The 144,179-nt window shown below is 44.6% G+C and overlaps 1 protein-coding gene across 1 annotated transcript; it reads left to right on the top strand.

Moving 5' to 3' along the window:
• The first annotated feature begins 24,636 nt into the window (after positions 1-24,636).
• On the top strand, positions 24,637-102,214 carry LOC142004190 (substance-P receptor-like). The gene is made up of 5 exons (XM_074981678.1): positions 24,637-25,248; positions 60,508-60,702; positions 95,680-95,830; positions 96,883-97,079; positions 100,232-102,214. The coding sequence occupies exons 1-5, from the start codon at positions 24,845-24,847 to the stop codon at positions 100,521-100,523; spliced, it is 1,239 nt and encodes a 412-aa protein (XP_074837779.1). The 5' UTR covers positions 24,637-24,844; the 3' UTR covers positions 100,524-102,214.
• The last annotated feature ends 41,965 nt before the right edge of the window (positions 102,215-144,179 follow it).

Below are 144,179 nucleotides of genomic sequence, written 5' to 3'. Positions count from 1 at the left end.
TTCATGGATAAGCTAACAAAGTGGTTGTTATGCCCAAATAAATCTGTTAGTCTTTAAGATATCACAGGACTCCTTGTTATTTTTTGCAGATACAGACCAACATGGTTACCCCTCTGTGACTTGTCACCTCTGAATTATGTCAATGTATATTTATATTGAGAACTGTTTAATTAAATGAGCTTGTGTGTGTGTGCGTGTGTGAGCGCGCGCGCACATGTGGATGGCTTTTCAAAACAATGTTTCCAGGGCACTGCACTGCTAGCAGATAAACTAGATCCTCCCCAAACAAATCCATAACTGCATAAGAACTTCATTGTTGTCTCTGCTCAACTTTTCAGTCACTTGGAATGTCACGGCAATAACAGACAGACAATTCACGTGCTGGGCCTGTGCTTTGGGAGCAGAAAGAATTCCATGTCTGCTGTTGTCATGAAGTCCTAGGTGACTGTAGCTTGCAGCATTGATAATAGTATTCTGGACAATAACAGATTTTTAAAATAAAAAGCAGTCAAGTAGCACTTTAAAGACTAGCAAAATAGTTTATTAGGTGAGCTTTCGTGGGACAGACCCACTTCTTCAGACCATAGCCAGACCAGAACAGACTCAGAACAGTCTGGCTATGGTCTGAAGAAGTGGGTCTGTCCCATGAAAGCTCACCTAATAAATTATTTTGCTAGTCTTTAAAATGCTACTTGACTGCTTTTTGTTTTGATAGTGTATAGACTAGCATGGCTTCCTCTCTGTTACTATTCAACATGCAAGATTTTTAAAATGTTATTAGTACAGGTTGAATGTGAAAGGAGAGGAGAGCAGAAGAGTGGAGTGGTCTCTTCCCACCACCCAGCAATCAGTGCTGAAAAATTAGGCTGCACGGAGAAAGTAGCTGGCAAAAAAACACCATTAAAACAAACAATGATTTTCAGATGCTGAGCTCTTGTTCTTGGAAATGTTGCCTTAAGATGATGAGCCATCCCTCCCCTAGAAGGGCCAGTATGGACAATGGAGCATAATCCCTATAAGTATTGCCTGGGGCCAGAGGTTTTCTCAGGCATGATATAGGTGCATGCACACACGCACACAGAGCACGAGAGAGAGACCTATCTCCAGATTGAGATATACAGAGGTTTTCTCAAGCATGCCACTAGAGGGGATTTCTTAGAAAATGGTCCTATTAATTGCCAATGCTCATATGCCTATCTGAGAAATGCAACATGCTTCAGAGTCTTAATATTTAGCTTTACTTGAGCCCTTTTATGCTATAAATCTCAGGACAGCTTACGCAGTAAAGAAAATAGCATTCCCATGTTACAGATGGAGTAACTGGTACAAAAGTGAAGTGAGTTGTCCAAGGTCAGACAGCCAGAGGAACAAAACCATGATCTCTCTGTTCTCAGACTACTGAATCAAACTGCCTCTGCTAAGGGATGTCTTGCATTCATGAGGTAAATGTGTACACTGAGGCATGGAAAGGTAAAAATAACTTGTCCAGGATCACAGCAAGAGTCATTAGCAGAGCTAAGACTAGAATACTCCTGAGCCCCTCTCATTACCAGAACATATCCTCATACTTTAATTAAAAAGCCCAGAATTTAAGACTTGGATGCTAACTGCTGGTTGTTTTCCTAGTGATTTAATATACTGGGCCAAACACTTTCCCCTGAAGTATGGCTTTTCCCTATATGAAAAATGACCTCAATTTACTATTCTTGCCTCTCCAATAAATTATTTTTAAGTGTTCATTTTCATCTCCAGTTGCAAGATTGCATTTGATTTTCCTCCCCCAGAAGAATATTTTTGCCTTGGAATTGATCCTCATTTGTTATGTTGTACATTCACATTAATACTTCACTCAGGCTTTGGCCACACTGCCCCAGGGCCTGGAGCTACCACACTACTGCAGGGTAGGAACATGCTCCACTTCAGGCAGGGGACCTGGTTCCCAGTCCCGCCCCCCCCATGCTGATATGGGGCATGCCAGATTTGAGAGGTGCAATCTATACTCCAGATGAGGAGGCCTAATCAGCACAGAGTAGAGCAGAAGAATTACCTCTCATGTGTTGCTCACAACACTCCTGTTAACGCATCACAGAATAACGTCTGCCTTTTTGGGGGGTTACAATGTCACACTATTGATCTGTAGTTAGCTTGTGGTCCACTATGACCCCAGCTCTCTTCTGCATGACTGTCTCGGAAGACGTAATCTTCCATTTTGCTTGTTGGGAATGGTCAGGTGTAGACTGGGAATGGCTGGGTAGGGATTGGGAAAAAGTGGAGTAATAGGAAGGTTACAGCAGAAGGGAGTAATTAGGCTTGGGGAGTGAGGGGACTGGGAAAAAAATCTGCACAATGGTTTAAACTTTACACGATAAACCAGAATGAACAAAACAGGGGCTAAATTTATCTCCTCCTTCATTCTTTTTCAGTATTCATCCCATCCTCTAATCCCAGATCTCATTATCAGCAAAGAATTTTCAGGATAATTCTCCTTTGAAGCTGATACTGCTAATCTTGTGCTCTGTCTGAAGGTCAATTTTTTAAAAAAAGAAAATTGAGCAAACAATGGTTCGATAAAACAAAAAAGCAGTTCTGTAGCACTTTAGAGACTAACAAAATGATTCATTAGGTGATGAGTTTTCATGGGGCAGACCCACTTCTTCAGATCTGGAAACAGTGATGAAAATAAACTGGCATGACGAATATATAAAAGAGAGATAGAAAACAACAAAAATTAAATAAACACTGATAAGTCAGTTATGGGGGGAGCTAAAGATATGGAGCTCAATAGTTCGATTATAAAAATGAAAAAATCCCATTATAAAAATTTCTTGTGGCCTTCATTTGGAGTACCTTCATGACTGAAACAGTTGGAGACAGAAAGTTGAAATTTGATAGGGAAGCAAACTTTATTGAGATGTAACTGAGGATTCAGGTAAAGTACAATTTTAATTTGACTTAGTTATGAGTCTTTGAAGGAGTATAATTTAAGTGGTTATTGATTCAAGGATGGTTTAATTTAGCTGCTTCATGGTTTCAGCCCAGGTCTCTATGGAGAACAGGCAGAGCTAGCGAAACGCAGATGTAACTAGAGAATCCTTTCTTGATGCTTTTGCAAAGAGTACAAAATATAAAGAAATTGGGGACATGGCCTTTTTTTATACAGCAAGCAATAACTTGAACTGTGAGGGTAAACTTTTCTTGCTTTCATTGCATACATGAAATCTAGATTAGATTCCTCAAGGCTCATGACGTTTTCTGCGAGTTTGAGCTAAATTTTAAATGCACTTGGTCAGATCTGGGCTTCAGAGGAAACCAAGAAAAACTTGCCAGCTTTAGAGCTTGTTGGAACAGAAAAAGATCAGGGTCCCAAACCTCACATAAATCAAAATGGGAGGGGAGGAGAAAGCGAACATGTTAGTGTTCTCTCCCATAGACTCTTTCATGCGAAAATCTCAGGGCATGGCTAGACTTGCCAGAAGATCAAGGCATTGGTGGTCCATTTCTGGGGTTTGATTTAGGGTGCCTAGTGGGGCCACGTTACATCAAACAATCCTGGTATTCCTATTGACCTCCCCCAGTGGGGCTTGTGGCACAAATCCATTTATGGTACAGAGACCCTAGCCATGCAATTCTCATTGGGAGAGCTACACATCGTAAATTGATTCCCCTTCCCCATTGAAGATCTGGCCTCTGTGATTTGCAAACCTTAATGAACTCTCATAACCAGTGCTCCCTGTAAGCTGAGCACCTGGTCAGCCACCCAACAGAGAATCAGGTACCACCCTGCTGATAGCAGAGCACCCACAGACACCCAGTGTTGGCAGCATGTGTTTCTATTGGCAGTGCACATCTGCACATGCCTCAGTGCACAGAACAAACTTCTTCCATCCACAGATCGAACATATAAGTGGGGACACTGCTTATAAGATGCAGGTATTGTGATGAGCCTGGTTGCTTTATTCCCGTTTTACAGCTAAGTAACCTGAGGCAAAGAGATCACCCAAAACCAGGGAGATCCTCATAATAGTAGCATATACTTGTGAGTGATTCCTTTATTTGTAACTTCCCTGGCTGCGGGTTTTTTTGGCTTTTGTTCCTATCTTTTGCTTGTAAGCCAAACGCTACTTTTACAAGTTCAGCTCAGTAAACGTCCTCCCCTCTCGAAACGAAAGCTGAGTAAATAATGGATTTTTTGGTTTGAGGGCTAAAGCAATAATAGTTTGTAAAAAAAAGCATCTAGCTCTATTTCAATAGTAACATTTTTTCCATCAAATTAAAAAAAAAAGTTGATTTTGGAATCAATCAAAATGTTATGGCCAACTCAAAGAGACTTTTCTCCATACTTTTTCATTTTGATTTGGCAGTTATGTGAGGGAGTGCTTTTTTTTTTTAACTGGCCATATTTGATATCAAAGTGCTATTGCAAAATTGAAATGTCTAAAGAAAAATGTTTTTAAATGAAGTGGTCAAAATGAAGGTGTAATGGGGTGGACTGGGCCCTGAAGGCCCCTGCTAGAGGCTCCTGGTCTTGCCACAGCTCATATCAGTGACCATGAAGAAGTCCTTCAAGGGAGGATAGAGTGCCAGCCAGAGGAAGCGGCCAGTCGGTGCCAGGAAGGTCCTGTAAGAAGAGCTGCAGCACCAGAGCCCGCTCAATAAGGTGGAAGTCCTCCAGGGGAGAGTACTACCATACCGGCTGGTGGAGCTGAAGCAGAACCTTGGAGAGCTCCGTGTGAAGAGATGGGGAGAGACCGAGGCCTGTCAGTGGGTGTTAATTGACAGTGGTAGACCCCTGAGGAAAGGGCAAAGACTCCGCAGGCCCACAGGGATGTGGCCAAGGGAAGCTGCAGCTGTGAAGTTGGACTTGGCATACATGCTATCTATAGGGTCCCTGGGTTGGGGCCCAGAGTTGAGGCCAAGACCACCTCCAGCTCCTCCCAACCACCCAAGAAGCTCATGGGAGAACATTGCCTGGATCTTGGCTTTGAGAGGGGTAGGGGAAGAATCAGATACTTGTGACCCAGACAAAAGGCAGGAACAAGAAGGGCTTTGGGATGCTGCCCCAGGACAGGAAGCCCTGGAGGCACCACTCCCACTGAGTAGGGAAACAACCAGAGAGAATATAGAATGGGCACCAAGACAGTCCCTGTTAAATGGATACCCCAGAAGGGATTTGATGACATCTGAAGTGTGAGGGCTGAATAGCAAAAAAGGCACATGCACTCAGCCAGACAGGGGTGCTCGTGAGAGATGAGTGCCACCCCGTTACAGCAGGTATTAAAAAGAATGTTCTGTCTGAAGCTATTGCATGGTATGCTGCATTACTGAAAGAATCCAAAACAACTTGTCAAAAAATTCAACCTGGCTCCACTCAAGACTGTTTTTAAATTCCTTCTTCATTTGGGCTGCCAGACTGCAGGCCAGAGCCATCCATTTTGAAGCAAACAAAGGCTTGCAATCAAGTCAGTTCCCTCCATAAAAGATCTTAAATAAAAGATCTTGAATTTCTCTAGCCCAGCACACTCCTTTCCAGCAGCATCCATAATCCAGCATGTTTTTAGTTAGCCGGATGACCACTTATCATGGGAGTGGCCAAGTTTCCTGTGATCCCATTAGGTTTGTTTACAACCACCAGTCCTGGCTCTCAGTGTTCTGTGCTGTTATTTAGCTGTCATTTACACCTAAATGGCCCAGTAAGCAGTGGGAGTGCTGGTAATGCTGCTAGACAATATTGACTTACCATGCTTCAGCAAATTCTCTCGTTTTGCACCGGTCAGGTCCCGAGGGTGCCAGATGAGAGAAGTTCAACCTACACTTTAAACTGGCCTACTCTGCACACAGTTGTGTAATGGTATAAGTATTTAAGTTCAACAGGTGATTTTTTTAAATGAAATAATTCTAAGAATACCACTCTCTAGTGCAAAATATTTATATTGGTATAAATAGGTCTTCTAACAGTAGGCCTTATTCTTCTTCATGTGCCTGAGTATTTAATGTACAAAGAAGGGTGCCATATGCCTAAATGCAGTCACATTAGTCAAAGTGTGACATTTCAACTGTCCTTAAAGCAATACAACTTTGATGTACACAGGACCAAAGAGAGAAGGGACTGAATATGGAGGGAGAGTCAGTTGCAAACAATGCACAGCAGAAAAAAAAACAAAAAACAAACCCAGCTCACACAATTTAAAGTTTATAAACAGGCTTCAAGTAGCTGCTACAAAGTTTGTCTACCCTGCAGAGTTAATCTGGAGAGAATGAAGTAGGTTGCGGAGGATAGCACGAAGGCAGACAATTTCTTTTTCTGATCATGATCAACCTGAAATGGAAACTTTATATGGCAAATTAAGTCATGGAGTGTAACCCTCCCAGTCTTCCTGAGCACATGAACAGCTGAGGTACACTTGCCGGGAAATCTATTTCACATGCCTGATGCGGACACATGAAATTGAACTATGAGGGCTCAGCAGTCATTCCCTGTACATCTCATTCTCAGAAGAAGTAAGGGAAATTGTTGGGAGAGTTTCTCCTGTCAACATCCCTTAGTGAGGATGGCCAGATAAGTCAATCCTAGATAAGTCCATTCCAGCTACACAATTGTTGTAGCTGAAATTGCATATCCAGGATCAACTTTCAGGCCTAGTGTAGACCTGATCTGATTTGAGGCATTCAAGCTCTGGGAGTGACAGGAGGAGCAGGTATGGGGTGAGCATGTGGAAAGGGATAGAGCCGGGATGGAAAGAGGCAGGGCAGAGATTTGGCCGGGGAAGAGGTGGATTGGGGGGCAGTGCAGAATGGGAGGGAGAGGGTGAAGGGTAGCACCCCCCAGCAAGAAAAGAAGTGGGCATCTGTGGGGTATGTGTGGGCTCAGTTTCTTAAAGGAAAGTTAAGAGTGCAAAGAAGAGACCAGCAAAGCTGCCAATGTGCCACAAGAAACTGCAACAAAGACATAATTCCATGGTCCTTATGGAATGAAATGTGAAGAGTTACAGCATATATGGTAAAGAGTCCATTTTAAAGAGCTCTTTCCATTCCTAATTCTAGGTCACATCAGCAACCAATAGGAGTTCTGAAATACAATTTTTACATTTATCATCTCAAACTTAAAGTTAATACAATTTTTATCATCTGTAACTAGAATGTCACTGGCATCACTGTGTGCAACAGCCTTTAATTAAATTCGAGGAAAGCTGCAGTGCCTCAAATGGAAGTTTAAAAGGGAAAGCAGTTTATGGACAGAGGATATTGCATGCCTCCTTTTTCCAATCTGGGAGGACAACGTAAGACAGATCAGCACATTTCCCGCTGTGCCATTCTGACAAGGCTCATAAAGTAACAAACTTGCATGGAGTTAGTGGCACTGACCAATCACATTTTCATTTAGCTAATTCATCTAAGAGCCTGTTCAAAAACTCCATCATTAAAGGGCAATTACCTTTGAAGTCTGTAAATAGCATAACAAATATCTGAGTTGTTTAAAAAAACATTTCATTTCAAGAACAGGTTTGCTACCTCTATCTGTTGGCTTTAAACATGCTAGATTCAGAGAGGAAGGGAAAACCATGACATGATTTTAAAATAGAATCATTACAAAATCATAATGTTCAGTTGTAAACCTTTGGAGGTAAAGAGTCTCAGGACAACTGTGATCCAGCATCATTGACCCTCCATATATCTGACAGGAAAGAGGTTAGGGAAAACCACAGAGAACTTGTGTTCAAAGACTGAGAGTCCAGTTTCATGGTTTATTTATTTATTTATCTATCTATCTGTATTCTGCCCATCTCTGTAATAGTCTAACATTGTCTATTTCCCGTATTCCGTCTTCAGGGAGGGAAGGATCCAGAGAACATGTATGATAAGAAATGGTCCTCATGTCAGTCCCTTTGTTGGCAACAAGGGTCCTGTGGCACCTTATGGACTAACAGATATTTTGGAGCATTTTACGATATTCTATGCTCCAAAATATCTGTGAATCTATAAGGTGCCACAGGACTCTGTGTGTGTGTGTGTGTGTGTGTGTGTGTGTGTGTGTGCGTGCGCACGCGCATGCAAGTGTAAGTGATATACACCAGATCCTCCTTTCTCTTTATCATGTAATCATAGGGTTGGAAGAGATTTCAGGAGGTCATTGAGTGCCCCCTGCCCGACTTCCTGCTAAAAGCAGGACCAGTCCCAACTAAATCATCCCAGTCAGGGCTTTGCTAAGTTGGAACTTAAAAACTGCTAGGGATGAAGATTCCACCACCTCCGTAGGTAACACATTCCAGTGCTTCACCGCCCCCCTGGTGAAACAGTTTTTTCTAATAGCCAGCCTAGACCTCCCCCAGTGCAGCTTGATACCATTGCTCCTTATTCTGTCATCTGTCCCCACTGAGAACAGCCTGGCTCCATCCTCTTTGCAACCCCGCTTCAGGTACCTGAAGGTAGTTCTCCCCTTTTGTAGACTAAATAAGCCCAAATCCCTCAGTCACTCCTCACAAGTCCTGTGTTGCAGCCCTCTACGAATTTTTGCTGCCATCCACTGGATCTGGATGCACTGGACAGAATCCATTCTGTTATGGGAGGGGAACGCAGATTGGACACAAAATTCCAGATGTGGTCTCACCAGTGCCAAATGAACAGGAACAATCACTCTCTTAGATCTACTGGCAATGCTCCTACTAATGCACCTCATTATACCATTAACTTTCTTGGCTACAAGGGCACACTGTTGACTCATATCCAGCTTCTCATCGATTGTAATCCCCAGGACCTTTTCGGCAAAAGTGATGCTTAGCCAATCATTCCCAGCCTGTAACAATGCTCGGGCTTCTTCCATCCCAAATGCAGGACTCTGCACTCATCCTTGTTGAACCTCATCAGATTTATTTTGATCCAATCCTCCAATTTGTCTCGGTCTCCCTGAACCCTATAGCTCCCCTCTGTCATATCTAACTCACCGACTAGCTTAGTGTCATCCATGAACTTGCTGAGGGTACAATCCATCTCTTCATCTAAGTCATCACTAAAGATATTAAACAAAACTGGTCCCAGAACCAACCCTTGGAGCACTCTGCTTGATACCAACCTCACAGAGTTGTTGATTGCTACATGTTGAGCCCTCTGACCTAGCCAGCTTTCTATCTACCTTACAGTCCATTTATCCAATCCATAGTTCTTTAGCTTGCTAGCAAGCATACTGTGGTAGACTATATCAAAGGCTTTGCTAAAGTCAAGGCACATCACATTCACCAACTTCTACATATCCAAAGAGCCTGTTGTCATGATTGTCATCATAGAAGGCCATCAGGTTTGTCAGGCATGACTTGCCCTCGGTGAATCCATGCTGACTATTCCTGATCACTTTCTTTTCTTCCAACTGGACTCCTTGAGGACCTGCTCCATGACTTTTCCAGGGACTGAGGTGAGGCTGACTGGACTGTTGTTTCCTGGATTCTCCTGCTTTTATCTTTAAAGATGGGCACTATATTTGCTTATTTCCCCAATTTTCTAGGACCTGTCCCAATCACCCCAAGTTTTCAAAGATTATGGACAATGGTTCTGCAATCACACCAGCCAGCTCCCTCAGCACCCTCAAATGCAATAAATCCAAGACCCATGGATTTGTGTATGTCCAACTTTTCTAAATAGTTCTTAACTTGTTCTTTCTCCACTGAGGTCTTCCCACCTCCTCCCCATACTGTGCTGCTCTTCAGCTTTTTCTACTTCATCTGTCACGAGGTTACCTCCCCAGTTCAGTAGGATTCCCACACTTTCCTTGACCATCTGCCCATCTCCCCTAATTCAGAGCCAAGTTTGTATTTCTTTCTCCACTTCTTATCAAGAGCAACCCTTTCCACCTATTGAAATAGACATTCTAGCCCAAAAGAAACGGGACCAGATTTTTCTTTTTAGTTCTTCTCCACAAAGAGTTTGACTAAGTTAGGTATTTCGCCACCCCCTAAAGATGGATATGGTGGGCTGAGGCTAAATAAGCCATAGGTAAGCCAAAAAGTTTCACAGGATGGAATTAGCAGCTACCAATACATTTTATAGAAATATTGTGCATTCTGAATTCCGACTGGAGTCAGGCTGGCTCACCGCACTCTTCAGGTTCTGCCCCTCAGATGGGCTATTCCACTGTTCTGAGCTCATCAGTGCAAATGCAGTGTGGACAATGGCCCTGACAGCCTCCATGGGCCCAGGGGCAAGGGCTGAAGGGCTGGGGTTTTGGGCAGTCAGCCCAGTCCCCACCATGTTCCCTCACAGCGGCACACAGAGCTCCTTTGAAATACAAGGCCTGGTGGTGACTGCCCCTTATACCTTCCTCCCCCTCCTGCTGTTGGCAGACCTGATTTCAGACAGGTTTTGTTTAGGGCTGGTGGATGAAATAAGATTTGGTGCAAAACTTGGCTTTATTTTTTTAAGCAAAAGTATTTCCAATTTTGATTCACTCTCCATTTTTTTGGGGGCGGGTGTCGGATGAAAGAAAAGAGAAGAGAACTTCTCTCCATCAGCCCCCTCACACCTACATCTTGAGATGTTTGAAAACTGAAATCAAATGGCGAGGTCAAATATGGTAAGCCTACTCAGTAAGGAGATGTATTTAACTGGAGTCACCTGTGATCAAGGCCCCAGTTGTAAAATGAGGTCCCAGCAGCTGGAATCTTATGCCTGTACAGAGCCCATTGATTTGATTCAGGTTCTGCCTAAGCAGAGATTTTGCAGGACTGGGACATACACAATTATAAACAGAATGAAGTCCCATACTTGGAACTTAGCTGGCAATTCTGTGAGAGCTCCTTCAGTCATTTTTCTATCACTTAATCACCAGCCGTCCTCTTTTTTTCATATCTAGCTACCCCATGTTCTCAAGCAGTTAATGAACACACATCTATTACTCGGCCAATAAAGTATCCCAGTCTTTTCTCCCTATATCTAAATCTGTGATACATTAGGTGACTAGTTACTGCTGCAGAAAATTTGGAGATTCAGGTCAACACTAGTGGATCAACACTGAATTATATGCCACATTTGTAAATGGATTTTTAAAAGGCAATATCAATCTATTCATTTGGAGAAAGAGTCTGGACTCATAATATATATTGTACTGTATGAAAGAGACACACGACACAATTACTCATGGAACACCATCAAAGGGTTCTCCACAGGGCTCCATTCCCTCAAAGTTGCATGTCTTAAGCCACAGCAGCTCCCAAAGTATGTTCTGGTGGGACACTGGTGTTCTGCAAGCTATGGCAAAGTGTTCTGCCACTGAAATTGAGTAATGGTGGCCCTTGCCCGTTCTCTGTTCATCCCTTCAGGCTCATCCATCACATTAAATTTATTAAATAAGTATGCTGATTTTATTTATGTTTTATCTGTTTTCCCTGCTACATTTGTTTTGCTAATATCTGGTTTCATTATTTGTTGAGTTGGGTTTACCATACAATAATTATGAAATAGTTTCCATTAGTAATGTTCCTCACAGTTAGTATGATGATGTAAAAAAGATAGAGTGTTCCACAGAGAGCACCGTGATGTCCAAGTGTTCTTGAATGAACTAAAAATAAAAGCCAAGTGTTTCAAAAGAGAAAGTGGCATTCAGAAAGCTGATTTATCCACTGCCTTCCCTCCTGCCCCCATGGCTTCTGCTGCCACCATTGCTGAGGGAGCACAGTGCGTCCCTTCCTGGAGAGCATCACTCACTGCCAGGACCATCCCTGGGTGTGAGGGGCCCTGCTAATTGCCAGGACAAAACATGGGGCTTGATGTAAAAGGTTTGCTCACTCCTGGGATATAGGCAGGTAATGAAGAATGCTTAACTGGTTCTGAAGAAGTGGGTCTGTCCCACGAAAGCTCAACTAATAAACTATTTTGCTAGTCTTTAAAGTGCTACTTGACTGCTTTTTGTTTCGGTTCTTAGAGCTGTAGCATCCACTTAAACCGCTGCTGCCTGCCTGCCCAGAGGCAGCCGCACTTCAATGAACTCTAAACACCAGCCTGACAAGTTTTTGGGGATCCTTTGAATTAAAGGTACGGCAGGAATCCAAGATGTGGTTGTCCATAATGATTAAGCAATCCAAAAACAAACAAACAAACAAACAAAAAAACAAAGGAAGAAATATACAACGCTGCTCCTCCTTCTTTCCAAGCCTGTTCTAGAACCTATGATGATAGTTTCTGTAGCAAATGCCTTCCTGGCCTGTCAGGTGAAGTGACTGGAGCTGTTGCAAAGGGTAGAAAAAGCTGATTGCAAGTGGCAGTACCAAAGTGCCTAAGGCCTCTGGGAAGATGCAGAGCTCAATGCATGTTCTGAGTGTTTTGTACTCAGCATCTTTTAGACTAAGGTTCTAAAGATGAAGGGGCAAAAAAAATCACTCGTTGCAAGGAGTGGTCATGAATGGTGCTGAACACAAACGCGCTTTGGAGTTGGTTCCACTGAAGAAATTGTGATTTTTAGTGGAAGCAGGCCAATTGCTCTGGTAGGTATGGCACCCCTCTCTAGCGCTCTGATCAAAGCATCTGTATTCACAAAACTCTTTGAACGTATACTTTCCTGAACAGGAACAGGCTCAGACACAGCTTACATACTATGAATTAAGTGCTAAGAATTAGCTCATATAGTATTTGCCAAAAGAATTTTACTTTTTTGCTTATCAGGTTAAGTAATGAGAAGTCCTATTTTCAGACACGTGACAAGAATCTGACTCACAGACAGGGTTCCCACTAATTTTTGTCCATCCTTGGGTGGAATAAATTTTGTTCTGTGCACCAATGCATGTGCGGATGTGCACCACCAATAGAAACACATCCTACTGGCTGTGGATGCTCAGCTAATCAGCTGGGCGGCATCTGAATCACTCCTGGTTGGCTGCCCAAGTGCTTGGCTTACAGGGAATGTGGCTCACAAGACAAGACGACAAGCAGATGTCCTTGATAACCTTATTTCTGAGATGGCTGCTTAAAGCACTGATTTTGCACAACCAAGCTCAGGGACTAGTTCCACTCCCCCAACCCCCAGAGATATTAAAAAAAGACTTCCTGTGAACACCATAGCGGAGAATGGTTGCCATAGTGGCATTTCAGTTAACGGAGAAAATTTCAATTAAAAGGCAGCTGGGTTTATGCTATGAAGATTTATGTTTTTTTAAATTGGATAATAAGGCCAATTTCTCCCCTTTTTAAAAGCAATTTAAAATTATGAGGTTTCAAGATCCCCCTCCCACCTCTTCCCCCTCCACCCGCTCCAGAAGACTGACTCAGCCTTGGCTTTTCTGTAGTACTTTGCATCAGGAGGCCTGCATGCACTTTTTAAACTTGCTGAGTTCTACACAAGTCCCCATAATATAGACCAGGCCCAATGACATTTCCCAAAGTGGATGAAACTCCACTGAAATAAAAGAAATGGCAAATCCCCGCCTCCCCACCCCCACTCCACGCAAAGTCTGAGTTTGAAGCCAGCTGTGTTCCTCTCATTCCTGCTCTTTCTGGTCTCTATTCCCTAAACAGTATAGCTGCATCTACACAAGCAAATTCTTTTGAAAAATCTCGCCCCTTTTCGAAAGAACATGCAAAGCGTCTATACACAAAATGCGCTCTTTTGGTCTGTAATTGAAAGAACATGGTTCTTCTTTTGGAAGCCCTCTTCTGTTCCCGGATCAGAAGGAGCGCCTTCTTTAGGAAAAAAAAAGGTGTGTAGAAGCTCCGCAAGTCCTTTTTTTGAAAGAGCAGTCCCTCATGACAGCAGATTTTTCAATCCCTGGCCCATTCTTTCAAAAGAGCAGGGGCTGTGTGGACAATTGCTATCAAAAGAGCGGATCCATCTCTTGATCCCCTTTTTGTTGGGGGGGGAACACTCTTTCAATAGAATTTTTTTGTGGAAGAGATCTTCCAGAAGAACGTCTTTCGAGAGATCACTGTAGTGTAGATGTCACCTGTTTCTCAGGTTACGTCTACACAGCAGTGTTAGCTCTTCTGGAAGCAGAGGCTTCTGTGTCATTCCACTTCCCTCCTGCTGCTGGCCCAAGACTTCTCAAGGCCCCATGGGCTAACATGGGATGGGCTGGGGCAGCTGCCTCAGAGTGCCCCAAAGCACACGGTCTGGGGCAGCTGCACTGAACTGTCCTGTGGATAGGACGTCTCTGCACACACCTCCCCTGGGCCACAGGGATGTGCTGGCAGCCATGTGGAGGACAAGAAGCCAGAAGCCACTCTTAGCCTGCTGCACAGCTGATGGTGGCTGCAGGGCCCCTGGGGGAGAGGTGTGCTGTAAATTGTCTAGGGCCAGCTGACATGCGGCGGGGGGGGCGGGAATAGTGGGGACATATGGAAACACCCCCCTGAGCTCTGCCAGAGGTGGGTGCCTGCAGGCCCACTAGGAGGATTTGAGGGCTGGCCCTGGCCTGAGGTAAATTTTATTTGAGACCCTGTCCTAGGGAGACCGAATTCCCCTCTGACCCCTAGATCTGCTCCTTCCTCCGAGAGCTGTGACTCAGTAGCAGGGCAGTGAGGGAAGCCTGTAGTGTACACAGATAAAGGCCCTTTGCCCTTCAGGGTCATCTTTCTCCCATGCCGTGGCTAGGGCTCAGAACTACTATGATCCTGATAATGAACAAGAATCTGCACAAACATGGACGCGTGGAAGGACTCTCAATCAGTTCTCCCGTCCTTGCCTGCTGTCCCTCTCTGATTTGTTGGCAGTGCTGCCACCCTGTGGTACAAGGGATAGAGCAACACTCCATTTAGAGCCCGATAAACAGTCTCAGAGGGGGAGTCATGTTAGTCCGTAGCTTCACAAAAAACAAGCAGACCGGTAGCAGCTTAAAGACTAACACATTTATCGTAGAACCATAGAATCCTAGAGCTGGAAGGAACTTCAGGAGGTCATTTAGCCAGCCCCCTGCCTAAAGCAGGATTGACCCTAACTAAATCAGTCCAGTCATGACTATGTCAAGCGAGGACTTAAAAACCTCTAGGGATGGAGATTCCACCACCTCTCTTAGTAATGCATCCCAGTGCTTCACCACCCTTCTGGGGAAATAGCTTTTCCTAATATCCAACCTACACCTCTCCCTCTGTAACTTCAGACCATTGATCCTTGTTCTGCCATCTGTCACTACTGAGAACAGCCTCTCTCCATCCTCTTTGGAGTCCCCTTTCAGGAAGTTGAAGGCTGCTGTCAAATCCCTCCCCACCCCACTCCCCGCCACACACACACTCTTCTCTTCTGCAAGCTAAATAAGCCCAAATCCCTCAGCCTCTCCTCATACCTATTTATTAGGTTGTGAGCTTTTGTGGGTAAGACCCACTGCTCCAGATTCTGAATCTCATTACCTTATAAATAAATGTGGTTAAGGTAAGCTCATTACACAATTGTTAGCTGAGCTCATTGCCTAACACATAAATGTGCCAGTCTTTAAAGAACTACAGCATTGCTTACTTTTTAGAGCCTGAAACCTCTTCAGACTAGCAGGAATAGCCTGGGCCCCAGCATGTGTGAAAGTCCAATCCAGACTTGAGCATGCTGCTTTTCAGAACTAGGGCTAACAGATGTGTGGCTGAGGCACGTGGTAAGCTCTTCTCCCTCCCCAGTTTTTGTTGTTTGCTTAAGTCCTCAGCATGTTGAATTTCAGGCTTACGGGGAGGATAGCTTGGTTTGTATGCCACTGGTTGTACCTAAAATGACAGGCTATGGGGGTTGTTCTTTTGCCTCACCATAGTGCCTAGGTGCTCGAGACATGGATTTGGACCCTATTGTGCTAGGTGCTATACAAAGCACAGAACAAGATGACAGCCCTGCTGCCCATTGCAGGATTCTTACTACTGGGCACCATGTCCCCACATGGCCTGGTGTGGGACTTCAGCAACTCCAGTTTAGTATCCCCAACCACACAGCTGGGTGGCCCCTGTAATGGCCGCTCTTACCTCAGGACTCCAGCCCAGTCACTGATAGTCTCACTACTTCCAGGGGAATACATAGTCCCAAAGGCCAAAAGTCCAGTGACCCTGTCTAGTGTTGTCAGTGCCAGCCTGGGCTGCTTTCCTCCTCTCAGAGGCTTTTCTGGGGATGGTAGGGGACCTAGATCTGCCTTCTGCGGAATGTTCTGGTCCTCGGGTACTGTTTAAGCAGCCAAAGTCTGCTTCTTACAACCTCTTGCTTGCTGCTTTTTCCCCTGTCTGTCCCCAGACCTTTTTCCCAGAGCCATTCCTCCAGGGTCATCTCTCTGGAACTCCTTGTGCAACTGCCTACTTGTTAATGAGGAGACTCCTCTCCTTCTCTCTCTTTTGCAGGCTGTACTTTATTTCCTGGCTTCCGGTGCCTAATTTCGGTCAGTTTTGCCTTGGTTTGAACCCCCTACCTCCACCACCACTCAGTACCCAACGTGAAGTGCCTTAAACCTGCTGGAGTGCTGAGTGACTTGTAATTGCGTGATCTGGGAGGTAAGCACCCAAACCAGGCCCCATCAGGTGTATCACGTTGGCAGGAGCGATGAATGCAGATGCACAGGGGCAGTGGTGGGTTCATAGAAGGGCAAAAGGAGCAGTTGCCCCAGGGTCCCCAAGCATGAGGCACCCCAAGCTTCATTTTGTTTAAACAATTCTATAATGGAACAAAATAAATGTGCCACGTCACTCTTCTTTTAAAATCATTTTAAGTGTGATATTGTTATGCATCATGAGTAATAATAAGCATGAATAGATTTTAAAGCAGAAATAATGATGTTACTTTAATATTTTAATAGACTGGGGGGCCCCTTGTGACGGGGTAGTCCCAAGACCCCACCTATTCTTAATCTGTCCCTGCATGAGATTCCTAGCTCCTGCTGCTCTTGGGCTGCACAGCTCCAGGGGAGGGGCTGGACTGTCTCCTCACTTACTGGAAATGGTTCCGAGCTTCCAGAGGAAGATGCTGGGTGGGGGCAAAGCAGTGAAGGCATGGGCAGGGCACGGGTAGTGTGGGGGCAGGGCAGATCATGTGGCTGGTGCCCTCCCTGGAATTCTCCTCCCCAATCACCACTGCATATTGAGTTACCAATAATGGAGGCAAACAAAACCAGTGCCCTAGGTTTAACCTCCTGCCATCTTCCCTGTCTGTATAGCAATTTGACCTACCTGAAGGGGTTAACGTTGGTTCAGCATTTTGTGCATGGAAAGCACTATATAAGTGTCACATGTCAATTGTTAGAGCCTCTCCTGGTTGAAATGTTTGCCATTCCCGTTCAACCAAGGTATACACACTTCCCTAACCGAGACGACCTGTGAAATGCTTACTGACGTAGAAATAGATTTGCATTGGAGCAAAATATGAGAAACAACACGATGGGTAATATAAATAACTCTAAGGAATGTAATTGTCTTTGTGCACAATAGCAGACAGATATCAAAATGGACTTGTCTTGTCATTGAGCCAAGATGGCTGGTAAAAGACAAATTAAACTACCCTCTTGATAGTGCAGCACATTTGATTGCAAAAATTTCAAACAATGAAGTGATACCTGGTTTATTAAAAAAAGATACACTCTAGATCAAACCATGATGGGTAGCTGGAGAACATATAATCGATAACAAGAACAGAATTGGTATTTAGAACAGGTTGAACCTCTCTACTCTGCCACTCTCTCGTCTAGGAACATCTGTAATTTGGCATGATTTTAGTTAGCCAGATGTCCACTTATCATGGGTGGGATCAAGTTTTCTGTGGTCCCATAAAATTTGTTTCCTGTGTTCTGTGCTGTTATTTAGCTGTAATTTACCCCTAAATGTCTTCTAGGAGTCCATTAAGCAGTGGAAATGTTGGTAATGCTGCTAGACAATATTGACATCCTGTGGTCTGGCAAATTTTCTCATTCGGTATACATCAGGTCCTGATGGTGCTGGACTAGAGAGGTTCAACCTGTACCCTTTGCTTAAAGAATAAGGTGCTAATAACTCCAAGCTGCTATACATCAATTGCAAGACCTGGGCTACTACTGCAGAACACACCTTAATATGGCATGGCTGTGGGAAGGAGAGGAGATATATATAGTTAAAAAGCAAGTCCCTGAGCCTGAATCCCAATTAAACATCACCCTGCTCTGACATTGGGCAAGCCAGTTAAAACAAGAAGTGTCCACTAGCTTTCGTTGTCCAACTTGAGAAATTTAGGGCTTGTCTTTTCCCAAGGACTGAGCACCCATGGCTCCTAATAACTTCAGCTTATGTGTAAAATGCTTGACAACTCAAAACCAGGCTGTAAATGCTGCAGTTTAGGCACTGGGAAATTGAAATCCAGAACTAATGGATACCTTTTTGTGAATTGATGCTCTGGAGGTCAATCTTCTGGGGTTTGATTTAGTGCGTCTAGTAGGTGCATAATAAATTGAACATTGTGAGGAGGCCCATCAACTCTGGTACTCCTTGCAGTCATGGGGAGTAAAGGAAGTCACGGTAAATGTTTCTCCCATCAACTTCCCATTGTGGGGTGGGCACCAAAGATCAAATCACGGTATACTGACTCCTGTAGACTTGGCCTTTATGTCTTTGTGCATTGACTTACTAAGGGTAAGTCTCCACTTGCACTTGATCGGCAAAACTTTTGTTATTCACAGGTGTTTAAAAAACAAACAAACAAACAAGCAAACAAACCAACCCACAAATGACAAAGTTTTGCTGCAGCAAGTGAAAATGTGAGCAAATCTCCTGCTGAGAAAGTGAAAGCAAACAGCACTTTCGCATCCCAGCTTTTAGTGACATGGCTTTCTTGATACAGTCTTGTAAGCTGGGTAGCTTAGACATAGCTTAACTGATAAAACCAGGCACATTTGAGGACAGGTTAATACCTGTAACATGCTGTGAAGGTGAAAAGTATTTAGCTGTATATCCCTAGCAGAACAGAGGGGTAGCCACGTTAATCTATAAGTTCAAAAACAACAAGCAGTCCTGTGGCACCTTAGAGACTAACAAATTAATTAGATCATGAGTTTTCTTGTGTAAAACCCAGTTCATCAGATGGCTGGAAATAACAGAAATCAGGGTATATGTAGTAGCAAAAAAATGCCCCTATGCCATGCACAAACCAGACAGTCTCTGTGTCAAAAGATAAATGGGCACAAGATATCAGGAGTAGGAACACACTTAAACTTGTAGGGGAACATTTTAACCTCCCTGGACATTCAACAAGGAGTTTAAAAATAGCCATTCTTCTACAAAATAATTTTATCATGCAATCACAGAGGGAAACATCTGAATTGGAACTGATTTACAAATTTGACATCATTAACTTAAGATGAATAAAGATCTTAACTGGCTATCTCATTACAAGGGCAATTTTCCCCCCTTTGGTACTTTGATATTTGCACATCTCACATGTCATGAATTAGATACATCCAGCTTAATTTCTTTCATTAACTGGTCCTATTTATGACAGGTAACTTACTTTTCCTTTTTTTCCCTTTACATATACTCTGAATTCTGTTATTTCTACACATCTGATGAAGTGGGTTTTACCTGCAGAAACTCATGACCTAATAAATTTGTTAATTTCTAAGGTACCACAGGACTGCTTGTTGTTTTTCCATATTAGAAGATTTTAAAAGCAGCTATTTGCAGTTCACTCAGCATATGAAAGGTCCCTTTCACACTAGCTAACTAGCATAAACATTTAACAAATGACAGAGCGCTTATGAAATGAATGACTTGACAGACGTTAGCGGTGCTAGGAGATGCTGTTGTAATGTTAATTTGATCTCTGCTTTTGAATGATTCTGCTTGGATGGGTCTGCTGGAAAGTTCTACTTTGAGACATGCTATAAACTATTCACAGAATAGTCAGTGTCAGTGTGTAGGCCACGGAGAAAAAACTATGAAAACCTCTCAAGAATCTTCGTGCAGGAGAAGGCTGCTTTGCAATAGGTCTATAATTTGACCCAGTACTGGCGGTAGTAAAGGTCTCTTATACCACTGGGAGCTAAAAATTAACCCAATAATACACTACAAATGCTATTGGTTAGGCTAGCTCTAATGCAGCTTAGGAATTCACATAAAATCTGAACTAGAAGACTCTTACAATGAAATACTGTATTTCGAACTGCAGGTGACTACTTGAAATTACTTCAATGAAACAAGGCCTGAGCTAGCATAATATCTTGCTTACTAATTAATAGACTATACTGAAAAACCATGTTGGGAAAAAAATGTACCTGGTACTTACACTGGTGCCTGGTACTACAAGTATTTATTTAGCAATTTTCACCCATATATTTCAAAGCACTTTACAAAAGAGGTCTAATATTATTCCCATTTTACAGATGGAAAAAACAGAGACACAGGAGAATGACATGACTTGCCAAAGGCCACGAAGTAAGCCAGAGCCAGGAGCTGAATCCATGTCTCTTGAGTACCAGTCTGGTTTCTGTACATTAGGCTGCACTGCCTCCCTTAATCACAATAGCACAAAGATGCTTTCTTGAACCAGGTCCAAAGCTCTAAAGAACCACATGCTTAAAGTTAAGTACATGATTAATGTATCATCCCTAATCAGCACTCTCACTAACTTCAGCTGTAGTATTTCGGTTGCCAAAACTGTCAGCAGAATTGCATCCGTGTTGCGGTTCTGCTGGTAAATTTCCCCATGTAGACAAGCTCTGAATGGCTAAACATTATAGATCGATACCCTTCATTGGACCAACTTCTATGAGGGAGAGAGAACTTTTTCCATAGAGCTGTTTCTCAGATCTCATGTGCCCTGGGTAGGCTCAGAAGCTTGTCTCTCTCGCCCACAGAAGTTGATCCAATAAAAGGTATTTCTTCACCTGCCTTGTGTCTCTAAAATACTGGGGTCAACAAGGCTACAACAGCACTGCATACAGCGTGGATGGGGTCCATCGTTTCCTGTAGCCAACAATACAAAAGAGAGCAATATGACTAGCACTGTGGCTGGTTGCCTTTGATCACCCTAATCCAGGCGTGGGCAAGATATGGCTCAGGGGCCGGTCCAGCCCACCAAGCCTTTTCATCTGACCCATGGCCAGCCCTACAGCTTTGGGTGGAGGGGAGTTTCAGGTACTGCTCCCACCCCACACCCTCTGCAAAATCTCTCATAAAGTGAAGTATTACTCTGAGACAGGGTATCAAAAGGTGTCCCTAAAAGCATAGTGCTAAAGTCTCACCTCCGATACTGGTGTCGGCCAGGTAACACCACTGAATATAACAGAGCTACACCAGTGGAAGACCAGCATAAATTAGATGAGAATCAGGCCCACTGGAGATGCATGTTGATGTAATCGGGATCAGCATGCAGCTAAGAATTAACAGTGAGTAGATACAGAAGTGTTGGGATGCTTTTGTCAGTTCATGCTCTGAAGCTTCTTTTTAGATTTAAAGGTAAGAAGAAAAAGCGGTTGCTTTTTAACCCCTCTGACACTCTGTTGGTCAAGGCATGTGTTTACAATTGCTTCCAGAGCAGTAGCTGCTGTGGCTTTTCAAGAGATGATTACAGCAAGGGGTTAACAAGGAGTTTGTGTTTGCCTGTGTTTCAGTATTGCCTCATTCTCTATCACCTTTCAAGAACAACCTGTTAGAAATAAACTTCCCAGTGTTAATTCAATGCCAATGTGCTTGTTAAACCCAAGGACAGCCCTTGCCAATGTAAAATCATATATTAGCTGGGTTTGCTCTAAAAACATGGAGGTAGCATTTTCCTTCCTGCTGATATCTGTGTGTGCAGTCTGGCTTGGTCTAAACACTACTGTTGCACTGATTTAACTCATATGTTTAGAAACTGATATAATTACATTAGTACCAAGCCTGTGTATAGACAAATAAAGCTATATTGTGATTGCTCAGGGGCTGGGGAAATCATCAAAGACGGTGGGCACAGCCTGGCTGCTGTGTATTTTATACACATCTCTATGGAGTGTGTGGGTTGCTGAAAATTGATTTTTCCCCAGCAAATTCAGGGCTTGATAAGCTGGTTTGGCAGCCCTGGAGAGAGATGGCAAAATGCTACCCTGGTAGAATTCTACCTGCTTACACCAGGCATGAATTTGCCCCAAATCTCCTTTCTAGGTAGAGGCACAACAGAGGTAGCATCAACCTCTACCCCACGCAACCCTCCTCAGTAAACCTCGAACCTGAATGTCCGGTGCATCTACATTGGTGATGGCAAGCTGAGCCTTCCAATGAGGGGAGCAATACAAGGGACATTTTGTCAAAGGGAACTCATCTCACATAAGCCACCACAGTGCTGCCTGATGGTAACATCTGGATATCCCTTTATGATATGAACCAGCAGCCAGATTAACTCTAGAAGGAAAAGCTTCCCATTAAGTATCCTTTGCCATCCTACTGCTTCTGGTACAAGAGCCTGGGGTTTGGGTGTTAAGTTTCTGCTCCCATAAACAACAGCTGGTGAACTCAGAAAGCATTTGCACCCACACAGACAATGGCTAGCTATCAGCTTCCTCCATCACTCCCATGTGTGTGTCCTAGACCAGGCAGCAACAAAGCAGGAAGGGTCACTGGTGTAAAATGCCGAGGCTGGTGCTCCCCCATTTCAATACAGATATCAGGCAGCTTTTTCTCCTGTTTCCCTCCTGACATTCCCTGGAAATGGTTCATTGAAAGGGCAATTTCCCCACCTTTGATATTCACACGAATGAAACAGTAACAGAGAGAAAGCCATACTAGTCTATATACTATCAAAACAAAAAAGCAGTCAAGTAGCACTTTAAAGACTAACAAAATAATTTATTAGGTAAGGTTCTGTGGGAAAAGCTCATCTAATAAATTATTTTGTTAGTCTTTAAAGTGCTACTTGACTGCTTTTTTGTTTTGACAGGAATGAAACACATCCTACTTAATTTGCTTCATTATTTGGTCTTACTAGTGACAGGTAACTCTCCCTCGCTTCCTACTATATAAACCCTGGATTCTTTTTTTCAATTCCATGTTTTTCATCTAAGGAAGTGAGTTTTACCCTTGAAAGCTCATGACCTAAGAAATGTGTTAGTTTCCAAGGTGCCATAGGACAGCAAGTGATTTGTGAAGCTACAAACTAACACTTCCCCTCTGAGGCTATGTCCCCAACTTGGTTTGTTAACTGCTATAGCAAGAGAGCAACAGTGCACACCGGGGGAGAGAGGGAGGAGTGGAGAGAGAGATTCCCTGTGTAGTGAGGGGCAAAGGAACAGTGTTTCCTTTAAGCTGAGCAATGGGGGCCTCCCAGGAGAGATTCATGTGCTACCCAGCTGATTAGGCAGAACACCCACAGCTCCCACATGGGGCACATCTGTTTCTATTGGTGGTGCACAACTGCACATGCCTTGGTGGATATAAAAATTTTATTCTGCCCATGGGTGGAAAAAGTCTGAGGGGAGATGTGCACATTCTGTGGGCATGCTGTGTGTTTGGAGGGGAGATGACTCCAACTCACTTGAGAAATTTTGGATCAGTTTTAGCAAAAGCCCATTGATATTTGATGCCCAGGGGAATAGCTAGAGAGTCCACAGAATGATGCCAAAGTAGAAGGAGGCTAAAACAGAAAAGTGTTTATGACGCATGGCACTTGTCAAACAGAGGACATATCACAAACACCAAAATCTAGTATGTTAAACCACTTGCCCACCAAATAAATCTGCAGATTTTTCTCTGCCATTATCCCACTCCCGTTGTCACATATTTACAGCCAGAGGCGTGTGTGCTGACCACTGCCTGTTGGGAAGCCTAACACTACCACACAGTGGTTCTGCATGGGGAGGAGCAAACTCGCACCATCGCCTGCACAATGGGCATGTACAACACCCATCCCTGGGATCAAGGTACAGATGCTAAACCCACTCCCAGATTTCTACCCACCCGCCAGAGAGCTGCCCATTTAAAACCACTGCCAGCAACACAGGGGTCCCAGATGCCCGAGACTGGCACAACCTCTCTCCCCTGTGCACTGTGGAAAGAGCGGCTCCTGCCCCGGCAGGGCTACCATGGGCCATACTCCAACGCCTCCCTGGGGGAACAGATGGAGCCAGCCCCGCAGCCTGCGCAGAGATGAATGCAGGGATCCCCCCCGCCACCAGCCACGCCGTGCACAGAACAGCCCCCCTCGCCCCACTCCGCAGACGGGATCTCCTCCACGCCCCAGAGCCGCCTGTGCGCGCTCTTGCCTCCCTGTGGAGCCGGGGAAGCCAGCTCCGGTGTCCGAAGGAGCCGGCGGAGAGCTGCGCGTACGGAGCTGGGGTCCCCTGCTAGGCACCTCCAGCCTCTGGCAGCCAGCTCGGCTAGCTGCGGCAGCGCGCGGGGGACCTGGCTCCCTTCCCCAAAGGGTAACGCGGGTGGATCCGAAACCCAGCCGCCCGCCCATGGCGGCCCCGATCCCCGCGTCTCGGGCAGGATCCCGGCCCCTGGCCGGCTGCGAGGAGGAGGCGCCGTCTGACATCTGCCCAGCTGCTGCGCTCGCAGCCGGGAGGGGAGGGGAGGGGAGGGATCTCGCGCCGGCTCTGCCCAGCGCCCCTGACGTGGGAGCAGAGATAAAACCCCGGCAGTCCCAGCCCGGGTGCGGGACTCGCCGGGCGCGGAGCGGAGGAGCTGGGCTGGGGGATGTGGCTGGGGGCGCACAAGTCCCCCTTCTCCGTGGAAAGGCTGAAGATGCTGGAGGGGAAACCCACCCCCACCTCTCCCTGCAGAGTTTGAGGCTCCCAGCCCCGAGACAGAACCTGCGGCGGTGCCAGGCCACTCCAGAGGGGCCACAGCTGTCCTCCACTTCTGGTCCCACCCCAGCCTCGATGGCCAGTTGCCAGCTTGCCCTGACGGACTAGCCTCTTCCCAGCACTGCTGGCTGAGGACTCACACCCCAGTGAATGTGCCTGGACCTGGGGGAAGAGCGAGGAAGATGGATAATGCCTTGTACGCTGAGGAGAGCCTAGCCAACCTGCAGTCCCCTAACAGGTCGGTCAATGAATCGGAGGAGGCCAACCACTTCCTGCAGCCCCCTTGGCAGATCGCCCTCTGGGCCCTCGCCTACTCACTCATCGTGATCGTGGCCGTCGTAGGAAATGTGGTGGTGATGTGGATCATCCTGGCCCACAAGAGGATGAGGACAGTCACCAATTATTTCCTGGTAAACCTGGCTTTTGCTGAGGCCTCCATGGCGGCCTTCAACACCGTTGTCAATTTCACCTATGCCATCCACAATGACTGGTACTATGGGCTGCTCTACTGCAAGTTCCACAACTTCTTCCCCATTGCCGCTGTCTTTGCAAGCATCTACTCCATGACCGCCATCGCTGTGGACAGGTGAGGCCAGACGTGGTGGCCTGAATGGGGTGGTGGTGGGGAAGCAGGTCAGGGAGGTGCACTGAGGAGTTCCCAAGTAGGGTAAAATCACCACCAGTGTTCCCTGTAAGCTGAGCACTTGGGTGGCCACCCAGCAGAGATTCAGATGCTGCCCTACCGATTATCAGAGCACCCACACTAGGCAGCGTATTTTTCTAGGGGTGGTGCACATCCACACATGTCTTGGTGCACATGACAAACGTTTATTCTGCCCAGGGATGGAAAAGAAAATTAGAAGGAACTCTGGTCACCTCATCTATTTTCAGAGCATGAGTAGATTTTTTTAACTTTGCCCGTGTTCCTCTAAGTCAATAGGTAATAAGACAGGAGGAATAAGCTAGCGTCCACAAAGAGTTCACTGTTGAACCTTCATGCCCATAATTATGCAGCAATCCAGTTTTGGGGCTCTGAGTGGACCTGGGAGAGGATGGAAATCAAAGGATGCAGAAGAAGTGTCTCATGGGGCAAGACAAAAATAGAAGAATTTATTATTCTGTTTCCTAGGTGTTGGGGCTCTCACTTTGTATGATGAAGTGTTCTAGCTCAGTAGCTTTCAACCTTTCCAGGCTACTCTACCCCTTGCAGGAGTTTGATCTGTGTGCGATGTACCCCATTTTACTGGGCTCAGTAATGACTTCCTTACCAAAATGAGACATAAAAATACAAGAGAGTCACACACCACTGCTACTGAAAAATTGGAATGCAACTAGTGCACCTCTATTTCAGTGCACAGTATACAGGGCAGTATAAGCAAATCATTGTCAGTATGAAATTTTAGTTTGCACTGACTTAGCTAGTGCATTTTATGTAGCCGGCTGTTAAACTAGGTAAATATCTAGGTCAGTTGATGTACCCACCCACCCAGTGTAACCACAAGACCTTTGCAGACCCCAGGGATACATGTACCTCAGGTGGAGATGGGCTGCTCTCATTCCCTTTGCTGCCTTAACATTTCCTTGATCTCTTCCCTACCTTCCAGACACCAGTATTGCAGGAGACACAATAGCCGGTTTATAAAAGAGCACCAGAGATAAGAACAGTCTCCCTCCCCTCATAAATCCTTTCAGGAAAATGCGGTTAGCTTAATGAAAGGGGTCTGTTTTAACCATGCCCCCAAGACGCCTGTGGCTATTTTCTTCTTTAGTCAGAGGAAATCTACAATCTTGATCTCTAATTTTACTCGGCATCTTAATTTTCCTGGTTTTGGACTAACAACTGTATTTAAAGCAGCACAGCATAATCCAATTACAGGAAATGTATTTATAATGAACATGCATGAGATCGCCGTGAGCCAGATATTCGGGTTCAGGGTGGCCAAACTGGGGTTTGCAAGCCACATGTGGCTTTTACACACACAAACTCAGAGGCTCTCTGCCATTCTCCACCTGCCAGACTAGAGCATCCTCAGAACCCTTTCCTTGCAGGATGATAGAGGGGTAGGGGCTTCTGCCCAACAGGGAAGGGGGAATCTAAGGGCTTCCCTGTATGGGGCACAGAGGCTGGGGCTTGTGGCTTTAGAATGAGTGAAGCTGAAGTGCTGAGCCCAGGTAGGCACCTCCTGTAGGGCAGAAGCCCTGAGCGCTTTCAGGCATGTCCTGGCTTTTGAACTTCCTAAGACTGTCATGTGCAGCTTGGAGAGTCAGGACGTTTGACCACCCCTGCACTAAACCTTAACTATTTTTCTGTTTTCGTTTGGTCATCGTGTGTGTCAAAACCGCCAGGATTTAACCCTCTGTCTGGAAAAGATGCTCTTCCACATTTGTTCTGAGGTGGACTTGTGGAAATTTCAGAACTGGATACAAGTGTGTTCACTTGAGACAACTGGGTAGCAGAAGTAACGTTACTTTCACTACAAAGATGGGCACTGAAAGTATTATTCTCTCTCTCTCTGGTCTGTGACTGGTACAGCTTATCCTGAGTGATAGTTACACCTGTTTTCTCAGGGGCTTGCCAGCACATACCACCATCTCACTTACGTTCTGTTCTCAGCACACAAATTCAGCAGCCAACCCATGTGGTGCTAAGGCAAGAAAGCAAAAGTCCAGATTGCAACTCTGGGTTTAACCAAAGGTCAGCGGAGAGATGAATTCTGATCGAGTGGTTTAAGGATTAGAGGTTAGGAACTTCTGGGGCAGAACAGGGCTTTGCTGCTCTCTCCCAGATGACTTGCTGGGTGCCTTGGGCAAACCACTCAGACAGTCTCTGCCTCATTTTACACCTTTCTAAAATAATTATAAATCTTATTTGTTGCTACCACCTTAAAAATGTGGTTCTTTGCTAACATCAGTAGAATTGGGTTCTAGGATTTTCCTGTTTGTTCTTTTTCCTCAGCTTCATGTTCTGTGGTCAGGAAAAATTAGATTGAATAAGATCATTTAAAAAAAATTCTAAGAGCGTAGTGGCTAACATGTTATAATCAGACTGACCTAAAAGGAGAAGACAGTCTGTTAATGGAAATTTCTGAAGGCTGTCCACAGTGATGCCATAACTCATTCATCTACAGCCATTGAAATGTAGTTCCAGACTTGTTAGCTTGCTTTTAAAGACTAGGGGATGGAAATTCATTTCTTAGCTTAATCTCTTTATCATGCAAGGCTTGAGAGAGCAAGCCTGATTCTCCTCTCACTTCCACTGGAGTAAATCCAAAGTAATTCCTCTGCATTCAATGGTGGAAATAAGAGGAGGCTTGAACCCCAAATGTAATGCTACCTGCAATTATGAAAACAGTATCCAATGGCAGTATAGCTTGAACCTATCTAGTATGGCACCTGACCACTGCCGAATGAGAGAATTTGCCAAGCCACCGGAGGTCAATATTGTCACTCTCTCCTAACCAACAATACAAGTGCAACAAACAAGCAGCCAACAAATCATACAGCTTGCAGGGAACAATCGTGGGGACTCCTTTGGAAATCTTACTTTGCAGATCCTAAGGGCAAATGCAGCACAGCTTGAAAACCACCATTCCATGATCATGACCACCTTTTGTGGACCCCTTTGACATGGTCTGCAGCCTCCCCACCCTAAGGCTTCCATGCACAACAGGTTGAAATGCGTTATCCTAATATCCTTTTTGTTCTGCAGCGGTAATGAAGATCCCATTGCATTTTCCATAAAAGCAGATGGGTTTTACTTGCCCTGAGATCCTTGTCAAAAATCTCCCCTGCCCCAACTCCTCCCCAAATATTGTGTGGTTGGTTGCTCCCTCCACCCCAAAAATAGCTGTGCTTCAGAGGTGGTGTATCTACACAACAACAGTCTGTATACAGATCCTCTGGGCTACAAAGCATTAGAAATGTGTCTCTCTGTTACATAGTTTGATCTTTCAGTTAGTGCGTACTTCTCAACCAACCATTCACTGCAAGGATAACAGGCGTGCAAAGAGAACCTCCCTAAAGAACACTTGGTCATCAGCACCACTTGCCCCTGACTATTTTCAGTTAACGGGCTACAAGGAGAACGCTGGAGATTTGAGGCTGTCTGAACATCCATTGCATTAACCTTCCAGACTTTTCACATACACATATTCTCAAGAGTCTTTTCTGAACCAATTTCTGGGGGTGAAAGACAAAGGTGTGGAGCTCCAATGAGCTCCTCTTCATATCTTAGAGAGCAGCTTGGCTCTGCCACAAACAGAAGTTGGCCTGATATAAAAAATATCACCTCACCCATCTTGTCTCTTTCACATGCCGAGACCAATGCAGGTATAGATTGAACCTCTGTAGTCTGGCACTCTCTCGTCTGGCAACATCCGTAATCTGGCATGATTTTAGTTCACCTTGTAGGTGTGGCCAAGTTTCCCACAGTCCCAAAGAGTTTATTTACAACCACCAGTCCTGGCTCCTAGTCTTCTGTGCTATTATTTAGCTGTAATTTACCCCATAAATGTCTTCTAAGAGCCCAGTAAGCAGTGGAAGTGTTAGTAACCTGCTAGACAATATTGACTTCCCATGATCCGGCATATTCTCTCATCTGGCACTGGTCAGCTCCTAAGGTTGCTAGACGAGAGAGATTCAACCTGTACTCATGATTTGGTGCTGCATTGCACAAGAACTGGGCTCAGTCAGCTTGAAGATAAAATGTCATTTCAGGGAAAAGAGATACTGATCAAGGAAATTCTGCAAGTATAGTATTGCAGAATAAGATACTGAGAGCAACAAATTATCTGATTTGTTCGTTGATGCCAAATTTCACATAAGTTATTGTTCTTCGGAATGTGAACTCATGTAGTCGGGGTTTTTTTTGGTCAAGAAATATGGATAGTGGTATAGAATCACCTATTATCTGGCACCTGGATCTAACATCAGCAAATAAATGAATGAGTAGGCTGATAAAACCATTCAGCTACTTCAGCCAAGTATAACATTCCTGACTTGCGTGCTTGAGGTGAGGAATCAATTCTGAGCATTGCTTGGTGTTTCAAGACAAGGGCTTATAGCTTGGTTAAATTAGGCATCTCATTCCTGTAAGAGCTAGGACAAATGCTTCCCATTCAAACCGCAAACCTAAACATAGCCCATACAGCAAGGGTGAAAACACGTACTGGAATTCCATGTTTTATAATCTCAGAGAGGTAGCTTTGTTAGTCTATATGTTCACAAAATGAAAAAGCAGTCCTGTAGCACTTTAAAGATTAACAATACAATTTATTAGGTGATAAGCTTTCGTGGGACAGGGCCACTTCTTCAGATCTGGAAAATCCTGATGAATGATAAATTCTCTTTGTCTCTGTTATCAGTTAACAGAGAGAGAGAAAAAAATTATTTGTCAGCTTTCTCACTCTCTCTCACACACACACACACCAGGATTTTCCAGATCTGAAGAAGTGGCTCTGTCCCACAAAAGTGCTACAGGACTGCTTTTTTGTTTTGTGAACATGCCTTATAAGATCAACACAACCAATGACAGCTATGTGGTCTCAGCACAGCAAGGGCTGGTTTACAGCTAGGAGAACACTCTTGAAATCAACCTATTTTCAGTAGATAAGGTATGGAGCAGAGGGGAATAAATACATAGGGAATTGAATAGGGTTTATATTCCTAAAGAGGAATGATTCATCTTTGTCAATGACTGGGATATGTAATTTAAAGGATGCTTGGCCTATTAGCCATCAAGTTGTTCACCAGAAGAATATTGCTTTATGAAAAAGCTGTTCAATCTCTTTCAAAATGTGCCTTCTGTAAATAATTTCTATAGCACACTTGCTAGAGGAAGCAAAATTGCCTCCTAAAGAACGACTAAGCCTTATGCAGCAGTCGCTCAGGAAACATTTTATGAACTAAGGAGTTTATACAGAATTCACACATAATAGAACATAGGTATAGACAATCTGAAACTGAATTCCATAAGGAATTTGAAAAATCCTTTTACGTGAAAATACAGTGCCTGTTAGTTATTCTCAGGGACGCTAACTTTCCAGTATAAGTTAACAGGAGTTGCACCTGCGCTGAAAAAAAAATTTCAGGCTCATTATCATCTGCCGTGGAAAAGATCATCCAGCGTCACAACCATTGCATCATGGATAGAACCAATTGTTGCAGAAGAGAGAGGACCTGATTCTGAAAGGGGATGAATGCATCCTTCACTGCTGTCAAATTTAAGAGTGTTGAGGCCACTCTGTGGGATTGGACTGAAGCACTGCAAGGGCACCCCAGCTACCTCCCTATAGATTTTTGGTAAGAATCTGGAGCACATTCAGTGCTGTGCAGCATTTCCTTTGTAGGCAGGAGGGAGCACAGTCATTTCTCAGATTCCAGTTTCAAATTCTCCCAGTGACTGACAAATACCAAGTAAATTACTTGAAATGATCATTACTGACAGAATTATAAATACCAAGCTAAGAAAGGACAAGCCAGCATGGAGACTGCCTAGAAAAATCATGCTTTTCCAGTCTATTAGAGTTCGTTCAGCTGAACATACCTGGGTCTCCTTCACCCTCTAGTTCATGGTTCCCAACCTTTTCACCAGTGTGGCCCTCCAATCACCCCCTCAAGCCATTCGTGTACCCTCAAAATCAATTCTAGCCACTATGTACATGTCATTGAGTGAAAAAGGAAACCACCATAACAGATTTTCAGTCAGCAATTAATAACATTATGGGAAGGTATTTAATTTAAAAATAATAATTGACTATAACTTGCAATTTATTTAAAACTTCTTTCATTTTCCTCACAGACCCACAGTGGTCCATAGACCCCAGTTTTGGAACCACTGCTCTAGTTAATTCAGTTTGTCCCTGAAAAAACAACTGTTAAGGAAATGAAGTCAGAGGGTATAGCGGGGTTCAACTCGCCTTACGGCACCTGCTGCTGGTTACTCTGGGAATTACCTCTGATCCACAGCCAGGTGCCCAATATTTTAACAAATACTCGAAGCAACCCTTCCCTATCAGGTGTATTGGTTGTACCAACACTGAAGAAGAACTCCCTCAGGTAAATGATGGACAGGATTCCTTAGGATGCTAACTTGAGAAGGGAAAGTGCTGGGAGAGCTGGCTGTATTTTAAACAAGCCTTATTGAAGATGCAGGAACAAACCATTCTGATCTGCAGTAAGAAAAACAAATATGATAGGCAACCAGCTTGGCTTAACAGTGAAATCTTTGTTGAGCTTAAGCACAAAGCACAAAGAGGAAGATATGATAGAGGTCTATCAAACCTGCTGTAGAGAAAGGAAGGAAGTATTATTTGCTCCTCATGACAAGAACTAGAGGTCACACAATCAAATTAATTGGCAGCAGGTTTTAAACAAACAAAAGGAAGTATTTCTTCACACAATGCACCACTCTTTGGAACTCTTTGGAAGAGGATGTTATGAAGGCCAAGACTGTAGCAGGGCATGAAGAAAGCAAACAATATTGGGAATAGTTAAGGAAAGGCTAGCAAATAAGACAGAAAACATCATATTGCCTCTTTGTAAATGTATGTTACCCCCACCCATTTGGTATTGCCTACAGAAGTGGTCATGCCAATTCTAAAAATAATGGACATTGGAAAAAGTTCAGAAAAGGGAAACCCAAACCACTAATGGGGGATGGGAGGGGAACAGCTTTCATCTGAGGAGAAATTAATAAGACACTAACTTTTCATCTTGAAAAAGAGATGACTAAGGGGTTGGTGGTGGAGACATGGGAGAAGGCTATAAAAACTGGTGTAGAGAAAGTAAATAAGACAGTATGTCCCCCGGCCCCTGCTACCTCATTTCATAGAGGTGAAGAACCAAAATGCTGTACACACCACAGGAGGACAGGAGCAGACCTGAGTGGCTGTCCCCAAGGCTGGGAGATTCATGATAACTGCAGCCAACAGGGAGAAAGGTAGGTTGCTAGTGTTTGGGGACTCTTCTGCATGGGTCAGAGACTCTGTCTGCTGACCTGAGATCTTGGAGGCATGGTGCCTGCCTAGAGACCATGTCAGAGATCTTACAGAAGGCTCATCCATCTCTCTGGCCATGACACTTCCTGATATGATCCTGAGATGATCAGTTGTGACTGCAAGCTTCTGAAAGGAAGGATGAAAGGGTTGGGGGTGCAAGTGCTGTTCTCATCCATCTTCCCAGTTGACGGTAAGGCTCCAAGCAGGGACACACATGGCCTGGAGATGAATGCAAGATGAAGCTGATGGGAAGGCTTTGGCTTCCTGGACACTGGGATGCTGTCTGAGAAGCTGAAAAGAGTCTGCTGGAAGAGTTGGGTACCGGGACTCAAGCATTTTTTTGCACTTGTAACCAATGAACCACTAGTATCCTGGAAGAGTTGAAGACCAGCATTGAAGCTGTTATCATTCATCAACAACTTCATTGGACTGGTCCCATGGTTTGGATGTCTGATCAGCACCTCCCAAAACAGATTCTGTTTTCTGAGTTGGAGGAAGGACAGCCTCTCCGGACAGGCTCTCTGGCAGCATGCTGGCAGATTGGTGATTGGGAGAGAATGGGTTAAACTCTGAGCTGCTGCCATTTGCAAAGAGGGTGTGGCTTCCCTTTTCAATACAGCGGATGTTAGTGAGGACTACAGAAGTTGTCCCATGGAACTGAGGGGTGTGTCTAGGTGGCTCCAGGGACCCGAGTCAGGCAGTGCTGTGGCTTGAACCCTGGACCCTAGCTTGACATAAGCACAGATCCCCCAGCCCTTCAGGGTTCTTGACCCCTGAGTCCCAGCCCAGTGCTCATGCAACTGTAGTGTAGATGCAACAGGGTAGTGGTGGGGAAAATATAGTCCTGAACCCCAGCTAGCGCAAGCACAGGCTTACACTGTAGTAAAGACACACACAGACTCAAGAACGATGGACTTGAGACTTGTGTGAGAAGCAAAGCTGTGTTGGCTGGGAGCAGGAGAGGATCACTTAATTAGGCAACCTCCCTAGGCAAGTTATTCCACTGTTTAACCACCCTGACAGTGAGGAAGTTTTTCCCAACATCCATCCTAAACCTCCCTTGCTGCAATTTAAGCCCACTGCTTTTAGTCAGAGGCTAAGGGGAATGATTTTTTCTCCCTCTACCTTGTAACAACCTTTTGGGTACTTGAAAGCTGTTGTGTCCCCTCTGACTTTTCTTTTCCAAACTAAACAAACCGATTTCTTTCAATCCTCCCTCAGAGGTCATGTTTTCTGGACCTTTAATCCTTTTTGTTGCTCTTCTTTGGACCCTTTCCAACTTCTCCATCTCCTTCCTAAAAATGTAGGACCCCAAGCAGGTCACAACACTGGCATATTTGGCGATTCCTATAAATGGAGATGAGATGTTGCTTTTATAGAAACACTTCCCCACCCCAAGGACCTTGTTTTGCCATTCAAATTAACATGGAATATGCTGCTGTCACAGTGGTAGGCACTGGAATAATGCCTGGGAACCTAAGCAATTTTGATTTGTGTATTTGCTACTTAGAAACCTCACTTATATATCTCATTCCTATGATTTGAAATTATCACAAAGGGAAGAAGACACATAAAACTTCATCATGGGAGTGGAGAACTAGAGGGTTGCATTGGCATTTCAGGAGGAAATGCAACGCAAATTCTCTGCAGGGCTCAGAGAATTAAAGCTTTGCCACAGAGCAGTCAATGAAGAGAAATCTCGACACTTAAGGTTCTGCCAAGGGCTGGGTGCCCAGCTTGTGACAGTGACCAGCTGATTTTCAGCTGTGTTCAGCTCCTGTTGTTACCATGGACTTCTTACATGTTTAGCATTTCTGACGATCAGGACCTGGGCTGGATAGCCAAAATCAAGAGACCATTTGGAAAAATGTCATCTAAATCCAGGGGTGGACAATCATTTTTGCTGGAGGGGCCACTCCACAAATTTTGGAAATGGAGAAGGGGCTCCATGTTTCTTATAATGAAATTATTCACCAACTATTGCAGGGGCAGGCAAGATACAGTCCATGGCTGCATCGGGCCCATATACTAATTATGTTCCACTGCAGGGATAGCAGTGGGAGCTGTGGGCCTTTTAGATAGCTGCAGGAACCCCAGGTGGCAGGCAGGTGATGCAGTGAGGCATTGGGAGCCCTTGACATAGCACTGATTTAAAAGGCTCAGTGCTTGCAGCTCCCAGTCCCCGCTGTTACCGCACTGCTTGCCAGCCACCTGGGTTTCCTGCAGCTATTTAAAAACCTCCCGGATCCCAACCCCCACTGCTATCTCAGCAGTGGTATATAAATAATACACGTGCCAGATGCAGCTCGCAGGCTGGATCCAAGTACTAAGCAGGCCAGATCAGCCCTATTTTCCCCACCCCTGCCTAAACGCCTACCTTCATCTTCCCTTCTATGAAACGAGGCTGTTGCTAATTGCCTACCTTAAATAAGAACAGGTAATCCTCACTGTATGAGGATAATCAGGTTAGGTTTAAAAATCCTGCATCAAGTACTGAAGCAGGGCAGGGGGAGGATACAAAGCCCTGGACAGAATATTTCCTAAGCACAGAAAAATGTGTCTAATTGCAATAGCTGAACAGCATGATCAAGAAATAAGCATGACCTTGCTAGGGGTCAGCTTCTCTATAGAAAGGAGCCAGAAAATAGGATTTGCACAGAAGATCTAAAGTTGTCGATGTTACAGGAACCTCAAATAAAAATCCATAATTACTGCAAATGGGTATACAACCAGACTGTATTCTCACATACATGTTTCGGAGTTTAACCAAATGTTCTTATGCTAACTGCTTTACTTTAGTTCTGCCTATGGATCTGATCCACTGAACAGGCATAAAATTCTGGCAGCAAAAATCTGTTATCATTTGTGTAATGCCATGTGCCACTGCTGAAAATAGCCTTTTCAAATGTGGTTTAAGCTGTAGCTGTCACACATCATTTTAAAATTGTCTGTGACTTTTGAACAACTGCGTAGTACGTTGCATTACAGCATGTAAGTGCTGTGACAGAAAGGGAGATGTAAAATTGGAAGCAGAAACACTTCATTTTTTTTCCTCCCCTAAGATAGACCACTAAAGGTTTTCCTACATCTCCTGAGTTGGGATTTATTTTAACAGTCAAAATCTCTTAAAAGACTAAAATGCCCACAGGGACATTAAAAGTCCATGTATAATATTGGGTACCAAAGACCAGAGATGTTTGCAAACTTTTCAGAAAAATCTCAGATCACTTTTGCTTTTGCAGGGGTATAACACACTCATTTCTGCAGTGAGGTTAGGAGAACAGAGAGCAATGGCAAATTGCTGAATGGGTAGATGTGGCAACATATTGGCTAGGAAAGAGGTTTGGGGAAAAATGTGTGCGAGCGCACGCATATACACACACACAGATATACATATCTCATAGAGCTGGAAGGGACATAAGAGATCACTGAGTCCAGTCCCCTGCACTCACAGCAGGACCTATCACCATCCCTGACAGATTTTTTTTAAATTTCTTTGCCCCAGATCCCAAAACGGCCCTCTCCAGGATTGAGTTCACAAGGCCAATGCTCTAACCACTAAGATATCTCTTCCCCCCTCCCCAGCACAAATACTCCCTCCAGGCTTCTGGCTTTATGAATCAGCATCAATGAAATTTCAGTATCAGTCAGGTCTCATTGCTTGAGGAAGCAGCTAGAAATGAAAGCAGGCAGCTTGAATGTGACTTCAGACAGCAGCTGTACTTTCATTAGCCCTGGCTTTGAAAATGCTGCCCATAGACACAGTGGTTTTTTTCATGTGTTTCAGATTGTGTGTCCCTGCAAGGTGCACAGAGATGTATGGAATTACACCATCCTTAGTTAAAAAAGGAAAGGAGGCACCAGATTAAGCATGGAGTGGAGATTTGTACAGATTTTGAAAGGCCGCTGCCAAATCTCTTATTCTGGCTTCTATCACCAGCAGCTATATCTCTTTGATAACCGCCTTCAGGTGGCTGGGAGGTGAAAGCACAGATTTAGGCTTATCCCTTGTTATGATGAAAACCTTCTAGAGAGTGGTCAGTGATTAATACCTCAACTTTGGGGAGCCCTGGGATTCAGCTGCAGAAGTGCTGATTACCCACCAGTGCTGGTGATTTCAGTAAAAGCTGTGGCTGTCCAGAACTCCTGGAAAAAAAATCAGGCCTACGGAGTCTCAGGTGAGGCACCCAAAAACCTCTGGCCGCTCTAGAAAATGTTGGTCTTTGACCTTTGAAAATGATACTATAAAAGCTAGCATACAAGCGATGGCAGAAACTAACATGCATGGACAGATACCCGTGAGCAGGTGACCTCTGGAGGGCTTGGCATCAAAAGCCCATTGCATAATCACATATAGAAAAGAAAGCGCTTTCTCATAGCATCCATATCATGATTTTTACATCCAGAACTCAATGTGCTTTATGAAGGAGGCATAAGGACATCAGGGGGAGGGGGAAAGTTCAGCTTAGCATGTGTGACTTCACCAGAACTGCAACACACATCAATGGGAGAGCTGGGAACAGAACTTGGGAATCTTGATGCTTGGCTTCAGTGTCAGATTGCCATAACATTGGCATGTGTTCTCCAGCAAAGGTTTGAAATTTTAGCCTATGCTTAACAATTGATGGTTTTGGCAGGCTGATTGGGGGGTGCGTAGGGGAACGTTAGTGGTATCTGTCTTTATTTCCTCATTGAGATATAGGGAAGACTAATAGTGACAGTGCCTCTTAACTTGTGGCTCAGACATTGATCCATATCTTTTGTAAACTCCAACTTGGGGTTAATGCCATGGCATATGTATGCCCTGTCCCATGCAGGCAGGGACACAGGGGTGCATGGACACCTCTGGCTCTGCTGCAAATTCCATAGAGAGCTTGAACACACCTGTCACTCTATGACTGTGCAGCCTAATGGCCAGAATCAGTAGGGGAGATGATCCCTCACTTGCTCAGTGGAGAATCCCATTGCAACAGGCTGAGTTTACTGAGGAGGGAGAAACCACTCTTGCATCCTCCCTGGGTCGCTTTCCGACCAAGTCTGGAGTTGCAATGATCCACACAGCTGCAGGATCTTCAGGCTTCACTGTACCCACCTCCTCCTGCAGCTCCACTAGCTGGGGAGGTACGCTGAAGTCTCCTAGGTCTGCGACTCCAGCTGCCCGGGCTATATCTGAAGTTCTCATAGCAGGTCCTTCCTCTGCAGCAGCCAGCCCAGACTGAGCTGCGCTGCTCCCTTTTATACTGCCCCAGCCCTTGAAGCATGCCCAGTCTGGCTGAAGGGGCAGGACTTCCTCCATTCGCAGGTGTGGGGTATGCACACCCCACTCAAATGTCTATTTGCCTGAAGCTATACCAATTTACCATAGGTGGAAATCAAGTCCTCTCCCTCTCCCTCTCTTGAGATCACAGCAAATGCACAAACAAGCAACAACTTGTTTTTCCTGGTTGTTATGTTCAGAGGAGATAGAGGTCAGCAATCCTTCGAGGCTGTAATCCAGACATTTGGTTAACGGCTACACAGTGGTCAGAGGGGAGTCAGTTTTGTAATTTAACATCTGTCTCAGTGAAGATGTATTACACCTAGCAGTTGCTTCCTGTCGGTCACTGGAGTTGCTAGCTGTAGGAGCTGGGTTATTGCTGTCTGGTCTTTTCCTCGTGTGCCATAGTGTCACATGGCTTTGACAATCCACTTTCATATGTGCCATGCTCTGAAGGCTCTACTTTCACTTTGCCACGCTTAAAGCTTTCCTTTGTTTGCTGCCCTAAGAGCTGGTCAGTAAAGGCTCCTCTGAGCACGACAGGACCAGTTTTCCTTCTATTCCCCCCTGCCCTGTCAATGGACGGAATACATTTTGTTATGCACACCAAAGCATGTGTGGATGTCAACCACCAGTACAAACAAATGCTGCTGGCTGTGGGTGTCTGTGGGCACTTTGCCAATCAGCTGGTCTGCACCTGAATCTCTCCTGGTTCTGCCCAAGTGCTCAGCTTACGGGGAACACTGGACAGGATATTAAAGTTCTACAAAGTTTATTCTTTTCCTTTTCTCTGTGGCCTGTGTCCTGGTTTCTTTGCCACCAGGGCTTTCCCTTGGCCTTCTGTTTAATCTCTGATCTCTGCTGGAGATCCTGGACTCTCTCATGCATACATCCATGCAGCAGATGACTCACACAGCTTCACCTGTACTATTCATTTCCTTATTCAGGATCAAAAGAGAAACTCCCAGCTACTGCACTGGTTTTATGGGCATGACAAATATTTGCTGAATAAATATTTAGCACTTTTCATTTGCTGTCAAAGCATTTTGCAGTGAAGGAAATAAGTATCATTGCCCCCATTTTACATACAGGGGAAACTGAGGCACAGCAGTGAAAGGCTCTCGCAGGAGGCAGGCAGTGAGGGAAGGCTCCAGCAGCAGAGAGATACTGCTAAAAATAACAGGGCAAACCAGGGAGGTGCTACTTGGCTGTATAATGACCTGTCCAGGATACATACCTTGTCTTTACTCACATGAAGAGTGTCTCAGGGTATGTTTACACTAGAGAGTTATTCTGGAATAGCTTATTCCAGAGTTATTCCAAAATAAACTATTCCAAAATAATGCATCCACACTACATGGATAAGCAAAACACTTATTCCAAAACAGTAACAGAGAGGGAGCCGTGCTAGTCTATATACTATCAAAACAAAAAGCAGTCAAGTAGCACTTTAAAGACTAGCAAAATAATTTATTAGGTGAGCTTCCGTGGGACAGACCCACTTCTTCAGACCATAGCCATACCGGAAGAAGTGGGTCTGAAGAAGTGGGTCTGTCCCACAAAAGCTCACCTAATAAATAATTTTGCTAGTCTTTAAAGTGCTACTTGACTGCTTTTTGTTTTTATTCCAAAACAGTGTGTCTACCCACAATACAGCCTATTGTGAATTAGAGTGCTAATCCGAAATATTACATCTACACAGCAGCTTTATTTTGGAGTAAACTATTCTGGTTTATTTCAAAATAGCCCCTATTCCTTGTCTATACAGCCCTTATTTTGAAATACTTATTTTGGAATAGGCGCTATTCCTCATAGAATGAGGTTTACCAAATTTGAAATAAGCTGTCTGCTATTCTGAAACTATTTTGAAGTAGTGTTTGCATTGTGTCGATGCTCACAGAGTTATTTTGGAATAGCGGCCGTCATTCTGAAATAACTTTCCTGTGTAGACACACCCTTGCTGTCTACTCTGCTATTTATACTTGTCCTGGGTATACATACCTGAAGCTACATACCCTATGCACTGCCATAAGAACTATACATAGCTGACGTAGCACGGCTCCCTCTCTATTACTATAGCTGATGTACTGTGGGCTTACACCTATATAACAGATAAGAAACCAGCCTTTATTCTTGATTTCTACAGGCCCTTGAGATGCTGCTTTTTCACTGGATTCTACTCACAAACTTAGTTTATTTGAGTTGGCTGCTGCCAAAGTGCTCAGTGTACAGGGAATGCTGACAGAAATGAATCATTCCCCTATCATGGTGGGAAAGAGGCTCTGGGCTTCTGATGGTCTTTCAGATGAAACCCACAACAGCTTGCTGTCTCATCCCATTACACCACCACCTATTCTTATATGGATCTCCGTTATTGTGTGTCTACATGCCTGCAAGAATACTGCTGTTCACCTCCCTGTTTCATTCCAAATTCCATTGTGGGGCAATGGCATCCCCCTGCAGTGAAATTCCACTGTGAGTTTTATTTGGCGGCAGCATTCTTCTTCACTGCTGTCCTAAACAGCTGTGCCTTGCTGTCACATGCAACGAAACAGCTGCTGTATTTCAACGGTCAGTGCAATTGTTCTTTGCAAATGGGATGAAAGATACTTCGCCAGTGATGATTTTATTATTAGATTCACCTTGTTTCCAGTGTAGCGAGGAGGACTGCCTTGAGTTAGTGATCCAGGCATGCTCTAGATGCAGGGAATACATAACTAAGCTACCCTGAAGTTTATTTTTATTTAATAAGTGAATGTAGTCTCTGCTGTCTGGATGTAACATGACATGTAACGGATATTGTATCGTCATGGTAACAACTGGAAAAAAAACAGTAAAAATTTTAAATAATGGAAAACAGTTTTACTTTTTTTTTTTAAACAGGAAGAAAATATGTTTTGATAGGTTGTTCACCTCCTGTCAGTCCAGTCCAATTCAATAGGGTAGCATTCTCAAAACTATTGACAAGTAGGTTTGATAATGGCTTCTGATGCTGTCCTGTTGCTCAGTCATTGCAGTTCTCCAAGGCAGGTCAAAGGTGAGAAGGATGAATGGCTTTCTCTGCCCTTGTCAAAACGAGATTGTTGTCTGCAGCTGCCGTCTCGCAGGTGGAGCTTTATACTAGCTGCAAATGTTGCTGCACTGTGGTTCATTGCTTGAAATCACTAAGGTAAAAAGGCACAGTTAGGGCTATTCCTAGCCCTATCTAAAAAGGCCAGATAAATTTGGAGGTAGGCAAATCCACTCTGGCTGCAGCTAGCTCCTGTGCATCACTCTGTCTGAGGATGGATTTCTGTGCAGCAGATTCTCTACCAGGATGCTGATGGCCAGAGAGCAGTAACATCCACTTGTGAGCTGCAGGCTAGCTGTAAGCTGGTTATCTTTTCAGCTCGTGTCAGCTTAGTATCTTAGGTTCCTCTGTATGAATGCAAGAAGCCTTGGAAACAGGGAGAAGTGGAAGTCCTGGCACAGACAAGGATCTGTGATGTGTGACTTAAACAGCCCCCCCACCACACACATTCTCTGTTGCTCACATGACTGGATCACTGTCACAGAGGCGTGTAAGTTGTTCTGGAGAGACAGGAAGGGACAAGCTGCTTCTAGCCCCAGGGGAGCAGGCTGGAGGGAGGGTAGAAGTGACCTCTTCAAAGATACAAGCCAGGTCATCTCTACTCCCATCCCCAAACTCCTGTGGTTGGAAGCAGTTCCTGTCCCTTCCCTCCTGTTCAGCACTAAAAGGCTGCTGCTAGCCCCACTCTGGTGTGAAACCTGACAGAAATCTGGGGAGGAAGGCCTATGATGCTGCGCGCTGCCTACATATTGCTTTGAGTAGATGTAGCACCAGGTAGGGTCCATCCTGGGGGCTTCATCAGGCCTCCAGGGTGGAGAGCACTGGGTAGGGAAATTTTGGTCAGGTCAGTCAGTCGTCCACTCCCCTGTATGAGAGAGGTATATGGGACTGTCACCTCTTCCTGTGCAAACTTTAAAAGGCAAGTAAAAAGACTCCAGCTGCCTAGTATTTATTTTTAACAGTGGCTCAGTCAACCTGATGTTAATTTGAACGGCTGTACTGCATAATTCTGTCTGATTGCTATTGAACTTGCTCTAATAGGAGTAATTTTACCAGGTGTCCCATATTCAGCATCGAGAAAGGTGGTTACCATATGCAAGACAGCAGTATGATTGCTCAGAGCTCCAGTATGAAATGGGAGGGAAAAAACCTATTGAGAGTCTTTGGGTCAACAGAGATGACAGCAACAAGAATGATGTTGTAGTGGGTGGTTGCTACAGAACACCAGACCAAGAGGATCTGGTAGATAGGTTCTCTTCTGTCAACTCACAGAAACTGAGAGACTGCAGGCCCTTATTCTCTGGGGTACTTCAGTGACTCTGACATAGGCTGGGAGAACAATAAGCAGTGTGGCGACAAGGAAGGAAGTTTCTGGAGACTGTTAAAGACAACATCCAGGTGCAAGTGCTGAGGAACCAAACCTTCTTGACTAGCTGCTCACAAACAGGGAAGAATTGGTGAGGATGGAGAAGTCGGAGGAGCACCTGGGCAGCAGTGACCAGGAGATGGTTGCGTTCAGGGTCTTGGCAAGAAGGAGAGCAGAACACTGAGCAAATTGGAGGATTGGGACAAATTTGAGAGTTAGGCTTTAGAAAAGCAAACTCTGTTCCTGCTTTAAAATACAGCCAGTCTCAGTAGCTCTTCTCCATGTTGCCTGAAGTCTTCCTCTTTTGCATTTTCCTTGTGGGTTCCATCTGAGAGTGTGATTGTCTATGTTGGATGATGGTTTTCTGAGAGTGTTTTCTGAGAGACCTAGCCATCCCCTCTTTCTTCTTTATTTGAACGTCAAGTGGTTCTTGTCCTGCTCTGTTCCAAAGCTCCTCATTTGTAACCAAGTCTTCCACAACTAACGTCCTGTAAAACGAGGTGAACTATGCCTCCCTGGGGGTGAATGGGAGGTCTGAAGGCACCAGTGCTGTGACACACTACGGAAGTGAATGGGATTGCTTCATTGAAATGCACCACAGATGAGCTTGTGTGTGAAAAACACAGCTTCCCTTCTTACCTAGCATCACAGACTTAGAAAAAGGGCTGATGCTTTGCGGGATAGAGAGGCTTTTGCCTGTGGCTCCACAGTCTGAATCCAGCCCAGGCTGGCATCTGGTGGATGCTTGGTGGCCTGCAGTAAGGGAGGGTCACGATGGGCATGTAATGTCCAGCATTGTGATGCCAAACTCCTAAGTGCCATGCTGTCCAGGGGAATTCATAACCCTGTGTTAGGAGTAGTGTGACCTCTGAATTTTTCCATCCATGAGCAGAATATATTATCTGCTGCTGGCTGTGGGTGCTCTGCTAATAAGCTATGGGAAACCTAAATCTGTCCTGGGTGGCCCCCCAGGCTCTCAGCATACAGGGAACAGAGGTTAGGAAACCAGGCTCCTTCTCTATCTAGTCCTTAAGGAGTTCACTCTTCTCAGTGAAGAAGCAACCCTGGAGTTTGTGGGCCAACAGATAGAAGGGTGAGTTGAGAGGCTGAACTTCCCTCAGGGACCTGACAGACTTGCCGGTCCCCTGGGCAAGGTGTGGTGTCGACTCTGTACTCCCAGATTGGGCAGGGCCTTGGTGGGAAGGGCAGGGGCAGCCAGCCCTCAGCAGCCCTGGACCATGCTGTGACTAGCCCTAGTCCTCAGCACTGTCTAGAGCATGCCTTGTGGTGTCCCTGTGATGATTTAAAGGTCCTGGGCTCTGGTCACTGCCACTGCTGCAGTATCAGCACCAATGGCTGCAAGTCCCAAGCCCCAGGGAGGTTCCCCTATCCATCAATAGGCCTGACTACCTTCATCCCAAGAAAGGGGAGTCACTCCATGTATGAGAAGAAGGATGTGAGGGTGTGAGGCTCCTTAGCTGACAGACTCCAGGACAGAGCTTGTTGGAGCTGAGATACAGGCCTTTCTGTGAATGGATCCAAAGCCATCCATCTTGCTTTCAATAGATGGGTCTCAACCTCAGCCTTCCTACATGGAGAGCCATGGCAAGAGTGGGCTTTGATGTCCTGCACAAAACAGCCTTCAAACAACGAGGTGGGGTCTGTGAAGGGAGTCAAAACCCCATCAAAGACCAACACCAGAATTTAACCCGAACCGACCCTTTTACTGAGCACAACCAACACATGTTCCCATCTCTGGTAAGGATCAATACAATCCAACAGGCAGGCTAATGGTTCTATTACTAGTTCATGTTCCAGCCCATTCGCTTCTGTGTGCACAGCCCTGCTGGTCTGCCCTAAGACAGCCCTATTAAAGGGAAGTAGAACTGAGGTAGTTTGTTACATACTACAATAGTCTCCATAGTTTCACCAGAAGGGAAGTGAATCCGTCAGAAGGTAAAACACTGTTCAATAAGGCTTGTTTAAAAACAAACACCTTTGTGCAGCACTCTTTGGTTTTAACTTAAGAAATACGTGCCGCATGGAGCCCAGGGATATTGAGCTTCCTGTATGTCCTGAGGATGCCGGACTTTTAGTAGGGAAGAGGGGTTTGTTTTATTTCAGTTGCCACTCTAAAAGCAGCTTGGAAGGGATTAAAATCAGAGTAGCATGGTTCTTTTGGTGTGGTTATGGGAAACGCTCTTTCGTTTGTTGCATTAGCACAAATATTTCTACCCCTCTTTGCAATCCACACCTGCACTTGAACTCTGCAAAGTCCCCTGTGAAACTGGAGTTACTAGTTATACTCCCTGTTGCATGACAAGGTACCTGTTCTGTTCAGGGCTTCCCTCACTTATAGCAATGTAAAGCCACTGACTTGTGCCTTCCCCCTTTGGGACCTGTTTACACGTGTACAAAAAGAGGAGTGAAATGCTACCCACAGCAGGAGGCAGTAGAGAGTTCTGATTCAGGAGCATTTCTCCTCCATTTTTCTATATATGGGTCAAGACAGGTATAAATCAGTCATGTTAATACAACAGCCCATAACTGGACTTGAGCCTCAGATCTCTGGAGTTTAGTGCAGGAGCTTCTACAGTTTGAGCTAAAAGCCAGCTAAAGCTGTAGAAAGGACTTTCTGTCTTAGTGGTCTAGGTGCTACTACACAAAACAGCCAACCACACCTACACATGTGGGTTACACTAACTTCGGTGGCGTTATTGAATTTACTGCAGAAAACTCAGAGCAGAATCAGTCCCCCAGAGCTTTTGGAGATTGTACATGGTTGCTTGGGAACCCTCTTGATCAATAATTAGAGATGGGCAAAATATTTTGGACTATACTGTCCCCCTGTTCCACTGCAGATTTGGGTCGACTAAAACATTTCGCAAATTCATGTTGAATTCACTGAATTGTTTTGTTTAGGAAACCCAGCTCCATCTCCCTCAAAAAATAGGTCTATCAAGCAATTATTCATCATGATTAATTGTGATGTGAATCACAATAAAGTACCAGTTATTTCAATATTTTGAATGTTTTCTACATTTTCAAATATATTCATTTCATCTGCAGCAGAATACAAACATAGTGCTGAGTTTCTTTTCATTACACATATTTGCTCTGTATTAAGATATGGTATTTTTCAACTCCCCCATTACTCTAACTGCAATCTCTTTTTCATGAAAGTTGAACTTACAAATGTAGAATTCTGTACAAAAAGCTGCATTCAAAAATAAACCAATGTAAAACTTTAGAGCCTAAAAGTCCTCCCAGTCTTACTTCTTGTTCAGCCAATTACTTGGACAAAAGTTTGTTTACATCTGAGGGAGTTCATGCTGTCTACTTCTTGTGCACAATGTCATGTGAAAGTGAGAACATGTGGTCACATGGAACAGTTGTAGCCAGAGTCATAAGATATTTACGTGCCAGATGCGCTAAGGATTCATGCTTCAGCCACCATTCCAGAAAATGTGCATCCATGGAATCACAGAATACTAGAACTGGAAGGGACCTCAAGAGGTCATCAAGTACAGTCCCCTGTACTCAGCAGGACCAGGCACCATCTAGATCATCCCCAACAAGCATTTGTCTAACCTGCTCTTATATACAGGAAACTCTCAACAGGAACTTATCCACTGTGAATGGCAAAATTTGGGACTACCAAGGTCAGGGGGTCAGGGCTGACCTGGGCCATGGAAGGGGCATGAGGCAACTTCCCATGTGCTGCAAGCTCTGCCACACCTTGTGCCCTTCTGACTTCCAAGTCAATGAGGCCAGTGGGGCTAGCCAAGGCTGTGGACTGGGTGTGGTGGAAGCTGCAGCGGTCACCTTCCCTCCTGCCCTTTTGCACTCACTACACAGGTGGTAGGAGCAGCAGCATGTTGTGCCTTCTTTCTTTTCGGGCTGTCACTCCCAACATCCATTTGGTGAGTGCAGGTGGGAGGCTCTTGGCCCCAGATAAAACCTCCTGCCCTGGGCAGGAGGAAACCTAAGAGCATAGACCATGAAGCTCTCAAATGGAACCTCCAAGGAAACACAAAGAAGAAGATGATCTCGGACAACGTGGGGAAGATCTACTGCAACTGAAGGACAACAAATGGGGTACTCCTGGGGTCAGATAGAAGTTTTGTCCTGAGACACAGTGAAGTGGAGGACACTTGTAGATGACCTGTGCTCCACTTGGAGTACAAGGGGTTAAGTCAAGTGAGTCATCTGTGGAAGAGCAGGGGAAATAAGGGCCTGTTTTCCAGAGGGGCTCAGCACCCACATCTCATGTGGAATGCAATGACCTGGGAATACTCAAAATGCTGGAAAACTAAGCCCTGTGACGTGCCTCTGGTCTGTATCAGATCCAGCATCTAGATTGCCTTTACCACATAAATGCTGGATCTAGCTGTGACTTGTTCTCTTTTTTGGTTTGTCTAGATATTGAGGCCTGTCACCAGCACGGTATCCGAGTGCCTCACAAACATTAGCATGGTCACCTTCACTCCCCTCCTGTGTGCTAGGAATATCTGTTTTAGAGATGGGGAAACTGAGTCACGGAACCTTTAAAGCTATGTCTACATGGTATTTTGGAGTGAGCTTTCCAGCCTGGTGTACAACAGACATGCAGGGCTCAGGTTGATGCTATAAGAAACAGCTCTGTAGGAAGCTATTTGAAGTGAGGGCTTGGGTTCTGAAGCGTTGGATGGGGGATGTGCTTCAGAGGCTCACTTCAGAATGCTGTGTAGATGTATCCACTCTGAATTCCAGCCAACCCTTTATCCACAAAGCTGTCCTTCTGAAACTGCCCTCACTGCTTCAGTCTCCTCTGTGCTTTCCTGCACCTGTCATCAGGCTTCATCTATCCACCCAGTTCTGGCACACCACAGACACTGTATACCCTGCCTGGAAAATCTAATTTCCATTTTAATGGAAACTTGCTCAAAAAAAAGCCGCAGAGATTTTTTTAAAGCAAAATTGCACTTGCCTTGTTATTTCACTCCTCCCCCTAATAAAGTGTGGGCATTGATTTTTCCATAAGCATATGCCCCAGTCAGTTATCAGACATCTAATTTGTAAAAGGGGATGGGGAGTTTGTTTCTTTCCCCTTTGAATGAGATGTTTCCATGTCAGCCAGGCTTTAAAATACATTTCAGATTTATATTTCCATTCCTAAAGGGACCACCAGAAAACCACTAACCCATCAACTGAGCAGGAAGTCAACCCTGCCCCAAACAACCTGTTGTTCATTCACAAATGTGAATATTAATGAAAATCACATATCCAAGTTGCAGAACGATACAAACCCACATAGCACCATTAACGGTGGTAACGAAAAACACTCATTGGGGCCAACTTACTTAAACTGCCTGTCGCAGGGCAAGCACACCCAACCCGCCCCCCATCAGGGATGGGCAACGGCCTCAGCAGCCCCTCCAGGATGCTCAACCTCATGTGTACACTCAGTTGGGAAGAAGAGAAGGGCTGTGTCCCCCCTCTTGACTAGCCCCACAACCCATCCCCAGCTGTAGGACCTGCGGTCACAGTCTATAACAATGCCCTCCTTCCTACAAGGCAGCATGGCCTAGTGGCCAGAGTCAATATCAATGAGGCTCAATCCCTTTTGGGGGAAGGTTGAAGGAGCAAGAGGACCCAGGTGCTCCATCTCCACTGAGTTCCTGCACAGGGTCATGTCAGCAGCAGGGTGATCCACTACCAGCTCAGCAGGGAATCCCTCCAAAACACAGCAAGCTCCCAGTTCACAATTCCCCATGCCAGGTTACTTCCTACCAGCTTTGCCAGCTCAGTTCTCACCAACTCTTCCCTTCAGACTGGGGCTTCTCCTGTCATTCCCCACTGGCTGGTCTCCTCATCCTGGCCCATTGGCAGCTCCTGCTCAGGGCCTTCAACAGCACCTCCTTCCCCCACCAGTGGTCTGTCCTGTTGGAGCACCTCTCAGGCCTCTTATAGTCTGGTTCCAGCTGGAGCATGCCCAGCAGGGTTGTGGGGGTGAGACCTCCTTGGCTAGGAGAGCAAGGTTAACCCTCTCAGCCCCAGTGCAGGGTTGGTACACCTGTCACACCGCCTCGTACAGCATATCTGGCACCTTTCTTCATAGCAGCTGGTACTGGCCAAGCAGAGATGGTGCTAGTTACGGTGGAGCCCACAGCAGATGTGCAGACACTGACTCACAGGCTGGATGCCACATGGGGCCAGCCCAAGCCATCTGGTGTTGCCTCCCACTGACCCTCTAGGGGGCACAGCCCACAATTTGAAAACCTCTGCTTTAATTATGTAGGCAGCGGCGCCAGCAGCTTGCATGGGCCCCGAAGGCAAAGTGGGAGGGAGCTCAGTTCTTCACCCCAGAAGGGGCAAGGTCTAGGGCATTCCGCCCTCAGTGCCCCCCGGATCTTGGTGCTCCCCCAGCCCACTCCCTCATAGTAGTGTGCAGCAGCACTGTGGCAATACTTCAAAGGGGCCTGGAGCACCAGCCACCATCGCTGCTAAAGTAGCAGCAGCCGGATCTCCGGACCACTTCGAAACGCTGGGCCCATGGGCAATCGTCCTCTTCCCTTCCCCCATCAGCAGGCTGGCACATATGCTAAATCACCTGAGCTTGTGTTTAGCTGTCACCCTCCACCTACCTTTCCCAGACCTGAGGACAAGCTCTGTGCAGCTTGACAGCTTGTCTTGCCCCCAAAGGAAGACGGTCCAATGAAACATATTCCCACTGCCACCCTGTCTTATATCCTGGGACCGACACAGCTACAACTGCACTGCACATAACATCGGTCAGTCCATGAGAGCAGGATAAAATGTACTATCCTCACTCTGTGCCCTGCAGGGCTTGCTCAGTTTGCATTTTCCTCCCTAAAGTACATTTTTGTTTTCGGTTAAACTCAGCGGCTGCATCCACCCTAGCAAGTTCTTTTGACAGATTTTTCAAAAGAAGGGGGCTCTTTCAAAAGATCCTGTGGAGCATCTACACACAAAAACTGTTTTTTCAAAAGTATATCAAAATAATGTGACGCTCCTTTCGAAATCGCTCTTCTTTTCCTGGTTCAGGAAGAGTACCCCCTTTCAAAAGATTCTTTAGAGAGAAACATGAGTAGACGCTCTGTAGGCCCTTTTATTTGAAAGGATGGCCCTCAGGGCCTGATTTTTGATCCCTGGCCCATTCTTTTGAAAGAGATGGAGCTGTGTGGATGCTTTCTTTCGAAAGAGCAGGCCACTCTTTTGATCTGCTTTTTTGCGTGTGTGGACACACTCTTTTGAAAGAAGTTCTTTTGGAAAGGACCTTTTGGAAGGGCTTCTGTCGAATGATCTCTGTAGTTTTAGACGTAGCCAACAAAACCTCAGAACAGAAAAGTGTTGGAAAAAGGGTTTTCACCTTTAAAAAATTAACATTTGCACAGTGCTGACACTTATTTGGGATAGGTGGGGGCTCTTCTGTCATTTCACCCTGAGAGAAACAGGTGCAACAGAGATCAAAGTTTAAACCAAAAAAACCTAATTTTTGAAAATAGCAATAACCAAACTTTGAGACCTAGGGAAAAAAAACTGAGCCAGGGTGCTGAAATAAACACTGAAAATCAGAAATAGTAATCGGAACAAACCCCACTCAGACCATACCGGGGAACCGTGTTTATGTTGAATTGCTGTCTCTTGGCAACCACAGGGTGTGAATAACTATATGTACCTCACTACTGCACATTCCATGGCAACAGATTGCAAGCCCAGGATTAGTACTGCTCTGGGTCAAAGAAGAAGTACCTTGGGTCAAAGAAGAGACCGATTTAGTTTGTTCTGAATACACCGAGGGATTCTTCGTTGAGGCTGTTGGATGCAGAATGACAAGGTGGTTCTGTCTGGCTCTGTAACTCTCAGAGTAAGAGCTTGTGCTATCTCATGTCACCAAAGAGGGTGTTCCCTAAATCCCTAACTTGAGAAGAAGGGACTGCTAACTACTATATGCAGGCAGAACTGAGGTGGAGACAAAAGGTTAGGAGACAAGGAATTCTCATTCAGATACACACAGATGGAAACTATTATAATTCAGGGCTGTCCAGCTCTAGCGTTTTGCTTCAGACACATCTATAAATGCTGCAGAAAAAGATACTGAGATTGTTTTCATATAGACATGGAGGAGGTCTGGTTTAGCTCCCACTCACAAGGGTGGGACTCAGGAGTGGCACCACTGACGTCACTGGTGTTAAATAGGAGTGAGGAGAATCTGTGCAAGAAGTTGAGAAAGATAGCTGTGCTGCTCACCAAGGCATTTCACACGCTGTGTTTCACCTGCTCAGGTGAAAATCACATACCTGGCCTCCCGGATTCCGAGGTGAAAAGTCTCAGAGGGATAGCCATGTTAGTCTATCTGTAAAAACAAGGAGTTCTGTATCCTCTTAAGCTGTGTCTGCACGGACAAGCTATTTCAAAATAACAACTGTTATTTCGAAATAACTTGGGCAGCATCTAAACGATGCACACACTATTTTGAAATTAATTCAAAATAGCGGGTGCATTATTTCAGTTCCAGGATATAATTCTCTAGAAATGAGCTCAGTGGCTGCTAAATTCAAAAGGCCAGCTCCATAACCTGGCAGCATGTCTGGTGCAGGTAAAGGGGGAGGTCTGCTGTGAAGCTGGCAGGGAAAATAAAAAAAGAGGAATCGGTACTCAGCCGGTTTCCTCCAACCCCTGACACCAGGGCTCCTACTGCTGGGGCTGCTCACCTCTGCCACAGCTGCTGGTGGTGCTCAGCACCCAGACGGCTCCCAGCTGTGGGGCTGGTGGGGTCTCCCACCACCCAGCTGGGGTTCCCAGACCTGGGGCTGCCAGGAGGGCAGTGAGGGTTCCAGTTCCTGGCCTTTGCTGCTGTGGGGCAAACAGGGGCTCTGACTCCCAGGCTTGATCTGCCACAGGTTGAGGGGGATCTGGCTCCCAGCCCCACCGCAGCCTCCCGGCTCCACACTGCTGTGGGGCTGGTGGGGGCCCCAGCTCCTGGCCCTGTGGCTCCCAGCCCTGTGCTGCTGTGGGGTGGCAGGGGATCTGGCAGCCCACAGCTGGGAGCCGTTTGGGGTACAGAGCTGTGCTGGCAGCTCCACCCATGGGAACCCCAGTGGTGGCGAGAACATTGGTGTGGAGATGCCTGTATGCAGTACTGGTGTGTACCGCCACAAAAAAAGTTCTGCTTTTCCCTCACAGAGATACAAGAGAGTTGACAGCCCTGGTTCTATGCTCTTACTGTGGCACTGAAGATGTTGCTGTGTCATATTTTCCCCCTTCTATTTCCCATCAAACGTTCATGTCAGGAAGGAGGAAAAAGAGGCTGTTCAAATAATGATATAATTATTCTTTGCATAGCGATACAGCTATTATATAATTACAAGATATTTTAATATGAAGTAGGGGTATGATTATTCTCATCCTGTGCTTAGACACTTCCACCGGGACTTCAACAACTTTCACCCCAGCATCAACCTCAGCCTGGAACAGTCCACACAGGAGATCCACTTCCTGGACACCACAGTGCTAATACACGATGGCCACATCAATACCACCCTGTACCGTAAACCCACTGACCGCTATGCCTACCTTCATGCCTCCAGCTTCCATCCCAGACACACCATACGATCCATTGTCTACAGCCACGCACTAAGATATAACTGCATTTGCTCCAACCCCTCTGACAGAGACAAACATCTACAGGATCTCTACCAAGCATTCTTGAAACTGCAATACCCACCTGGGGAAGTGAAAAAACAGATCAACAGAGCCAGACGTGTGCCACGAAGCCTCTTACTACAGGACAAACCCAAGAGAGAAACCAACAGAACACCACTAGCCATCACCTACAGTCCTCAGCTAAAACCTCTACAGTGCATCATCAGGGATTTACAACCCATCCTGGACAATGATCCCCCACTTTCACAGGCCTTGGGAGGCAGACCAGTCCTTGCCCACAGACAACCTGCCAACCTGAAGCAAATCCTAACCAGCAACTATACACCTCACCACAGTCACTCTAACTCAGGGACCCATCCATGCAACAAACCTCGTTGCCAGCTCTGCCCACATATCTACACCAGCAACACCATTACAGGACCTAACCAGATCAGCCACACCATCGTGGGTTCATTCAGCTGCACATCTACCAATATAATTTATGCCATCATGTGCCAGCAATGCCCCTCTGCTATATACATCGGACAGACTGGACAGTCTATACGTAAAAGAATAAATGCACACAAATCAGACATCAGAAATGGCAATATACAAAAACCCATAGGAGAGCAGTTCAATCTCCCAGGCCACACAGTAGCAGACTTAAAAGTAGCTATCCTACAGCAAAGACATTTCAGGACCAGACTCCAAAGAGAAATTTCTGAGCTACAATTCATCTGCAAATTTGACGCCCTCAGCTCTGGCTTAAACAAAGACTGCGAATGGCTGGCTAAATACAGAAGCAGCTTCCCCTCCCTTGGTGTTCACACCTCCAGATCAACTGCTGGTAGTATGCCTCACCCTTGCTGACTGAGCTAATCTTGTTATCCCTACCCTTGCTCTGGCTTATTTATACCTGGCCCTGCATATTTCCAAGACCAGCATCTGATGAAGTGAGTCTGTGCTCACAAAAGCTCATGCTCAAAACTTTTCTGTTAGTCTATAAGGTGCCACAGGACCCTTCATTGCTGTTACAGATCCAGACTAACACGGCTACCCCTCCGATACTTGACTTCCAGGTTAGATGCTTTCATGACCCCAATATTATCTGAGGAGCTCCTAAGTTTTCATTACATTTATACCCTCAACACCCACGTGTAGGGACATATTCTTATTTTCTTTCTGATGGGGTGTTGGGACCCAGAGAAATGAAGAATAAAAAAGCACTTAACTGACTTGGGTTCCAAAATCCCATATTCACAAGTGACTTAGAGCCAGGTTTTTAGGCACCTAAAGATATAGGACAGAATCTGGTGGGATTTTCAAACTCACCTAAGCAGGTTCTGCTTCCTTACCTGCTTAGGTAGCAGTGTGAGTCCTCCTAAGCACATATCTTCATTTAGGTTCCAAAATACCTTTGAAAACCTGGCCCTTAAGTGCCCAGATAATTCCCATTGATGTGCCACTTCACTTAAACCTTAGGAGTTGAAGGGTATGTTTAAACTAAAAACGTTACAGTAGCACACCCTCTTCGAGAGATGGTAGCGAGGTTGACGGAAGGATTCTTCTATTGACTTCGAATGATCTGTTGAGCTTAGAAAAACAGAGGCTAAGGGAGGATATAATAAAGGTCTATAAAATCATGACTGGTGTGGAAAAAGTGAATAAGAAAAAGTTATTTACTTGTTCCCATAACACAAGAACTAGGGGCCACCCACTGGAATTAGTGGGTAATAGGTTTAAAACTAACAAAAGGAAGTTTTCCTTCACACAGCACACGGTAGGCCTGTGGAACTCCTTGCCAGAAGAAGGTGTGAAGACCAAGACTTTAACAGGATTCAAAAAAGAACTGGAAAAATTCATGCAGATTAGGTCCATCAATGGATACGAGCCAGGATAGGTAGAAATGGTGTCCCTGGCCTCTGTTTGTCAGAGGTTGGAAATGGATGACAGGAGAGGAATCGCTCTCATGATTCCCTGTTCCGTTCACTCCCTCTGAGGCACCAGGCTTTGGCCACTGTTGGAAGACAGGACACTGAGCTAGGTGGACGTTTAGTCTGATGCAGTGTGGCCATTCTTATGGTCTATATTGTGGCTACGGTTGGCTTAACTACATGTCTGAGGGGTGTGAATTTTCACAGCCCAGAGTGACATAGCTGCATGAACTGAGCTTTCTAATGGAGGCCACCCCAGAGTGACAGCCTAAGGTCCTTCTTCAGAGCAAGGAGTTGAACCTGAGATCTCCTAAGCCTCAAGCCTTGCACCCTACTTCCTGACCTATCCATCCTAATGCCTATATTATGTTTCCTTATCATTATGAGTATGCTGCATTGCAGTTCTACCTCTTCCCTCCGTCCCCTGCCTTTTCCTTCTCCCTGTGACTTCCCATATTTGTTCTGCTGTCTTGCCTCCATCCCAAACACTACAGCGTCATGAACAAATAGATGACAGTTAAAGGGATCTCTAGGTGATTCAGATGGATTTTATTTCATCATTGCGACTATTATTTGCCCATTTCATCATCTGGAAGGCTTTCACAGCTGTGAAACGGATAAGAAATGTTCTCCAGAGTGCATTGCCAGACATTCAACTTTTAATGAATGAAACAGCATTGTCCCAGCAAAAACAACGAGCCTGCTCCGTGTCAGATTTCAAATCCTGGAAAGCTGCACTTGAACACTGAGTAAAGGAAGTGGACGCCCTGTGTCCAAAGTCCAAGCCATAATTTTCCTACTTGAATGAACCCACAATAAATCTATAGCCAGGCACCTAAATGAAGAAAGCCTTACCTTCAGAGTGGCTGAATATGCTTCTTTTCAATTAAAGGCTATGGGAACCTTTTCTACAGGAATTATCTTGGGAAGTTCTCGAGCCTGTGTTATGGGGGAGGTCAGTCTATACTGGGGTGGGTAGGAAGTGACCCGTCGGTTGGACGTGGTTCTCTGGGGTTAGTCCCTGGTGGACCACCCAATGCTTTTGCAGGTAGGGCTGCTCACAGGTCCTGTTGGCTTTGGTTCACCACTCCTGGCCAATGGGATCTGAGGAAGTACTGCATGCCAGGCCACCACTTTCTGCAGGTCTCATTGGTCAAGAACAAAGAACTGCAGCCAATGGAAGCTGCAAACACCTGCACCTGTGGACATGTAGGTAAATAAAGCATGTAGGGGCTGACCAGGCGCTAACCCTAGTGAACCACATCCAGTGTGCAGGCTGATTACCCTTCCTTGAACTAAATGGTCATAATGGTCCCTTCTGGCCTTGAAATCTATGAAAACATCAGGTGCTCAATGCTTTTGAAAACCAGGTTGCATTTAGATGTGCACGTTTCAAAATTCTGACTTGAAAGCCAAAGGTATGTAGGTCATCTCAAAGATATGCAGGCTCTGAACCCCTCACAGATACCAATGGAAATCAGGAGCTTAAATTCTCCTTGAGGATAAGGGCCTCAAATCTTAAATTTTCAAAAGCAGCTAAGGAACACAGACACTTATATTCTTCTCTGCCAACTCTAAAAGCCTTAAAAGGGGCCCAATTTTCAGAAATGCCAAGTGTCCATTTTCAAATCCTGGCCCTTTAAAGTGCCTCATGTTGGGCACAAAAAGGTCCCAGGACACTTGGCAGAGTAGGCACAAAAAGGTGGGAAACTTCTTGAATTGCCTCAGTGACTCCAAAGCACCAGTGCTTTGACTATCAATGGCATTTGCATCTGATGAAGTGGGTCTTTACCCATGAAAGCTAACGCTCTGATAAATCTGTTAGTCTATAAGGTGCCACAGGACTTCTCATTGTTTTTAATGGTATTTGTGATTGTTGTGAAGCACTTGAATGGCTTCAGAAAAATCTCTTCCTTAAGGCAAATGAAACTTGATAAGTTTCCGAGGAGAGGGGAAATGGTGGGGTTGCCTGTGATAGCAGGAACTGGACTCAATGACTTTGTGCTTCTTTCGCTCCCATGTTATGATTTTTCCCAAAGTGCTGGGGGATCTGCAGGTCATATTGAAGCTGAAGAGGGTTGCCATTTTCCCAAACTGGGACAGATTTTGCTGAATGTGTTGGTCAGAAACATGTGGTGCAGTGAAGGAACCTTGAACAGCTGGTTTCATCTAAAAAGAGCCAAAGCAATCCTTGAGTGGCACTGACTCCCAGAAACATGTAAACACGTCAGCCCTGACCAGGGCTGCCACAAGCCCAATCCCAGAGTGGGACACTCCTGAGAACTGATAAAGAAACATACTTTTTCTCTCACCCAGGTTCTGAGATAAGATCCAGGCCCTGGAAAAAGTTGTTGGGACTTTGAGTTTTTCTCCAAAGTTTGTTTTATCTGAGCAAACCTAAACCCTAATAAGGGTGTTGTTTAGAAGTGCAAAGCATGGGGAGTCTGGGTAAAACGGCTTAGAAGAGGGGAAATTAAGAGCAGGGCAGGACAGTGGCACCTGAGCTATGAGGGGGCACATGAATGGTGGCCATTGTGATTATGGCACCTTCAGCAAATACCTTTGTTCCCTGTGTGCCTGGAAATAATGTCCTAGGGCCTAGTTTTTCAAAAGTGGCCCCTGATTTTGGCTGCCTCAATTTTAGGTACCCACCTTGAGCCATTATGGCCCCAGTGTTCAGAGAGGCTAAGTAGTAGTAGCTTCTGTCTGCTTCAGGTAGAGTTGCAATTCAAGCTTCTGGTGTCTCAAGCTGCTGCCATAAAAACTGAGACACTCTGAATCAATGGCCACAGCAAAGTCAGGGAATAATGTAGAGCATAGCTTGGCTGGCTAACAAAAGAGGGATGTAACTGTCAATGGTGATTCAAAAGGCCTCCAGAAAGAAGCAGAATTCTTTAAGGAAGTGGCCCCAGCAGATGGAGCTAGGAATGACAAGGTGAAAATAAGAAAACTAAAACTTGTGGCTGTGTAGGTAGAAAAATTCCCTCATAGTGAGTTTCATGAGATGGTTAAATATTCTCCCCTGGGTCACCCTGGAAGCCACTTTCTTAAATATTTAGAACTACATTTGAATTTGGGTACCAAATGGCCAACAGAGACTTCAGATGGATAATTATCAGGCTGGATAAGCTGTGAGAGACTGATACCGTGTTGTGGTACCTGTGGGCAGACGCACAGAGCTGGCAAGGTGCATTTCCTGCATGTTTCTACATAAATCTCTCTGTTTTATTTTTTTTTAATTTATTTTGTTTTATTTTATTTTTTTGCCGCAGCAGGCCAGTTTCTCATGGATGGGCGATATATTATCCATTTTAATTTTGCAAATGAGAACTCAACTCTTGCCAATAAAGCACCAAATGCAGTAGCTTGGAGCACTGTTAGCCGATGGGCTTGAAGAATTTGGCTCTCACTGCCAGCTTGGGGAGTAAGGGATTGTCACTTAGTCGGGCTGAGAGAAGACTGCATTGTAATGCAGGGAATTTATTATAAAAAGCCCCATATTCCTGTGCCTGTATTTCTGCAGCTGTAAATCACTCCTGTGTAATCCCCTTCCCAGGACTCCTCTCCCATTATGTGATTACTTTTTCATAAAAACAGAATTTTGTCTCAGGACTCAGTCCTGAAGATGTGGAGTGTTCTTCTAGGTTACTGGCTGCCCTCAGTTCTCTCTTTAATATCCGTGAAAGTTTGAGGGTGTGTTCAGGACTTTTCAGCAAGTCTTAAATGGGTTTACAAAGGAGACCAGTGCTAAGCCTTCCCAGACGTTCTGTGTGCTACCATGCATGGGGTCAAGTTCATGTCAGTCCATTAAAACACTACAACCCTCTCTGGTAATAGCCAAAGAGGTAACAATTATATAGTAAGCACTAATGTTTTGAGACATTACTGCAAATTTGAGGTGAGCTGAAAACAAATCCTGGCTCTAATTTTTTGGGGAGGTTAGAGTATGTGCAGCAGAACTTGATTTTCTACACAGATAGTGAAGAATGACCCCTATCTTCCAAAAGATCAAAACTCCAGATCAGCGTTCCCTGTAAACTGGGCACTTGGGCAGCCATCCAGGAGAGCTTCAGGTGCCGCCCAGCTCATTATCAGAGCACCCACAACAAGCAGCGTGTGTTTCTATTGGTGGTACACATCCACACATGCCTTGGTGCACATAACAAAATTTATTCTCCCTGGGAAAAGGAAAAAAATTGGAGGGAACACTGTTCCAGATTTGAATAAGATTTCATAGTAAAATTTATACCATATTTCCTATTAGGGCAGGAATCACCAATGACACCATTGCATAAGGTATTACAAGTATTTCCCTTAGCCTGTGTGCACGCATCAGCTTTTGAAGAAATGCTACACTGCTGTTTTGTGATGCTGTTCCCTTTCAGGGGAACTGTGGCAAGCAGACAGACAGGTTGCTCTCTGCTTTAATTTCTCTAACTAGAGTCTATTCTCATCCCAGGAAGCAAACATTAGTGTATTAGCTGAGATTCCTGGGGAAAAAACGGATTTCCTGCATGCAATTTCTGACTACCTCCATGCAAGGACTGGTGTTGCATATTGTATAAATAAACAGTTACTTTAACAACAAACCGCGTGCTGCATCACCGGTTTGTCTTTTAATAGAAAGCCAACCTGCAAGGCACCAGCATCTGCTATTTCAGAGCAGCTAGCAGGTACATTATTTTTGTCTTTAATATTATCTATCTTCACCAGTAATAGGTCGTTTCTCATTCTATCCCTGATTTGTAAGGTCTTATGGAATTCTTTATTGTTGTATAGTTTAAAGAACACCACCAAAAATCTATGAGAAATCTATATTCCTCTCCCCCTGCCCCACTTCATTCTATTTGGCCTTATTCTGAAGAAAATGTAAACAGCGAAGTTCTGCCACAAGACTCTGGGAAATTGCAACCTGCTGAAATGTATTGATGATGATTACAAACTATGCTTTCTAGTAAGAGAGGTCTGCCCAGTCACACACAGAAATCTGCAATTTAGCACCATATTTAACATAAACACATGCTTGACCAGCTCTGCAGATGCAAATTAATATTATGGGATTACTGACAAAATAACCTCTCTTTTTGTATGGCAAAAGTGCCAGATGAAGCAAGGCTCAGGCTTGACAAAAATTGAATCACTGAAGTCTGGAAAAGAAATTAATGCTCTGAAGGAAGATAAATTGCATGTAATTATATACTCACAATAATAAAAGGAAGTAAAGGAAATGAACATGGAAAAAAGAGAACCAGCCAGACCAGTAGTAGTCTATTTTCCCCAAACTCCTTGCAGCACAAATCCACAAAGGAAAACTAGGTGAATATTACTACAAGTTGAACCTCTTTAATCCAGCACCCTCTCAATCTGACCAATGCTGAACCAGAGCATTTGCCGAACCATAGGAGGTCAATATTGTCTAGCAGCATTACCAACACTTCCACTGCTTCCTGGGCTGTTCGAAGACATTAGGGGTAAATTAGAGCTAAATAACAGCACAGAAATTGAGGTCCAGGACTGGTGGCTGGAAACAAACTTTATGGGACCACAGAAATCCTGGCCACCTCCATAGTAAGTGGTCATCTGACTAAATAAAATCATACTAGCAGACAAGTAGCACTTTAAAGACTAACAAAATAATTTATTAGGTGATGAGCTTTCATGGGACAGACCCACTTCTTCAGATCAAGAGCATTTCCAGTACAGACTGACACTTATACAGCACAGAGATCCAAAAAAAAAGAAATAACAACTCACAAATCAGATACATGGGACTGAAGGTGGGGCGGGAGGGGGAAAATGAAGGGGGAGAGATACAAGTGTCTTGCCTGAGATCAGTACGAATACCAAAGGAAGGGAAAGAGTCCTTGTAATGCATGAGATAATTGCTATCTCTATTGAGACCAAGTGATAATGTACCAAATTTGAGCATGAACTCCAGTTCACTCATCTCCCTTTGTAATCTGCTGTTAAAGTCTCTGTTGTAGGATGCATATTCTCAAGTCTTTAACAGAACAGCCCACTCCATTGAAATGCTCGCGGATAGGTTAATGTGTATTAAGATTCCTAATGTCTGTTCTGAGCCCATTCATTCTTTGGAGAAGTGTTTGCCCAGTTTGTCTGATGTACATAGTAGGGGGCATTACAGGCACAAGATGGCACATATAACATTGGGTGAGGTACAGGAGAATGAGCACCTGATCTTGTAATTAACATGGTTAGTCCAGTGATGGTATCTCTAGAATAAATATGTGGACAAAAGGAGGCAAAAAAGTCAAATTTTGGCACTCCGCCTTGGAAAGGTTGCTGACCCCTAATGTAGAGCCTAACAGGTATTACTTCAGCTCAAGTGGGGCACTACTGCTGCAGTTCAGGGGTTCAAACCACATTAATAGAGATCATTACAAAATAAATGGATCTTGGGTATTCTTGTTAAGCCAGATCCTACTACCTTTACTCCAGTGGAGAAGATCCTTTACTATGATAAGCATCTCATTGAATAAGAAGCCATGTCGTTTACTTCCCATTTTGTATGGCTACATTTTTAAAACCCTCCTCTCTCCCTTTGTGTTACAGGTACATGGCTATTATTCACCCGCTGCAACCCAGGTTGTCAGCCACAGCCACCAAGGTGGTTGTGGGCATTATTTGGTTCCTGGCTTTATTGCTGGCGTTCCCACAGGGTTACTACGCGATGACAGAAAATCTTCAAAGCAGGGTGGTGTGCCTGGTGGAATGGCCGGAGCATCCCACCAGGGCGTATGAAAAAACGTGAGTCTTTCCATTTAAATTAGGCCTTAAGAAATATCAACTATCTTATGCATTACATGGGTAATTCCCATCCCCCACCCCACTTTGATATTCGTAGGAATGGGACACGTCCTACTTGAATTAATTTGCTTCATCTACTGGTCCTACTAGTGACAAGTAACCCCCTTTTATTCCTCCTCTTTTTTCCCCTCCTTCCTTCCCTCCGCCACTTCCCTGCTGTATAAATGCTGGATTCTAACTGTCTACTTCATTCATCCAAGGAAGTGGGTCTTACCCATGAGCGCTCCTGACCTAATGCATTTGTTAGTCTTTAAGGTGCTATGGGATTGCTTGTTATTTGAGACTTAGAGGCTACCCCTTTAAGTCTCCTATCTTTTAACTCAGTTGTGCTCTCTTGCAGCATATGGGCTCCTCAAGGGTGCTATTTTGACATTATGACCTTGCCATGTGGGGTTCACCTAAGCTCACAGAAAATCAGATCTGGGTCAGGCATGCTTTGCTTATAAAGCAAAAGTCCTGTAGGGGAAGCCAATAGGTTTATATTTATAAACTCCTCTGAAAATCCTGTAGAATTTAATAGCAAATAGGGTTCTTTCTAAAGGTGTTTGGAGCCATCTCATAAAATGTGATAGTACGGATGGGGTTCTCTTTTAAATACCCCAGTGGGGATAAGAGAAAGGAGATGGCTTCCTCTGTAAACGTCTGTAGGAATTTCCCATAAGGCTTGAACAATGTATTTCTAAGCCATCAACCCATTCCTAATTCATGCACGTCAGCCTTTCAGCCTTACCCTGCCCCATTTGCGGGGACCAATCTTGCTGAAGGTCACACTCAAAGCCATAAGGGACCCTTCTGATCATCTAGTGTGACCTCCCATCTAACACATGCCAGAGAACTTCCTTACACTAATTCCCAGACCAGAGCTTTTAGAAGAATTATCTGATCACAATGGGGGTAGACAGATGTGCTGGAGGGCAAGGCGGTGGGGCAGCTCAGTGCTCCTGGAAGGGTTGGGGCTTTGGGTGAAAGGGGAGTGGCTGAGAGCAGCCAGCCCTCAGCACTGCATGGAGCATACTGCCCTAGCCACCTCACCTGGGACCCCAAGCCCTGGTCCCTAATGAATTGACAGACCCTGGGGCAATTGTCTCCTTTGCCCCCCTCCATTCCCCCAGTTGGCGAACCTGAATCTTGATTTACAAGTTGTCACTGATGAAGAATCATCATGTGAATCATCCATCCACAGCCCATGGTAAATTGTTCTGAAGAGTAGTTACTCTCACCATCAAAAATCCTTGCCTTATTTCCCAAGTGAATTTGTCTCGCTTCAACTGCCATCCACCGGACCATGTTAAACCTTTTCTCGGTCAGACAGAAGACTCCATTAGGAAACACTTGTTCCACATATGGCTACTAATAAACTAATCAAATCACCCCTTTGCTCTCTTTCTGTTAAGCCAAATAATTCAGTCTAGCATGTTAATGGATGTTTTCCATTTTTTATTCTTGTGGGTCTTCCCAGAGTCCTCTCCAATTTTTCAATCTCCTTCTTGAACTGGGGACATCAGAACTGTACACAGTGTTCCAGGAGCAGCAGCTACACCAGAGCCAAATATACAAATAAAATAAACTCTCTTTCTTATTGGATTGGTAAAGAACAAATCATGTCAAGCTAACCTGATGGTTTTCTTTGATAGGTTAACAAGCCCTGTAGATAAGGAGGAAGCAGTAGATATGGTATATCTAGACTTGAGTAAAGCATTTCATACAGTCTCGCATGACTGACTCATTAATAAACCAGGGAAATATAACCTAGATAGGACCAGTATAAGGTGAAGGCATAACTCATTGGATAACCATTCCCAGAGAGTAGTTATCAGGGATTCACAGTCAAGTTAAATGGACATAATAAGTGGATTTCCAGAGGAATCAGTTCCAGGACCAAGTTCAATATATTCATCAACCAATTGGATAATAGCATAGAGAGTATGCTTGTAAAGTTTGTGAATGATGCCAAGCTGGGAGGGGTGTTAAATATATTGGAGGATAGGGTTGTAATTCAAAATGATCTGGACAAATGGGGGAAATGGTCTGAGGAAGATAGGATGAAATCCAATGAGGACAAATGCAAAGTACTCCATTTAGGAAGGAACAATCAGTTTCTCACATACAAAGTGGGAAGCGACTGTCTACGAAGCAGCACTGTAGAAAAATAATGGGGGTCATAGTGGCCCACAAGCTAAATGAGTTGTCAGTGACACTGTTGCAGAAAAAACAAACATTCTGAGATGCATTAACAGGAGTGTTTTAACCAAGACATGAGAAGTAATTCTTCAGCTCTACCCTGTGCTGATCAGGCCTCAGCTGGAGTCTTGTGTCCAGTTCTGAGTGCCACGATTCAGGAAGGATGTGGACAAATTGGAGGAGGTTCAGAGAAAAGCAATCAAAAATGATTGAAGGTCTAAAAACATGACTTAAAAGGGAAGATTGAAAGAACTGGGTTTGTTTAATCTGGAAAAGAGAAGACAGAGGGGACACGATAACAGCTTTCAAATACCTAAAACATTGTTCCAAGGAGGAGGGAGAAAATCATTCTCCTTAAACCCTGCAGATGGGACAAGCAGCAATGGGCTTACATTGCAGCAAGGAAAGTTTAGGTTGGACATTGGGAAAAACTTCATAACTGTCAAGGTGGTTAAACACTGGAATAAATTGCACAGGGAGGTTGTGGAATCTCCATGACTAAAGATTTGTAAGAGCAGGTTAGACAAACATCTATTATGGATGGTCTACATTGTACCTGGTCCTGCCATGAGTGCAGGGAACTGGACTTGATGTCTTGAGGTCCCTTCCAGTTCTAGTGTTCTATGATTCTAGGATTCTACCTGAGATTCCCCTGTTCATGCATCCCATGAGTATACTAGCCCTTATGTTCACTGTGTCACACTAAGAGGACTGGAAAGCCTCCATAATTTTCCCCAAAGCTACTTGGGAACGAATAAATGTAAGCATCCCAAAATCACAACAGTATAACCTCTAACTGTCTCTTTTTGTGTCTCTGTGTGTGTGTCTGAGAGAGAGAGAGAGAAAGTCTGAGTATCTTTGTGTGTGTGTGTGCACACATGAGAGAGAGAGAGACAGTCTGAGTAAGCCTGGCAGATGAATACTCTGGTAGGAGATTTTCTATCATGAATATATTTGCCTCCCACTGAGGTTCCTTTTAATTATTTCTGGCATTTCAAAAGGTTCTGGGTGACCCCACTGCTCTGAGGGTGCTCCAGCTTTCTTTGTTTTGCCTTTTGATGTCAGAGAGGCCGTACATTTCACTTTCCTTCAGTAGAAGCTTAATCATAGGGTGAGCAAAATGTCACAAGTTCCAAAAGATTTGAGTGTTCCAAATCCCCACTGAATGATCAGTAAAGGTTCAGGCTGCGAATCTCATTATCATACTTCTTGGTGTGCTGATGCCAAAGCAAATATTGCTCTAAGAGCCATTTAAAAGAGGGTCAAATCCTGGTGCAGGGCTCCAAATCAGAGACAGGTAATGGCCTGGAATTCATGGTGGAGATAATCTAGTCAATTAGAGTGACTGGGAAGCTTCAAAACATTGGGCAGTTCAGATACAGTAATTAATATTATTTATTGTTTGTATTTATGTACTAGAGTCCTAACTTAGACCTTTCATTTTAAGCACTATGAAAATACATAGCAAAATTGTTGCTACTGAGAAAGTTTGTTTCAGATGAACCTCTTTAGTCTGGCATTTTCTTGTCCAACAACATTCATAATCCCTCAGGATTTTAGTTAGCTGGATGACCACTTATCATGTTTGTGGCCAAGTTTCCCACAGTCCCATAAAGTTTGTTTACAACCACCTGTCCTGTCTCTCAGTGTTTTGTGCTGTTCTTTAGCTGTAATTAACCCTGAAATGTCTTCTCAGACCCCAGTCAGCAGTGGAAGTGTTGTAACGCTGTCAGACAATACTGACCTCCTGTGGTCCAGGAAATTCTCTCTTCTGGCACTTGTCAGGTCCCAAGAGTGCTGGACTAGAGAGGTTCTACCTGTATTGAAATAGGCAAAATGGCAGAAAGAAAAGGGACTTGCCTGAGGTCACACAGTGAGTCAGTGGCAGAATGGGGACTAGGTCTCCTGAACTCTAGAGCAGTGCCCAAGCCATCTGCCAATACTATCTCATGTGATGTTGAGTGCATCCTTTGAGAAATGCCAATATGAGGTAGGTTAATCTCTAGGCGAGCTAATTTATTGGTGCCATTGCCCCATAGATTGTATTACACATGCAGCTCCTTACACATTGTGACCTCTCAATTCCTGACAGTGAAAAGTTTGGGGATGCCATAAAGCTTCTGAAGGATTGTCTTGGACAGCTAGAATTGCATGTGGCCTCAGAGTGCAATTCATGCAGAAAAATAAATTAAGCGTAGCTCTCATTATTCCCTTGGCTACATTCCTTCTGCTGTATAAGCCACAAAGAAGGACTACAAACAGGTGAATTGATCTTGTCATGGTTCTGTAAAGAGAGATAATATCTCTAGCTCTGAATTCAGGACACCGGGAAATTCGGTCTCTTGCCAGTCTGTCAACTGGAAGGCTCAATATGCCCCATGCACTTCATCCTCTAATAGCATTTTGTTACTTGCAAAGTGACAACACACCAGCTTAGAGGCTTTGGGCAATTCTTATGAGGATGCTGAGTAACAAAGAAATTATTAAGGAGGAGAATGTTAGTTAAACCTTTCATGATAAAATTAGCCACTGCTCGTTGAAAATGCACTGAAATCCCAGGCACAACTATTCACAGTTACACGAACTTTGGGTCTACCTGCTACAGCAGAACTTATACATATCATACATAACGTGATTTGTAACAAACTGTGATATTATTATTCATGTTACTGTAGCACCTAGAAGCTGAAGACATGGACCAAGTCACCACTGTGCTAGACACCATACAAACACAGAACAAAATGATGGCTCCTTGCCTGCAGACAGCTCCTGATCTAAGACAAAAAAAGGTGAACAGGAGACAACAACAGAACAGACAGACAGGGAAGAACAAGAAACCAGTGCTAGTCAGCCTGAAAGGTGGTGGTCTCACCGCCCCAGCTGCCTAAACTTTTGTAAGCATCACCACAAAGGAGAATTTTAAGGAGGAGTTGGCAGGGGGATAACAAGGAGATCTATTGAGGACTCCTGCCAGGTGTGAGGGGCAGCAGATGAGAAAGCATGAAGATGTAACAAATCCCTGATGGAGACTGGCACAGTGGGCTGAGGAGAGGTGGAAGTCAACATCTCAATAGCAAATAAGGGGTGACAGGTAAGAGGTACCTCTCACGTGTGTGCATACAGCATCTCCTGAGCAGCATTCTACACTGACGGTGATAGGTCGAGAAGTCATTTCATGGCTTCCTCTGTGACTTTGGAGATATCACCCAATCCACCTTTGGATCCATATTTTGGGCACTGCGCTGGGGTGTTTGATGGTTTGGATGATCTCACCCTACATGCATAATGGGGCATCTTTGATCTTCTACCCATGCATCAAGTAGCCACACTGCAATCTGTAGGCTCAGTAAAGATATCCTTGCCATTAGCCAGTCCTGGACTAAATCCAGAGACATGACATGGTCATGTGTGGTCCCATGGACCATTTTTGTGATCTCAGGTATAGTTGGGCACGTTATCCATAACCTGCTGGATGGAACATTCTGGGTCACCTTCAGTGTGTTTTAAGTTCTGCCATGGTTAAATGTCAACACAAAATAGGCAAGAAGGATAGAGTCCCATCAGGGGAGCCAACAGTCTCGCTGGGCCCCTGGGTGAGGTAGAGGGAGGGACTCCAGCTCCATGCTCCCAGAAGAGGCAGCCAGCCCTCAGTGACTTTTGGACTGTGGCACCCTCTGCTCCTGGCCTTACCTGGAACATGCTATACCCCTGTTTCCCCAGGCAGCCCTCCGAGCCACATGGAGCACTGTGGCAGTGTTCTGGTGGTGATTTAAAGGGCTCAGTGCTCCAAGCACCGGGGCAATTGGCCTCTTTGCAGACCCCCGCATCAGTGGGCCTGAGTCCCCTATCCTGTGATGGCATCCAGTGTTAAAAAATAATAGGGACAATGGTAAGAGCTCCGTGAAGACTAGGCTGAATTGTGCAGTGTTTGCAGCCTTCACTTCACAGGATTATGGCCCTGATACATCAAGGGAGCCTACGGCAGGGAGGTTTCCAAATCCTCCAGGTTCCTTTCAAAAACCCACCCTAGATATATAATATCTCTGGCAGGAGGTAATGCAGAGCAGCAGAGGTGATGTGTGGGGAGGCCTGCATGGTCCTCCCAGATTTGATACCTGGCTTGGACTGAGGATGTTCACATGAACTGGGGCTGCTCGGTACTACTGCTGAAAGCTGGCTGGCCTCACCCCACCCACCATCACCACCACAATTGGCAGGGACAGGTCATCGCCTAGTTAGTTAGGGCTGATCTTGCTTCAGGCAGGGGGCTGCACTTGATGATCTCCTGAGGCTCCAGTAGTCTATGATTCTATAATTTGATGACCTGTGCAGGAAAGCTAGTTCTGACTTCACCCCTGCTTACCCCCTCTGTGCCGAGTAGAAGATCTCAGGCTCTGATCGCAAACTCATTTCAGGGGGTGGGAGGGAAGGAAGGAACCAAAAGCAAAGATCAGCTTCCGGTTAAACATCGCCACATTCATCTCCAGCTGGTCATACATTTTCAGCAACTAAGTTATGGGCAACACAGTGCAGAGCCAGCAGGTTACTTTATTCATGAACCTGCACTGTAGTCTAATTAAGCCAATGGGTTTTCAGAATTTGGCAGGTCATTAGCCTAACTCTTTAGACTCAGCTTGGAGGCAGAGTGAGGATCCAATACTTGTTAACAGCCTGGGGGCTTTAATCACCACCTCACCGAACAGATTATTTCTTGCATTAATGAATACCCAGAAGGAGGGACCCTGGATTCTGAGCAGCCTCGTTTTTCCATGAAATCTTTTACTTTTGATCAAAGGAAGAGCTTCAGCAGTTTGCAACTGGGACGAAATCCAGACTTCCATTATGCCAGCAAGCATCCATTGGTACCCTTAGGAAGGCAGGCAAGGAAGTAGCAACCATGGATACTACTTGCTGAACACCGCACTCTCCTTTTAAAATCACAATGCAGGCCATAGAGCAGCGGTTCTCAGGCTGCAGCATGTTCCCCACCCCGCCACCCCCAAGGGGATGTGGAATGCAGTCAAGGCATGCATAAGAGATGCTTTGGGGAGGAATTTACTGCACACATTCAGAGCTGGGTGAGGGAGAGTGGCCACTACTGGCTGGATGTGCAAGGAGAGAGAATTACTACAGAAACAAAGGAGGCTAGAAATCAAATACATTTGCAAACCTCTGCATTAGAGGATAAGGGAAGTCTCAAATGCCCAGAGACTTAGGGCTTGTCTCTACTATGGGGAAGATCAACTCGTTCAGGGTTGGCTTTCTGGAGTTTGATTTTCCATGTCTGGTAGAGATGTGTGAAATCGAACTGTCTGGGGTCGACAGTTGACCCCTGTATGCTTCACTAGTGGGAGGAGTAAGTGAGGTTGATGGGAGAAACTGTGTGTAGATGGTCAGGTAAGTCGATTGCAAATAAGTCTGTTCTAAGCTAGGCAGTTGCCATAGCTGGAATTGCATATCTACAATTGACTTACTTGACTAGTATGTTAAATAATTCCCAGAATACATGTCTGAAATGAATGAAGGTTTTATGCCTTTCAGTGCACAATGATTCTACTGCTCTGTCTGAATCACAGTGAGACATGCTGCTCAGTGGGTTATTTTAATACAGATCATACACCTAGAAGCAACGAATGTGTGCTATAATTACAGGGAACTCTCTCCTGAGGAGCAGTGACTCTGAAAAAGTCCAGGGGCTATGGTGAATAATCAATGGAACACAAACCCCCAGTGCAACGCTGTGACCAAAGGGACTAATGCAATCTTTGGTAGTATAAACAGGGGAGCAGAGAAGGTCAATCATGTTTGTGTTTGGCATTGGTGTGGCCACTAGTGGAGTCAGTTCTGCTGTTCACTACTCGAGAAGGATATTAATTGGAGAGGGTTCGGAGAACAGCCGTGAGAGTGATTAAAGGGTTGGAAAACTAGAGAGACTCAAGCAGTTCCATCTGGATAGCTGAACAAAGAGAAAGCTAAGGGGTGATTTGATCATAGTCTAGAAGCTCCTATATGGGGAACAGAAATTTGATAGCTCTTTGATTTTGCAGAGAAAAGTCAGCCAGATCCAATGGCTGGAAGCAGAAGTGAGGTAAATTCAAGCAAGCAATGAGGTGCAAATGTTTAACAGGGGAGTAATTAACCATTGGAGTAATTTACTAAGGTTTGTGGTGGACTTTTTTTTAAAAAATGACGTTATTCTAGACTCTATAGTCCAGTTTGAAACAGGAATTCAGGGAAGGCCTAAGGCCTGTGTTTGTACAGAAAGTCAGACTACAAGACCTCAGCAGTCCCCTCCAGCCGTACAATCCATGAATCTTTCCAGGACACACTCAGGACGTGGCAGTGATAGCAAAGAGTACCTTGCACCTGTGATGCTCTGTCAAAGTTGAGAAGCAACAATGCACAAGGGATTTTTCAATAATCTCTTTGTAGAGAAGAGTCAGAATATAAATATCGCAGGCAGGCCTGCCGACGAGGGTGGGGGGAAGCAAAAGAGGCCATTACCCCTGAGCCCAGTGTTTCAAAGGAGCCTGTGGCTGACACCACTGCCAAAGCAGCAACAGCAGCAGCCATAGCTTCAGGTCTCTCTGAAATGCTGTGGCAGCACTGCTCCAGCTGCCTACGGTTGTCAAGAAGTGGCGGGGAGCCCAGCGCTGCAGTATGGAAGGTGCTGAGGACCGACTACCCTTTACCCCACCCCTTTTGTTCTTGGCCCTGCCCCTTCCGGAGCTGGGCTCCTCTCCCACCTTGCCTTGAGGACCATAACACCTGTCAGAACTGCTGATCCCAGGTCAGCTAGAGGCTTGAGAGCAACTGAACACACCTCTAGTCTGCCTCTATTCCCCACATGGCAACCACTTTGTGTATCATTAAGTTACAGCAAGGTCATCTTATGCAGCTAGGCTCAGCATCATGCACACACTTCCGTTTCTCTGTTCCCACTAGACTTCAAGATTTAGCATAGGATATGTACAAGTGTACAATGTAGTATCTTCTGGGGGCAAAATGACCGAGTACTGTTTCAAAGGAAGCAAATGGGGAAGTACCCTGAGGCTTGTCTACATGGAGAAATTGACCAGCAAAGCTATTCCATAATTATCCTGCTGTAGCTCTCCCAGAACAGCTCACTTTGTGGGCATTACTTCAGAGCAAGTGTCATTTTGTTATGCAATAATTACTTCACTTTGGCAGCAGAATTATTGTTTCAGAATAAGTGTGTCCACACAGGGGTAGTTACTGGAATACTTATTCTGGAGTAGCTATGTCAATTTGTTTGCCCTACATAGACAAGATTTGGGAAATAAAAACAGAGGACAGAGTTAGGACTTCTGGGCTCTTTTTCTGGCTCACTGAAAAAGAGTGCCCTCATAATTAATCCATGACAACTTCTTCTAAAAAATGTGAACATTATGTAACATAGAAGTGTTAACTCCATCAGATGAAAGGTGTTGTGTAAGACATATTCATATACCTGCTGTGGAGTCAGCTCAGTAACTGTGTTCAGAATTCCTACATAACTGAGGTCCTAATCCAAGACCTGAAATTAAATTATTCTCTCAGCTGGGCCATTAAAAATGCATCAACTCCACTACTATTAAATTAATAGTAGAATGTATTTCAGTGACTCCTTTGTATCTCAGCCTGGGAGCACTGCTAGACTACTTTTCTCCAAGAGGAGCACGAGAACTGAGGGGATGACCCCCCACTTTTAAAAAAGGGAGAGCTGTGCCCTTCCATTTTCTATCAGCCCTAAGGAAAAATGACAAAGGGAAGGGGTGTGGTCTTGGGGGAAGTCACTGTGCAGGGACAGGGCCTCCAGGGAGAAGGGGTGGTTTTGGGGTGGGGTCATGGATCAGGCACTGGTAGCCTTCCCCTACTGTTAGGAAGCTTTTGCTGACCTTGTTCTCCATTTATGAAGGAGGGGCAAGGATGTGAATGATTCAAGCCTTTGGATGATTAAGGAGCCATGTTGACTGGTTCCAATGTGAGTTTTATTTCACTTAGAGATTTCGCTCCATAGCTTGCAGGGCAGATACTCAGGATTCCAATAAGGATACAGGGGACACCCTCCCCCTGGGGTGGAAAAAGAATCTATTGTGGAGTAAACCACACTTCTCCAGACTGAACTGCAATCAAATGCAAGCTGCTGTCCCCTTGAGACTGCTCTGAGTGTTAGTGAACAAAAAGATCCTTTCTGATTCCGTGTTGTTGATATGACAATGGTCGCAAGAACAGCCATACTTCCAGATGTGACAGGGTGAACTAGGCCCTGAGGACCCCTGCTGAAGGCCTTATTGTCTTGCCATGCCCTGCCCCAGAAAAGAGCAGTAGAGAGGTCCCTCAATCTGCCTATAGTGGCTGTGTGGGAAGCAGCCAGTCAGGGGCCAGCAGATCAGTATAAGAATAGCCGCAGAGCCAAAGCATGAGCAGTTCCCTGCCAGAGCTGGGGGAGACCAGTGGTGCTCCAGGCTGGCTGCTGGGACTCCATCAGAACAAGGCCATGAAGCAAGGGTGAAGAATGTTCAGGAGCCATGGGGAAGGTGCCCATGGGAGTAAAGCAGCCATGCAGTTATTTAAAGGGACATTGCAGACAGCTGCTATCTGCAAAGTCCCTGGGCTGGAACCTGAACCACTCCCACCCATTAGCCACTGGAGGGGAAGAGACCTGACAGGAAGACACCCCAGAGTGGGGGACTGTACTACAATGAGCCAGCTGAAGTTCTGGAGCCCTAGGGCACTGCTCTGTTCTGGATCAGGAACAAACTGAAAGACAGTAGAGGGTGCTGAGAGAAGCCCCTGTTGTATTTGTATCCCAGTAGGGAGTCGTTTTGTTTTAACAGACTGTGGCTGCGTCTACACGTGCACGCTACTTCGAAGTAGCGGCACCAACTTCGAAATAGCGCCCGTCACGTCTACACGCGTCGGGCGCTATTTTGAAGTTAACTTCGACGTTAGGCGGCGAGACGTCGAAGCCGCTAACCTCATGAGGAGATAGGAATAGCGCCCTACTTCGACGTTCAACGTCGAAGTAGGGACAGTGTAGACGATCCGCGTCCCGCAACGTCGAAATTGCTGGGTCCTCCATGGCGGCCATCAGCTGGGGGGTTGAAAGATGCTCTCTCTCCAGCCCCTGCGGGGCTCTATGGTCACTGTGGGCAGCAGCCCTTAGCCCAGGGCTTCTGGCTGCTTCTGCGGCAGCTGGGGATCTATGCTGCAGGCACAGGGTCTGCAACCAGTTGTCAGCTCTGTGTATCTTGTGTTGTTTAGTGCAACTGTGTCTGGGAGGGGCCCTTTAAGGGAGCGGCTTGCTGTTGAGTCCGCCCTGTGACCCTGTCTGCAGCTGTGCCTGGCATCCCTATTTCGATGTGTGCTACTTTGAAGTGTAGACGTTCCCTCGCTGTGCCTATTTCGATGTTGGGCTGAGCAACGTCGAAGTTGAACATCGACGTTGCCGGCCCTGGAGGACGTGTAGACGTTATTCATCGAAATAAGCTATTTCGATGTTGGCTGCACGTGTAGACATAGCCTGTGTGACTCAACTGGAGGGCTGAGCCACTGAAGAGTCACCACAAACAGAGAACGAGTGAATGCATATGCTCTCAGCCAGGGAGGGGGCACTCGCGAGAGGTGGGCGCTACCCCATTGCACCTGTCTCCTGACTGTGACCACTGCCAGATGCTTCAGAATGCAACAATTTATCAAGAGATCCATCCTTTCCAAGCCAGCCCCAGCTAGAGTACAAGCTTGTGCTACTTGTCCTTACAGATGCTTTGCCATTCTGTTTCCCTGGCAGAGCTGGAGAAATTTAAGCATCCTCTTCAGAGGCTGACTAAATACATTCTCCCTCCTTCTGCTTTCAAACAAAAGCCTTTAGGATCCTCTTCAGAAGTCATCCCAGGGACTCTGGCACTCTTGATGGTCCTCTAGCATCTCATCAGCTGGAGGAATATATCCAGCTAAGCACTCTAAGCCTCTGGCTTTCAATGGGCAGCACTGTCTCATTGTGCATGGTGATCACCCTCCTTTAAATCCTAGGTATCTTTCACCAAAGCTATTAGAAAACTGGCAATGCTTACAAATGAGTCACATTTTTTCTATCAGTTCTTGGTAGAAGTATTGACAGTGTTAGACGCTTATGTATTGGCACAGTGAGATAATAATTGAGAGGCTAGATAATAAAACATAAAAATATAGTGCCACTATAGAAATCAATGGTATGCCCACCCCTGGAATGCTGCATGCAGTTCTGGTCACCCCATCTCAAGACAGATATTGTACATTGGAACTGGAAAAGGTATAGAGAAGAACAACAAAACTGATCAGAACTATGGAAGTGCTTCTACATGAGGAGCGATTAGAAAGACTGGGACTGTTTGACTTAGAAAAGAGGCAACTCAGGAAGAGTAGGAGAGAAATCTGTAAAATCCTGCATGGTGAGAAAGTGAAAGTGTTTTTTCCCCGTTCATGTAACACAGGAACTAGTGGTCACCCAATGAAAATAATGGGCTGCAGACTGAAAGCTAACACATGTACTGCATACAATGCACAATCTACCTGTGAAACTCCATGTCAGGGGGTTTTGTCAAGCCCAAAGGAAAAAGTGGGTCCCAAAAAGAATTAGATAGGTCCATGGAGGATAGGGCCATTACTCCCATGGGAATTCTGCACCAAAAAGTTAAAAATTCTGCACACTATATTTTGAAGTTCTGCCAATTTTATTTGCCCTTACATCAGCGTAGAGGCCTTGCAATGGGAAGCAAAGGCCACTGGCTGTGTGGAAGTAGAAAATCACTGTGCAGCCCCCACCCTGGGACATGGACTTGACACTGAGGCTGCACCTGATCCTTACATAGTGCAAGGGATGGGCATTCCCTGGAAATACTCTGGGCCCTGCCCATCTGCTGCCATGCTCAGCTGGTCCACAGGACCCAGAGTGTAGAGAGGATTATTTGTGGGGGAGATCAAGGTGTGCGGTCAGAGTTCTCTGTGTGGGGCAATCTGGTTACAGCTAGCTCACCGGAGCTCAGAGAATGAGGGGGCCTGTTTATGTGCGGGCCTGTTGAGGGGTTCTAGATGCAGGGGCAATGGGACTCTCTAGATGTGGGATTCCATTGCAGGGGTGAGGCTCAGCCACGGGTGTGGATGTACTGTGGCTTTGGGACTGAAGGAACAGTTCCCCATACAGTGGCCCCCTCACCCCGCTGCTGAGAAGCAATGGGGTTGAGGAGTGCGGAGATGTTTCTGGGGGTGGATCTGACCCAGACAGCCCCTGCCACTCCTTGCAGAGGAAGAACAGCTCTCATTCAACCCCCATCCCAGACAATGCTAGCAGCTGGTTCAGAATAGGAGCCACCGGCCAGGCCATTCCCAGATGCACACCAAGGATTTACATGGAGGCAATAAGATATTCTTTGTCCTGTTCTCTGTCCCTCTCTGAATGATTCCCAACATTCTGTTTGCTTTTTTGACTGAAAAAACCTAGTGCTGGCTTTGGTGGGTAATTAGAAGAGGTGGTATACAGAGGGGTAAAGGAGCCACATGGCAACCTGGTGTCCTGGTTCTGGGCTGGAGGGGGTTGAATTTTGCCTTCCTCCACCAGCACAGACCCATGATGGAATAAATTTCACCCATAAAGGTTTAATCTGCAATTCACCTGGATGTGAATAAGAATATGTCTATACTATGCAGAAGATTGACCCACTCACGGCTGATCTTCCAGGGTTTGATTTTGTGCACCTAGTCAGAGACATGCAAAATCAAACTATCTGTGGTCAGCAGTCAACCTCTGTACTCCTCAATATCATCAGGAGTAAGGGAGGTCAACGTGAGAGTTTTTCCCATCGACCTCCCACTTTGAGGATGGCCAGGTAAGTCGATTGCATATAAGTCGATTCTAGCTTCGCCATTGCCATAGCTAGAATTGTGTACCTACAGTCGACTTTATTGCCTGGTGTAGACCTGGCCACAGTGGTGAGGATTTTAGCACTTGCCCTGGAAAGACAGTTTTGCTGGTCAGAGATTCTAAGGCCAGAAAGACCCATAGTCTGACAACACATAGAAAACAGCCCATACGACTTCCCTGAAATAATTCCTATTTGAATAAGATCAAATCTAGAAAAACAGCAAGTCACGATTTAATTAATTTTTTTTAGTGACAGAATCTACTACTCCTTTCTAGTACGGATTTATCTAAATTGGACTCCCAGCAATTTGGATATTGCCATACCTTTTCCTGCTAGACTGAAGAGATGTCTTATCAAATTTCTTTGCCTCTGATCAAATCACCCCTTAGCCTTGTCATAGTCAAGCAAAGCAGATGGAACTTCTTGAGCCAACCATATATCAGATTTTCTGATCCTTTAATCCTTTTCATGGCTGTTCCCCAAACTCTTTCATTTTTCCCGTGCATTGAAAGGGTTATTTGTGGTCATTTTGAACTGTTATGTTTTGATGCCTGTATACTTAGATGTATTATTTTACTCCCTAGTTTATTGGACACATCCTTCTATAAGCATGAATAAATAGGTATCATCTTTGAGTGTGGCTCTTCTTTTGTTCATTTACATGTAAAAGGGGTTTAAAACCTACTACTCCTTACAGGAATGCACTAAGTGATTAATACGGATTTACTGATGGAGCATTTGGCCAACATTAAATTGAATGAATGGATGATCTGTTGGAATGCAAAGTGATTTGCAGCTGCCCTGACCACTCAGAGCAAAAGGGAACCTCTTTCTGATGGAACCCTGTCCCTTTTTCCAGGCATGCTTGTTGCTATTATAGCAATGCAGACACATCAGGGAATGGTGCTCATTTAAAATACTGTTTGCTTATGTTAAAGATACCGAACCTAATTCTTTGTTGGAAATCATTGCAGTTATAGCGGTGTGCATTTGAAACAATGTAGAGGAAGAATCAAGACCATTCAGGCTCTGTTGTTTTAAAGTTTCCCACCACCGAAACCATCTCATGTCCCTTTATTGCTCTTGCAATTGCACTTTGGCAGGCCTGTGGCTCTCAGTTCCAACACCTCCCTAATAACAGGAAGCCAGTGCTAATTCTGGACACTGTTTTGCTTTTCCTAAAATAACTTTAAGGAGACAGGTGGCAGGGTTGGTATCAAATGTCTCACTGACTCCTAGGCTGTCTGTGGAATGCCTTGGGTTTATTTAGGGATGGAAAAGCCATCATAGCTAGCTTATTTGCTGGGATAATGGGCAGAGAGCTGAAAATGGAGAGAAGGAAAGAAAGAGAGACAAAGACAGAGATAAGACAGGTGAGAACAGAGACCCAGCACTGCCATACTGATAGTAACAAGTCATAGGTACAACATAATTTACTTGCTGCATCCGAGGCACCGAAACATGTCTACACTGTATTCTTGAACCATGTTTTGGTCTTTTGTTGTCCATACTGATTGCTTAGTTGGACTGTGATTTTGTCCTCTCTCCAGGGCAAGATCCAGTCATGTATTTACCAAGCTAGTGGTTGCCATGTTGTAACCAGGTTCCCCATTACAGAACAAATTCAAAGAATAATTGGAACACAGAAAGGTATCTCCTGCCTTGAGGTCAGAGGTGGAAAAAGTGCTCAAAAGGTTACTTGAGTAAAAGTACAGCTGCTTTGGTGGGATGTACTTAAGTACAAGTCACCAATGTCCCTCTAGAAAACCACTTGAGGGAAAGTACACGTCACATCTTTATTGTACTCAAAGATCCAGAAGTGAAAGCAGCTGCACTTTTACTCAAGTAGCTTTTTGGGTACCTTTTCCACCTCTGCTTGCGGTAGTAGCTGGAAGTACACTCTCAACAACAGAGAGTGAAGTTACAGCAGGTCTGAATTTAGCCCTCGGTGACTGACAGGTTTCATTTCTCAGAATCCACTTTAGTGACCTACCCAGATAAACAGACTTTAGGCTTGCTCTCTCTGTTTGGGTCCAGAATCTTCCTGACACAGCATCTTTGTCAATATATTTCCTATCTCTTGTGGCTGACTCAACAAAGCCACGGCGATGCCTTGTTAATGCACAAAAAGAGCAGTTAAATTTCATGGTATATTTGTTAGGGAAACCACAGGGAAACACAAATCAATTATATACCATGACCATAAAGGTAGCTATCACAGTCATTAAGCTATTTGCTTTCAATTAAATAATCACTTTGAGTTTAAAAAAAACACATCAATAATTGTTTTTCTTTTTGTTTGGGCTTGTACATCCTGAGCTCATAAAAAATCTGAAAAGGGAAAACAGCAAGTAATGCAACTTAATTCTGGCCAGAACTATTCTCGGACATAGCCCAAAACAAAACAAAACAAAACAAAACAAAAAAAACCACTGTTTACAGATCTTTATTCAAAGAAGAAATCCCATAAACTTCAGTGATCACTTAAGTCAAGGAGGTTGTAGGTTTGGACATGATTCATCTCAGCTGTAACTCAGGAGGATGTTAAACAGCAGCTACTGAAGTCAGACATTTTAAATCAGCATCTGAGAGTTTTAAAAGACCTGGCTGAGGAGCAGTCAAGACTATTAATGTGATTTTCAAAACGTCTTGGAATGCTGGAGAAAGACTGGAAGAAAGTTATCATTGTGGCAGCGTTTAATCAGGATGATATTTTTCTGAATGATACGCTCTCTAGAAATTAACTCACAGATTTTTCTGTTGCCTATGACTTGCAGGAGGTCAGGCTGGATGACCACAACAATCCCTTTTGGCCGCATTAATCCACTTTTCTTTTGCTTTTGTTCCTTTGAATGTAGTGATATTTATCATCCTGCTTGGTACCTGATATCCCATCTCTTTTCAGAAAAGCCCAGTTCACATAGGTTAGGATAATTAGTAAAGATGACAAGAAAGAGAAGAAATATATTAGAGATGTTGCCTCTGCTGCCGGAAAAAGAACAAATGAGCCATAGCATGTCCTTCATAGGGGACAATGGATCACAAAAGGAAAGAGCTTTATTATTTATGGAGATACCTTACTTGAGAAGATAACTAAATATGAACAATTCTAATGATGATGTAGCAAACCTGGGAATCGATAATTTCCTAGCTGTCACTAAGCTACACATCCAGGCCACTTGGAATGTCAGAGCAGTGCAGATAGAACTTGGATTATGCTTCTCCAAAAGAGCATGCATCTACTATTTGCACTGAAAGAGAATCTCTCTGTGGGCTGCTAGCAGTACAAGACTTATGAAACACAGGTGAACAGTTCTAATTCCATCCACTAGAGGGCAAAGCTGCACATGCATACAAGCCAATTCATTCTCCTCTCCAAATTAATAAAGAACCTTTCCTAAAAGGTTAGACCATTTCTCAGGCATGATTTAAGAAGACTAATAAAGGCCCACAACCATGGTGATAGGAAGTACCGGTTGAACCTCTCTAATTTGTCACTATCTCATCCACCAACATCCATAATCTAGCATGATTTAGTTAGCCAGGTGTCCGCTTATCATGGGTGTGGCCAAGTTTCCCACCATCCCATAAACTTGTTTACAGCCATCAGTCCTGCCTCTCAGTGTTCTGTGCTGTTATTTAGCTGTCATTTACCCCTAAATGTCTTCTAAGAGCCCAGTCAACAGGGGAAGTGTTGGTAATGTAATAGACAATATTGACCTCCCATGGTCTGGCAAATTCTCTCGTTTGGCACTGGTCAGGCGCTGAGGGGGCTGGATTAGAGAAGTTCAACCTGTAGTTATCACCACTAACCTAGATATGTATGAACACAAGCACAGAGAGTAGGTCTGCTCAGGCCTCATTTTAAAGCCCAACCCCAACCCGATTAGCCAACACGTGGTCAGAAACCAACCTGAGAGTGGAGTTATTTTCAGATTCAACCTGAACCCAAAACTTGTCCTGGAATTGCCGCCTTGTCTGTGGGACCTGGCATTTCCTGCTCCCTTTGTCCCAGTCCCACAATCCTTCTCCGACTGCTTCCTGCCCATGTGACTGTACATCCCACTTTTGACATTTACTGTCATCTCACTGCACCAGATACAGCATGAGATGTTGCTGCTCTTTAGCGGGCTCACTCCACGGCATAAACACTGCAGGGTGATGGTGGCAGACAGCCAGGAGCATGGCATGCAGACACTGCCAAGTTGATCACCAGAGGCCGGAGGAGCTGGTCAGAGATGACCCACCCAAGGACCAAGAGGGTCAGATAGCTTTCAGACCCCACCTGAACCCTATGCTTGTAGCTGGGTTGGGTTGCAAGAGTCTAGAACAAAGAGTTAAATTACTTGACCAAGATTATTTTAAATTAGTGGCAGAGCTGGAGTCCGAGAGTACTGACCAAAGTCCATTGCTCCAATTAATAGACTACTCTGCGGTGCTACAAAAGATACTGAGAAAGCAAATTTAACCTCTTTCTTTAAAGAAGCTAAGCCCATCTTGCTAAACCCAAAATACCATGCCTGGGCAGGCTGCTTTGAATGAACTCTATTTTGGTGTTTTATTTATTTTTAGCATTGGTAACAAATGATAATACACAACTGACCTTTTTTTTAAAGCTGAGGTCTAATCTATTCCAATTTCATTAGCTGCTGAGTCAATGCTTTTTAATTTAGGAGAAGGAGAAGATGGTCGCATTTGATTGCCAAGTAAAATAAGCTCTCATTTTTCTTTCATTTGCAAATTAAAAAGTACAGATTCTTACTGATTTACAATTCACAATCTGGAGTCTTCTGAATGCCAGATCTGCTGGTTAAGTGACGTTCTCTTGCTGCTCTCATTATTTTGCATTCCTGCAAGCGTAATATCTGTATTTGAACACACTGATTTCCCCCCGGCACTTGATTCATAGCAGCAACGCCGCTAACTTCTGTGGGGTAATGCCTGATTCACAACAATGGAGGAGAGACAAGTATCTGCCTCTTTGTTGCCAACTTACATCTGCATTCAGCTTGTGATTTGTTGATGATCAGAACAGAAAAGAAGAATTTGAGGGGCACATTCTCAAAATTAAACCCCAAAGTCTGCACTCAGTTGTCCATTTGTACCCCAATGGCTGCCCCTGGCAAACTCCGCTGGCACATTTTAACAGCCCTTTTTACCCACTGGACTTTTCGTACCTAAAATGTTTCATTTAAGATTTTAATTTGGCATAAAATCTAACCTGGGTGCAAAGCCCTGACAGGCTGAGGCATCTGAGAAAGGTGGGGAAATGGGTAGTAGAACTTAATTTAAAAAATATTATTAGTGTCTGTCTGGCCTAGTTACAGTGCAAGCTTCTCATGGCACTTGTGGGCAGGTACCCGGCACTTCATCTCACTCGGGGCCCACCAGTTGCTAAATCTAATCCCTCCCCTGCTAAAGGCCCGATTCTGTAAGTGCTGAACACCTACTATTTCCAGCAAAACCAACAACAATGCAAGGCTGTCATAAGTCTGGCCCCAACTCTGAATTAACCCCTCTCCCCCGCAGCCCCCACATGATGCATGGTTCAGTACAACATGTTCAAGCCATGTTTCCTATACCTCTTACAGGCAGGCTGTCGTGAGACCCATTTTTGATCAATTCAACAACCAGTTTCTGTCTACACTTGGAGACTTACTGTGGGCACCACCATCCACCAGCAAAACAGGTTCTATTCAGCCTTGTCTGATCAAGAATCTCTTATTTTGACAAAAGCTGTCAGCTTGGCCTCATGGAAAGGAAACCGCATTAGCGTAGTGTAACAGGGTCCACTTACTTGTGAGCACTCCTTTGTGGCAAAGGGTTACCATGTAAGGTCTTTCCTGGATCATCCTCATAGCTCTGTCGCTAGGATCGTATTAGCCCTGTCCATGGTGCTGTCAGTTCTTGTGTTTGGCTTGTGGCCAGTCTTTGGCCACTGGACGGGGGCCCTACCCAGGACAAAGTTCAGCTTGCACTCAGAACTGTTCGTAGTGCTGCTGGTCTCCCAGTCAGCATATAGACCTGCCTGGGAAAACTCCTGTTAAGAACTGCCAGGCCCTGGTCCAGCAGCTTCTTTTACATGGGCCTGCTGGCTCCTGATTAACTGCCACCAAGACAGACGCTCTATCCTGTCTAGAGGACTTCTTTTCTGCTCCTCTCATTGGGATGGGTGTGGCAAGGTCTCTGGCCTCCCATCACCAGAACAAGAGAGGCTGGCTCTGCAGACCAAGGGTTAGTGCACTCACATGAGGCACTCAGGTTGAAGTCTCGCCCTGTGGCATGGTGGGACTTAATGATGGACTCCTACATACCAGATGCTCTCCACATGACACTATTCAGGGTTGGGTCTCTCTTCTTCCCTATGGCCTGGCTTTTCCATGTAAAGGTCTCGGTTTCATCCCAGTGCAAAATGGGATTTTTTTCTGAAACTCTGAAAGTTTCATGGGACAGGAAACCCATCTCTCATCCAGCTGTAGTCTCAAATTCCGGAGAACACTTTGAGATTGAATTGGGCCAGTTCAAAAGGTGTGTCTGCTGTGCAGAACTCAATCAAGTGGTAGAGAGGACTCAAGGGGTGGGGAGGAAATGCATACCTCTCTCTAAGTTCTAGAGTAGTGGGCATGGAAAAGGTAGCTTGACTCAAAGACCAGGGACCAGGGTTTCTTCTATTTTTTCTGTCCATGGGCAGAATAAATTTTGTTATGTGCACCAAAGCATATGGGATGTGCACCATCAGTGGACACATGCTCTTGGCTGTGGCCAGCTGTGGGTACTCTGCCAATCAGCCTAAATCTGTCCTGGGCAGCCACCCAAGCACACAGCTTATAGGGAACACTGCCAGGGACCTACATTTCCAAAGGCAACTAGTGATGTTGGTTGGCACCGTTTCTGTGTGCACCACTTCAGACACCTTAAAAGGGGCCTGATTCTCAGTGGGCAGATGCTAACCTCTCTGGAAGATTGGGTCCACCTCAAGTTAAGCACCCAAAAATGAGCCACCTAAGCTCACTAGTTGAATTCTAAAAATTTGGGCTTGGCTGTATCCGGGGCAGCTGAGCCAAACCTGAATGGAGTTGTGACTTTCCCCTATAGGATGGGAGGAGTGTTCCCTGTAAGCTGTGCCCACCCAGGAGAGATTCAGGTGCCACCCAGCTGGTTAGCAGAGTGCCCACAGCCAGCAGAATGTGTTTCTTGCTGGTGGTGCACATCCACACATGACTTGGTGCACATAGCAAAATGTATTCCCCTCATGGAAGAAAAAAAAACACCTAACCCTGGATGGGAGCTGCTGCTGCTGCGGGTAAAATGCAGGTTGGGCTTCACTTTCCAGCCCCGAGCGCCTCGCCTACTTCCCTTCAGTGACAGTTTTTGGAAGCATGGGAAATCTGTTGTATATTTTGCCTCAGCTCCTAGAAACCTCTGTGCAGCCACAGTGATAAGCTATTACAGGCCCCAGCTCCAGTGCCTTGGCACTTTACTGCATATTTTTAGCTGCAAATCAACATGGTTCAATCCCCATTGTGTCAACCAAGAAGGGAGGTGTCACACTGGCGAAAAGTAGCAACTGGGATTTGTCTGCACTTTTAAAAAATAGCTGCTTCCTGAGATAACACAGCTAAAGAAGGTTAAGCCTGGAATTTTTATGAATGAAAAGTCACGTCTGTCTGCAGCATGTGCACGCTATAAAACCATCACAATGCAATTTCAGGGGAAACAAAAAGCAGCTTCTCTCTCTGGATCCCAGAGCCATTGTAAACAGGTTTTTTCGAGTCACCTCACTCACCCAGGCTTAATATTTGCTGCCAAGAAAGGAAGGAAGGCGAGATGGGGTGAGTGCACTCATTAACTCTCTGGCAAACCTATTCTCTGATTAATAGAGCCCTGGAATAATATTCTGTCAATGCACATCCTGTTCCACTTGCTATTTTCTTTCAAATAATAGCAATACAGAAAGAGTCCCAAGTTAGTTTCTAGCAGTGGCTAAGTAAGAAGCTGAACCTCCATGCTGAAATGCAAACTGCATGCTTGCTGATGAAAGCACAAAGAGATGGAGGGTCATTATGGGCTTCTTTCCAGGGTTTTTGCTGGAACACTATAGACATTCAGGTACTGGTTGAAGTTCTCCGGTCCGGCACTCTCTGGTCTGGTAACCATGGATGTTGCTGGACCAGGGAGTGTCTGGGCCAGAGTGCTCCAGCTGCTGGTGGCCTGGTGGGTGGGAGCAGAGCCCTGCCAACTGGCTGATGGCAAGGAACCTGACCCGGGTGGGAAGTCCTGCCAGCAGCCAGGAGTGGAGCTCTGCCCACAGCCCCACAGCGAGGAGCCCCAGCAAGAGCAGAGTTCCCCACTCCCCCTGCAGCTTGGGGGCAGGAAGAGGGGCAGTGGCCAGGAGAGGTGCCCAGTCTGAAGGCCTGACCCAGAGGCCTCACTTCACATGGTCCAGCAAATTCCCTCCTTGAGTACTACTCAGGTCCTGAGGGTGCCAGCCCAGGGAGGTACAACTGGTACTACAGCTGAAATCCTTCTCGTTTTTGCTCATATTTCCTCACACTCATGAGGACACATTAATGTGATGTGGTGCCTTTCACTTGCTTGGTTTATGTAGTGTCTGTGTGGACCAAGCATGCCTGGCTTTCCTCCTCTGAGGTCTGTAATCTTACTAGTCACCCTTGCCCCCTCGGCTGAAACCCAGACCTGGTTGCTAGAAAGGACAATTCAATCGCCTCAGATTCTCTGCTAAGAAATTCACCAAGTGAGTTATTCCCAGCTCTGCTTCCTGTTCCTCAAAAATTATATCCCATTCAGATCCTTAAATATATTTAAATATACTTATCTCGTGGAGCTGGAAGGGATCTTCAGAGGTCATTGAGTCCACTCCTCTGCCCTTACAGCAGGACCTATCACCCTCTCTGACAGATTATTAACACTGCATCACACTTATACCTGGAGCAACTCACCTGGAGCCTGTGAAGGTACACCAGGGAGAATCTGAATCATTAGGTGCTAAACTTTGAGTTATTATTGAGTTAAAGCTCCTATTAAGGCTTAATTAGAGTCTTTTCCAAATGAAAACTGAGTATGGCTTAAAGTGTTTGGCTTAAAAATACTTAGACAGGGATATATCAGCTTTTGTCAGAGGAGCTCGGAGCACTTTGTAGACACTTAAATCTCCCCTTGGGGCCGTCCTTAGGCATATGCAGAATACACAGCTGTATAAGCCTTGGATCACTGCTGCAGGATGGGACAGAACTGCGAAATGGTGCATTCTATTTTACAGCCACAAACTTGCAAAAGGAGCATCCACGTTAGCTGACATAGCTGTGCTTCATTCACCTGCATTTGTTTTTAACCATGAAAGGTGGCCGGGGGGCCAATGAAAGTTGTTCACAAAGCTGGACTTATTATTTTGAGGGAAAAGCTCTCTTATCGTGACTTTTTGTACACGACAGTGTGAACGCTCCACGTGTTTTTCTTCAAAAAAGAAAGAAAGAAAAAAAAGGCATGTGTAGACAAGGCCTGACTCTGTCAACAATAAAGGGAGGGAAAAGAAAGAAAAGGCTCTCATAAGGATGGAAGTTTTTGTTGATAAAATTGGGTGTTTGTCCTGACAACAATCACATTGTAGTATGCACACTCTTGCTGTTTTTCCCCCAAAAGGCAGTTTTGAGTGACAAAACTTGTTGATATAGACCAGCTCTAAGACATGGAACAAACAACATCAGCCATTCTCTCTCCCTGTGCAGGTGGGGAGGTGAATCAACAGAGCTCCATGGTTTACACTGGGTGCAGTTCACCTCTGCTCAGAGAGCCAGCACAAGCCTTAAGCCTTTGTGGCCTTCTGAGCAGAGGTGAATTTCAGCCAGGCTGACAGCTGGGAAGAAAATTTGTCCTAAGTGAACTGTCTAAGGCCATGTAACACATAGGCAGGAACAGAGCCCAGGGAGCCAATGCTTAAAGACTATGAGAAATTTGCCAGAAAGATGCTATATATGGAGGGGATGTTGACTGCATACTTTTACACATGACTGCTTTTGATTGAACACGAGTCTGGATCTGCAGGACTGTTGTACTCAAACAGCAAACCCTAGCTACAATGGGTGACGAGAAAACATGTTTGCAAAGGCTTGGAGGAGCACTTAGCCAAGAGAATCTGCTTTATTTCAGCATTGCCAATGTAGCTGAATTTTTGCATATATTTGATTTGTGTGGCTGCTTGCTAAAAAACACATTCAAAGCAGAAGGCATCTCCTGAGGACTAGTGACTGCCTGGGAGAGTTGATTAATTCTAGGTAGTGGTTTGCACCCAGCGAAATGCTTTGCATCGAGATCAGTGATACTGTTTTGTTAGCCTGGGTCTTTTTAGTAAAAAAATAAATAAATGATTTACATCTGCTCTCTTCTGCGCCTTTCTGTTCATTTCATTCCCTCCCAGAAATGGGACCAGGGTAAATTTCTATAGCACAGTCTTTGCTAGTCTACTCCCATGTGTTGAGTGTGTTATTTAGGAATCATCTGATTTTTTTTAACGGATAATTCATTAGTTTCAGATCCATGAGTCTTAGGTTATGGTGTTCATGATTTAAATGCAGTTGGTAGCAATTGTAAGAAAGGTCCTCAGCTGTTGACAGAGAATACTTAGGTCGTATAGACTAACATTTCCACCACAAACTCCAACCCACTTCTGGATATGGCAAGCCAGTTTTCAGACTCTCATGGCTGTTAAGGGGATACCAAATTCAGTAAATCAAAGGTGAGAATACAGAAGAGAAATACAGCAGCTGGCTAATGCAGTCCCTGATTATTTTAAATCCAACATCATTGCCAGATGTGAGTTCTGAAATGTGGTATGAATTCTTCCCCACCGAAAAATATAAGAAGGAAAGTAATCTGAAGTTATGGAGGCTTGTACTGGACTATTAATCTCCATTAATATCTATGCAATGGTAATTAGTAAGTTCTGATTGCATTACACTTCTAATTAAAATCAACATTAATTTCTACTGGCATGATAGCCTGAAATGTAAGTAACAGATGTCTGACAGCCTCACATGAACCCGGAGAGCAGAACACACTGCTAAGTTCATGAAACCATCTTCCTTTGTGCTGTGTTAATTACTTTTTGAAGCTGCTAAGGGTAGGCAACCATTGCAAAACTCTCACCACCAGTGTCTATTTACACTCAAAGCAAGTCTGCATTGACTGTCCTAAACATGGAGGCCAGGTCTACGCTACCACATATGTCCCTCTCTTTTCTGAACCCCAATTTCCACACACCTCACAAAACCTCCACATCCCAATGCACCACCATGTCCAGACGATCAGAGTTCTATTCCACTTCGGCACATCTACCCAAAGCACAAGTTATGTATCTCATCAGGAAGCAAGGTCTCCTATGTTCAGTCTCCTGAGATATGGCTCCCATGTAAAAACATGTGACTCATTTCTTACCTTTAGTTGTTTGCGGCTATACTGAGATTGTGATGCTGTTGCTGCATAGTTCCTCAGGTTTCATTAACCTCTGCAACAAAGAAGTGTTTAAGAATAATAATGCTAAGTATAATTCATGCTGTTGGGAAGTTTGCTCACTGCTTTGCGCTTTTATTCAATCATACAATTTTCTGCAATGTAAAACACACACAGTCATTCTGAACCTAGAGGATAACATCTGGTACTGAAATTAACTGCCCTGGTTTGGAACTTGGGTGATTACAGCCTGCAATTATGATCCATTAAGAGTGCACACTGCGTTGACTGGACAGCGAGCTACCTAAAACACAACAGCTGCTTGCACAGATATAGTGCCAGAGACTATATGGCGGAATAGTGGTTTTCACTCCTTTCTGCCCAGGGTGTGAATGACTTACTTTCTGCACAGTGATGTGGAGGAACAGGCTATATGGTACCTTAAAAAAAGGGTAATCAGCCAGAAAAGACTCATAAGGTGAATCTCTCTAGTCTGGCACCCTCAGGACCTAACCGCTGCTGGACAAGAGAATTTGCTGGACCACCAGAGGGTAATATTGTCTAGCATATTACTAACACTTTCACTTCTTACTGGGCTCTTAGAAGACATTTAGGCATAAATTACAGCTATAAAACAGCACAGAAAATTGAGAGCCAGGACTGGTGGCTGTCAAACTTTATGGGACCACGGGAAAATTGCTCACATCCATGATAAGCGGTCATCTGGCTAACTAAAATCATGCCAGATGTTGCCAGACAAGTTCCGGTTTAGAGAGGTTTAACCTGTAGCCTGTGCCAGTATAAGAGTCCCAAAGCAACATGGCTCCATCAGTGGCCTCTAGTGAAGCTGTCCATTTTCAAATATCCGCCAGGCCAAACTCTTCAGGCAGCTCCCCAGCTCCTCAGCTGACGTAAAGTGGTGGTGCTCTGCTGTGGTAAACCGCCACATGGATTCATGTGCTCTGAGAATCTGGCCCCGAGACACAGCTGAACAAACAGAATTCTACTGCCTCACAGCTGAAATGTGAAAGAATTTTTCAGAAGCCCAACTGCTTCCGTATCTTGGAGAGAACAACCTTTTGCATTGATGGCCCCTTCATCTAGAACAGGGGTGGGTAAATACTGGCCCACGGGTCAGATCCAATTCACCAGGGTGAGCCCATGGCAGGCCGCTGTCACTGTATTTACCTGTGCCTCTGCAGGTACCCTCAGTTGCAGCTCCCATTGGCTGTGGATCACCTTTCCTGGCCAATGGAAGCTGCAGAAAACAGTGCAAAGTGGAACACTGCCTCCCACAGCTCCCATTGGTCGGGAATGTTAATCTGTGCCTGCAGAGGCACAGGTGAAACAATGACGGTGGCCCACCAGGTGCTAACCCTAGTGAACCTCTACCATTTTGTTGCTCACTCCTCATCTTGAAGGAGCTCAAAGTCCTTTGCAAATGACAAAGAAGGATCGCTTTCTCTGGCACTAAAATGCTGTTTCCTCTGAGCTGGGGTGTCGTGGCCATGAAACAGTGCCTGGAAATTCAATGGAACAGAATGGTGGGAATGAGAGACAGGGAAAGGTCACTTGATGGTTGTCTGTTCTGTTCATTCCCTCTGGGGCACCAGACATAGACCACTGGTGGAAGACAGGCATCTGGGCTTGCTGTTCTGACCAAGTATGGGTGTTTTCATGTTCTTAGTTTAGGATGGAGAGAGACTGAGGGTGTCTACGCAGCAGAGTTATTTCAAAATAATAATTGTTATTTCAAAATAACTATCTTAGCATCTACACAACACAACTGCTATTTCAAAATTATTTCGAAGTAGCACGTGCCTTATTTGAAAATGGTAAACTTTATTCTATGGGGAATAGAGGTTCCTACGGTTATATTTCACGAAGAGCTTCAAAACTACTCTTTGCAAGCCAGGCTCTGATACCTTTATTTAAGGAGAATAGCATAGTATTCCACAATCAGTCCTACAGAAGTGCTTTTGAAACCCCTGACTCTGAAATGGGAGTGGAAGAACGCTTTCAAAAGGAGCACTGCGTTCTTTTGATATACTTTCCAAAGAATGCTTTTTGCGAGTAGACGCTCCATTGGATATTTTGAAAGAGCCCCTTCTTTTGAAAAATATTTCAAAAGAACTTGCTAGTGTAGATGTGGCCCTAGTACTCTGGGGGCAGAGGGAGACCAAAATCCCAGCCTTCAAGCAATACAGCAGGGGTTTGGTCAGGTAGCAACTCTGAGAATGGATCCCACAGACCTCTGTTTATGTAATCACTACAGGTTGCTGTTAACTTAACTCCAGCTGAAGGATATGAGACACAAATTTTAATCAGACTCTGTATGGCTGATTGCCATTTTTCCTTGCAATATCTGAGTGTAGACAACCATGCAGCATGTATGGCATAAAAAGCATTTATCTGTGCTTAGATACCTCAGTGACAGATACTCTTAAATGCAGATGGATGGACAGAGCCACCGATTAGGCACAGATGTGCCTGTGAGACTAGTCAATTTAGAGCATAAAGAAAATGGCTGGTGGGTAACAACCAATGGGAGTTACTGCAATAAATGAATGATGGTAGTCAGTGGCAGATTAAGGCATGGGGCTTATGGGGCCTGTGCCCCACCATCTGGGGGAGTCCCTGAAAAATGGATGTCCTGAACCACCCCACCTGACACTCCTGCTGGGCTGCTGGGATTTTGACCAGTGCAGGCAAAAATGGGTGAGAGGGGCTGTGGCTCGCTCTCCTCAGCCTACCTTGTGCTGCTGCCCTGGGCCATCAAAATCTCAGCACTGTGACTTCAGTCCCCAGCAGACGCGTGGAGGTGGGTAAGGCAATGCAGGTGGAAGAGATGAGAGGGCTTCCCCCGCACTTGCTCTGGCCCCAGACCCCACAAACCCCTACTCCACCTCTGACAATAGGGCGGAGAAGAGATCGAAGTTTATCCTTTGGCTCCTGACTTGATTCTGGGACATGAAAGGTCACAGGTTAGGACTAGTGCCAAATGCCCCTGGCTTCTGATAGAGGAATTGTCCTGGCTTTCATTAGTCCCACTTAAAGACATTTCACTTCCAGAAAACCATCGGTAAAACTTCCTGCAAAGGCATACGTGGCATTCAGTGACCCAGGCAGGCTCCAGATCATTTTATTCCTCACTCCTTTTTGGATGTGCAGTTAAGATCCAAGGCTGAACCATAAATTTCCCACAGAGCTGTGGTGACAGCATGCCAGTGCTGCATTTAATAATACATACCACTGCTTCACTAGCTTGCAGCCAGCAAGCAAGATTTTTTTCTCTTCAGTTTGTTACATCTTTAATTACTGGTTGTTCTGCAACTTCACCTTAATAAATGCATCTGATCCTGACAACACATAATACCCTAGGCTATTAGGAACAGTATGCATGAGATCACATTCAACCCAAAGAGCTGGGAATTCCTAGTTAATTGCCAATAGAGATTGCTACAGCACACTACCAAGAGGTACCAATCTCAGACAGTCTCAGAGGGTAGTTGTGTTAGTCTGTAGCTTCACAAATAACAAGACGACTTGTGGCACCTTGGGCTATGTCTACACTACAGCGGTCTGTCGAAAGAAGTTCTTCCAGAAGGTATCTTCTGAAAACTCGTCTTTCAAAGAGTGTGTCCACACAAAAAAAGTACATCAAAACATTGATCTGCTCTTCCATAGAAAGCGTCCACACAGCTCCCACTCTTTTGAAAGAACGGGCCAGGAGAGTGTCTGCACACACTTTTTTTGAAAGGCACTTTTGGAAGGAGACGCTCTCCTGATCCGGGAGTGGAAGACAGCTTCTGGAAGAAGAGCCGTATTCTTTCGATTTCTGATCAAAAGAGCACATTTTGTGTGTAGATGCTCTGTGTGTTCTTTTGGGAAAGGGCCAGATTTTCTGAAAGAACTTGCTAGTGTAGATGCAGCCTTAGAGACTAACAAATTTACTAGGTCATGAGCTTTCATGGATAAATTCATTTACAAATTTGACACATGTAACCTTGGCCTGAGCAGAGGTCTTAACTATCTTCACCACCTTCAATAGTCACAGGAATGAGACAAATCCAACTTAATTTGCTTCATTAACTGGCCCTACTAGTGACAGGTAACCATTTTCCCCACCTCCCTCTCTTCTTGTTCTATAAACCCTGGATTCTGTTTTTCCTCTCCGTTTTCATCCAAGGAAGTATTACCCAGGTATTTCATCCAAGGAAGTATTACCCAGTATTATCCAGTTTTACCCAGGACAGCTCATAACCTAATAAGTTTGTTAGTCTCTGAGGTGCCAGAGGACTGCTTGTCATTTGCCAATCTCAAACATGTGACCACATTTCCTAGCCTCTCAGAACTCCGCTGGCTTGTCAAAATCAGGAATGAAAACAGCAACAAAACCTATCCACCCTAATGTCGACTTTGGACTCTCAGGTCTTTAGTGAAGAGGCTATCTTAATTTCTGCTTGTGTCAGGTATTCTGTAGATCCTGTCAATGATAAATCACTTCTTTAACAATACATGGCTCAACAATTGAAATATAAGAACAGCCACAGTGTGTGAGACCCATGGTCCATCTAGCCCAGTACCCTGTCCTGTGTCAGTGGCTTGTGCCAGCTGCTTTGGGGGCAAGAACAAAACAGCCTGGCTCATCGTCTCTGTCCTCTCAGATTGTAGCTTCACCAAAACTCCGCTTGTCCTTTTCAACCCTTGTTAGTTCCTAGGAAGACCTGGCATGCAGGTGCCCTCTTGGCACACCATGCAGCCTGGCAGGGTGGTGCTCTCAAGCTGGTCTGTTCTCCTCCACCCTCCCTCAGCCTGAGTATATATTGAACCTAAACCTCTCCTCTTGTACCAGTGAAACATAGCCTGTATAGTCCAATGGTTGGGAGCATTGAATCAGGTCTGCTCTCCTCTAGTATTCAGCCATATGCAGATCTCCAGCCCCAAAGTTAGCCATGGCCAGGAAGGCTCAGAGTCTCCACTGTATTCAGGCTCCCACCTTGTACTGAAATCAGTGCAAATTAGGAACACCATTATCTTTGAGGACTTGGTCCTGAGTATACAGCACCCCCGTCATTCTTAATTCTTCAGCTTGGTTCCTCCTGGTCACAGATGCTTGCCTAACTATCCTGGAGACTACTGAATCTTCATCATTACCAGAGGTGGAAAAAGTTCCCCAAAAGTTACTTGAGTAAAAGTGCAGCTGCTCTCACTTCCGGATACTTGAATATAATGAAGATGTGATGTGTGTGTACTTTTACTCAAGCAGTTTTCCAGAGGGGCACCAGTGACTTGTACTGGGTGCTTTTTTACCAGCACTTCGGTCAGCAGCCCCAGATGCAGGATTGGATGGGGGGGGGGTGGCATGGAGGGGCTCTTTTGTTTTTTAAACAAAAAAAGGCACTGCTTGTACTTAAGTACATTCACCCACACACCCCTCCACCAGCAGTACATTTACTTAAGTAACTTTTGGGGGAGTTTTTCCACCTCTGAACGTTACAAGCTTTCCCTCATTTTTCCTCACTGATCCATATATCTCCTTAGACACATCAGTCTTTGGGGATACAGATGTTCCTCCATTAAGAACCTGATCAGGACATCCAAAGTGAGACATCCACCTCATTTCACACCAGTCACTGAACTGCCATCTCATGTCTTATTTTACTTAACTTTCCTGGGGCACCTTTTAAGAGTTGCAATCTCGTGCTCGGTACATTCTTATTCAGCCAGGGCTGAGATCACTGTGCTGGCCTGCGATGATTAGTCTTCAGCCACTAGAGGGTGTGTCTAGCTTTGCTTTGGTGATGGATTGCCTTCCTGGAATTACTAACGTATTGGTGTGTGCGTGGGAAGGGGGATGCTGGAAATCTTTTTGACACAATAATAACCACAGAAGTACATCATTTTGTAGAAGAGATCATTTAATGTTGCTATTTTTATATGCTCAGGAAAAATCCTATGCTTTTAGACAAAGGTTGCATGGAACCTCTCTTTGTTTATAGCTGGAGTGGTTAAATTTATGGCTGAAAAAATTAAATTTATATCCCTGGAATAGGCCCAAGTCTCCTGAATTACACTGCTGTAGGTTTCCAAAGAGCCTCAATTTCATTGACTTCCAATGAGACTTACATTCCCACAGCATCTAGGCACTTTGGAAAACCCTACCCCTTGATTAAATCCACTGCTGCCCGTGGAGTTATTCTATTCCATTCTATATTGAGTTCTTCCCAGCCATGTATTAAAACAGAGTGACTCACATCCCTGGATTTATACCATTGTATACAAGATATTTCCCCTCAGACAGGCTTTAAAACAGCCAGTGAGACTTCAACAGATTTTCTCCTGACACATGCTGATCCAAGACCAATGTGGTGGTTAGGCTAAGGCTGGGAATGAGCACTTCTGGCTCTGTTAGCTTTAGCCGGGGTGCTTGCTATTTGACCATGGGAAACTTTGATGGCAATTTACAGAGCCAAATTCTACCCATAGATACATGTGCATGGCTCCTACTAACACCCAATGGAAGCCACACACACCCGTGTGAGAAATTTGTCTTTCCTATGCCTGTTTCCAGTTGTATAACAAATCTAACATAACCAGTGCCATGACAGAGGAGTACTGAGAGATTTAATACTTGTAATGCACTTTGTAATCTTCAGGTTGTGTTTAGACACCAAAAATAGCAAGTGGCAAGAGGTAAAACAATGTCCCATTGCATCAAACCAAACCAGCGGCCAACAATGAGACAAGGAAATAGATAATAGACACTGAGAAATAATTGAACTGAACAGCAGTTTCCAGGAAGAATCCATCTGCTTAGTTTTTTGTTTTTATTCTAGGTTGCTTTGCTATCCAGACATATGATTTTGCCCTTGGAGGCATGAGAAAAAGGTCTTCAGCTCTGACCCTCCCTTTTACTGGGACCCCTCTCTTAAATACTCATCTGAACCCCCACCTCCCACTTATGCATCTGATAAAGCAGGTCTTTGCCCACAAAAGCTTATGCTCCAAAATATCTGTTAGTCTATAAGGTGCCACAGGACTTCTTGTTGTTCTATCATGGTTTAGTCTTTATATCATTTGTTGTACAGAACAAAAAGGCAGTCCAGTAGCACTTTAAAGACTAACAAAATACTTTATTCGGTGGTGAGCTTTCGTGGGACAGACCCACTTCTTCAGACCATAGCCCTACCAGAACAGACTCAATATTTAAGGCACAGAGAACCAAAAATTGTTATCAATGTTGACAAATCAGAAAAACAGCAATCAAGGTGGGCAAATCAGAAGAGCAGAGGGATGGTAGGAGGAGGGGAAGTCAAGAGTCAGAGTATTGTCGTACCTCATTTGTTGCAGAGAGGAAGGTTAAGAGACACATAGGAGTTTGCATTCTAGGGCTCTCTCTAAACTGCAGGCTTCTGTTGGCAAAACTTCCGAAACAACAACAAAAGTCCAAAACAGATCTGTCAGTGGGGAGGATTCTGTTGACATTCCTATGCACCTCATTCTGTGAAGAAGAAGAGATGTTTTGACGGAAGAGGTTTGGATGGGCCAAATGTCGGAAAAGCCTCTCCCAACAGAACTGCCAGCAAAAGATACACAAATGCATTTTGCAATTTGTGTATCTTCTCCAACAGTTCGTGGCAATCTTATTAGTGTCTTTGGAGTGCATTCTTTCCTTTCTCGTGGAATAGGTGTTAACATCAGTCCCAACTCAAACACAGCAAGCAAGGAATGTGGCATTGCTTCCCGGGGGGAACTGGAGACAGATACAATAACATTCCAGTTCTGCTTGGGAGTACACTCACAGGTTTACATGGATGCTCCATGTAACATTTAGACAGCAAGAAAAATAGCATGCACAGGGATAGAGATCTCCTTCTGGGCAGCTTCCTTTTCAGGCTGGCTTAGTGTCTGTAAGGCTGGATTGATATCCAGCTGGGGTGTGACACACACTATTTGTATGGTGTGCTGGGGAATGTGGTCTCTTTTCAATTAAGACGATGACCGTATGAAACAGTATCAGGTTTAGAAACAGCTCAACCACACTCATGATTCTCTGCCTGACAAATCTTATCCCAGGAGGGTTCCCCAACAATAATGGACTTCAGTGGGTCTTGAGATTAGCTGCAGCTGGAGACAGAAACTGACTGGACTCTGGAGACTAAAGAGATTTCTAGACTGTCTGTATGGCATGGCCCCGAGCGCAGAAACTAAGTAAAGAATGCATGTCTAGGATGATCAAAAGGACGTTACATTTCAGTGGGAACTGGAAGTTTAATTCTCTCATGCCTTGGTGAAAAGCCCAGGCTTCAAGGTCCAACAGGTGGAGGAAGCAAACTTATTGGTAGCTTAAACTAGGCTGTCACAGAGCACTGCCTCAGTTACACACTGTGGGCCATCCTGCCTGGACCAGTTGGGAGGACTCTAGCTCACAGCATACACACAGTCTGCTCCGATTCCCCATGTCTACTGTTCACCTTTAGATTCCAGGCATGGCGGAACACAGCGCAGGTGTGTGTCAGAAGCAATCTGTCCAGCTTTCTTTACTGTGCCCAGCTCACTCTCGGTGCTCCCCCTTTACTTCTTGTTCTTGACAATTAGGTTTTCCCCCTTTTGAGCTAATTACAGGTTGCGCCTCCCTGGTCCAGCACCCTTGGGACCTCAGTGGTCCCAAACAAGGGATGTTGTCTGACAAGGGAAGGTTAATGCCCCCCCAGTCCTTGGCCATCCTCCACCCCAGCTTGCTGCAGCTCCTTGACCCTGTAGGTGCAGCTTGCTGCCACAGCAGGCTCCCCTACTCAGCTCTGCATGGGGCAGCTGAGGGATGCTGAGGCTTTAGCCCTGCCACATGGCTGCTGGGGGATGCCAATTCCCCAGCCCTCTGTGGGGCTGCTGGGAGATGCTGGCACCCCAGCCTCATCCACCATGGGGCTACCAGGGTGTACTGCCTGCAGCCCCAGCCCTGCTGCCCCTCATGGGGCTGCAGGGAGGCCAGCTTGCCCTGCCCTCCTGCCCCAGACAAGGGATGCTGCTGGACCAGAGAATGCCAGTTTTAGGGGGTGCAACCTGTATCTAAATTAGTCTAATCTTTGCCCTCAGCAGGCATCAAAGATTCCTATACTAGCAGGCTAATCGATTCCATTTGAGCCCGCAGTCTTCTCTGTCACTCCATTATCTGAGTAACCAGCAGTCACAGAGCAATAATGTTTTTTATGCAACGTTTTTGCAAGGCTGTCCAATTCTTTGCTGTAATCCAATGGCCGGACTTTGTTGATGTTGGTGCTCAGCATGTCGGAGAATCAGACCTCAAATGTCCTGCTTTGGTTTTCTGTGTACTCAGCTGCATTGTACTGTGACAAACTTTCAGGTACCACTTCTGTGTGGCCGTGCTGATCTACTTTCTGCCACTCCTGGTGATAGGATGTGCCTACACGGTGGTTGGCATCACTCTGTGGGCTAGCGAGATCCCTGGTGATTCTTCTGATCGCTATCATGAGCAAGTGTCTGCCAAGCGAAAGGTAAGCAGCCTTCCGACCTCATGGCAGAATAATTGGGGCAGGAAGCAGTATGCAGAGGCAAGTGAACAGACTTGGGTCTATGTTTGTTTGGTCTCTTTGCCATTCTTTAAATGGAACATACACAGTGACCAAACTTCTTTGTATGACTTGAGGGTTTTTTTGGGTGCATCACTTGACATTTCCAAGGGCTCAGATCTTCACAGGATGAAGTTGATCAGAGATGCAGGTGCCCAACTCCTCCGAAAATAAGGTCTAACAAAATACTAACCCACCAGACACCCCAACACTCAGGCAGCTGAAGAAGAGAGGTGAATTTTGAACAAGCTTGCCCTGAGTGCTTTGATACCAGATTCAGATTAAGGCTTGTGTAATGTTTTGGAGGGACTGGATGTCTCAGATAACTGGCAATGGGATCATGCTCACGGGTCATCTCACAAACCCAGCCCCAGATGGCAGTGGCCGAAAGTCATTCACATGAGACAGGAGAGGAAAGGAGGCAAACATATTTGGTTTCAATCCATTTCCTAAGGACAGGGATCTGAAACACACACCATTTACACAACAAAAATAATTGGCTCCTGGGGTTGGACATCAAAATAGAAAGACCAGGCACTGAGCAGTGGAGGAGATCCCTTCCTAACTCCTGGCAGTGGTCCCTTTCTAGGGCAGAGTTGAAGCACATTGGCAAAGAAGAAAGGAAACCTGTGCTCTGTCTGGTTTCCTGTGGTTGAAACAGAAAATTTCTCTTTCCAGGATATTCTCCCCATCACCCTCCCTCATCAATGCTCCCTCTAATTTTTTCCATCTATGTGTGGAATAAATTTTGTTTTATGCGCTGAGGCATGTGCAGATGTGTGCCACCAGTAGAAACACATGCTGCTGGCTGTGGGCACTCTGCTAAACAGCTGGATGGCATCTGAGTGGCCACCCAAGTGCCCAGCTAACAGGGAACACTGAACAATCCCTCACACGGGCTTCATTTCTGTTAGAGATGCTTTCCTCAAAGAGCTCCGTGTAAACTCCTACTGTAACCAGGTCTCCCTCTTCTCCAGGTTGTGAAAATGATGATCATTGTGGTGTGCACATTCGCGGTCTGCTGGCTGCCCTTCCACATCTACTTCCTCCTGCATTTTTTTAGCCCAGATTTGTACCAGCAGAAGTTTATCCAACAGCTCTACTTGGCAGTCATGTGGCTGGCCATGAGTTCCACCATGTACAACCCAATCATCTACTGCTGCCTCAATGACAGGTCAGTGATGGCACTCACCCCCTGGTAACGTGGCTACGGACTGATTTCAGTGAAGGGGAGATGCGGGAACAAGGTCGATACAAAAGGGCACCCCTAGACATGGTGATGAGTTGCAGCGTGAAAGGGAGCCAACACATTAGGGTGCCCAAGTAATGCAGTAAGTTGTTTGGGTTTTCCTACAGCAGAGCATATCAAATTAACAGCTACACCAGGACACGTGTGTCTTCATCGGAAGTCAGTGAGAACAGTGGTTATTGAATACCTCTGCCGGGGGGGGGCGGGGCAGAAATCACGTGCTACATTTTCAAAGTCTTTCGGCTGCCAATGTCAAATAAAACCTCCAAGCTCCTTTCAGCACAATTTTCCCTTGTCAGCAGGGCTACAACAGACACTGTAGATCTACTTTGATGTATTTCTTATGCAGGTTGAACCTCTCTAATCTGGAACTCTCCTGTCCAGCGACATCCATAAACCGGTATGATTTTAGTTAGCCGGGTGACCACTTTTCATGGGTGTGGCCAAGTTTTCTGTGGTCTCATAAAGTTTGTTTACAGCTACCAATCCTGGCTCTCAGTGTTCTGTGCTGTTATTTATCCATAATTTACCCCTAAGTGTCTTCTATGAACCCAGTAACCAGTGGCAGTGTTGGTAATATGCTGGAAAACATTGACCTCCTGTGGTCCAGCAAATTTTCTCAACTGGTACTAGTCATGTCCCAAGGGTGCCAGACAAGATAGGTTCAGCCTGTAGCTCCTTTGAGACCCAATAGTTCTGTCTAGTGGAGAATAACAGCATGCCTCAACTTGACTGCATGAAAAGTCCCTGCTAGAGCTGGGATATATCCAACTTTCTCATTTAAAAAAATGGGGATAATCAAGTCATTTGAATGATTGTCAGGTTGTATTTTTAAATGACAACAGTTCAACATGATTTAAGTTTAAAGTTGACAACTGTTTTTTTTCTTTTCAAAGGAAACATTTTCCTATTTTTCTGCAGGGAGAGAAGAGGTGCTCAGTTGTTACTCACTTTCTCCCCACCATCCCCTACTTTTACTGTGGCAAGGAGAAAAAAAAATTACCAGGGGCAACCCCAACATTCCAAATGAACCGTTTTCCTTTCAATCGTTAGCCAAATCTCAGTCCCTGGAATTTCCAAGCAAAGCTATGCAGTTCTGAAATGTTTTGGAAGAATATAATAATCAAATTTCAGGAGGCTCTAATCCATGCCCAGAGAGCAGGTAGCAGCAGTTTGCCTGGAATAAGACTCTCTTTTATGGCTTGTCGGTGTCAATATTTGTAAAGGGACCCATCACCATAGGGGAAGGGGGAATGGCTGCCTCTGGGTTAATAGATTTTACCAGCTCTACTCTTTTACCATAGCTACAGTCCCCTGCTTTGTGCAGACACACATGAAAGTGTACTTTAATAAAACTGTTACTGTTCTAGCAGATACCAGTCTATAAAACAGGGCCAAATCCTGAAGTGTCTACTTGGTCAAACTCCCCTGGCTTCTATGGGTATTTGACTAGAGTAAGGTTTTTAGGATTTGACTTAACAGTTAGCTTGTGTATAAGGTCACACGTTTATGCAGAACTGAAGAAGATGCATTTCGGGCTCTCAAGTGTTTGCGATCTAACCTTGGTGAGAAACACAAAAGGCTAGGAATGTCCTTAATTAGGAGTATTACATAAACAGATGCATAAAGGCAATTGAGGGCTCTACCCTTGGGAATAAGAATTTGGACTGCAAAGAGGGACTAGGTAAATCCAAACTCATTCTGAATGTCAGTTATGTGTCTGTATGGCGCAAGAGTTTTTCAAACCCTTCTCTTTTACTGAGGATAATAGCAAGGTAGTGATGGTTGACTGAGTGTTGGCAGTGCAGCCCAGTGGTTACATTGTTGTGGATTTGGGGTCGTGACACCAAGATGCTCTTCCCAATTTTGCCACTAACTTGTATGGTGATCCCAGTGGAGGTTAGATATTTCTCAGTCTCTATTAGTCCACTGGAAAAGGGAGCATAGCACTGATTGTCTTATTCGCTAGAATAATTATTGAGTGTCAAAAAGAACATTCAATAAAGTCCTGAATTAAAAACTATTGTAGGCTAATGATGAGTTCTTATGTAGCACTTGGCATCCAAAAGATCTCAAGGTGCTTTTACAGTGCAAAGGAAAAACTATGAAATGGAGAGTAACTGGTTAAGCAGTTGTACATCTTAGAAAAGATCTACAGGTTTTAATGGTTCAAAAATTGAGCATGAAGCCACTGGAAAAATGACCAAGATCATTTGGGGGTTTATTAATGGGAATGTTTTATATGAGACACAGAAGAATTGTTCAGGTCTAGTTGGTTCTGCTGAGAGCTCAGTTGGAGTACTGTGTCTTGTTCTGGACAGTGTACTTTGGGAAAGATGCAGTAAACTGCAGAGAGCTAGAGACACCAAGTGACGGCCATGAATGTCATCAAAGGTATAGAAAACCTGTCCTGTGAGGAAAGGTTAAAAAGACAGGGCATGGTGAGCTGCAAGAAAAGAAAACGGCATGAGACCTGACTACACTTATCTAAATATGCCAAAAGCTGTTGGAAAAAGGACAGTGATTAGTTGTTCTCTATGTCCCCTGAAGGTAGGACAAGAAGCAATGGGCTTAATCTGCAACAAGAGAGAACTTGGTTAGATATTAAGGAAAAGCTTTTTAAGTACATGTTGAGTTAAGCTCTGGAATAGGGACACTGCGGAAAGCCCATTACTGGTGGTTTTAAACAACAGGTTAGACAAAACACATGTCCAGGATAGTCCAGCTTTACTTCAAAATTCCTTGGTTTAAGAGAACTGGACTTGATGATCTCTTGTGGTTCCTTCCTGCTGTGTCTAGGACTCTATAAAGTCCAATTCACACTTTCTCAAAGGGCAAACTGAGGCATGGAAGGGAAGCGACTTAAGGGTCATGCGGTGAGTTGGTAGCAGAGCTGGGAGCACAGCAAGGCAGCCTGGTGCAGTAGCAGACAGAATGCTGGACCCTAAGGGTATTCAGGTTTGAGAGATGACCATACTTCTTGCATACATACACATGCTGAGCCTGTCTCCCTCTGGATTGCATTGAAAACATTCTATAACTAGGCCTAACCCCCCTGACCTCGGCTGTCTCCTCAGATTCCGCGTGGGCTTTAAGCATGCTTTCCGGTGGTGCCCTTTCATCAGAGCGGGCGAATACGAAGGGCTGGAAATGAAGTCTGCCAGGTACCTCCAGACACAGAGCAGCATGTACAAGGTCAGCCGGATGGAGACGACTGTGTCCTCTGTCACCTGCAATGCTGAGGAAGACCCCGAGGAGAGCAACAAAATGAAGCGCTTGTCTGTGGATATGACCTCCAATGGTTCCTCCCGCAGTGACTCTAAAACAGTCTCTGAGAGCTTCAGCTTCTATTCCAACACGCTCTCCTAAGCCGCCTTCCCGCTGAGTGAGGGTCATAAAACGTTGCTTAATCCTGCACCCCAGGTCTGCATTCTATGTGCCTGCAGTCACCTTTTCATGATGAAGATGCTCTATTGTGACAATAGCCACCTCTCAACAGCGTGCCTGTCTGATTACATGGGTTATTACAGTGTTATTACATCAGTTAATATCAACAATAGCTGGTCTCTCTATTGTATTTTGCAGTCATTTGCTGGACTGAATGCTTAACCAGTGCCAGTCAGTGAAAGCAGATCTTAATTCATGGTACAGCATTACAAAAATAAAAGGTGATAGCTATAAGAACTTGGCTGCCAGAGCTACTCGTCATTCTAAAGCTGTTCTCTGCCATCGATCAGTGTCTGAATGCAATATAGAATTCCATAGTGTGAGGGGATTTTTAACATCTGCTTTCCCCACTTGTTTTTAATTGTCGGACCACCCCCCTTACCTGCGATTCACTTGTTCCTGATTAACAAAACAGAGCAATGGCATCCAAGAAGGAAGATAGAGCTGGTGATTTTTGAAACAGCCAATACAAAATGAACACTTACCTCCACCAGCTTGGTAGGCAAAAGAAGACATCAGGGCTGGCTGCCTCTCTTGCATGTGTTTTGTTAAACACAGAGGATTCCTATTCCTTCTAGATAAAGGAACATCTGAGCTCTCAAGGTTTATTGCCACTCCCATTCCTTTCTTTTAATCAACCACTACTCAACTTTCTGCCAGGATACAGTCTAAGGACCCTGTATGTTGTGTAGTCCTGTGGAGTTTACTTGATTCAAGTTAAAATTGCCCATGTGATGTGTTTGGCCTCTTCTGCTCTTATTACTGAAAAAATTCCAGTGTGACTTTTTATTTCATCAAAAACTCCTACAGTCACTCACTGCACGATCCTATCTTCATGATGAAAAGGCTTCATCTCAGAGCGTCAGGATCTAGGCCTTCAGAATCAAGCCAGAATCTTAGATGTTTGCTGTAGCTGGTTGGCTCTGGTGACTTCAGAAGCACCTCGGTCTACTGGCCTAGCTCTAATTCCTGCACGAATTTGGCCCTCTGCAGGTTTGATCTGCATTTGTTTAAAGTTCTGTATGGGGTTTGTGGCTTCTAACATTATCACCAAGAAAGCCCAAGAGATGTAAAATACCAATTTTGCTAACATGTTCTTCCTTGTTTAACCCACCCGAGCCTGCCTGTTGCAACACCCACCCAATTATTCTTCATCTACAAAGGGGAATATAGCAAGAAACAAAATGTCTGGGTCAGCCCTAATTGTCAGGAAATATATTTTGCAGACAGCAGAGCACTTCTCCCTGTGAAACACTAGTCCTACATATGAGCTGGGTTTTCTTTGGAGGTCTCTGGGTTAAATGCATGTAAGACTATGCCAGGGACCATACATGAGAGAGGAAGCAGTAGATAGTGCATGGCAGTCAGATGGAGGCTTAATGAAGAAAGTAATTTTGTAAATAAGTGTGGACCATGGGCTTGATAGGAAACAATATCATGTATCAGCTAATACAAATGTGTTATGTAACTGAAAGCTAGAAAGAATATCTAACACAGGGGTGGCCAGCTTGTGGCTCTGTGAGCAATGAAATGTGGCTTGTCCTCGGAGCCATGCACTGGAAGTGATTACCATTGCTCTGGAAGCACGTGGCAGCGGCTCTGTTGAGTCCCAGGCTTTGGGTTAGAGTGTGTTTGTGGGTGGGGGTGGAGGGGGAAGGCTGGGAGTGCCTGGCTCTGAGGGAGGGATAGGACATTCTATATTATATATCTATATATCTAGTGTGGGGTAGAGGAAGGAATGCCTGGTTAAATCCCCCGCAATGTAGGAAATTAAGTCAGAGATCAAATTTGGAGGTATTTTACAAAATAGCCCATGAACTGAGTGCAGGAAGATACAATCTTTAAATAAATCCCCATTCCAAACAGTTTTTTATCAATGATAGAAATGCCTGTGTTTAAAGATACTAGGAGGAAGTCCACAGATTTCTTCAATGGTTGTTGCTAGGTAGAACTGGCAAAGCCACCACATAACTTTTTAGACTACATTATACCAAGCCCTGCCTCTTCCAGACATTAGATCAGCCTGACATTCTTTATTTCATGTCCACCTTTGCTATAGTACCACCTTCCATATAGCATCAATGTCACCTTTCATCCACATACAGGGTAGGACAATTTCAAATGTTTCTGCTTTTGTGGGGCAAGATCTCTGACTTGTCTTATTCTTAAATCTTTTCTAGTAGCTTGCATGATGCATGGGAAAAAAAGAAAGGTCACAGATGGAGGAGTGGTTTGTTTTTGGTCTTGTTTCATTCAGGGTTTTTGTTTTCGTTGTCTTTTGCTTGTTTGTTTTTGCATGCAGACTTCTTCAGACCCACTGCTTGAAGTCTGACCTGTATTTACACCACCTGATAGCAAACTGTCTCATATAACATTGAAGTAGCCTATGCATCACATAAGCCTGGTAAACTGAAATGCCTTTACCGGAAGAGTGGCAATGCAATTTATGTTACTAGTAGTGAGTTTCTGCTCTGACAATAAAGTTCTGTGAAACTCATCTTATTAGGAGTTTAAATGGATGTTAGATAATGCCTTTCTGCTACATTTATCAGAGCTGCACTGCCTAGATCCCCAACAAAAGAAGGTGCTGTAAAGCAAGACTTAATTTTTATGCCGGTTCCAAATGAAATACTGATTGACTACTTCAAACAAGCAGCACCAAAAGAAATCTTAAAATAAAACCAAATGATTCAAGGTAAAGTTCTACATGAGTACATACATGAGTATGTTACAAGCAACATTTGGCTAATATTCCCAGTATTGTATACACACAATTTGTGCTGGCCAGAACCTACAGATTTTTTTAAAAAATCCTATCAGTTTACATTCCTGCATGCTTTATGCTTCCGTCCTTCTTTACAAGGCACACAAGGTGAACAAGATTTTTTTTTTAAATCAGTGACTGATTTACAGTAAGCTTACAACCAACATGATGCATTAAACATGCCAGAGCCCTAAGGATATGCAGAGGAAATATAATGAAGTCACCAGAATTTATAACCTAAGGTACTTCTTGTGCAGGCTGTTCAACTTTACAAACAACTCTGTTCATACCTGAGTATTTCCACTTGAAATAATAAATCAGTGAGAAAGTAATAAGTAATGTTACAACTTGTATTGTGAAATTAAAAATGATGGAATACGTAATCATCATTGACATCTGTATGCTGTGATTGTTAAACAGTTTTGAACAGTTTACAAGGTTAGATCAGGGGGTCATTCTTATTAACTTGTGTGTAAACTATATCATACGTGCAGGGTGAGAATGGCAAAATGAGGCATCATATCATGTCTAACTCTTAATTCAAATATGGTTTTATCTGCCTCTAAAAGAGGGTCAGATGCTCAAGTGGTGTAAATAGCATAATGCCAATGACTTCAACTGAGCCTCAAGAATTTACACGAACTCAGGATCTGCCCCAAAGAGAAGGAGATTTCTACGGACAAAATTGCCAAAAAAAAAAAAAGTACATGTTGAACCTCTCTAGTCCAGCACCCTTGTGACCTGACCAGTGCCGGATAAGAGAATTTGCCAGACCATGGGAGTTCACTATTATCTAGCAGCATTACCAACACTTCCACGGCTTATTGGGCTCTTAGAAGACATTTAGGAGTAAATTACAGCTAAATTACAGCCCAGAACACTGAGAGCCAGAACTGATGGTTGTAAACAAACTTTATGGGACCATGGAAAACTTGGCCACACCCGTGATAAGTGGTCATCCAGTTAACTAAAATCATGCCAGATTATGGATGTTGCTGGGCTAGAGAGGTTCAGCTTGTATTTCTTTTTATGCAATGAAGACCAGGTTAGTAAAACCAAAGTGTTTGATATAAAATGAGTCCAAATCCAGACTTTCCTCAAAATGCCAAGTTATTTTAATTAGGATGTTAGGATCAGCCTACTTCAGAGACTCTGCAGAATTAGGATCTGGAGTTAGGCTTTTGATTCAGGCCCATGTCTGTTCGAAATAAACAGGATGTAGGTTATGTATGCAACAGCTTTGCTGGTTCAGATGACCTATTTGTGCAATGAGATAGGGCTATCAGCCTGCAAATCATCTACACTGATTAAAGAGCTCATAAAAGTGTCATGGGGAGCTGCCCTCTCCCAATACATTGAGAGTCCAATTCTATTATGACTTTCCTTTCAAATAGTTGGCCTATAGTGCAAAGTCCTTGGGGCTTTATCCGTTTCAGGTTTGCTCTCGATTCTTTGATCAGAAATCCCATTCCAAACCAGGGTGATTTCTTTCCAGGCTTTTTGCAATGCTGAATAATATTATGAGATAGTCACACAGCAGATCTTTTCCTCCCTCATTACCCATACATATTACTCCCACCCAGCATTAATGGGAGCTGCATGTTCTCTCCTGGGACATAGCAGAACTTCACGAGCACAATAAACAGCCGCATATTTTCTAATTAAGCACCCTTCCCACTCAAAAGTCAGGACAAATACAATTTTTTCTACCTATTCAAAATCTAATAACGGTTTCAAGCAGACCTGACTCCAAAACAAAATTCTCTCTCTAACCACACCAAAATGTTAGCAAGGCAAGGGGATTTCTGCAATCCAAACTCTGGTCCATTTTTTTTTCCAAGCAGCTCCTGTCTTTACAGAGTATCTAATCACCCCACGCTAAAATCAGCCTCAAACTCTCTCTTTTGGGAACTATATCAAATCCCTTTCTTCTAGGGGGCTGACATCAGGTATCCAGTTGTGCACCTGATTATAAAACTGGTGCTGAAGACTGATAGCAACTGTACCTTGAAGTGGTCCCCCTTTTTTCCTGGTCCCTACAAAAAGATAAATAAAAGAGGGCAGATTCCTGGAGTTCAGTGGCTGGTCTTTGCGGTCAGTCCTCACTCTCTGAGGCGCGAGAAAACATAGAAACCATGATATAAAGTTGCAGCAAAGTCATGACCCCATAAGATAAAGACTTCTCAGAATGTTAAAATTAACGTCTGCAAAACCAAGCCAGAAAACCGTACATTTGCTAGTTGGTTGCCCCCAGTGGCCTTGGATAGACCAATGGACTGACACCTAATTTGAATTCCCACACAAGGATGATTAGATCTTCTAGCCCCAGCGGTGGGCTTCTAACATCTTCATGATCATTCAGAGCAAAATACCAAACTCACTAACAGCACCTTTCCTTCCCTACATTTCCCCTGACGCCCACCACATTACCAATGTAATTAACATGCATCAAAGAGAAAAATATTAGCTCTGTCTTACATACTGCAGCCTGAAGTAAGTTTGTAGAGAATGGAAAGAGGATCGATCAAGTGATAGGTGTAAGTCAAACTACCATAGCTTGAGCCCCAAAATACTATCTCCCTAGACACTCAGTAGCAGAATTAAAAGTAGCTATGCTGCAAAAACAAAAAACAAACAATCAAACAAACAAAAACATTCAAAAGCAGACTGCACAGAGAAACTGCAGAACTACAGTTTATTTGCAAATTTGACACCATCAATTTAGGATTGAACAGAGACTGGGAATGGCTGGCCAACTACAAAAGCATTTTCTCCCCTCTTGGTGTTCATACCTCCACATCAGCTTCTGTAAGTTGGACACATCCTCCCTCACTGAATTGACCTCATTAACTCTGGTCTTCCTCTTCATTGGTACTCCCTTCTTTTCATGGCTGCCTCTGGAATTTCCACTCCATGCATCTGATGAAGTGGGTCTTTGCTCACAAAAGCTTATGCTCCAATAAATCTGTTGGTCTACAAGGTGCCACAGGACTTCTCATTGTTTTTGCAGATACAGACTAGCATAGGTATCCCTGTGATACATGGTTAATATGGTCTTCAGACTGCCATTATCAGCCAGCCAATGACCCAAGACTAGCAGTTTGGCTCATTTTGAGGCATTAGACGTCTTACCATGCTGAACCAACAGATCCCATTCCTGTGCAGGAGTGTCTGTAGACTGCTATATTTATGCAACGCAGGTTCTATCTCTTGGAACACTCCACAGGAAACCCCCCAAGCTGGGAAAGCACAGATGTCTCTTAGCTAGAACACTCTTGCTGAATTTTACAACCACAATGCAAAAAAGCAGTCCTGTAGTACTTTAAAGACTAACAAAATACTTTATAAGGTGGAATAGTGGATCTGCCGCACGAAAGTTCATCACCTAATAAATTATTTTATTAGTCTTTCAAGTGCTACAGGACTGCTTTTTGTTCTGTGAAGATACAGACTAACATGGCTACCTCCCGCTGACTGTAACTACAATGGGCTTCATGGGCATATTCTGTGAGATTCAGTCTTGTCGTTAGAGAGAGAAAAATCCAGACTCAAATCTTGTAATATGATGCTCATAATTTTCCTAACCCACACACACTATAAAGAGTGTCATGGCTCTAGACTCAAAGATTTATCATCTTGTTAGTCCGTTCATAAAATCCACTGGCCAGCATTTTAACTATCTGATAAGTTTTGCACACAGATGGCTGAATCACAGTGAAACCCCTAGGTTGAGCTTCATGATGCCCTGGAGGAGAGGATGATAAATCGAGCAATAGCTAGAGAAATGTAAAAGATCACATTTGGATCTCCCTTACCTTCCCTCCAAGAGACGGTTTGTTTTTGGGTTGTTTTTTTTTGCCTTGCTCTGCAGCAGGGGACATGAGTCACCTGCTGGTTTGCACTACAGGAAATGGGACATTCTCTGAAGTCTTTAAATCGGGATTTGAGGACTGCAGTGACTCAGGCATACCAGGCCCCTGGGCAAGATGGAAGGCGGTTCTATCCTCCCATAGGGGGCAGGGTCTCAGATGGAAGAGGTGGGGCCAGGCAGCCAGCACTCAGCGCTGCTGGGAGTGTGGCATGCTGCCCTCCCCCAAGCCCTTATAGAGGTTTGGAGAGAACCATGTGATGCTCTCGTGGTGATTTAAAGGGCCCAGGGCTCCGGATGCTATCACAGTAGTAGCTGCAGCAGCTGGGAGCCCCAGACCCTTTAGAACCGCCAGGCCCTGGGACAGTTGCCTCCTTCTGACTGCCATCAGTAGACCTAAATTCAGCCAGAGGTTATGAGCTTTTTACAGGAGTAGGTGGGTGAGGTTCTGTGGCCTGAAAAGGGGAAGAAGTCAGACTAAGTGACCACGATGGTTTCATTCTGACCTTAAACAGTCTGAATTTAAGCTTTTAGGCTTAGACAAAGCGATTCTAAGTCTGTGCAATATGATACGTTCAAAAGAAAAAAAAAAATCACAGTGTGATGTACCAATGGCTTGTGATGTTTATTCATGGTCCAACTAATGATGCCAGTATTGTATGTAGTACCAAATGCAGTAGTAGCTTTGATGTAAAACAAAAATATTGATTTTTGTCTACTGTTAAGTCGAAACATATTTTCATAAATAAACATTTATTTCATGAGGCTGTGTTACAAAGTGGCTGTGGGATAAACGCTTTTAGCTGGCAATTGTTGCGTGGATTTTGCTGGCGACTCCAGTCAAGGACTGGAAAGGTGAGCAGGGTGAGAGGCATTTCCTGGGTTTTGAATGAACAAATGGTCACTTTCACTGAATTTCAAGATCTTGTTGACTTGTGCAATGTAGGTTCTAGCTCAATGTTTCCCAACCAGGGGCATTTGCACCCTTGTGGGTACGCTGAGGTCTTCCAGGGGCTATATCAACTCATCTAGATATTTGCCTAGTTTTACAACAGGCTACATAAAAACATTAATAAAGTCACTACAGTCTAAAAGTTCATTCATTCAGTGACCTGTTTCTACAGCTTTATATGCCTTATGCTGAAACATAAGTACGACATTCATTGATTTCATAATAACATGGCAAAAAGTCAGAAAGTTTTCAGTAGTCGTCTTCTGTGATATTTTTACATGTTTTGGTAAGTAAGTAGTTTTCTAGTGAGGTGTAACTTGGTATGCAAAACAAATTTGACTCCTGAAAAGGGTACAGGAAACTAGACAGATTGAATGGCACTTGTTTCAAGACCTCAGCTTACCTTAGGACTATGTTTCCTAACTGGGGATACGTGTGCCCTTAGGGGTACAGGATAGAAGTCTGCAGGTACTTTTTTTTTTAAAGGGGGTACTTTATAAAATAAATTGAGAAACACTCTTCCAGCTTTTGGCAAACTTCACATGAGACCCCAAGCTGGAAAAGCACAGTTATTTCTTAGCTAGAACTCACACAGTCCCAAGGGCTAATGATGTATCTGTCATTGCTTACTGTCACCTGTGACCAGCAAGGGGAAGGAAAAGGAGGGAAACCACCACACAGGAGCACATCAACATAGCATTCAAGGCAACCCACTGCTTCTGAGAGTGGCCCCAGCATCATAAAATGAACTGTACTTACCAGCCCCTTTCTGCTGACAATGCTCTGAGGTAGGACACACCTCTGGCCCAAACCTGTAACAAGACAATTATTTTCAATTATCAGCATCAACTAGCTCAGGTATATGAGACCCAACCTGGCAAAGCATGTAAGTGATGCACGTGTGACTCCGATAGGATGATGGATGTGCTTAAAGCTTCACGAGTTTAAGGACTTTGCTGGTCTGAGACCTTGCACAAACAAGAGAGTAACATCACTGGTTGCAGTATGAATGTGGGGCCAAATCTAGCACTGGTGTTAGATGTGAGTAGCGTAGGGGGAGAAATGAACAGCGGCCTGGTGTTTCAAAGGGGCCCTGAGCTCCTAGCCGCTGCCACTACCGCAGTTGTAGTGGCGGTAGCTGGGAGATCGGGGCCCCTTTGAAAAGCCATGTGACAGTCCCTGGGTTACTCTGTATGACTTCTGGAGGGAGGGGAAGCACTGAGCTCCAGGAAGTTCTAAGGACTGACTGCCCTTGGCCCCAACCCTTCATCTTGAGACTTTGCCTCTTCTGGAGGTGTGCAGCTGGACCACTTCATACCTTGCTCCCAGGCCTGTAGTGGCTGTCAGCCTCGCTGGGTGTGAGCAGGCACAATTCCCAACAACAGTTGTGTCTGTTTATGCCAGCATCCTTCACACTGCTGGTGAGCCCATGGAAAGACTAATCCCATGATGCTAGTCCACAATTACATTTTGCTGGGGAAGGCGCCACTATGAACACACTGTATCACCTGAGCTTGCTCAGGCTTTGGTGCCTTCTGTCACACACCAGGCATGCTCCTGGTGATCTACCCCAGTTTGGCAAGAATATACCATCCTTCTAGGATGGTGGCTTCTTTGCTTGTACCATGATGCCTATTCTTATTGTTACTTCTGAAAATAGGACCACGACAAGATCTGGCCCTCGTCCAAACAGTGCCCCGTGCAAGGAGCATCTGCAAATGCCCCCTCCTCCATTTTGTTCAGCTTTAGAATACCTTATTTTTTATTGTTTTTATAGCCTATTTCATAACTCTGAGGAATGATTTCTCCTTGTTATAGAAGATGTTAAAATTTGCTTGGAAGGATCTGTAAGTCTGTATTTTCAGAAAGTCTCAGAGTCTGGAAGGTTCCAGAAGCTTCTCCAAAGCTCCAGAACATTCTAGGTGGTTAGAGGAAAAATGAATCCACATATGGAATTCCTGAAACATTATTACGTTGAACATTCTGCTTTCTCTTTGGTTGCTCACAACAAAAACAGCACCCTGAGTCCAATGCTCCTCCGAGTTCAGCATCCCAGGTGGTTGCCTGGGTCACCTGCCCCATACCTCTGGCCCTGACCACAGCAGTCAGTGAAGTCCTGCCTATTTTCTGTGGGTGTGCTGCAGATAACCACTCCTATTGAGGGAAAAACAGCCCCATCCTCATACCTAGAGAGAGTATTGCAGCCAGTAGCTCCATATTCCTAACACACACACACACACACACACAACCTCTTGTAATTATCTCCAAGCACATTGCAGTTTACAATTTTTAACTGAACTAGTGCTGCAATGGTAAAGGTAATTGGCACCTCTGCTGAAGGTGCCAGATGCACAGAGCATTAAGAAAACCATTTTCCTTGGAGGTCACTTCACAGTGTAAAACAAAACCAAAAAGCCCAACATATCTGTGCCACAGAATGGCTTTGTGCAGGCTGCAATATGAGGGAATACCCCGGCTGAATGGAGATTACAGCTCCCAGAGGCATGTTCTTTGTTAGTGGCAGTCACCCCCACAGTCCCCCTTTCTCCAGCTTGATGTGCACCTATCTGGTTGCAGTTCACTTGAAGTGGAGAGTGAGAGGACAAGCAGTCCAGGAAGCCAGAGGAAGATCCCCACTCCAACGCAAATCAGAGCCACACAGGAGCACCTCTGACTTACATTACTTTCATAAAGAAATCTTGTGCTACCAGAGGCTCAGGGTAATGGATCTCCACCTCACCTACAATTGGCCACATTCCCATTCCCTTTATGGGAGAGCTGTCCCCAAGAGCTTTACATCAGTGGAGTGTTCCCCTGCACTATGAGGTCCCTACTGGCTATCTATACTCATCAAGAACACGTCGTGCACAGAAGACACACGTTATGCTCAGTTCAAAGTAGTTGGGCTGGGCCATAGAATCCAGCAGACTCCCTGGATCAGATGTCTATAATTAGGGGAACACACAGATGCTCATTCCAACAGACTCAGCTCAGTCAGTGGAGGGATTTTTCCACTGCCCCCTTGCCTGGACAAAGAGTTAAGGTGAGATATCCCAACATGTATAGGCTGAGACAAAAAATCTGTTGTACATACCTTTACGCATCATCTCATGTGTTTTGTGACATGCTTGCTACCTCCTTTGTACTTTCCTCCTGATATGTCAGGCAACACATTCCTATTCCTACTCCTGACCTTTTATTTTCACGCCTGATGTTTCAGACAAAATTCATCACCTTTGTCTAACTGTTTTATCACGTGCTGGGTTGAGGTGGCCTTGTGCTGTCCTGGTGAGATGTATTCACATGTTCTGTGTGTTTTAGCAGTGATATCAATGCAAATACTGAGTTCATATCCCAGCCACTGTCTGGCAGGCAAACATTTGCTTTTGGCAGGGCCTGACTGTTACTCATAAGATAATTCTTGCTGACTTTTGTTTAGGCATCAGGCCTTACACCAGATCCATGCTTCAGGTTCTCTTTTTTTCCTCCTGCACAAGGTTGTTCTCTAGGGTGAGCTGGTCAACCATAAATAAAGCCCTGTGGGTCACCAGTTAAAAGTTCAAGCTTTCCAGCTGGAGCCACATGGGTCTCAGAGTGCTCTCTGCTCTCACAATCTTACCATTGCTATCTTGCAAGCAAAGGGAATGATGCATCTCCCTCTAGTGGCTGGTTCATTAGAGGATAACAGCATACTATGACTGCCTCTTAAGGGACTTGTTCCTTTAGTTCAAGAGATAACAGATTCTGAGAATCCCTTCCTATTCACAACCTAGGCAGTGTACCATTATGTTCACAAGTTACACCATCTCTAAATCAGTAGCTGATTAAGTGGATCTGTCCCACAAAAGCTCATCACCGAATAAATCATTTTGTTAGTCTTTAACGAGCTACATTTCTGCTGTTTCGTTTCATCTCTAAATCAGTTCATCTCTGGTGGCAGCACTAGACTGATAGGAAAGCTGATGGGGACAAGTTCTGCACCTGTTTATTCCCACTTACCCTGTCAGACCTACTTTCCTTTCAGCACTGCATGCTTCTCAGGTTATATTCAACATATATTTTCCAGATCTGTTTCTTGTGTCTGGCTATGGCTAGGCTGTAGAGCTGAGGCTGGCCCGGCCGTGCCAATGCAGCTGCCATGCTGTTAGTGCAGATGCTCTAAACTGAGAGATGAGAGCTCCTTCTGTCAACTTAATTGCTGCAGCCCCTGACAGTGGAGGAAGAACCTCTCCCTCTGACACACCACTGTCCACACTGGCACTTTGGTCAGCGCAACTTTGGGGTGTGAATGAGCCACCCCTGAGATAGGAAACTTGGGCCTTGGCACCCTACCAAGTTTTGTTGACAAAACATATGTCGACGTCCAAAAGAGTCGACTACACAAAATCGCAAGAGGGTGTTCATGCTCGCTCCCTCTGTCATCAGCACCATCATCAGTTGTGTGAGCAACACAGTGTGGGTATGTATCCCATTGTACAGTGTTGCAGGAAGGTGGTGCTGACCTCTGGGCATCTTGGGATTCCATCCAAGATCTCCCACAACCTCCTCAGCTGCTGAGAGCAGCATCATGAGTAGCTCTGCAGTCTGCCAGTCAGTGTTTTCATAGTGCAGTGCAGAACAGGAGCAGTCCAGCAATTTGTTTTTTCTTTGTTCCCCAAAGGAAACACTTCACTCAGCTGCCAAAGAGTTCCAGGGTTTTGAAAGGGTTTTTTGCAGGCCAAGAGAGACCAAAACAATGAGCAGAGTCAGCACAAGCATTGTGGGATACTGGTGAAGGACAGTTCTGTCGATAAAACAAACAGCATTGTCTACACTGGCTCCTTGTCCACAATAAAGGGCGGGGGAAAGAAAAAAGTGTCTCGGGGTGGAAGTTTTTGTCGCTGAAACAGGTCATTTGTCTCCAAGAAAGTCACATTGCAGTGTGTACGCTCTCACTCAGCAAAAGGCAGGTTTTGGCAACAAATCTTGTTCATGTAGACAAAACCTTGTTTTTTCCTTGCTCTCTTTCTCTCTGGTTCTTTCTCTTTATTATTCTCTTCTCCTGACATCCCAGGTTTTACCTCTATAACCTCACCTACTGCCTGTTGAAACATGCTACACAGAGGGTCTCAGGACATGTCAGCCCAGAGACAGGTGCAATATTAAAGTTTTCATGCCTAGAAGAATCTAAAGTGTGGCGCCTGATTTTCCACTGCTTTGCATATTTAAACAAATCTGAATAGGAAAATGGTATGCTCACACTGGACTGCTGCACTCACAGCAGAACAAGGCCCCAGAACTGAAATAAATTAAAGTATGGGAACTCTAATTCCCAGTTATTTCTGGAGCACATTGCATAATGCAGAAGCCTCAGAGATATTATAAATTGACCTGGCTCCAGCCCACAATGACAGTGTTCTCTAGTTTGTACATTAGAGGATTATTTTTGCAAAGCAGACATTTGCTGGGCAATAAATAATACATTTGCTGATTACTCGTCACTCCACCAAATGGAAGAGTGTTAGTGAACCGCCCGGTCCGCGATCTAAGGTGTTCATAAGCTTTGCTTTCAACTCTGCTACAAAGCCAAAAACTTCTTAAAACCTTGCTCTGCCCTACACTGCTTTCCTGTGATCCCACAGCAATGCAGTGTCAGTGCCTTCGTGCACTGAATAGGTGCCAGGTAGAATCCATCCCATCCTCCAGTTTCAACAGAGGTCCCATATGCATATTGGGCAGGACCAGTGGTCCAATAGAATTCTGCAGAACCCTGCGAGAAAACTCCCTTGGGGCAGAAAAGCACGTAAGTCATTCCTTCCCAGGGCTGTCTCCTGCAGCCCAACAGGAAGGAACAGAGCCATTCAGGACTGACCATGCAAGTCAAGAAAATTCCATGACCAGCAGTAGCAAAGGCTGCTGATAGAAGTAAAATGTCAAGCCCTTAAAGACGGAAGGGTCACTCCTGAAAATCTTTGTTCCAGTCATCCTTTTTGCATCAGTTTCTCCTTAATAATCCTGCCTGATGCTTTGGTGCCCTTCTTGAAGTCTATTGGCTAAGATCTGTATCTGAAAGTTGCTCTCCATGTGCATGCAAAAGCCACCAGAGGAAATCTTGGACTCATTCAAGCTATATGTTTTGGATGGTTTAGATACAACTAATCCTTGCATCTTGGCAGAGGGTTGGACTAAAATACCCTCTGGCCCCTTCTAGCCTTATGGTTCTATGACTCTATGCTAGATTTCAAAAAAAATACTCTTGATGGAACGTGCCAACATAAGATGGACTGTATTTCTCATAAATCATAATGATCACACACAAGAACCCAACACCAGGGAGGGAGAAAGCAGGCAGCTCTCTAAGACATGAGGCACAACTTATCTCATTTTCTGAGAGGCTGGCTTTCTGCAGAACTGATTGCTGAGGACTCAGGTCCTACATTCCCCTTCAAAGCTCCCTACTTTGCAAGCAAAGCCAGGAACTGGACAATCGCTTCGCCAAAGAATGAATGGACACAAAGCAGATTTAGGAATCTGAATACACATAAACCTGTCAGTGAGCATTTCAGTGGAATGGGCCATACTGTTAAATACCTGCGAATATGCATCTTAAAACAATGACACTTTAATACCAGATTACAAGGGGAAACATGTGAACTACAGTTTATGCTCAAATTCGATGCTTTGTGCCTTGGCCTCAATAGAGATAGCAATTACCTTACGCATTACAAAGACAGCTTCGCCATCTTTGATATTCACAGTGGTCACAGGAAAGTCACTTATCGTAATTGACACTTGCAGTCAGTAATTTTCTCTCCCCCACCTCCTCCCCACCCTTCACCACCTCTTCTCTCCTATGTATCTGATTTGTCTGTTTTCACTTCAATTTTTTTGTTTGTCTCTTTCTATAATAAAACCATCATGCCAGTTCACTCTCAGCACCATTTCTGGTACACCACTATCTCCAGATCTGAAGAACTGTGTCTGTCCCACGAAAGCTCGTCACCTAATAAGTTATTTTGTTAGTCTTTAAAGTGCTACATGACTGCTTTTTTGTTTTGTTCACAAGTCGTGGTGCAGCCTGGTTTGGTGTACCATCACATTACTCAGCCTGTGTTTATGCCTTCTTCATTTCTCTCTTGCTGCTTGTCTGAAATTTAAAAAGCATCTCTCCTCTCTCTTCGAGGACATGGAAAGTCTGGATTTTTTAAGGGTATATTTCATTCCACATAACTGATTCTCTCTGTAGTTAACAGCTCCATTCTGCCTCTGGGAGACTACCAACCCGTCAGCAAAAATATTAAATATTGCATGGAGGATGGGAGGGAAGATGTCGCACAAAACCCATCTCAGAGAGGTCTGTATTGGATCAGAACTTGCTAGGGGGCCTGAATTTCATTGGTTGCTACCATTTGTTAAAAGATAACTGAGAAAAAAGAAATGTGAATGTGCTTTTAATGCCAGCCCAACCTCCCAAGTCCCCCACCAACTCATTCAGAATAAGAAACAAACCCAGAGACTTCAAGCTTGGAGGGCTGAGATTTTCACCCCCAATATGACACCAATATACCATTCTGACCAGAGGTGGGAAAAGTACCCAAATAGTTAGTTGAGTAAAAGTAATGCTGTTTTCACTTCTGGATACTTGAGTACAATCTAGATATGGCGCATGCGCTCACACACATGTTTGTGTGTACTTTTTCTCAAGTAGTTTTCCAGAAAGACACTGATAACTTGTATTTCAGTACATCCCCCCCACCACAATCAGCTGCACTTTTACTCAAGTCATTTTTGGGTACTTTTTCCATCTCAGATTCTGACGGTGTAAAGAGAGAGCTAAGAATCTCCTACCAGCCAGAGGAGAACTGCTCCACTGGAGGCAATGCACACAATTGCTACTGAAGTGAGATTTTAAGGTGCTCAGCATCTAGAAAGGCAGTCAAGGGATCCAACCTTATACCTGTCCTGCAACACAGATGTGCAAAAAAAGCATGCAAAGCCATCTCCTCTTTTAGAAGACTCAGCCCCGCACCAAAGCGCAATACCCAGAAAACAGCTCTGCCTTACAAACAGACTTCCAACAGAGGCTAGGGGAGAAAGCAAACAGTCTTGCTGCTATCCATCTTCCATCCCCCAAAAGCACTGCCTTCATCTGGGATCTTGTGTAATTCCAAACACCACCACCGAGCGCCTTCCCAAAACTGAACATTTGCATGTATATTAAGAAAACGGACTTCGCAGATTTGTAACAGAACCACCTAGTGTGACTCTAATAATATTTACTAGTCACTTTTCCATATTTCCCTACTGTGTATAAGCTGGACAAACATACAAATACACTCTAACCCTCAAAAAATACCGTCAAAGAATATTTTTCTTCAGCATTATCAAAAGCCCTATGTGCCTTACCAATGAAGTACAACTTCACTACTTGAAACTGTTTTATGTAGCATTTGAAAAGGATCCAGTTAAAAATGTCTTGCAAGACTGACTTGCTGTGCATTAAATATTCATTCTCTCTCTTAACAACCAATGGACCACTTTATTCAAGCGTAACCAAGTACAGTTGACCCTTCAGAGTCTTGACAAGTTTGGATTTGTCATTGGTTTCTAGAATAAATGGGCACTCCTGAATGTTAAACTCCATCTATTCATGTAAGAAGATATTAAACACTGAAATGCTTATTTTAGAGCTGTGAGGAAGAAGAATCAGGCTATGTCTACACTATGAAATAAAGTCGAATTTATTCAAGTCGTCTTTGTAATACTGGATTTTATAAAGTCAAAGTTGAGTGTTCGCACCCGCACACAAAGTCAACTTGGCACATCCTCATTAAATCTTCAAAGTTTAACTGTTGCAGCTGTGCATTGGTGGAATCTATCCCCCATTTCCATCAGCCCCATGGCATTAGGGGGAAAAAACTGCCCTCCAAGTGGGCAGCTACGCAAGCTAAGAACCTTCCCTCTACCCCGGCGGTGCCCCTGTCAAGCTGACAGCCACACCACTGGGGGAAGGCAGGGAGAAGGGGCTCTTAGCCTGCCTAGCTTCCCCCAGCTGTAGGAAGGTAGGTGGGTTGACAGCAGCAGAGCAGCTTCATGTTGTGTTTAACTCATTTTAAACCAAATTACGTGCAATTGGAAGCCACACATGTCAAGGGTTTACTATATGCAAGTTTGCTATTTTGCACCAGTTCAGAATCTAGCGAATAGTTTCATAAATCAAATGTGCACACACAGAAACCATAGCTTTCATGTTACCTGTAACCAGGGTTCCCACTAATTTTTTTCCATCCCTGGGTAAAATAAATTTTGTTCTGTGCACCAAGGCATGTGAACATGTGCACAGCCAAGAGAAACACATGCTGCCGGCTGTGAGTGGTTGCCATTTGCAACCAGCTTTAATGTCTACTGTGAACCCGGCCAAAGAAATAGTAAAGTTACATCAAAATGCAGCAGTTTTTGTCTTGTACAGCTTCTCTTGGAAAAAAATGAGCTGCCGTAAAACCAATTCACATCTGCTAAGAGGGCATTTTGATTCTAACGTAGTTATACAAAAAACACCCAGCTATATGCAAGTTTAGTATTATGTGATTTCAACCCTGCTCTTTAGACGACTATACATTTTGTGACAGTAAATGCTGGCATGTGGAAATGGCAGAGAACAAATAGACGCAGATGGCTTGTTGGCTGACAGCTTATGGGCAACTCCTGAGAGAATTGTTTTGTAAAGGTAAAAGGGTTTTGTTTTTATTTTCTGATTGTTACATTTCCAACAGTGATCACAAAAGAAAATCATATGTGAATTGCTGAAAAGTAATATACATCCAAAGGAAGATTAAAGACATTGCCAGAATCCATAAAAGGTATTTTAAAGCATAAACACAACAAATTAACTTGACATTTGAACTACACCATTAATCATTCTAGGAACTGTCAGAAACCAGAGTAACATAATTTTGAATGGATTCAAACTGCATAGAAAATTTTCACAGAAAAAAAGTTCATGGGGTGATTTTCTATATGCTTAGAGAACTAGCTCCAATTTAGCAAGTTACTGTGCAGCCTCCTATTCACCTTGAAACTTTATTTTCCATGTTTCCAAGCAGAGTCCACTTCTGCTCATTATAATTCATACACACCTACTGTGCGTGCATTTGCAAAGTTACTCCAGAAAACATGGCTAAACCTAGTAGATTATCACTAGTGAACAGGTGTTTTTTGGTCCCCAGATCTTGTGTGCGTGTTTGTCATCATAACAGTGTTTGCCAGTACTTGCACTGCTTAATGTCTGTATTGTGATGTGTCCTTTCCATGGGTGGAAGCCAGATAAAGACATACCAGCTTCATACCAACTTGAGTCACAAGGAAGTGGGGCTCCTCTGGCCTGATTTGAAAAGAAAAAGAAAAAGAATACGACCCTGATCATGCGATGGACCGGATTAGTCATTGCCTAATGGTGTGTCTTGGTCTTTACCTCCCCACCAGGATATCCTGCTGTGTATTCCAGGCATAGAGGTGAATCCATCAGCTCTGTGTTGCTTCTGTAGAAGACCTAGAATTGGCCAGAGAAAGATGGGGAAATGGCCAAGGACAACCTAGCTGCGTCTACACGTGCACGCTACTTCGAAGTAGCGGCACCAACTTCGAAATAGCGCCCGTCGCGTCTACACGCGTCGGGCGCTATTTCGAAGTTAACTTCGACGTTAGGCGGCGAGACGTCAAAGTCGCTAACCTCATGAGGAGATAGGAATAGCGCCCTACTTCGACATTCAACGTCGAAGTAGGGACCGTGTAGACGATCCGCGTCCTGCAACGTCGAAATTGCTGGGTCCTCCATGGCGGCCATCAGCTGGGGGGTTGAGAGATGCTCTCTCTCCAGCCCCTGCGGGGCTCTATGGTCACCGTGTGCAGCAGCCCTTAGCCCAGGGCTTCTGGCTGCTTCTGCGGCAGCTGGGGATCTATGCTGCAGGCACAGGGTCTGCAACCAGTTGTCAGCTCTGTGTATCTTGTGTTGTTTAGTGCAACTGTGTCTGGGAGGGGCCCTTTAAGGGAGCGGCTGGCTGTTGAGTCTGCCCTGTGACCCTGTCTGCAGCTGTGCCTGGCATCCCTATTTCGATGTGTGCTACTTTGACGTGTAGACGTTCCCTCGCTGCGCCTATTTCGATGTTGGGCTGAGCAACGTCGAAGTTGAACATCGACGTTGCCGACCCTGGAGGACGTGTAGACGTTATTCATCGAAATAGACTATTTCGATGTCGCTACATCGAAATAAGCTATTTCGATGTAGTGTGCACGTGTAGACGTAGCCCCTGTGTCCTAAAGGCCACTATACCAGGAGAGGACTGCACATTGCAGGGCACACCATTCTAGGGAAATTTGGGATAAGGAACATGTTGGGCCCACCTGGCCAGTAAATACCCCAGGCTGGTGAGACCAGATTGTGACCATCACATTACAAGCAGGGTGCTGGTCTACTACAGCTCAGCACACAGACCGTGCAGATTCGTATGCTGGCCAGTGGTGTTGGGATAAGGAGCTATTGCAGCAGGCCATTTTAAGGCACTTACATTTACAAGACAACTGGTGACAGGGCCTCTCGCTGGTCTGGGTTGAAAACCAAAACGTGGCACAAAACCAAAGAATTGCAATAATTAATATTGAAATATCTCTTTCCTCCACTGCACCAAATAAACCACCTAGAATCTTACAACCAAAGAGGAGCCATAAAACCACACTCCAGAGTCTGGAGGTGAGAACTGCAAAGCTTTGTGCAAGGAGGCAATAGTCTCCTGGAAACTTCTCTCATCTCACTTGCAAGGAGAAAGCAGGAATTTCCTAAACTTCTTTTATTAGCCTGAATACTTCAGTTAATAAAACAAGCAACTTAACACAGAATGATGCATATTATAATTGTCCAAGTTGAATGAAGGTGCGGACAAGTGTAGTCCAACCCCAGTATAATAAGAATACATTATAATTTTATTAATAACTATTTCTGCACCAAACACTGAGGCTTACTGCCTACAACTCCCAGTAGAACTTAATGAAAGTTCTCTAGCTAAATCACCTAGCTAGCTTAGAAAATGTCAGGTCAGCAACTTTGCATTTGGCAGACATGACTTATTTTGCTTTATATGAAAAGCAGCTTCAAATCTGCTTTTTTTGCAGTATCAACTGCCATTCTGCAAAGCTGACCCAGATGTAGAGGTTCCACATTGACAGTTATTACAGAATTCTCATAATTTCTAGTTAATCAATTAGCTCTTTAAAATTAGCAATCATCAGGAACCTCTTCATTAACTTTTCATAGTCTACCTTCCAGTTTGTCCTGGCAAAATAAATTGGTTGCCTGCAGAACTATAATTCTCACACTCGATCAATATTGTTCTTCCAGACTGTTTTCTCCCTCATGCTTTTGTGAGCTCTGCATAGGGGTTGAAGTTCACATCATTCCTTGAGTTTTCTTCTTCTCCCTAGTGATCCGCTATTTCCCTGAACAACACTGTCAGTTCAGCAGCCTCATCACAGAGGCCTTTCTCCAAATAGTAGCATAAAATATATGTGATTTCCTCCCTTCTCATCCCCCTTTTCTTATAATCTTCCTGGAGCTGAAGTCTGCCAAAACCAGCAGACCTCCAAAGAGGAAATAAGACCTTAATTAGCTCTTTAATAAGCCCCAAAGACTTAGTTTCTGAAGTGGTAAACCATCAATTCCCACACTGAGAAACATCCCTTCAGGACGATGGTGAGGAACAGAATAGCCATCCCCATGAGACCTGGATATTAAAAACTCCAGCTGCAGGGGGAAAGTCTTTGGAAGATGCACCAGGAAGCTAGTCTGTGTGCAACTGGCTGCAACATTACTGCAGTTTCAGAACCTCTCTAAATACTTCACTTAATGAAGACTCAGTTTAGTTTTAGAAGCCTGGAACCGTCTCAGATTATTGTCCAGCATATGGTGCAGGAAGCAAACGCAGAGTGATGGGACATTTGCTGAAGGCCCTGGAGATCTTCAAACTGTCCCTGGGGATTATTGTAAAAACTAATTGGAGAGTAAAGAATAAGTGTTCAATGCCTTCCCAGAGCTGGGGTTTAGTCACTGGTGTAAATAATGCAACCAAAGCTACACTGCTGGTGAGATACTGTTAAGACTAGGCCAGGGATGAGTGATAAGTGGGTTACCAGGGTTAGCCCCTGGGGGGCCACCAGCACTTTATTTACCTGCATGTCTGCAGATACAGTTGCTTATAGCTCCTGTTGGCTGTGGGTTGCCATTGCCAACCAACGGGCGGTTCAGAAAGTGGCTCGGATTGAGACATCACTCTCTGCAGCTCTGAAACGATGCTCTGCAGCTCATGGAACTTGTACATGGCCATACCAGTGGAGGCATAGGTAAATATAGTGCCAACAGCCCACCAGGGGCTAGCCCGGGTGGACCACATCCAGCCTGAGACATGCTTCCTGCCCACCCGTGGTCTAGGGTTTGGCTCCTCTGTGTGGGAACACAAACAGGAGCAGAACACCCTCTTCCCCTTGTATGGCAGGTACACAGAATACTGTGGTAGAATATGTTCTCCCGCCTCATTGTACCCTCCCCAGGTACAACACAAAGGTACTGCTCCAGGACCTCCCCAAACAACTAGTAACATTAATAGCTACGATGTAGCTGGAACCCCCCCCCCATGTGACTGTATCTCCTGCTTCCCCCCACCCCTGAACATGCCCCATCTTCACAGATTCAAAGATGACACCTGTGGAATCATCAAATCTGACATCACAGGCCAGAGAACTATGGGGTTTCACATTTGCTCATTATTGGTCTAATGGCTTTCCATGAAGTGGGCAGTAAAATTCCTATTTGCATCAGCAGGAGCTGTATTTGACCAACATAGAGGAGAAATTTTCAAAACCCAAAGGGTATCTCAGCACCTGTCAACAAGCCTCCCAACCGGGGTCAGCAGACTTGGGTTCAGGCTACCCCACTACAGATACTATAGACACAGTTCTTTGAAAATGTGATATCACCTCTCAGACCTAGTCTACACTACTGAGGGTTGTTGACCTAAATTCCACAACTGCCGCTATGTGAATAACTTTGTCATGGTAAGTCAACAGCTGATGCTCTCCCATTGACACCAGAATGAGGAGCATAGGTGGAGGAATCAATGGGAGAGTGCTCAGTGGTCAATTTGTCATGTCTATACTAGAAGTGATAAATCAATCCCTGCTGGATCAATCACCGCCCTTTAATTTGGCAGATAGTGAAGACATTCTCTTAGATCTAGACAAGGCTATAGCCAATCAGATGCTGAGATAAGAACTGAACCCCACGCCTCAGGCTGTGACTCAACCACCAAGCCACCTTCTTTCCCAATGAACTTTGTTAAGTGAGATCCCAGCCCCCTGGAAGAACTACATTGAAACCCTCCTGTTTTTAAGCACAATCTGAAGCAGAAAGGTAGTCTTTTAATAAGATACCTGACAAGCAATAAGATTCAGAATAAAGATGACACACTGCTGAGTTAGAAAGCTTAGTAAAAGCTTTGATCTCTGTATCTTTCAAATGAAATCTCTCTCATCTTTTCAAGTGACAAGTTTAACTACCTGGGAAAGGTCCAAATATAGCTTTAATTGAACCCACAGGTGAAGGGGAAGAAATAGTGCTGACAAGATTACACAGAGTAAGATGAGATATTAAAAAGGCAGCATTGGTCTTTCTGCTGCTTTTGTTAGGGCTGGATCAACACTTCCCAAATCATCTTCCATTTGCTGAGGTTCCTAACATCAGCACCTGGCTAACTGCATTCTCTGTAGCTCACCTCTGAGCATGTATAACCAGCCCCTTTCTTAGCTCCACAGAGAAGATGAATTATTACAAGCCCCAGCTAGGGAATGTTAGCTTTGTGGTAACTTATGCTTTCAGTTCTAAATGTCACCAGTTCAGTCACCAGTGGGCCAGCCAAAATGGTGGTCATCACGTAAATGGGAGGTAAAACAATTTAGAGCCTATGTGTTTGGCATGGACAGGGACCGGTAACACAGATTCACCAATGGTTTATACACAGCCAACTTATATAAGACCATAAGAATGTCTATACTGGGTCAGACCAAAGGTCCATCTAGCCCAGTATCCTGTCTTCCAACAGTGGCTGATTCCCCAGAGGGACTCAAAAGAACAGGTACTCATCAATGACCCCTCCCTTGTCACTAATTCTCATCTTCTGACAAACTGAGGCTAGGGACACCATCACTACCATCCAGGATAATGGCCATTGATGGACCTATCCTCCCTGAATTTTTCTAACTCTTTTTTTGAGTCCTTTGTTAAAATCCTGCTCTTCACAATATCCTCTGGCAAGGAGTCCCACAGGTTGACTCTGCTCTTTGTGAAAAAAACCTTCCTTTTGTTTGTTTTAAACCTGCTACCTATTAATTTCATTTGCTAATCACTAGTTCTTATATTATGGGGAAAAGTAAATAACTTTTCCTTATTCACTTTCTCCACACCAGTCATGATATGTATACCTCTACTATATCCCCCCGTAATCTCCTCTTTTCTAAGATGAAAAGTCCCAGTCTTTTTAATTTCTCCTCAGAAGGCAGCTGTTCCAAACCCCTAGTCATTTTTGTTGCCCTTTTCTCAGGCATCTGCAACCTGCAGCTCCAGAGCCACATGTGGCCCTTGAAGGACTTCTTTGTGGCTCCCAGCACTATAATTGCAAAGTAAAACAAAAACAAAAAACAAAAAAACCCTCCTGATTATTTTTGATAAATGGTGGAGGTCTAAAAGCCCCAAAATGAGTAACTCATATCTAAATAGTGAATGATATGCGATCTCATAACTCCCGCAAGCATCTGCCAGAGAAAGAGAAGGTTCTGGGGTAAAAGTCAGGAAGACAGTGGTACAATCACACGCATAAAGTGTGAGGAAATAGAATACATAAAAAGTTTGTGAATGTCCTGCAGTAAACATGTATCGCATCGCAACTCGTTATGTGCACTGTTCTTAAAACAGGGGTTACAAAAAGTACAGTTTAACGTTATTGACTAAGGACTGTCTCATATTCACATGCACTGCGGCTCTTGAATTATTGAGTTTTTTACCCAGTAGGGGAAAAAAATGGCTCTTCTTACTATTTTGGTTGCTCACCCCTGGCTTTTGGAACTTTTTCCAATGCCAAGGTATCTTTTTTGAGATGGCATCTAAGCCAGGGAATTTATTTTTTAAACCCAGCTTGGGTCTTCCCTTAAAGGGGTCCAATTTTGAAGATGAACAAGTACCCTCCCATCCCACCTCTGGCAAATCAAGTTCCTTACAGAGGTCTCAAGTCAAGTCCCCCAGAATGTTTTTTTAAGCTTTAAGGAAGATCAGTCCTTTCTGAGCAATACTGTCCTTTCAATTTTTGTACAAAAAAACCACCAACCATCCTTCTTTTGGCTGTTATGTTGATGTTACATTTTGAGTTTGTACTTAATTTTTATACTTAATTATAGGATTGCTAAACTTCCTCCAAACAGCAGGACACTAGTTGTTCAGTCAGATGATTTTCTTTTGTGATTTTTGTTCTTTGTAAAATAAAAGACTTCTAAAAACACTCTTTGAAATAAACTTTTTGAGCATTATGTGTGGCAATATTTTCGGTATGAAAACCTCTCCAAACCCCGCCCACCCCAACCAGCACGTATGTGTTCCATCAAGATATTCCATGCCCAAAAGTGTTTTGTGGCCAAATTAGTTTGGGAAACACTGGCCTACGCAAAGGGTTCTTGGACCCAACTCACCACTATGTTCCTTCCCTTTTACACTAAGTGAACTTCATTAATCCAGTGTGAAACTAGAGTCAGACGGGGTGAGTGATTCCTTCTGCCTTTTATTGGCCTAAGCAATATTTAAGCAATTTGATATTATAGGTGGGGTGCTTAGCCTCAGTAGAGCAATTAGTGCAAGTGTTATATTTCTCTGCAAAGCTCAGCATTGGATTGTTTGAGTTTTCCCAAAACCACAGAAAGACCAAAGTGTATGACTTGCATTTTTCATATCAACCTCTTTCAACGGTGCTTCCATGTTGACTTCTTCATTAAACCATCTGTACAGCCATCCCTCCCTTTCCTTTGCAGTTCTTTCAACCTTTCCTCCCCCAAGATCAAAAACTTACTTCTGACAGCAATCAGAGCTTGGATGTGCTCTGCCTAGGTTACAAAATCTTCTTCAAAACAGAATGTACCACATCATTTTATGAGAGAGGTGGATCCCAAACTTAATTGTGTGACCCTGAAGTTGAGTGCTATTTGGCTTTGGAATTTTCAGCCCGGCTTCATCTTCAGCAGAACTGGCATTAAAACAACTACTTTCCCCCTCAAAAGAATGTTCCTATCTATTGACAAGGCTGTCAAGACTAGTAATTAAGTATGGCAGAATATCCAGAGAGAATCTTGCAATGCTAGAGTTACTCAGAACATGCTACTGTGCCCTCTCTTCTCCCACACCCACCAATGTACAATAGAAAAAATTGAGGGAAAAAAAGGAAAATAATTTGTTTTTGTCAAAATTTTCAGCAGAAAATGTCTCAGTATTGGAGATTTTTAAAGAGGAGGAAAGTTTTGAAGGCAAGCACTTCCCACAAAATTTTCATTTTGGTTAAAAAAAAATCCAGTTTTCCAACAAAAAAATGAAAGTGTAATGGAGAATCTTTGACCCACCCTAATAATGTCAGTTTCACTTGTTCTTTGGAAGTTATAGATACTCAGAATAAATTTACCAGTATTAAATTTGAAAGCACCAAATACCTTGTCACAGGTGCTCAGAAGGGTCAAGGGCTTATTCAATTCTAACTCAGATCCACTTCATAGAAAGTACTCAGAACCTGGCAGGATGGGATCCATAGTCACAACACCTCTGTGGCATGCACAAGCTTTAATGCCACCATTTTACAGATGGGAAAACTGAGGCACAGGATAGAGAACTTGCTTCCCCCAGTGCATGCAGGGAATTAGTAGCAGAGTCAGAAGTAAAATCCAGTGCGGGTGGGAGGATAAGGAAGGGGCTGGCTGGCTGTTCAAAGTCCAAGAAGGCAGCATGATGAAAGGAAGAAACAAAATCCAATCCAGCTGCCATCCTGTTTGCCTGTGTGAATGGTGAATCCCCAAATTGGTCTCCACTTTGCCAATGCATGAGCTAGCTTCAGCTTTCTCTGACCAACAGAGCCAAAACTCTGAACACCCAACTTTCATTAAATTATTTACTTTATTGAGGAGCCCAGAGTAAGACCTTACTAGGAAATAGATGACATTTAATTACAGTGAGAGTTTACAACAGAGGCATAACCAGCTGCTTATGGCTGTGGGAGGAATTTACGTCTGATGAATGTGATCTGCTTGTTCAATGCTGTGCCAAGGAGTGTGTCTTCACTCAGTTAATGGAAAGAGCACTTGGCTTTATTACACATCCTGTCAATCAGTACATGTGCGCGCATGCAGGGAGCTCGGTATTTGAAGCCAAGTGTTCAGCCAAGCAGGGTGAGAAGTTCAGAAAAGCAGCTGTCTGATTTATAGGAAAATACCTATGTCAAAAATATGTAAGAGCACCCAAATATCCTCATGCTCTGTTGCAAACAAAACAAGCAGAAGTTGTAAATTGGTAACTTATGTCTCTCCCCAAATTATGCACAGAATTGTGACTTGCCCTCGGCATTGCACTGGTCAGGATGGAAAATGTTCTAATCACTCCTTGGAAGTTTGTGCCAAGGGCTCACCTGCTCCTAGAACCCTTTCCACGTAGAATAGTTTCTGGAGACAACCACCAAGGTCAGTCCCTTTGCTTTGCATGACCTGCAGCACGCTCACCTAGCAAGAGACTGTCCCTGCCCCCAAGGTTTTCAAATATTACCAGTGATTCTGGGGGCCTCCAGTTTTGAGAGTCCAACTTGAAATGTCTTAAAGGAGCCCAGTTGTCCAAAAGTGCCAAATACCCACAAGTAAAATCTGGCACCTTTAAGATAGTCACCTCACCTGAAAAATAACACTTCTAAAAATCTTGGCCAAGTTTCTATCTAAACAGAGAAGTGTGATAATATTTGGAACTCTAATCAGTCTGAGATGCACCCCTGTGCAGAGGGCCAGTACCCTACCAGCACACCAATGTGTTGTTTGCTAAATCTTTAACCCAGAACAAGTCACCAAACTCATTTAAAAGTCTTTAGTAGATATGCTGCTACTCGATTCATAAGGAGCACTCCATGGGTGGATTTGTACTTTGGATAGTACTTTGGTTGTGCAAAGTTATTGAATAAAACCAGCAAACAATGAAGTTTCCTGGGATTGACTTCAACAGCACCAATATTGCCTTCCCCTAACCCCTGTCCTTTGGTTAAAGAAGAAAGCCACCGGTATAACGTGCATTTTAGCTCAGAAAAATATCCTTTTGATCACTGGGCCAGGAACAAAAGACTGCAGCTATCACTTTCTCGCTTCACAGAGTCTTGATGCACACAAATTGTAAGAGAATCATTAACAAGAATAAGAATTTAACCCCCTGATCTTTTCTAACTCTCAGTTTCCCAGGGCATCCTGTCTACTCAGACACTGAAAACTCAAGGCTAACTTTTCAAGGACAACTCCTTTTGGCCTTGTGGGCATGCAGTATGTTTTACAACATTTCTGGCATGTGTATGACTGCTTTAACTCATGCAAATCCGATTTACAATCAGTTGTGTTGACAAATGGCATTTAACTTATCACTGAATTCCCTGCTCCTCTTGGTTTTCAAAGAAAATTCGGCAAAGGAGCCACTACATTTCCCTAAATCTGAGGCTAGCTTTATGCTGGCTGCTACGTTAGAGTAGTTTAGATCAACCCAGAGGCTGCTGTAGATTGTGCCTGGTGGCTGTGGCCCCCAAACAGCCTTCCACCAGTTAGAATTGCTAGATCGCAGTAGCAAAAGGCCAAAAATTAGGAGGTGACGCCTTAAAGTCTGCTGTCAGCGTAATATGTAAAATGCATGTAAAGTTGCATGGGAACATATTATCATAGAATCATAAAACATAGGGCTGCAAGGGATCTTAAGAAGCAAAATGAAGTATATATAAGCCATGTGTGACAGATGTTTGTCTAACCTGTTCTTACCTTCCATTGAGAGGTATTCCACAACCTCCCTAGGTAATCTGTTCCAGTGCTTAATGATCCTTAGAATCATAGAAGTTAGAATTGGAAGATACCTCAGAAGTCCATCTAGCCCAATCCCCTGCTCAAAGCAGGGTCAACCCCAACTAAATCATTTTAGCCAGGGATTTGTCAGGTCTGGCCTTAAAAACCTCTAAGGATGGAGATTCTACCACCTTCCTAGGCAACCTATTCCAGAGCTTCACCACTCTCCTAGTGAAATAGTTTTTTTCCTAATAGCCAACCTACTGCAACTTGAGACCATTACCCCTTGATCTACCACCAATGAGAACAGGCTATCTCGAAACTCTCTGGAATCCCCCTTTAAGTAGTGGAAGGCTGCCATCGAATTCCCCCTCATTCTCTTCTGCAGATTTAACGAGCCCAATTCCCTCAGCTTCTCCTCATAACTCATGCACTCCAGCCCCTTAATCATGTTCGCTGCCCTCCAATTTGTCTCTGATTTGTGCACATCTTTTCTGTCCTGTGTGTGTGTTGGGGGTGGGGAAGAGAAACTGGCTGCAATACTCTGCATGTGGCCTCACCCAATCTTAGAGTTGGAAGGTTTTCCAAATGCCTAACCTGAATCTCCCTTGCTGCAGAGCTAATTTCTTCTCTGTTTGACCTCAGTGGACATGGCACATACCTGGTCACCATCAGTGTTGTAAGAACTTTTTACTCATGAAGGCGGTATGTCCTTCTTCAGCCTGTTCTTTGAGCCTTACCCTATTGCAGACAAACCCTACGATGGGAGCATCTCCTCTTATATCCATGTGACATGTGCCATGCCCACTCCCTCTTCCTTGTCCAGAGCTTTCATTTTGCACTAGTCGAGGTACAATAAAGGAAAAAAGTAATCTTACCTCAGCTACAGTTATCTTTCCAGTTGAAAAACGTGAAGGAAAAATTATAGGGGAATGACTTATTCTCTCTCTCAAAGTTTATTCTATTTTAATATCAAATGTGGGATTGTTTTGTTAGAAGAGAAAGATAAAGCTTTGTTTAAAGGGGAAGATTTCAATCTGAAAGATTATTTGGTTTACAGAGAAATGATGCGGATGGGAGGGCAGGAGAAGCTAAGTTCTCGTGCTTTTTTAAAGCCATTAGCTTGTTAAATGATTAGCCGGGCAATATAAAAATTGAAGCCATTTATGGTAGAAAAATTAATTGCTCCACTTGTATTGTTTGCGTCAGGCACCTTAGCACATGACACACAAAGCTAAACAGTGGGTTTTGATGGAAGAATCTGTGGGGAACAATCGCACGTTAGTTGAGATGATGGACTACATAGTAACAATGAGTAATATACAACAGTGGTACCTTATAACACAGCAACTTACTCTGTCTAGCTTCTTACATAGCACCCCTCTCCATTATGAGCATGTAGGCCACGGATGGGCAGCTATGAATGGTGAGTGGGCTGCATGAGTGGTTCTCCTTCACTCCAGTGGGCTGCAGCAGCCCACAGCCCACTGGGGCTCTGCCTGAGGTCCTGCAGCCCCCCCATCCACTCCTCTCCCTCATGTGTCTATTTTGCACCAGGGCACTGGAGTCCCACACTTACCTGGTCCCCCGCTTCCCTCCCAGCACTTTCAGAGCATTCAAATTTCCTGATTTGCTTTCTGTCTTAATTTCTCCCCTTTGCTCTCAGAGCTGGAATGCTGCAAACAGCTGATTTGTGGAATTCCAGCTCTGGAAGGGGCTGCAGGGGAGAAGGGATGGAGTGTGAATCTGGTGATTGGCAGCTCTGAAATGCTGGGAGGGAGGGGAGAGGTTTAGGATGTGTGGGATTCTGGTGCATAAGAGTCACATGTAGGAGCAAGGCAGCCCAGGGGTCCATGGGCCACAGGTTGCCTACTACTGATCTAGGCTAAGATTAAAAAAAAATCTCAAAGTTTGACTCCTAAATTCCTGTTCACACTCATGGGTTGACTGTCAAACCAATGTTGAGCAGACCCAGCAGTTTTCCATGACTGCGATTCACAGCTGTTGATTTGATCGGCTCCTGGAACCCTGCCACACTGGTCCTCTGGCATCCCCAAGCATATGGCACTCACTGGGCATGTCCCAATGGCATGAGCCAGGGAAGGCAATAGCAGCTTTGCTTCACCTACCAATTTGCAGAAGCACTGAGGGGCACTGTCAAAGGACCCTCTCAACAACATAGAGAGCTCAGGTGGAGAGGTGGTATCCCATCTACCTAAGATTTATACTTCAATCATGGAGGGTGGGTAATGTAGGCAAGGGAAGGCCTTGCCTTCCCCGTATTGCCTACGCTCCTGCCACTAGGGAAAGCTGGGGATGCAGCCTTGCTCCCCGACTGCTGGAAAGGGCTGGGGCTGCATTGCAGCAGCTCAACTCCCTTGTTGCTCTAGTGGGTGAGGGTCAGGGTGTCAGGGATCCAGGGATGAAGGAGGAGGGAAAGGTATGGAAGGGTGGGGCCTAGACTGAGCTGAGCATTGGGGTGACAGGGGAGGGGCTGGCGCTTGCCTTCCTAGCTGTGCCCTCACCTTCTGTCCATGACAAGACCCCATTTCTTACAGAGGGGAGAGGATAAGTTCATACCTCTCCCTCCCTCAAGCCTTATTTTGAACAACTCAGATGCTGCTTGGTCTTATTTTGGTCCCTACAAGTCAAGGCCAGTATCAGCTAAGGTCACAGAGAAGATGAAATGCTCTGGTTAATGTCTATAAGATTCCAACTGTTTGCCAGCCTTCTCCAGCTGTAGAGGATTCTGCTGGAATACTTTGTGGCTTGTTAATTTTAAATATTCCAGCTTTCCCTGTCAAAGCCAGAGGGGATTTAAGAAATGCAAGTCTTTAAAAGAAAAAATAGTCAGTTTGTTCTCTTCTTTCCAGTCATTTTTCTGCCTGAGAAAGTGGATTCATTGCAGCTTTAGCTTTTTCCTACTGGGAGCCTGCTTGGTCTTCCTCCAACACTAGTGAATCTGACAGCTTGTTTAGGAACTACACAGGAGTTTCCTAACCTGGTCCCTATTGCTTTCTCTTTTAGTCCCTGGTGGAGGTTGCTGAGGTGTTTCAAGAAGTACATGCACAGAACATTTGCCTGTAAGATCTCACAGAAAGAACCCTGCCACAGGTAGATAAATAACCAAGTCTAACCAATTAGTGAGCTGAATTTCTAGAGGACTTATGTCAATTCAGCACAACGAAGGACCCAGTAACTCAGGAAGGGTTTTGCTATGACTGTTTCACCCAAGCTAACTTATGCTGGGTACTGATCACCCACTCCGGCTGCAGTGATGATACACCCTTAGATTCTGTTAAAATTTGCATGTTAGGAAGGGCACTTCTGATGCAGGAAAACCTTCCAGGAAAACAGAGTCTTCAAGAACGGGTGACTGAGCAGGGCCACACACCATAGGCTGGCCCTATGCCCAGAATGAACAGGGCCCTTGATGCTTCTGAAATAGCAAAAGTTAGGAAAGGGAGATGTTTAAAGACTTCATCGCACCTTTAGTCCTGGGCCCCTGGCACTGGATGCAAAGTGCTGAAAGGTTGTGTTTGTAGCTCTGTGGCAGGGAGATAATGTGATCCAATGACCAGGGAAGAGACAATGCATGGGAGGTGCACAGGAGTGGTGGATCACTCACCATCAGCACCACACTGCTTCTGATGAGTGCAAGACAGTCCTGCCTCTCGCCTGGAGAAGTACAGGCCACACTGCTCTGGGGCAGAGGGGAACTGCCCCCACGCTCACCCAAAGCAGCATGGCTCTTCTGAAGGAAGAGATGGGACGGCAGAGCAGTGGGAGAAAGTGGAGCAGTGGGAGGGAAAGGAAAGGGTATGGAAGGAGTATTGGCATGGAGGGGTGGAGCATGAGCAGCACAGGGGTGGGGTGGTAGGGGTGGGGCAGGGACACCTGGCCTGTGCCTCCCCTGGAACCTCCTCATCAGTCATCAGCGGACCAGGGAATCTGGAGTGAGACTCAGGATGTCTGGTTCTGCAGCTGACCTGCTTTCAGATGCTGGGAAAGTCTCTTTCCTCCCACACTTTTTCGAGGGGAAATTTTGAAAAACTGGTAAAGTGCCTAACCCACTACTGCGTCTTGCTAAGAGCAGGCAAGCCAGATCAGTGGTTGTCAAGCAGAGGTACATTTACCGATGGAGTTAGGCAGAGCTTTTCCCAGGATACTCAGCTCATCTAGATATTTGCCTACTTTTATAATAGGTAACATAAAAAGCATTAGTGAAGTCAATACAAACTAAAATTTCGTATAATGAAATATTTATACTGCTCTATATATTATACTCTATAAATATTGTACTTACAGTTAATTCTAGCTGATTTATTTTATAATTATATGGTAAAAATGAGAACTTAAGCAACTTCTCGAGTAGTGTGCTATGGTACTTTTGTTTTTTATGTCTGATTTTGTAAGCAAGTAGTTTTTAAGTTAGGTGAAACATGGAGTATGCAAAACAAATCGGACTCCTAAAAGGGGTTCAGTAGCCTGGAAAGGTTGAGAACTACTGAGCTAGACATAGCTGTAAATGAGCCTATGCAGCAGTCTTAGCATGACCAGGTAAGGAGGGAAGAGAGATTGGGTGCCATGGAAAAGGTAGCTTGACCCTGTGTCCTTCCTGATGAGATCTCTGTTCAACCTATTGAGCTGTGCATTAGAAAACAGGAAGCTTGTCTGTGTACCCTCAAGGATGGGTCTGTCAGGGCCTCAAGGCCTGCAAACTCTGGGCGGGGTGGGGAAAGCACATCTGGCTAATGGATGATCAGATGGCAGCCTCTTGCCTAACCTTTAAAACTGCCTGCTGAATAAGATCAAAACAAAAAAGCAGTCAAGTAACACTTTAAAGACTGACAAAATAATTTATACGGTGATGAGCTTTCGTGGGGCAGACCCACCTTTTCAGATGGACAGTGGGTCTGTCCCACGAGAGCTCATCACCTAATAAATTATTTTGTTGTGCTACTTGACTGCTTTTTTGTTTTGATAGAATACAGACTAACTCAGCTATCTCTCTGTCACTGCTGAATAAGGTTTCTTTGAATGATGTGTTATTTTAATAATAACGGATAAATAGGGAAGAAAAGTTTGGGGTAGTTGGACTTGTCAGGAAAATCTCTTCAAGGAGTCTTTGGCTATATCTTGTAATCTCCATCAGCAGACAGAAGATTGGGCATTGAAAGACTGCCACTGTACCTCACAAGAACCACATTCAACTTTGGTTATTATTGAGAGTTGAGAGTGTTTTACTAACCAGTTGCAGATGTGCGTAAGTGCTTGAGACTAAGCAAATTTAGCTATAAGTGATGCTCTTGTGTTGTCCTGCTTGTGCTAGCCAGTTGTTGGTTGGACGGCTGCATCTCCGTGCATTTATTTCCTGAAACACCTCATACAGAGTGAAGTTACTGAGAGCTTTGAGTTGAAAGAACCCCAGGTAACAAAACTTCCCTCCAAACTTAATCTGGTTTAGCAAGACTGTAAGCTTTGCAGTGCAAGGATTGGCTCTTGCTATGTGTATATACAGCACCATGAGGCTGCAGGTTTGGACTACAGATAACAGCCCACAGAGGAATGGAGAGTCATATTATTCAAAAAGTTTAATCGCACAGATAAGCAGTTCGCTGTGTCAATTCACTGTGACTTGAGAGCTCTGAATCTGCGGTTTATCTTCAGTTCTGCTTTCCTGACTATTAAAAGATACATTCTCACACCATACGGTATCATTAAGGAGACGTTACTGAATCCTATTTGTCTAGGGAGAGTGTCTAGAGATGCCGGGGGATGACGATTTCATTACAGCTGAGCACAACCTTTGATAGCACCAAGCGGTTCTACTTTGATAAGAGTCCTAAGCTACCACAGTTTTCACTTCATTTGTGCATCTAACAGCAACTGAGTCCCTGGCTGAAAAGGGAAAGATAATGAAAGTTATTAGGAAAGTGGAAGGAAACCTAACCCACCATTTCACATGGAGGGTGTTGAGCTGTTCGCTTCATATTCAACTCTCTTGCCTGTGGTAAAAGAATTAACGAGCTGAGTATTTCAGCAGGAGTTGGGCTGAACTGAAATGGGAGGTTGCTTCTATTAGAGAACATGAGGAAGATTTCAATGTCCTTGAAATAGGGGAAAGTCTTAAGTAAACTAAAACCAGTTTAGAGTACAGCAGAAACGGGCCCAATGGGAGGAAATTGTACGACGCAGATGGTGAGGGTTCACTGTCATGCTCTTGGCAGAGGGTAATACACACAGCACTACTGCAGCTCTGCTTTCAGCCCTGTTCTTATGCCGGAGTCATCTTTTATCATGGCCTCCCTCCAATTCTCCAGTCAGTAACTGAGCTGCTAGCGTGGATGTGCTGCAGCGGATGTCTCTTTTTAGAACTGTCATGTAACACTCCAGCAGGCCTGCCTGCAGACCTATGGGCCCTAAAGAGCACCCTGCAGTCCTGAGACAGCAAGAGTGGGAACTTCCATTCCTGTGGTATGACCAAGTTCCCACCCCTGTGTTCCAGCCCGGTACAGGCTTAAACCCCACAAACATAAACACCCAATAGCCATATCAGTCCTGACGCCTGTGCTTAAATGTGGGAACTTAACCTGTAACCAAGGCAAGCTTAGCTTCAGCCCCATGAGAACATTAAAAGTGGCATTAAGACAGTACACACACTCACAGTAAGCAGCTATGGGATAAAATACCTGTAAGGTCCTACCCCTAGCTGAGTTCCACCAGGGACTTCCAGCCTCAGATGTGCTCCGGTTCCCCCAGCTGGAGCCACATTTGCCACAGCCCTGATGTGAGGCACTCCAGGACTGGGACTCCGCACAGCAGGAAGGGATGTAAGCATCCCAAAACCCCTCTTATCCAATTAAATGCATTCCTTTGGTGATCTTTGCTTGCTAATGTGTATCTCGTGAATCTGAATTTTTTAGTAGCTTGGAGTAGGTAAGCTTAATAAAGTACATTATCCCTAATCGGCTCTGTGTTGAAGCAAATCCCATAATCCTATCTGTCCTTGGCCTTGTGAGTTGACAAGAGCAAGATGACTTCTTTCATTCAGTGTGACCTCAGACCTATGGAAGATGCCATGTCACCTGGGATCCCAGAAAGAAAAATGTCATTAAAATAGGGTCATGAAAGAGAACGGTTGGGGAACTGTTGCAGTTGAGATTCATGATGAAGTCCCCTGCATGATCCACTTACATAATCAGGGGAGTGCTTATAACTCAAACCCTGTCATTTTTATGCTTCTGCTGCCCAGCTCTTCACTGAATTGCTTACAGTTCTGCTTCTTGCTTGCCTCCCTAAAGGTCAGAGAAACGGAGACATGGCAGCACTCTTCTTAAACTTTATCTGTAACTCCCAAGCAGCTGGATGGTGTGCATTGATTGGCCTGTGTTAACCCTGCTGATGCAGCCGGTTGGAGTGAGTCTTCTGCAGCATAGTCCTCTGTCTTCCAGAGACCAAGGGAATTTCTTCAACTAGGAAGGACAGGTATCTTCCTCCCTTGCTGACATCAGGATAACTTGGTAACAATCAGTGTTATACTCCCCTGACTCAGCATGGCTCAAGATGTAGCTCTGCCATTGGAGATGTTAAGGCTATAAGGGACACTTGGTCATGCAGCCTCACCTCCTGCATATCACAAGCCCAGAGCGCTTTACAAACATAAATCCTCGCAAGACTCCCGTGGAAGGTATTAGGACAGGTAAGTAAGTATTAATCTTTTTTGACAAAAGGGCACACTGAGCCCACGAGAGCTAAAGCGACTTGCCCAAGGTCACTTCAGTGAGACAGTGGCAGAGATGGAACCAGACCATGGTTTTCTCACTTCTAACCACTGGACTGCTCTGTCTGAGAGGCTGCACCAGTGAATAGCTGATAAACTGGAGGACATGAGACACAGAACACACCTCACATCTTCATATGGTGTGCAATTCACTGCTATATGCAGGGGTGGTTCGAGCATGTGGGTGGAGAGAGAACAGGACCACAAGATAGCTAGGAAATCAGAGACAGACTGTTGTATACAGACAGTGTTCTGTGACCCAGAAGTTGCAGAGAAATTGAGTGGGGATGGGTGTGGGATCTGGGCATTCTAGACACCACCAAAATTTCTGCAAACCTACCGCCCTGCCACTAGTGTCCTGCCTGCATGGAGAAGCAGAAGAAGATGCTGTCTGCACCAGGCGAAGAAAGACAGATTGTGCCTCTGAGAAGGACATAGCCCAGCATGGCAGAAGCAGCATGCTAGGACCATATGGGTAAAACCATTGTCATAGGAGGAAAAAGCACTTGTTTTGGCACAATCCCTGACCCAGTTCTTCTGTGCGGATCTTTTGGATGTGATTGATAATGTGGAAATTAGACATCATGTCTATTTTCAATCGCAGCCTCCCTCCAGCACTGTTTTTGTAGCCTTGCCATTGAGGGATGTATTCATTTCACATAATACATGTGCTGCAATAGATTTGTTGCTGTTTGTAAGACTGACCATACATACACGCACACCTGGCATTTGCTTCTTGGGCCTTCGTTATGAATCAGTAGCTAAGGAGGCTGCAGTAATTGCAACCCTGACCATATTCAGAGCCCAGGGAAAATGGCTGTTATTAAATTGTTAATGCCTCAGTTTAAAATTCTGATCAATTTGTTTTTCTTGCTGCTCCCAGGATAATTTCGAAAGATCAATAGAAATAAAAACTCCTCCAGCAAAGTTACACCAAAGAAAGAGAACAATTTTAAAATTACAGGTTGAACCTCTTTAATCCAGAACTCTCTCTCGTCCAGCAACATCCATAATCCAGCACGATTTTCGTTAGCTGGACAACCACTTACCATGGGTGTGGCCAAGTTCCCCATGGTCCCAAAAAGTTTGTTTCCAGCCACCAGGCTGGGTCTCAGTGTTCTGTGCTGTTCTTTAGCCATAATTTACCCCTAAATGTCTTTTAAGAGCCCAGCAAGCAGTGGAAGTATTGGTAATGCTGGAAGACAAGATTGACCTCCTGTAGTCCGTCAAATTCTCTCGTTCGGCACTGATCAGGTCCTGGCTGAGAGAGGTTCAACCTGTAGGCTATCATGACAAATCATCAGCTCAGCTCCGTATTTGGTGCAACTCAGATAGGGTTATCATATATGAACTCTCAAAAAAAAGAGGACACCCCTGCGAGGGCATGTATCTGTATCTACCAGCTCACATTGTACCAATATGTTATAACATATATAGTACTTTGGTGCTTAGCAGTAACCACCAGCTTGCTTAGTATTCTTCTGTTGCAGAGACCTACATTTCTATACCCAGAGCTGTGAGGACTAAGGTTAATCTTTTCCAATTGTGATGCGCTAGGGGACGATGGATCAAGATTCAGTAGCTGGTCTGAGGCTGCTTTTAGAAGCTCTCGTCATTTTTCTGCTCTGTCACTTTGTCTGGCCAGAAGTCTAACAGCTTGAAACATGGCTTCCCTGGGGTAAGTGGGCAATCAGTCATAGAAGGATCATCCTGAAATGTTTCTTCATACTCTGCCCCAAGGAAGCAGGCTGTGCACAGCAATCAATTCTCCAGGGGGCCTGAGTCCTGCCTTTTGATGGTGGCGTCTGACATGCCTGAGGACATCCCAAGGAGCACTTCAGCAAATGAGGGTGGTGTAAATACGAGAGCTTTGGCTCTGGAGCCCAGGAGCACTCCGAGATTGCACTGATAATTATGCAGAGCAGTGGAGTCAGCAGTCACCACTGGCCCCAGGGAAAGGTGGAAGGGGATCCAGCTCCTGCCCCCAGAGGGGCAGAAGGGGCCGGACGTAGGGCAGTCAGCCCTTCACAGTGCCCCCTTCAGTGCCACAGCCCATTCTCGGGAGTCCACTCTCTCTTGGAGATTAAGCCCGTCTGCCTCCTAGGACTCCACCTCTCTGCGCCTTCACCATACCCGTTTCTTGCCATGGGCCCCCTCAGGGAATCCACTCACTCTGGACTCCCATGGCTCCCACTCCCAGAGGGAATAATGCAACCCCTGTTCTTTCAACCAGAACCACTTTCAGCCAGTCTAAAAGAGATAGGTTTATTGAGCATATGAACCCAGCAGAGGAACTCTCAGGCTTGTAGGCCTGACCTCCCTCAGCACTGCACATCTGAGTCTCCCCTGCATCCAGGTGGGTTCTGCCTGATCTCTTTCTGCCCTGTCCAACAACCCCCTCCTTCCAGCTGAACCTACAATATCCCTTCAAGCAGCTCACCTCTGTCCTTTGTCTTCTGTCCAGGTAACCAAGGATTCATCTGGGCCCCTCTCTTCTCCGCCTCTCCTCTCATCTGTCCTTAGTTTCCCCTTAGCTGAAACCATCTGGTCAGGTCACTGGAGTCCTCTCTCCACAGCTCATTTGTCCTCCCACTGGCCAAAACCGGATGTGCCTTCCAAGCAGGGTCTCCCAGTCACCAGCTTACCAGTCACTGGGGTCCCCATTCTCCAGACCACTGGCCAGGGTCCTGAATTCTCTGCTGGTCCCTTCAACAATTCTCTCTCCCCTCACCTCATTAAACCAGTCATACCCAGGGACCCTGAGTGCCACATGGTCTGAATACAAACCCTTCTAACCCCCTATAGCTCCCCCACTTCATCACAGGCAGTGACTAAAACATCCCCAGAACACAGGAGTATGGAACATCCAACTGGCATGCCACTACCCCTGCTGCCACTTGCAGATACCACCCATGAGGTCGCAATGGCCAGGAAGAGGAAGAGTGTGATGGTGCACTCTGCAAAATGGCATCCTCTGTGCATCCATAAGGATGCTGGATAAAAATCACATCTGGTTTTCTAGTGATGTCTCAGAAAAACAGGACTTGTCTAGCTTAGGAGGAGACAAAAGTCCTCCCCCATCATGGAGATGGTGGGGTGCCCCTTCAGCAAAGAAAGTCCTTCCACATGTGGATCTAGAAGGGAGACTCCCAAGCCCTCAGAGATCCATCCATGAGAATCATAGTAGTTCAGCTCACCCCACAGTCAAAACAAGTCCCAGGTTCTTTTCCTAGATTGCTCTACATGTAATTCAGTTCTAGCTCTAGCCAGTGTCTGCTTCAAGTGATTTTCTTCTATGAAAAATTAACTCTGTTCCAAAAGGGCTTTGCACTGTAGTTACAGATACATGCTCTCCCCCTGGGATCTCACTAGCTTTTGGGAAAGACAACATTGCCTTGGAGATGTACCACACGTAGAAAGAATTTAATGTTAATACTCCAAGGCAAATTAGCTCAGGAATTTGCACTGTTTTGCTGACACTTGGTACATCTCTTTGCAGCTTATGCAGAAGGCAGACAGGTTGTCAGGATATTAAATAAAGCCATCATCCCAATTAATTGCAATGGGAAAGACACTAGCTCCACTTAATTAACATAGATGGATTCCAAAGTTCTTGCACAAAATAAACAAACCTATATATTAGCATTGTGTGGAAACTGAACAGATTCAACTATGTTTAGCAATGCACCAGTGTGAATCGACAAGCATTTCCATAGCATTGAAAAGGCTATTATGATCAATTATAACTATGTAAACTAAATGAAAAAGATGATGGATTTTTTTCAAAGTATTCATTATTTATGTCATGTGTTCTGAAGTAATTTTGTAATTAAGAGCTGACATATGGGGTCATTGGTCCATTTAACCCAGTATCCTGTTGGACAGTGGCCAGTACCAGAGACTCAAAGTGAGTGTACAGAACAGGGTGATTATCAATGATCCATTCCCATCTTCTGGAAGTCAAAGGTTTAGGATGGAGCTGCATCCACGACCATTGCAGCTAATAGCCATTAATGGACCTCTGTGCACATATCCAGTTCGCTTTTCAAACCAGTTATACTTTTGGTCTTCACAACACCTCATGGCAAGTTCCACAGGTGAGCAAAAGTTCTGCCCTTGTGTTTCCATTAAACCCGACGCGTGTTAATTTCTTCTTGGGTTAAACTGCACTTTTCCATTCACTTTTTCCACATCATTTGTGTTTTCCTAGACCTCTGGCATATTCCTCTGCTTAGTTGTCTCTTTTATAAGTTTTTCCATATTCTTTTTAGGGCAACTGGAACAGGAAATGGTATTCAAGGTGTGGGTGCACCATGAATTTATATAGTGGCATCATGATAGATTTGTCTTATTTTCCATACTTTTCCTTATATAGAATGAACTTCTCTATTCTGGAACTCTCTTGTCTGGCAACATCCATAATCTGGCATGATTTTATTTAGCCGGAATACCACTTAGCATCAGTGTGGCCAAGTTTCACAGGGTCCCATGAAGTTTGTTTATAGACACCAGTCCTGGCTCTCAGTGTTCTGCGCTGTTCTTTAGCTGTAATTTACCCCTACATGTCTTCTGAACCCAGTAAGCAGTGGAAGTGTTGATAATGCTGCTAGACAATATTGGCGTTCCATGGTTCAAAAGTCTCTTGTCCATTACCGGTCAGGTCCTGATGGTGCCTGATTAGAGAGGTTCAACCTGTAGTTCCCAATATTCTGTTAGTGCATCTGCACCATTACAGTGCTTCAGCATAGACACTACCCAATCAAACTTTCCCAAGAGGAGGTAGCCAGGTCAACAGAAGACTTCTTCCATCTACCTAGCCCTGGCTACATGGGGACTTAGATCATCTTAACTGTCTCTCTCAGGTATGAATTTTTCACAGACCTGAGTGACACAATTCAGCTGACCTCATTTTTAACATAGACCAAATGTTTGACTTTTGGCAGCAGCTGAGCATAGCATATTTGCAGAGAATTATCCAAGATAACTGCAAGATCTTTCTTAAGTGCTATTAGCTCATTTAGAACCCATCATTTAGCATATGGGTTTTGTTATACTATCAAAACAATAGACAAACTCTTTTGTGACTATTGTGGCTACAGCAAGGATACTACAGATACTACTTTCCAGTGGGCTGACCTGTTTAGACAAATAACTCTTAGTTTTTATCACAGAAATAGATTGCCTGTTTCCTAATGAAAAGTTGGAAAACCAGCAACTACTAAAGACAGCTTAGTAATAAACTTGTTAAGTAAATACAATTGTGAGAGGTTAGCTACAATTTATACTCTTTTTTTTTTGTTGTTTTGAGTTCAAGGGAGCTATGTACTTCAACAAAAATGTCTTTGTATTAGTAATGCTTTTGTCTAGTGGCAATATTTACAATGATGTAGCTTATTAGGAGTAGGAGTGTGTGGGTGGGAATTATTATTACTCAGCAGAATAGCTAATGTGAGGGTTGTTGTTTCGTTAAGTCAAACATTATTAATTTAATCTCTTTAATAGGAAAGAAATTTAAGAAGTTAAGGGATAAGCATGTGCTTTTCAGTGTTCTCCAGCTGGCAGCTACACCTATGCTGGTCGGGGGGCAGGGGCGGGAAAAGGTCAGCTCAGCAGAGGGCCTGAATATGAGGCAATTAGCCCTTTTGTTAAAATAAATCAGGACACCTTCCTGGTGCCCAAAATACGGGACTGTCCTGGCAGAAACAGGATGGATAATCACCCTAGTTAAGACACAAAAATATTGCATCTTGTCAGGGAACTAAATTAGATGACCCTTGTGGTCCCTTCTAAACGTATGGTTCCATAATTATTATTTTGTGTTGTGGGCTTTTTTTTTGCCAACGTTATTGCAAACAGCAGAAGAGCTTGCTCTTTACCTCCCTCTCTGCCTACATACAGTTCCTGGGAAAACATTGCTTTCTGAGAACCAGGTATTAGTGATGGAATGAAGATCCCTTGAAAGTAGCAATGGAGTCTGTCGCCATCTATATTCAAAGACCAAAGTTTAGAGTATAAATGACCCACAATAGTTAGATACCAAGCATCATGTCACAGACTTTTCCTGCACTGAGAAATGGAGCTGCAAGGCCTTGACTCATGCCACTATCTGAAGAGGGCAATGTTATACACACCATAAGAAAAGTGACACCTCAGGGAGTGCATCACTAGATGTGTGAAGCATGGCCATTGGGGTTTTGGGGTTTATGGAGGTTTTTGTAACCTTTTCTCCTGTTTGGATGTTCATGGATCTCTCTCTCTCTCTCTCTCTCACATACACACACACAGAGTTTTGAGCCTAAATGCTGCAAGAAGCTCCATTGTGAATTTCTCTGAAAGAAGCTCAGAACCTGAATGTCACAGGATTTATTGCAGAGCTGTTGGCTCCAGTTCATTTTGAGACAGTTTCTGGAGCAGCAGGCAAAAGTGAACTTTTCCACAAACTGTGGGTTTTATGATTTGCTTTGGTGTTTGGGGAACTCTGGAAAAGAGATGGGCTCAGGCAGATAATACAAGGATGAATTTTGCCCTGAGATACATCCATGAAACCTGATGAAGGAGCATAAAAATGAGGAAATGAGAGCATCCCATTCTGCACCACTCAGCTGAGAAAGAGCCAGTCCAAATTCTATCAGCTATATATTTGAGACAGTTTGTCTGAAAGTGTGTCTGTCAGTTTGTTCAAGAATTTCCCCTAAATGGTAAGATCTAGGACCGCCAATTCAGTATGCAGCCTCTTTTCGCCATAACTTAAAACAAGATCAGGCTTTGGTTGTGCCAGGACAATGGGATGTGCCTGGAATGGGATTGTTTCTCATAAAACAGAAAGGGAGGGATGTGCTCTGTGAAGACCACATGGGGGCAGCAGGGGATATGGGACATCAAGCAGGGATAGTTATACTGTATGACCACAGGAGGCAGCAAGGGGTGAGAGATGGGGACTGGGACAGCTATAACCCCATTGGAGCAGGGTGGAGAAAGGGACAGCTACTGTACATGGTACAGATAGCTTGGGTAGTCCTCTCACCCCAGGGAAGCCTGCATACCCTCATCCCCAGCCCAGAGCAATTATTCAAATGAAGAAAAACAAAAATTATTTGGGTTAAGGAATCAAATGACCGAGTAAATCTTCTAGCTACATGTAAAAAACAAAGAAGAAGAGAAGAGGGGAGCAGAGTGGGGATCTCCAATGCTGGCAAGCCCAGGGAAAGCAGATTTTATGTCTGGTTTAAGATGGCTTGGTGGTGTTTTTGAGAATAATTGAGGGCACACTAATTGGGTGGCCTTTAGTGGTTTGGTTTACTGGAATGGTTCCAGATGCAAAAAAGTAATTCTGCAATCATTCAGCTGGCATGTCATCAACAGAGAGGCTTTGCCAGAAGAAAGGAGAAAAAAAATCCATAACTTAGAACAAGATCCTGCTGCAGCTGAATTGAAAAGTAGTTCCATCATTGACTGCAGCTGAATGGGGATCAAGGCCTCAGTGGTAAAATGGATGCAATTTGGGCAAGATTTTGTGGAAAATAATCTAGTGTGCTCTTGAATTTCAGAGAGGGAGCCATGACAGTCTGTTTGAGCAAGAGCAATGAGAAGACCTGTGGCACCTTGAAGGCTAACAGATGTACTTGGGCATAAGCTTTCATGGGCTGAAATGTGCCTTGTCAAATGCATCTGTGTGTGTCTGACGAAGTGGGTTTCAGCCCACAAAATCTTACAAACAAATAAATTTGTTCATCTTTAAGGTACCTTAGGACTCCTCATTCTTTTTAGTGTGCTCTCAGGCATACCTATATTTTTTCCAGTAACTAACACCCTGTGCCCTGTTCTCTGCTGTTTATTTGCTTTCCCAGAGGAGAGCATTCTTGATGTTACACAAAGAGAACAAGGCAAACTCCCCATTCCTCCACCTAACTCATTTGATTTCAGTAGAGTCAGGTGTCTTAAAACATTGGAGGGTTTGGCCCAAGCTTTGTGGGGGTTAGAAAATCTAAGACATGAGGCAAGGAGATGGGGATTAGTACAGACCCTTCAAGGTAGCAACGGGATGATGACAAATGTAGTTGTCGCCCAACTAGTGTGCTACTTGAAACTCCACT

Source organism: Carettochelys insculpta, chromosome 31 (genome assembly GCF_033958435.1).
Source record: "Carettochelys insculpta isolate YL-2023 chromosome 31, ASM3395843v1, whole genome shotgun sequence".
NCBI lineage: Eukaryota > Metazoa > Chordata > Testudines > Carettochelyidae > Carettochelys > Carettochelys insculpta.
Note: the sequence above shows the minus strand (reverse complement) of the source record. Positions and strands in the feature narration are given on the sequence as shown.

Coding starts and splice junctions, on each gene's coding strand:
- LOC142004190 (XM_074981678.1), top strand. CDS start 24,845: ATGGATAATGCCTTGTACGCTGAGGAGAGCCTAGCCAACCTGCAGTCC. Junction 25,249..60,507: donor ACCGCCATCGCTGTGGACAG/GTGAGGCCAGAC, acceptor TTTGTGTTACAG/GTACATGGCTATTATTCACC. Junction 97,080..100,231: donor TACTGCTGCCTCAATGACAG/GTCAGTGATGGC, acceptor CTGTCTCCTCAG/ATTCCGCGTGGGCTTTAAGC.